Raw genomic sequence first — 143,557 nt, 5'->3', positions numbered from 1 at the left:
GATCTTCAAGTATAAGGAAAATGTCACAAGCACTGCCCTGAAGTCATTGCTCTGTACCCTGAAATCTACATCAAACAGATGATGTTTACCATTTCTTTTGAAGAGGAAGCCTCTGGCACTGCTGGGTGTGGCCCAAAGACTAAAGAAAGAAAACTCAGGAGATATGACAGCAGTTATTTATAGCCCCCGCCTGACCTGGGTTCGAGTCCTGGTGGTAGCATGTGGTTCCCTGAGCATTGCGCATCACTGGGCACAGCCCTGGGGCCCCCAAGCACTACTTGGGTAGCCTGAGTAACCCCGACACTGCAGGGCCCCCAGCAGCACTGCAACCTCAGGTCCTTGCATGGGACCACTGGCTGGGGGACTGAGAACGGCCAGTGGGGCCCCTGGGTTTCCGAGCACTGCTTGGGAGTCCCCCCCACACACACACACACCTCACTTGCCAAAAGCACCCTAAAAATTTAATGCAGGCATGCAGGGTGTAATGCCACCAGCATGCAGTAGAGGGCAAAGGGGCTCACGCGTCGTAGAAAAGCTGTTTTTCCCCCTCACAGGCCATTGTGGACCTGACTGGGCCTCACCTGCAGCGCTGATGGGCCCCCGCAAGCCTGGGGTAAGAACTGCTAGTCTGCTTTGCTGAGAAAGAAACGGGGTGCGAGGGGATCTTTCCCAAAGAAGGGAAATTTGAAATCAAGGAGATGGGAAAAGTAGATTTATTGTCAGTACTTGTTCTGTTGTTTGTCTGTATTCATGTAAAAGCTGAGGGTCAGTGACTGTCACTGGGTTATTGATAGATCTCGGTCTTGCAGGTGTTCGTGGGTTTGGGTTCGGGTTTGCTGCTGATTAAACCTCTAGACTGCTCTTTTTGTTGTAAATGGAGATTAAAAACAAAACAGGGAGCTTGCAACTGTCTCACGGTGATTCAATAAAATAAAAAAAAAAAAACAACAGGGATAAAATGGCCACCATTGTTTTACTGTCTAGAGGACTGAACAGGATAGCCAATCAATAGAAAACGTTCACTTCCTGGCCAGATATGTTGGAAACAGCCAGGAAATATTATTCTTACTCTTACTTTAAAAAGAAAAATCACTCAACATTCAGGTACTGCAGGTAGGGCCTTGCATGTGGCCAACCCAGGCTCGATCTCAGCATCCTATATGGTAGTCAGAAGTAATCCCTGAGTGCAGACCCAGGACTGATTCCTGAGCACCACAGGGTGAGGCCCAACAGCAATAGCAACAAATCACTCAATATTCAAGGAGTTCTTTTATGACGCCATCTCAAGGGGCTCAAGCTCAAAAACTGGGGAGGCATACTCCATTGTTTTGCTGTGTGCCTCTTTGGGTAAAGAGGAATTCAGCGATTAGGGTTTCTTTGGCAAGCCGCCATCGTCATTGTTAATGGTGGCTTTGAACTTAGAGCATTAAATTATTGGCTATTAAGGTAAGTTATTCTCTGGTTTTCACCTGCTTTCAGTACGAAAGTAGCAATAGGAGAACTATAATAATAATTTATAATGCTTGCGGAATGTGTCTTTCATCAGAAGTTTATGGCCTACTTTTAAAAATGTTTAAGTGAAATAGATAAAAGAATATGCATTACTGCCAGGAACTTTCTGTTATATTCTATTTAGAGAAGTGCTATAAGAATAAGCTCTGCTTCCTTTTCGAGAATAAGACCCAGATCATGCTGTGGTATTGGGCGGGGAGAAGAGATAGCTAAAAGATGCAAGTTAAATGTCCCAGCTCAGGAGAACCAATTAAGGCAGGGTGGTTAAATCCTACAATAGTTTTCAAGGGACATAGTGTCCAAACTCAGAAACTTAAAGTTGTTCTAAGCCTTCTATGAGATGTTAATATCAAAATCACAGTTCTGAGCTTCCTGGCTCTATCTGCCATTGTCCTATAAGTCGTATTGGAACCTAAGAGAGAAAGAACACTCAGTACTACTGAGATGAGAGATAGGACAGGGGTTAAGATGTTTGCCTTACCCGTAGCTGACCCTGAATTGATCCATGGAGCTGCAGATGGTCCCCCTGAACGTTGCCAGAAATAGTCACCAAACACTGCTAGGTGTGGCCCAAAAGCTTAAAAAGAATCAATATTACTAATTCTGTCTTTATGAAAAGAATCATCTTTTGCTCCTTATGGGGAGTTTTACACTCATTTTACCCCCTGGCAGTACTCAAGGGGACAATATACAATGCTGGGGATCAGACAGAGTTAGCTGCATGCAAGGCAAGCACTTTAATCTCTGCATGGGGCTGGAGAGATAGCACAGTGGGTGGGGCATTTGCCTTGTATACAGCCAAGCTGGGTTCGATTCCCAGCATCCCATTTGGTCCCCCGAGCACCGCCAGGAGTAATTCCTGAGTGCATGAGCCAGGAGTAACCCCTGTGCATCGCCAGGTGTGACCAAAAAAGCAAAAAAAAAAAAAAAAAAAAAGTATAAGTATAATCCCTGTACCATCTCTCTGTCCCCACTTTAATTCTTCTTAACTGTTCAGATCATCAAAGGGGCCTGGAATGTTGGTCTTGAGTGCCACTTAGCAAATGTCACACTCTGATCTGACATGAAGACCTCTTCTCTCAGTTATAATATTTCTCCTTTCTAGGAAGCCTTCCTTGACTCCATCTGCATGTAGAGGGCCTAAGTAACTTGAGACTCTGTAAATCCTCAGATCAATCCCAGAAGATAATCAGATCTTAGCATTACAAACAAATAAATCCTATGGAATGTAGCAAGTTAAATAGAACCTTAACTTCCTACACTGTCTTTCTAGGATCTTCTATTCATCTTTCTCATTCGTATGAGGGAATCAGTGCTATAATCCTTGCATGGACCATGAAGCCTATCAGAAGCATTTATGTATTTTGCAGCATTGTTCTGTCCGCACAGGGCTGGGCTGGGGAGCTGCCACAGGAAAGAGAATGGATGACCAACTGCTCTCACATGCTTCTGACAACAGTTCCTGCAGACCTGACCTCCTCCACAACCACCCTGGACTTATCCCACAACCTCCTCATCCGGCTCCAGAGTTCTGATTTCCGTTCCATGTCTCGATTGCAAGTCTTGATTCTGTGCCACAACAGACTTCAACAGCTGGATGTCCGGGTGTTTGAATCCAACCAGGAGTTAAGCTACTTGGATTTGTCTCACAATCAACTGAAGATCGTAACATGGTACCGCCTGGCAAGTCTCCGGCACTTAGATCTTTCTTTCAACGACTTCGACACACTGCCCGTGGGTGAGGAACTGGGCAACATGTTACACCTGGAGGTCCTGGGTCTTAGTGGGGCTAAAATACAAAAGTCAGCCTTCCAGAAAATTGCCCATCTGCACCTGAATACCATCTTGTTGGGACTGAGAGAGCTTTCTCACTATGAGGAAGGCAGCCTGCCCGTCTTAAACATAACAAAACTTCACATTATTTTATCAAGGAACACAAATTTCTGGGTTCTTTTGCGTGATGGAATCAAGACTTCAAAAATATTAGAAATGACCAATATAGACAGTAGGAGTCAACTTGCACGTTATGAAGCTCAGCAAAACTTTAATGTTGAGACTTCTAGGACAACTCTCCTGTTCCTTAATAAACTTGATTTACCATGGGATGACCTTTTCTTCATCTTCCAATTTGTCTGGCATACCTCAGTGGAACACATCCAGATCCAAAATGTGACTTTAGGGGGTGGGGTCTCTCGTGACCACAGTTCATTTGACTACTCAGCTTCAGCAGTGAGAAGTGTAAAACTGGAACATGTAAATGTCAGAGATTTTTCTGTTCCACTAAGTAAAATATTCTTGCTTTTTACCAAAATGGATATAGAAAATCTGACGATTTCAGATGCACAAATACCACACATTCTGTTCCCAATTTACCCAACACGATTCCAGTATTTAAATTTTGCTGATAATGCTTTCACAGATGACCTGTTCCAAAAACCTATCCAGCTGCCTCATTTGAAGACTCTCATTCTGAAGAACAATAAATTGGAGACCCTTGTCTTGGTGAGTCGCTTTGCCAACGACACATCCCTGGAAGGCTTAGATCTGAGCCACAATCTGCTACAACATGAAAAAGATGAAGATTGCTTGTGGCCTGAAACTTTGATCGCTATGAACCTATCGTCAAATAAACTTGCAGATTCTGTTTTCAGGTGCTTGCCCAGAAGCGTTCAAATACTTGACCTGAGTAATAATAAAATTCAAGCTGTCCCTAAAGAGATGGCTCACCTGAAGTCTTTGCGAGAGCTCAACCTTGCACGGAACTTTCTAACCGATCTCCCCGGATGCCGACATTTCAGAAGACTCTCAGTTTTGAATGTTGACATGAACACAGTGCTCAGTCCCTCTCTGGATTTTTTCCTTAGCTGCCAGGAGGTGAAAACTCTGAAGGCAGGAAGAAATCCGTTCCACTGTACTTGTGAATTGAGAGACTTCATTCGGCAAGGAAAAGACTCAGAGAGAGTGCTGGTTGGATGGCCAGACTCCTACATCTGTGAATATCCTTTGGGCCTGAAGGGGACTCGACTGAAGGACGCTCACCTCCCGGAATTACTCTGTAACACAGCACTGCTGATGATCACCCTTGCGGCTGTCATGCTAGTTGTGGGCATAGCCATGACTCTTTGCTGTCTCCGCTTCGATATGCCCGGGTACTTTAGGATGTTATATCAGTGGACCCAGATACATCACAGGGTTAGAAGGATAAGGCAACAGCAGACAAGAAATGTCCAATTCCATGTGTTTATTTCCTACAGTGAGCATGATTCTGCCTGGGTGAAATATGAATTAATCCCCAAACTAGAGAAAGAAGATGGTTCTGTCTCCATTTGTCTTCAGGAGGGAAACTTTGACCCTGACCAGAGAATTCCTGAAACCATCATAAGTTGTATTGAGAACAGTGATAAATCCATCTTTGTTTTGTCTAGCAGCTTCATTCAGAGTGTATGGGGCCATTATGAGCTCTATTTCGCCCGTCGCAATCTCCTCCATGACAGTTCTGATTGTGTACTGCTTATCCTCCTGGAACCCATCCCGCATTACTGCATTCCCGCCCAGTACCCCCTGCTGAAAGCCCTCCTGGCCAAGAAGGCATGCTTGGAATGGCCCAGGGACCGGCATAAATGTCGACTCTTTTGGGCAAATCTCAGAGCTGCTATTAATGTTAATTGGCTAGAAACCAGAGAGACGTATGAATTACAGACATTCTCAGGGCTGAGTGAAGGGTCTCGAGGATCTTTGAACTCGCTGATAAGAATGGACGAGTAAGGAGAGGCTTCTAAAGTCTCAAGGCTAGGACGAATGGAGATGTTACTGAGACCGCTGGAGAAATTCGATGATCAATGGAATGATGATGATGATGATGATGGTGGTGGTGGTGGTGGTGGTAAGAATGGAGTGCCTAGAAAGCTGTTCCCTTGCCAAAGGAAATTTGGGTCTGCACATACTGTGAATTATAAATTGATGTAATCTTTCTGATGGCAATTTGGCAAAATCTATTAAGATGAAAAAAATCCTGTCTTTATGTCAGTTCTTTACAGCTTTTTTGCTTGTTAGTTAGTTTGTTTGGGCCACACTGGTTAGTGCTCGGGGCTTACTCCCGGCTCTGCATCAGGGATCACTCCTGGTGGACTCAAAGGACCTGTGGAGAGTCAGAGACCCAACCAAGGATAGTGGCACGCAAGGCAAGTGCCTTACCTGCTACACTATCTCTCCAGCACCTCAGAGAATTTTGAAGAACTTGTCTGAGGATAACAAAAGTTTGCGAAGTTTTGTATAAAAGGGCCTTCTTCCTAAATTGTCTATGTCTTTGAAAAACTGAAAATAGCTTAAATATCAATAAAATGAGATCCATTCGGTATACTATAGTATAGTAACATAGATGCCTCTCACACAGTCATTGGACAGAATGAGGTAGCACTGTATTTACTGGCACAGAGAAAGTTATATTAATGTGTGGTTCATTTCTGGAAATAAAGACCTAAAGAAATCTATACCAGGACATTAGTATAGAATAGTGCGTGGGTCTGAAAGTCTAGATGACAGGGGGCTTTTGGTTTCTATGTTGTATATTTCTATAATGTTATAGTTGCTTAGAATGAGTCTATTTCTTTTGTCAATAGAAAAAAAAACAATAAAATCCATTTTATAAGAGCCTATATAGCCACCCACTTTGAGTCTTTCCTTCTAATCTGACTGGTCATAGAAAATAAAGTCTTTTGAATTTTTCAAAAAGTGCATTTCAGAAACAAATGTCAAGTTGCTTTGCTGCAATACAATGGAAGTTATCAGAGGGGAAGAGGGTGGGAGTAGGAGAAAAGTTGGAGGAAAAAATTATTGTTTTTATTAGAAAAATTTCTTTTATCCCCATGATAAAGGGAGGGAATGACATATTTCTTTAAAATCTATCTTCAATCCTCTCTTGCCTCCTCACATCCAAATATTTTGTCTTATTCTTGACCCTTTCCCAAAATATTCAATCTTCATACCCCCAGGACTATCACCTGGCGCTGTCACCTGCTAAACCTCACTCAGGAAATCTTACAAATCCCTCAAGACCCAATTCAACGTTGACTTCTTTGAAATCTTTCTCACGGATGGTCCTTGACTCTTGATAATATTATTGAACACATTTACATCACCAAGTGGATCTGTTTTCCAAGTTTCCTGGTGTTACCAGTCAATGGGGTCCTCAAAGGCGAGGGCAGATTTCACTTTCCATTATACCGACGACAGTTTGTGGGTCCCTGAATGGGAGAAGGTGCTTGGGGAAAGTTCGTGGAATGGGTGATGGTTGAGCAAGATGAACTTCGTGGGGAGCCCATGGGTTTCAGAGCAGACAGCGGGATTTGAGGCAAAATTCCAAGGGGCTGTGGAGGGGAAGAACAGGACGAGGCTAAAGTTGGGGAAGAAGATGAAAAGCACAGAATGGAAGGATTCCTGAAGATAACTTGGACGATGTGAAATTAACAATGTTTCGTTGTGCTTGATCTAAAGCACACCCATTTCATGTTCAAAGGCATCAGAACTGAAGGTTTTGTCTATATAATTGAGCTTGTGTAAGGGCAGAGGTGTTAAGAAGGGTCCCGGGGAAGTGGTCCCTGTGCCTGCAGGTGGTATTGGAGTAATGGATAACAAAATTAATCTCCTAAGCAACTCAAAATTGGGTTCTGCATTGACCTTATTAACTTCAGAGCTTATAGTTTTGTGAATGCTAGTAGTTATTTATTTATTTGGGGGGTTGAGGCCACAGCCTGGGGTGCTCAGGGTTTACTCCTTGCTCTGCACTCAGGGGTCACTTCTGTTGGGCTCGAGGGACCAAAAGAGGTTCCAGGGATTGAACCTGGATTGGCTGTTTGCAAAACAAACCTGTCCTGCCCGCTGTGCTATGGTTCCGTCCCTGAATGCCAGTGGTCACTCTAAAAATTCATAGTGGCCAGTCTGAGAGCTGGGGAGAGGGCAGTGGTCTGTCTACAGTTGGCTATAAGGTTTCATAACTTGAGGTTAAGTGTCTCCTCCTCCTCCCTGGGGAGCCCCGGTGGGTTTGGTAGGAGGGGAACCCCATGGAAGTCACAGTGAGGGAGGCAGAGACAGGGTGTGTTGGGGGGGGAAAGGCCTTTCCTCCCTTGTACTCGGCAGCTGGGGGTTTGGGAAGTGTCAGACACTTAGGGAGGTTTTGTAAAATACTGAGTATATTACATGGTGTGAGACCCTAAAGATGAGCTAATTAAGAGCATACAACAGGGGCTGGAGCGATAGCACAGCAGGTAGGGCATTTGCCTTGCATGCGGCCGACCCGGGTTCGATTCCCAGCATCCCATATGGTCCCCTGAGCACCGCCAGGAGTAATTTCTGGGTGCAGAGTCAGGAGTAACCCCTGTGCATCACCAGGTGTCATGCCCCCCCAAAAGAACATACAACAAAAGCAACGGTAGCCCTAAAATCAGCCAGGTTTGAATGATTCTGTGTTAGTTATTTACCAGTTCAGAGAAATAGTCATTTACCAGTTTAGAAAAAAATTATTTTTAAGACAAATATTTTAGGGGCTGGGGTAATAGTACAGCAGGTCACGCTCTTGCCTTGCACACAGTTGACCTGCGTTCAATCCCCAGCATCCCATAGGGTCCCTTGGGTACTGCCAAGAGTCAACGCTGAGCATAGAGATTTTTAAAAATACTTAGCTCAATGCCCTGAGAATTTTTTTTTCTTTGCTTTTGGGCCACACCTGGCAGTTATTGGGGCTACCTCTTGGCTCTGGGCTTAGAGATTACTCCTGGCAGGCTTGGACAATCATAAGTGGTGTGGCAGATAGAATGAGTTGACCACCTGCCAGGCAAACACCCTACCCACTGTACTATTGCTCCGGCCCCCACTGCTTCCTTTTTTCGACAGCCAGCCAACCCTTACATCTTACCGAGCAGACCGTAGTACTGTTCCTTTTTCAGAAATGCAGATACCATCCTACAATTCCTGTGATGCTTGTTTCAACTGGGGTGACTCACAATAAGATAAGACAAAATTTTCATGAGCTTAATGTTGAGGTTCCTATAAGCCTCACCTGTCCTCTTGCCAACCAGGTGGCATAAACTCCGGCTTTGAATCAGTGGTCTCTGCTGTGGCAGGAACTCGAGGGAGGTGAGGGTGCTCACTCCGTGCTGGGATGGAGTAGGCTCTCCCTTGGTGCTGGAACAGGACCGCACATCCTAGGAACGTGCAGGTTTTCTGTTTTACGTCCCTCACCATTGGCCAGGCTGGACCATCTTCCGGCTGCTGCTTCCCAGGAGCCTGAGCTCTGCTGGAATGTGGGCGAGTCTGCGGACCCCTGGGAAGCTGTGAAGAGCACCCTGTGTTTCTGCAGGTGATCGACAAAGATCTTTCCCAAGATGTTAATAGTTCGGGACGGAGGGACTGGAGCGATAGCACAGCGGGTAGGGCGTTTGCCTTGCACGCGGGCAACCCGGGCATCCCATATGGCCCCCTGAGCACACACAGGAGTGGTTCCAGAGTGCAGAGCCAGGAGTAACCCCTGTGCATTGCCAGGTGTGACCCCAAAAGCAAAAACAAACAAACAAACAAATAGTTCGGGACGGAAATGGAACTGTAACTAACCCTTGGATTCCAAGCAACTTGGAGGGAGCAGAATTAAGTGTTATTTGTTTGTTTTGGTGTTGGGAGCAGCTCAGGGCTGACTCTGTGCTCTGTGCTCAGAGGTCATGCATATTAGAGCTGGGAGGAAGGGGGGGACTATATATAAGTGCTGTTGAACTGGGGTCATCCATACCGCAAGGCCAGTGACGCTTAACCCCTGTACTCTCCTTCTGGCCCAAGAATAGAGTTTTAAATCTAATTTATGGCAAATGTTCCCTATACTAACTGTGATTCCTTCAAGAACAGCGCAGCTAGGTTTATTAAAAAGAAGAAGAATTGGCCCAGAATTGGCCCAGGATGTGGCAGGCTCCTTGCGCGGGGGCTGCGGCCCCCCAGGGGAGCACCCCCACCGTGACTGTGGCCCTGGGTACAGCCTTCGTGCTGGGGGCGGGGCAGTTTCACTTCATGGGGCGCTCCCCCCCACCGGCCCCTCCAGCTGCGGAATGCAGAAGTTCCTGCTATTAAAATAGCCCCGTTGTGCATGCAAGAGCAGCCCCGGGGAAAACAGTGCCTCTTCCTCTTCCTCAGCCAACTTCTTCAATCCTCAGTTGGCCCTTCCAAACTCATCCATACGAAACCCGAACCCCCGGCTGCTGGTTGCCCAGCCTGGGGCAGGTCAGCGCTTGGTACATTCTGCAGTCAGTCATTTCATGAGCTCCAGGAGCCAGGGACAGAACCAGGCGAGAAGGGCCGGTCTGACCCCACCTTGACGCAGGGACCTGCCACACGACGTCCCCGGGTGGGGTGGGACGCACCCCACAAGGCGCCTTGGGAAAGACTGTCAAAAGAAAACTGCCCGGCTTCTTTTTATTTATTTATTTATTTATTTGGTTGTTTATTTATTTATTTATTTAGCTTTTTGGGTCACACCTGGTGATGCACAGGGGTTACCCCTGGCGGTGCTCAGGGGACCATATGGGATGCTGGGAATCGAAGCCGGGTCGGCAGAGTGCAAGGCAAACGCCCTACCCGCTGTGCTATCGCTCCAGCCCCTCGGCTTCTTTTTTTAACTTCATTTTCCGTTGTTGTTCAGTCCCTTTTTTGTTTTCGTTTTTGTTTCTTCTTCCGCTTCACTACCCCTTTAGGTCTACTAGATTCTCTTTCTTTCCCCTTTTGAAAAATTGACTCACAGTGAGATAGACCCTTACAAAGCCATTCATGATCAGGTTTCAGTCATACAGTGTTCCAACACCCATCCCTCCACCAGGGTACATTTCCCACCACCACTGTCCCCAGTTTTCCTCCCATCACCCCCCACCCACCCCGCCTCTTCTTGATTCTTATTCCTGGAACAATTGCAGAAATCAGGAATCTTGCAGCTGCATCCGCCTCCGCTCGGGCGCTTGTTAGAGACACAGACTTTCAGGCCCCATCCCAGGATCTACTGAATTAGAATCTGTTTTTAACCAGATGCCAGCTGATTCGCACGAACAGTTGAGACTAGTGAAGCATTGAACAAGGAAACTAGAAAAAGACCCGAGGTCCTGCCCGGAGAGGCGGGGAACATTTAGGGTGAAATTTAGGGTCGTAGTGCCACCTGGTGGTTACTTGAATAGTTGTTCTTGCACCGAGGGTGGCTCTTAGAGGTTCTTGAGTGAAGGATGAGGATCGTGTAAGGGAATGATTGATATGTACTGAGCATTCTCTCAATTATTTAGTGTTTTATCTTTTGGTGAGGAAGAAGGGATGGTTGGGACATACATGGTGGTTGTTTGGGCTACTCCTGGTCCGTCCTGGGAGGTCACCCAGGATGGTGCCCTGGGTATAATGACGTACTGGGGACGAAACCCATCCCTCCTTCCTGCATACAAAGCACGAGCTCAGCCCTCAGTGCTCTCTCCTGGCCCCTCATTCAATCATGGAAAGCTCATAATTGAGTGAATCTGGTGATATATTCTCACAAACCCCTCACTGACAGTAATTTTGGTACCAGTTACTTGTGGAAAATCCATACTCTCAAGAAACTTTGATCCTAAATCTAGTAACATGAGGCAATGATTTTGCACGGAGTTAATCAAACTCACTTCTGCATATATTTAGGGAAGGGAACTGCCGTGCGCGCCGATACGCTTCCGACCCCGTCTCAGTGAATGCGGCGGGCATATGTGGACGTGGGTGCCCTAAACAATAGCTCATCGGTTTGCCAAAGGAAGCACAGCCCAGAGACTAGAAACTCAGCACAGAAGGACAGTCCACAAGCTTTACGGAGGCCAGGTCACACAACCCCAGGCACACCTGGCTTCACACCTCTGGTGAGCAGCAGGCTCAGACTTGCCCTGGCCCTGGAGGTGAGACTGTCAGAGGAGGACAAACAGACTTCAAAGAGGCTCTCCCTCCACGGTTACCCTTCTAGCCTGGAAAGCAGCACCATCGAGACGATCAGACTCTGTCCCATCGCTCTCTTCTGGTCGCCTCTATGTCCTAGGGAGAAACACTTCCTGTCTTGGCCATAAGGGACCTCGCAAGGGGTGCTCAGAAGGCCCGGGGGCCCCCCGCCTGGTGGTTCTCAGCCAACCGGGCAGATGGTTCCAGTGTGAGGGCCCTGCAGTGCTGGAGGTTAAACTTAGCTCGGCCACTTGCAAGGGGTGCCTTCTCCCCTGTACAATGTCCCCAGCCCAGGAATACCAATTTTCTGATGACACAGTTCTGCTTGGGTGATTTCCCAACTCAAATTTACCTCCAAGCATTCCCAGCTGGTTACGGGACCTGATACTCTGATTTCCAAAGTGAAGTCTGACACCGACCCGCTGCTTGTTACTTCACTCTCTGGCTTAGGCCTTTGGCCTCCCGGGTTGCCGGTCGAGAATGATTACCGCAGAGGAGAACTCCAGTGGCCAAGAGGGCCGCTCCCAAAGCCTCGGCTCCCACAGGGGTCCTCCACAGACATGGAAGGTGGCTCTGGCAAGGGATGGAACTGAACCTAACTTCTCTTAGGACTGAGTTTGTGGTTGCTGAGAAAAGGGTGGTCACTGAGCAGACCTGGCAAGCGTCTGCCCGGGGGCGGGGGGGTGGGGGGCGGCGCAGGCTCTTCAAGCCCTCCTTGAAGAGACAGCAGTATGACCAAAGGTTGCTTGGTGCACATGGCTCCTGGCCATTGCTCATTCCGGCCTAGATCTCCTCTCCCGAATACACATCCTTTCCTTCCCAGGCTTTCTTCCCGTGGGGCATTTCCTGGAGGGGCGGTGATTGGGAGTTTGATTCCCCGAGTGACCAGGAAGGTTTCGGGAGTTAGGAACCCTATCGCCTGTTCTCTCTACCACTTAACTCTTGACCAGAGAAGCCCAGAAAGAGAGAGGAGTTGGATTTCACCCCAGCAGAGGGCCCTTCCTTCCAGAACCTTCGATCAGAAGTCTTGGTGATCTCTGAATTCTATTCTCCAGAAAGAAACTCTTTTCCACCTATATCTAAGCAATCCTTAACCCCCCCCCCACCACACACACACCTTTACTCATTACTCTGAGTTTCCGATGTCCTTACCCCAGATTTTTTGATGGAGTTAGTGCACTAGTACAGTAGTAGAGTAAAAACAGCAAACATCTGTGACTTACAGGTTAACATGGGGAGATAAGTTTTACAAGATAATAAATATTCCCTCCCCCCCAAAATAAATAAAATGAAAACATACCGTGGTTTATTTTAATAGAAAGTTAAATTTTGTTAAACTTTTTAAACTACAGTAATCACAGAGTTCTTTCCACAAGAGCTACAAGTTTTGCAAGTTGATCTCAAAGCTGGCAGCCTTTCTCAGAAGAACTAACTTTCATCTTATCTTCACCAGGTGCCGGATATTATCCCAGACATTTCAAAAGGGCCAGAGAGATAGCACAGTGGGTAGGGTGTTGTCTTGCCTGCGACTGACCCAGGTTCGATCTCCAGCATCCTAGATGGTCTTCCAAAAACCACGAGGAGAGATTCCTGAGTGCAGAACCAGGAATACCCCTGAGCATCAATGGGTGAGACCCAAAAAAGCACTGTAGCACTGTAGTACTGTAGTCTCATTGTTCATCGATTTGCTCGAGCGGGCACCAGTAACACCTCCATTGTGATACTTGTTACTGTTCTTGGCAATCCAATATGCCACGGGTAGCTTGCCAGGCTCTGCCATGTCGATGGGATACTCTCAGTAACTTGCTGAGCTCTACAAGAGGGGCGGAGACCCAAAAAAGAAAAAAAGAAGTCTAAAGATGAAATGCATTCAACCCTATAGCAGCTCTTCGGAGGCGGTATTAGAACTCAGTATAGACGAGTGCAGAGAAGTCGGGAGAGAGCTGGTAGATTGATGATGAACAATGGAGGCAGTGAATTCAAATTCACCGTCCAAGGGCTGGAGAGATCATTCGGGGCTGAGGCACTTGCCTTGCACACAGCTGACCCCACTTCTGTCCCAGACACCACATATACTCTTCTGACCCCACCAGGAGTGATGGCTGAGCATAGAACCAGTAGTAAGCCCTGAGCCAATGTGACCCCACAAACAACAAAAACGTAAAAAACTTATTTTCTAACATCTCGGGTTTTAGCCCCCATACTTTGCCTCTTAACCTTACTAAGGCCTTGCACACATTTTTCTTTCTCATTCCCCCTGTCTTTTCTCTCAGACTTCTTATGCAAGCAGCTTGAACAATTGTAGCTCTGTAGCACTGCCCTCCGGGTGCTCAAGGATTTGCTTGAGCGGGCATCAGTAACGTCTCCATTGTGAGACTTGTTACTGTTTTTTGGCATATTGAATACGCCATGGGTAGCTTGCCAGGCTCTGCCGTGGGGGCAGGATACCCTTGGTAGTTTGCTGGGCTTTTGGAGAGGGACAGAGGAATCAAACCCAGGTCAGCCGCATGCCAGGCAAATGCCCTACCCGCTGTGCTATTGATCCAGTCCACTTGAACAACTAGTGCTTTAAAACTCAACTAGCAAGTCAGTTAGCATAAGGCCTCCTTAAAGCAAAAGGAAGGTGTGTGTGTGTGTGTGTGTGTGTGTGTGTGTGTGTGTGTGTGTGTGTGTGTGTGTGTGTGTGTGCGCGTGCGCGCGCGCACGAGTGAACTCCATGAAGAGCAGCATTCTCAAAGCGAATGGAATTCATCAAGCCCTGGGGATTGCTGGTCTCCTTCCCAGGGAGCGAGGAATTTCAGGCATTGCAGCCAGAGCGAGGCCAGCCATCCTCAGAGGGGCCAGCCGCTCCAGGAGGCCTGAATGGGGGAAAGGCCCAGGGCCAAGCCCAACTGTGTCGGCTGGCCGGCAGGCCAGTCCTTTCCCCACCCCCTGCCACAGACACCGGCTGAATCAAAAGGCCATTCAGGCCCCTCCCTGTCCCAGAGGCCTCTGAGGCTGTCCCCTGAGGCTGAAACGCAGCGATTCCCCACCCGGCTTGGGTTTGGAACCACAGTGTACTTGGCTCTGGTTTTACACTTTTTTTTTCACCCCCCTGTTGCAGTTTAAAAAAATTTAAAAAGGAGTTAGAAGAAAGAAAGTGAGAAGTCTTGAGGGACGGGGAATTCTTTTTTCCAGTCTAGTGAATGAGGTTAATAAGTGGAAAAATAAAACTACGCTCCGTGAAGGGTCTTTGGAAGGGTTAGCAGGCTATAATAATTAAAAGCAAATTAAAAGACGATATCATTCATTCAGCCTCAATTGCCCCTCACAGCCCTGAGGAAACTGAATTTTTTGCCAGACTAGGAGGGGGAGGGGGTGGTGAGGAAGGGTTTGCAACCATCTGGGGTCACCAGGGTAGGGATAAGATCCCCCAACCCACCCAACGTTCTTTTCTGTTGCATCGTGAATACTAATTCCTGAATTAGAGGAACGGATTTTGGAGATCACGTGCCCAAACTCCACCGCAAGCAAGGACATCTGTTCACACATTTCACAGAAGTGTTTCCAAGAGTGAAAACCAGCAAGCAACAAGCCCCGCAAACCATCTTTGGGCTTGGGTCATCTCGGTTGAGTCGCTGGAATCTCTGTTTCTCCTCTCGAATGAAGGTGCCAGCCAGGCTTGGGTGGGAGGTGATTTCAACAGTGCTCCTGGGAGTCCTGCCGCAGCCAGGTCCCGCAAAGGGACCCATTTCCTGGTCCTGCCTTCGCCCATCTGCTCTGAGAAGGGGAGTTTCATTCTGAAACATCACCCAGCGCACCCCTTGCTGCTGCCCCGTGTGGCCCCCAGTGGCGCCCCCACCCTCCTGGGGGCGGGGTCTTTTTCTAGGGTGTTGAGACAGACTTGGGCTGACCCAGGCAGTGGGTACATGTAGGTTCTGGACTGCAGAAGATGCTGCGAACAAAGAACCCAAAGCCCCTTCTGGACAAGCACACACAGACCCAAGAAACTCCCCCTGGGCTGCTCAGAGTTGCCTTAAGTGGCCATCACCTTTATTCAGAAAGATGCTCAAGGCAAATGACATTGCTGATTCTGAGGAGCGCCTGTGGTGTTCTTCGAAGTGATTGGTTGAATCCATCACCCCATCACTGTCGATTCATTTTCTTCTGGTGGAGACAGATGCTTCTATGCGCACCCGGGTCTGCTGGTGGACCCCTGGATGGGTCTAACAGCTCCCAGGCTCCCTCTGAGTTTCATTCGGGGGCTTCCTTTGTTCCCCTGTTTTCTGTCACTGAACATTTGTTGTGTACCCTGTGTTGAAGAGGGATTCTGCACATTGGCACCTGTATTTTCACATACAGGGGGGCTTTTGACTAATTTCATTGTGCAATCTTTTTTGAGCCTCCAAGTTGGGTTCTGAGGCTTTTCCTGTGTTTTCCCAAGCACCCAGTTCTACCCAATTTGTAGAGCAGTCATTCACGCTGGGTGAGCTAGGGTTTGATTTTATTCCTTCCCTTTTTATTCCCACTCCTTTCCCGGGTCTGGAGCTCAGAAACCACAGCTCTTCTCTACAGATCTCCAGGACCTGGCAAAGTCCCCATAACACAGAGATGGTTGTCTTTTTCCTGAATAGCAATCGCAGTATCTCCACCTTCACAAGTTCTTTCAAAACCTTCCCAGCTCCAAAGTGAATCAGGATCTGTTTCTCCTCCTGTGAGATACAAGGGGGCATCGGAGGCAGAATTCCAGGAGAGACCCCAGTGAATGGAAAACTTGGCTGCCTAGGCTGGCTTGAAAACAGTCCTCCTAAAAAAAGAAAAGAAAAGAAAAGAAAAGAAAAGAAAAGAAAAGAAAAGAAAAGAAAAGAAAAGAAAAGAAAAGAAAAGAAAGGAAAGGAAAGGAAAAGAAAAGAAAAGAAAAGAAAAAGAAAAACAGTCCTCCTCCTGCTCACTGCTCTCTCCCTGAAGCACTCATGCTGGAAATCAGTCACAAGGTTATGGGAAAATTGAGATTAAAACACGAAAGAGCAAATGAGTCCCTCCTGGTCAACAGTCGGCCCCCACGTCAGTAGGTGACTAACTGGAACACAGGGTGGTTCTGTTCACCCACCTTCAAGAATCTTCCAGCTACGGCTTTTGGCACTGGAGGGATATGGTATATCCCTGCTACGCTTGTCCAAATGATCAGCCCACAGAATCTGTGAGCTTAGTAAACCTTTGTACTGTACTGCTAAGGACTGAGCTTGTTACACAGCCATAGTCATTGAACAGTGGTCAACCATGGATGTTAAGTATATTAGTGAATGATACACCATGGGGTTTATCAGACACTGTGACCCATCTAGAAGTAAGGAGAAGAGCTATTCTAGGAAGTGAAAGCCAGTGCTAAGGTATTGAGATAAGGTGTTATGACAGGGGACTGAATTGATAGCACAGCGGGTAGGGCGTTTGCCATGCACGTGGCCGACCTGGGTTCAATTCCCAGCATCCCATATGTCCCCCCAGCACCGCCAGGAGTAATTTCTGAGTGAGTCCTGAGTGCAGAGCCAGGAATAACCCCTGTGCATCGCCAGGTGTGACAAAAAAAGAAAAAAAAAGATGTCATGACATAAATGTCTCTGTATATATCTCTATGTTACAGTAAAAATGGTTAAAAAGAAAATCAGGGTCCTATTTATCCATGAAGAGACACAGAGGAAACTTAAATATAGCAGAATTTCCACCAATACTTTTTCTAGCCAATATTTTTAAAATTTTTATTAAGACCCCATGACTTACAAAGCTGTTCATAATAGAGTTGTGTCAGCCATACAATGTTCCAACACCAGTTCCACCACCAGTGTCCCCCTTCCTCCACCAATGACTCCACGTTCCCTCCCATTGCCCCCTTCCACAGGAACATAGCAAATCAGTGAAAGATGCTCAAAGGCTACAGATGGTGTGATTCCAGATATCTGACATTCTTGTAAGCAGCTAAGCACAGATTTGTGGTTTCCAGAGTTGGAGGGTGAGGGACTGGGACTGGTATAGATGAAAATAGGGCACTGAAACTGATCTGTATGATTTTTTTTTCTTTTTGGGTCACACCTGGCAATGCACAGGGGTTACTCCTGGCTCTGCACTCAGGACTCACTCCTGGCGGTGCTCTGGGGAACATATGGGATGCTGGGAATCAAACCCGGATTGGCCTCATGCAAGGCAAACGCCCTACCCGCTGTGCTATCGTTCCAGCCCCCTGATTGGTATGATCTTTTGACGGATACAAGCCAAGCCCTTGTCTAAACCCATAGAAATCACAATATTAAGTCTAGTGCTGATGTAGAACACCATTTGGGGTTATATTGCTGTGTTAGTGTTGGTTCCTTGATAGTAACAAGTGTACATTCTGGTGTTAAGAGTGGGGGACACTGTGTCTTGGTGATAAACAAAAGGTATGTGGGAAATCTGTGTACTTTCCATTCAATTCTTTTTTTTCTTTCCACTCAGTTTTGATGTGAACCTACAACTGCTTTTAAAATGAAGGTTATTTTTTAAACGAATCATTTGAATGTGGCTATGTTTGTCTAGACACAGAAGGAGTCCTCCTTCTCTTCCCCTTCTCACAAATAAACAAGTTGTGCAATCATTGATGAAATTTTTTGTGTTTGCATCATTGTGACCATCAGGGGTTAATGTAGCTTAAAAATAAAAGTATTCTGTTGCCCTGGCCTTTCTTTTTGCCCAGATGCATAGTATCTGGAGGCTGTTCTGTTTCCAACATCACTTAAGTAATCTCCTGGTTTTGCTTTGAATGACACTGAAAAACCAGCCTTAAAAGGCACAGAACCAAATGAATGGCTTAGAAGGAGATTAAAACAAGAACTCCGGGGGCAATTTGAATAATGAATTAAGCACTCATTATTCTCAGTTTCTCTTTTCCTCCAGAATTTATTAATTAGCAACTGTTTTCCATAAAAATATAAGTGGGATGATCATCCTTGAAACTGACCACTCTAAACGTGACATTTAATTTTGTGTTTTAGTTCCAACTAGATGTTATAATTGGGTTTCGTTGTCACATCTATTTGTTTAATGAGTTTCTCCTCAGGAAATACAGCAGGTGACCATGTATTTCCCAGAGTGTTTATTTGATTGGAAGGTGATTGCAAAGAACTTCCATTGTTTAAAATAAAACAAAACAAAACAGCGTTTGTGATGATAATTACTGGTGTTTGAGGGCTTAAGTGGAGTCTTTTGTCTCACTTGGGAGCATGTGTGTTTGTGCACACGCTGACGATCTTGGACGAAGAGAGTTAGTCTCTACCACTGAGCTTTCAACTTACATCAAGGGGGCGTTCAGAGGACCAGAAATGCATGGTCTGAGAGTTTCTCTCCAGGAGGTTTTCACAGAGGAATGATTACTACAGGCACATTCCTTTCCATGAAAAAAAATGCGTTGCATGCTTCTGTTGATTGGCGTATTTTTTTTTTCAGTTTCATAAACAAATCATTTTTATCCCAAACCAATAACTCCCAATTTTCTCTTTTCCAACCTTGACTCCCTCTGCAAAGAGGCAGTTGTTTTCATTTAAAGGTGCTTCTTTTAAAAACATTCTCCATGTTTTAAAACAATTATTGATGCACTATGATTTATTATACCATTTACTATAGAGTTCATTCATACACGGTTCCAACACCACACCCTCCACCAGTGTTCACGGGCCCCGTCATCATCTGTGTATCTCCTCCAACTCCCCTTTCCTATCTCCGTATTTCTAAACCACATGTGTATATTTCTATCTTTCATATTCTCTCCTGCAAAATGGGGTGTAAAATCCTCTTAATATGTTGTGAGCAATAAAATAAATTTATTTGACAAAAGCCCTTTTACCAGAGTCTGGTAGTATTGTTGCTTTATTACTTTTCTTTTTCTTTCCTTACTTTCTTTTTCTTTTTCCTTTTTCTTTTTGAGTTACATCTAGCAATGCTCAAGGTTACTTCTGGCCTTGAGAAATTACTCCTAGTGGTGCTCAGAGGACTATATGGGGATTGAAGCCAGGTCAGACACATGCAAGGCAAATGCTTACCCACTGTATTATTGCTCCGCCCCACTCTATTACTTTTTAAATGTTGCTATTATTTATTGTCTTCCTATTATTAAAGCTCTGTTGTGATACCTTCTTTACACACACACACACACACACACACACACACAGTTTCCGTCTAGCCAACATTTTAAGAATTTTTATTCAGACACCATGATTCACAAAGCTGTTCATAGTACAGTTGTTTCAGCCATACAATGTTCCAACACCAATTCCACCACCAGTGTCCCCCTCCCTCCACCAATGACCTTAGGGTCCCTCCAACCCCCCCCACCTTCCGCCTTGACGGCCACATAGCAAATTTATTTCATATTACTTACTCCAACAAAATTCAGAGGAATGGCAAATGGAATTATCATAAAGTAATCAATAAAAGTAAGTTTGTGATAATTATTGCAAAGTGATTTCAACTCATATATAAATAGTTAATGTATTATTTTAAATGCATAAAATCTTTTAACAAGCTAGGAGCAAATATATGTACCATTAGTGAGTGCCATACTCAATGCCACATGTTGGGAAGTTTGTCCTGCCCTCTAGAGAAGCTCTTTTAATTATGAATTCTCTGAGCTGTTTCCTGCCTGTGAAACTGTAGCATTCCTTCAAATCTGAATTATAATCGACCTGGAGAGATGCTTAGTGAGATGTTCCTTTTATTGAGTTTTTGTGCTGTGTCACTCCATGCTCGTCTGATTTCTGGAGTCTCATTTGATAGATCTGAGTGTTCATCTTAGAGACTTGCCTCTGTATGTAAGTTCCTTTCAGGACCTAGCGACTTTCAGTGTCCTTGTCATGGTGGTATAGTGTGTCTTGGGATTTTCCTGGTTTAGTAGAGTCTGTTTTTGCTGGGACCCTTCAGTCCTCTTGGATCTTGGTGACCGTAATCCTCAACTCTGGGAAATTTGGTTTTTCATTTTGTTTTGCTTGGAGGCCACACTTTGCCATTACTCCTAGATCTGTACTTGGGAATTACTCCTAGCAGGCTTGGTGGACCATATGGGGTGCCAAGATCAAAACTGGTCAATTTGCAAGGCAAATTCCCAATCCACTGTACTATTGCTCTGGGCCCATCTCTGGAAATTCTTATTGATAATTTCTTTAACTATTATTTCTTCATCACATTTGCCTTTTTGCTCTTCAGTCATTCTTATATTGTTTCTCTTAAATGCATCCCATAGTTCTCTGGTATGCTGCTCATTTCTTTTCAGACTATTTAATACCTCTGCTGTTTTCTCCTTCTCATCTTGGAGTTCCTCAATCATTTGCTCAGCTTCTGTTCTTTTGCTATTCAGAGCTTCTACTGACTTTTTAATATCGTCCTCCACGTTCTTCATTTCTGTAATTTCTGATTGCAGTAGTTTTGTCATCTGGACTCCTGTACTTCCTTGAACTTTACTGATGACCTGTACTGTGGCTTCTTTGAACTCATTGAACACCCTAATCATTGTGACTCCACAGACATTGTTTGGGGATTGATGGTGTGTACATCTTTGGTGATATTGTTTTCATTCATCGAATGTGGTGCGTTCCTACATGTTTTCCTCACCAGTTTTCTGGTGTTCTTGCTGTGCTGGAGGTGAGTGTTTGTAGTTAGACCCTCTGGAAGATGCTGAGGGGTCAAGCTGAGGCTGCTCTCTTCACCAAATCACAAAGAAAAATAACCTTGAGAAGCATGTGATTTGCTGAGTAGGTCTTCAGGAGCTGTGGTGTGAACCCATGTTTATGGTACAGGTTGGGTGTGGAGACTGCTGGAAGCCAGCTGGACAGGAGGGACTCTACCTCTTTTCTGGAGTGGGCCCAGGGACATCAGCTGGAGGCAGGCCTCACGTGGAATGGTGGATCATCAGGCAGAAACCCAGGTGGTACTTTCTATTTAAAAATTCTAGGGTCTCGGGTTCGATTCCCAGCATCCCATATGGTCCCCCAAGCACCGCCAGGAGTAATTCCTGAGTGCAGAGCCAAGAGTGACCCCTGAGCATTGCCGGGTGTGACCCAAAAAGCAAAAAAAAAAAAAAAAAATTCTAGGGTCTGGTCAAAAAAGGGAGAGCTTAGTGCACTGAGTGCATGCTTTGCAGGCAGAAGGCTCCAGCTCAATCTGGGCACCACATGTCCCCGAAACACTCCCAAGAGCAACCCCCAAGCACAGAGCTGGGAAGAGCACTCAAGCACCACTGAGTATGGTCCCCAAACCAAACCAGAAGAACACCCCAAAAATTAAATACTTACTTTTCTTTCCAAATCCTCTAACCCAGATGTAAGTTTCACAGTATGTTCTAACAGTACACAATTAAGGGACAGGGGGAGCAAATATACTTCCCAGACTATTCTCTCCTCATGGAATAACCTAGACAGATTGCTTTATTGTACACCTGGCACTGTGGTTGGGGGCCGGGGTCCTTTTCCTATTAGCCTCAAAATTCCTTCTTGTTCCTCTGTATCCTGGATCCCCTTTTCCCTCCCACAAAATCCTTATTTGCTTCACATTTTCATTTTGAGTAAAGACACCCTCCCATGATATTCAAGTCATTAAAATCTACAACATCATTTTGCCTTCTCTATACTCAGTTGATAGTCTGACTACGTATATTATTGGAAATTGAGCATAGTTTTTTTTTAATAAATTAGAGGACAAAAACTATTCTATTTCCCAAGGAAATTTTTAAGAAGTCTCACATTTTATATTTTGAATAAATCTTGTTGTTTCCTCTTTGGATGTTTTTAAAATCTTCTCTTTGTCTTTAGGATTCCAAAATTTTATGATGATAAGTTTTGGTGTGGGATGTTTTAGACCCATTATGTAAGAAATTCAAATCCAGATATGCGGGAACCCATGACTGAGATCTCCAAGCCGACTTGGATCAGTATTGGGCCTCCTCCCCCCAGGTTCCCAGTTTTCCAGAAGCATGGCAGTCACACCCACAAACTGCCCCTGGTGCCACTTAATCTCATCAATGGCCAAGACCCAGAGACTATAAACTAAAGTTCCTGGCAGAGAATGACACAGAATTTCCTGGACATTATATTTTGTTCATAACAAGCAATACAAAACAAATAGTCTAGCATTGCTTTTCGGCAGGTTTGAGTGGTGGTGAGACCGGTGTTGAAGTATCAAATGTAACCAAAGTGGACAGAGAGTATGGGGGAAATTGTCTGCTACACAAGTAGGGGAAGGGTTGGAAGGGGGGGGAGAATACTGGGGGTTTTGATGGTGAAAAGTGTGCACTAGTGAAGAGATGGGTGTTTGATGATTGTATGACCAAAGTTCAAACATGAAAGCTTTGTAGCTGTATCTCATGGTGAATCAAAAAAAAAAAAAGGGAGGGGGGGAAATAATAATAAAATAATAAAATAAAGTTAGCATTCAGAATAGAATAAAAGAAAAAAGTAATGTGGTGTTCATGCCCAATTCAATCAGCTTACTCAATAGCACTGTAGCACTGTCCTCCCAATGTTCATGGATTTGCTCAAGTGGGCACCAGTAATGTCTCCATTGTGAGACTTGTTGTTACTGTTTTTGGCATATCGAATATGACATGGAGAGCTTGCCAGGCTCTGCCGTGAGAGCGGGATACTCTTGGTAGCTCGCCAGGCTCTCCAAGAGGGAGGAAGGAATCGAACCCTGGTCGGCTGCGTGCAAGGGAAACACACTACCCGCTGTGCTATCCCTCCAGTAGGCTGAAGGGATAGCACAGCTTACTCAATGGCTGAATAAATAGCAGTACTCCTACATTATTTAAAAAAAAAATCAGTAAGGCCTTTCACTATGAAAACTCATGTCCTTCAATTCTGAAGAATTTTCTTTAATTATATTTTGAATAATTTTAACTTTTACATTTTCTTTGTTCTTCCTAGAAATATTTTATTTGAATATTATTTGGTCTGATATTTAATTTTTCTTACTTTTTTCTGTTGTATTTTTTCTCTGATATTTATTCTGCTTTCAAAGATATTTCTCAAAGTTTACCTTCCAGCCCTTTCACAGTATTTTGCACATATGATGGCATGGTTTTAACTTTTAAGATCTCAATTTTTTTTTTCGGGGCTGGAGTGATAACACAGCGGGCAGGGCGTTTGCCTTGCAGCCGAACTGGGTTCAATTCCCAGCATCCCATATGGTCCCCTGAGCACTGCCAGGGGTAATTCCTGAGTGTAGAGCCAGGAATAACCCCTGTGCATTGCCAGGTGTGGCCCAAAAAGCAAAAAAAAAAAAAAAAAGAGCTCAATTTTTGGCTTCAATGAGTTTTGACATTACTTCTAATTTTCTTCTCTTTTCCCCATATTTCTCCTTTTCCCCCCATATTACTTAGAGTTGTCTGAAGGTTTCTCCTGCCCCTTACTTTATTCCTCATTCTACCGAGCTTTTTTAAATGATTATTTGTTTGATCTGTTTTCTAATGAGAAAATTTCTCAGATGTTTGACCATCAATAGGCTCCACTTCATATTTGAGAAGGAGATGCTGAAAGTTGAAGGGATGCTGTGGTGTGATGTATGTGTGTGTTCATAAATATTGCATGCATGCACATGGTGGTACAGAAATGTGTTGACAGCTGTAGAGAGCTTTCCAATGAATGGTCATTTCTGCAGATTAATCTGGCTGGCCTGTTACATTGGAAGACTTCCATCTTGTTAACTAACCTTATTGAAGTCATCATTTCACAGCATAAGTGTTTATCAGCTCATCATGGTTAGTTCTTTAAAATTATACGATTCCATATGTCACATCTCTATAAGCTTGGAAAAAATTTTAAAATCTAAAAAGTTTTTGAAATAAAAAAAGAAGTATAATCTGGGTAAGGCACAATCTGGATGACATGATCGTTAATAACGTGGAGATGTTGAAATAAGAAGAGACCTCATCTTTGATCCTAAGCAGATTGTAAGATAATATGATGAAAAAGGACAAATCCAAAACTTTAGATGGACTGGACATGTTCTTAGAAAATTAACCTGCCAAAATGAGAACTCATAGGAATCCTGTTTTTAAACATTGAACCAGTAGGGAGCTGGAGAAATAGTATAGCAGGTAGGGGTGAGCGCTTCTGGGTGTGGTCAAAAAACAAACAAGAAAGCAATGAATGAAGGAAGAAAGGAAGAAAGAAAGGAAGGAAGGAAGGAAGGAAGGAAGGAAGGAAGGAAGGAAGGAAGGAAGGAAGGAAGGAAGGAAGGAAGGAAGGAAGGAAGGAAAGAATAAGAAACGAAAAAAAGAAAGTTGTACTTGTAATAGCTCTCACAAAGAATGCTTCAAACTTAAAAACCTTTATCAGAGAAAGACCAACACTTAAGAAATAAGTATACATTCTCAAGAATTTTTTTTTTTTTGCTCTTTGGGTCACACCGGGAAATGAAAGGGGTTACTCCTGGCTCTGTGCTCAGCAATTACTCCTGGCAGTGCTCAAGGGATCATATGGGATGCTAGGAATCGAACCCAGGTTGGCCGTGTGCAAGGCAAATGCCCTACCCACTGTGCTATTGTTCCAGTCCCTCCTCAGAATTTTATACAAACTTTTCATGAAAGGATGGAAGATTTCCTAATTGTTTTAAGAAGCCAGCCCACCCTGGGTACCCAGCTCTCCAGGAACATGGTCTAACATAGGCGACAATAACCTGAATAAAATATTAACAAATGGAGCCAGTCATGTACAAAAAATATATAAAACTGAGTCTAGGAAAAGTTTTAAAATAAGCTTATGTTTAAACTAGAAATTAAAATTCAATACTTTTCTTATCAGAAATACAAATAGGAGTTACCCACCTCAGCAGCAGAAAGACAGTTTTTGTGCTGAGGTGATCATTTAAAATGCTCTTCTAGCAAACTCCCAAGGCCAAGACATTCTGTCTAAAACCTAGTTAAGGTCAAGTTCCTTGGAGCAGAGAACCTAGCAGGCTGGAGAGTCCCAAGGCCTGGACCTAGGTGTGGACAATGAGGAAGCTGAGGGAAGAAAGACAAGTCACAATCTGTGGTAGGCCGGCCACTGGCTGGGAGCAAAGTCCCTTCGTTTCCCGTAAGTACGGTAGCTTCCTGAAGAGAATCTGTGTTCTGGTTTTTAGAATGTGTCAGTAGTCTCCAAGAAGTATTCAGTGTTTCATAATAAGTACCTAGTCTAACTTCCTTTTGATAATATCTCAGCTGGTTTTAGCCTAGTTCCTTTTGTTAGAGGCAGTGGTCATCTTTGGCGTGTTGTCCTGGTGGGGTAAGGTGAAGTGATGTGAGATGAGGAGGGGTGTGTGTGTGTGTGTGTGTGTGTGTGTGTGTGTGTGTGTGTGTGTGTGTGTGTGTGTGTGTGTGTGTGTGTGTGTGTGTTAAAGGCAATTGCTCACCTCTGGCAAATATGTGAAGTGGTGGGAATGAGAGCCTAACCAGTCCTTTCTTGCCTCTCAATCACGTCAGGTATTTCCAAGAGACCTCAATACCTTGAAGACTGGCCCTGTTTAAAGTCAACTGTTCATTATTTCTCAGAATCTTGGATTATCCTCCTTTGTTTGACCTCCTCCTCCTTTCAAAGGTTAAAACTATGGTGGTTTTTCATTTTGTTTCCTTTCATTCTATCAGTGGCATCCGAGGTGCCACTGATTCTGTCACTGATTAAGAGCACATCTCCTAAAGAACTGGGGGTGCAGTTCAGAGTTCTGGATTTAGTGTGGAATCAAACCTAAGCTCATTAGTTTGGTTCTAGCCTTGGTTTCTTTTGTAGACTCAGCAGAGGTTTGAAATAAGTAAGAATTAGCGACTCCTTGGGAACGGGGACCTCTTCCCACCTCTCTGTGCTTCCAGTAGCCTGGCAGTCATGCCCAAGAACTGCCACTGGCACCATGTAAGTTCATGAGCAGCCACGATCCAGAGATGCACAAAATAAAGCTCTCGGAAGAGAGCAACACAGAACCACACGCTGCAGAGACGCTTCCTGACCCCAAAGTTACTTTCCAGTTAATAACAAGCTGTCACTGTCACTGTCATCCCCTTGCTCATCGATTTGCTCTAGCAGGCACCAGTAACGTTTCCATTGTGAGACTTGTTGTTACTGTTTTTGTTATATCAAATATGCCATGGGTAGCTTGCCAGGTTCTGCTGTGGGGGTGGGATACTCTCAGTAGCTTGCCGGGCTCTCTGAGAGGGGTGGAAGAATCAAACCCGGCTTGGCCACATGCAACAAACAAAAAAAATTAAATTAACCTTAGCTGTATAACTGTATTTAAAATTTTTAAATTCCTGGAATGTGCCAACATGACGTTTTATATGTTGGTAATCTCTTATACAATGGCTTACTTGTATAAGTAAGGTGTGAGATACAACATATCCAGGGTTAGCTACAACAATCTTTACACACTTTCCTCTAAGAAAAATTTTTGTATCACTTTTATTAATTTTTTTAAAAAAATTTGATAGTCTGAATGAGGGGCGGTTTTTGTACCTGTTTATCTAGTACTCATTTAAATCACCTTCCTCCTGGCTTCCATCAACAAGGCCCATTATTTACAAGTTAACATACACATGAAGTCTAAATGCTGGGACACTGGCATAGCCATGGCCCGAGATGATAACAAGCAAGTACCTTTCCCTTATGGTACTGACATCAGGGGAAGGTTGTCACACACTACTAGGATTATTTCCTCCTTTTCTCCTTTTTTCAAATGTAGGAGTACTTTTTTTTTTTTTTAGCCACTGATTAAGTCAGTTGAAGTGGGCATGAATTCCACAATACTTTCTTTTTTTAAAAATTTTTTTCTTGAATCACCATGTGGAAAGTTACAAAGTTCTCAGGCTTATGTCTCAGTTATACAATATTCAAACACCCTTCACCAGTGCCCATATTCCACCACCAAAAACCCCAGTATACCTCCCGCCCCCTCTCCCAACAGCATAACTGATGAATTTCACTTCATTTTCTCTTTACCTTAATTACATTCCATATTTCAACACAAAACTCACTATTGTTGTTGGAGTTTCCCCCCAAGATAGACAGCCCTACTACCAAGGAAGCATTTGATAATTAGTTTTCCATTGCTGAGAATGAAGAGATATGTAGCCCCACTGTCCAAGTACATAACTCTTTTTTTTTTTCTATTTCCTTTTCCTTTTTTTTTTCCTCATCCCCCTTCCCTTGCCTCATAGTATGGTGGACACCACGCCGCGTTTCTCCCTGAAAATGGGAAACAACCGGGAAAGAGGGATATTTCCTCTTCTCGGCCGGCGTGGGGCTGTTGCTTAGTTCAGTCTAGAGAAGTGGCTGCTACTTTGATTACCTTCAATATTTCAACAAAAAACTCACTGCTATTGTTTGGAGTTTCCCCTCAAGGTCAGACCTGCTAAAAAGGAACCATTTCACATTGCTGACAATTAAGAGATGTTAAGTCTCTTTTGGATTTCTGTATAAAGTCCAGGGAAAATTCTACCAGAAATTGCATGGCCCAGCTCACAGTCCCAGTGCATTGCTGTAAGAAGCTGCTCTGGATGCCAGAAGGCCTCTGGAATCAAAGTCTTTAGGAACAGAGGGTCTGTTTCGCTCTCAGCAGCTCTGGATTTATCTGGGCCGAGGGCATGCCAGTAACACCCACTTCCCATGATTGCCTAGGAGCCCCAAAGTGTAAAAACCTTATACCTCTGGGTTAAGAGTCTTAGAAGGTGGCTCCCGCCACGAATTCCACAATACTTTCTAAAAATTTTTTTTAATTGAACATCCATGAGATAGACCATTACAAAGCTGTTCATAATTGGGTTTCAGTCATACAATGATCGAGCACCCATCCCTCCACCAGTGCACATCTCCTACCACTAATGTCCCCTGTTTCCCTCCCACCATCCCCCAACACCCCACCCTCAGTCTCCCTCTATGGGAGGCACTTTCCATCTTGCTCTTTCTCTCCTTTTCCTTTTGTGCATTATGGTTTGCAGTACAGGTACTAAGAGGTCATGATGTTTGTTCAGGGCGTTCACTATTTTTATCGGAATGGTAAGACTGGAGTAGCTTTTTAACTGGGTAGCAGCTTGGGGTGTGGATGTGGCTGACGAGGCTTTCAGAAGTACAGGGAGGTGGGGGGGAAGTCCATCCCGACCCTGAGAAAGCCTGAAGATTTCAGTCACAGAGCCCTCATACCAGAATTTTCAGCAGCTTCTATCTTGGTGGTGGCCATCCTGAGACAGTAGAGTCAAGCTGTGGTTATGGTAGTGATTTTGGGTTGTGGGAGCAAGCGGCTGCTGGGGGCCCTGCTTGGGTAGGCACCAGGCTGACCGGGACCCCCTGCCCCTTTGATTTACCCTCGTCTGTTTAGTCCTGTGTGGGTCCAAGATTAACTGTGGCTTTTGATCTCTTTCAAGATTTATTTATGGGTCTCTGAAGCAAGGCCCGTGGAAAAGCTAACTTACATGGTGGCACTGGAGTTGGTTCGTGGGGGTGACTGTCTGCTTCCAGGAGTATTGGGAAGTACGGGGAGGTAGCTCATCTCAACTCTGAGAAAGTCTGGAGATTTCAGTCACAAAACTGCATACTCAAACTTTCAACAGGTTAATATCTCAGTGAGGTCTGTCCTGAGGCAGTGGAGTCTGGCCGGGGTCAGGTGGCAATTTTGGATTGTAGGAGCAAGCGAATGCCAGGGACTCTGCTTGGGCGGGCACCTAGCGAACCTGCCTCCCTTCGATTTACCCTGGTCTGTTCAACTATGCGTGGGTCTAAGACTAATTGTGGCTTTTGCTCCCTTTCGAGATTTATTTATGGGTCTCTGAAATAAGGCTGAGAAATGAACTTGTATAGCTGAGCCAGAGGTGGTTTGTGGGTGTGGCTCCCACATTCCTAACTTTTGGCCATTTAATTTCTTGCAACACTTGTTCCCAAGTTATTGGGGTCTGGCCAAAGGCACAGTGGTAATTTTGGGGTATCAGGAAGTCTGAAGGCACCATCAGGCTGCTGATACACTCGCCCGCCCCACAGACACAGGCTGGCGTGGATCATTTTTAGCAGACTACTCATAATAAGCAATACAAAATAAATTATTTAGGTCCTGCTTTGGGGGCAGGGTTAGGGGGTCAGAGTGGAAATATTTGAAATATGGTGGTGGATAGGTGTAATGCTGGTGGGATTAGCATTGGAATATTAAATGTAACAAATTATTGTGAACAACTTTTAAAAATAAACTAAAAAGAATAAGCAACTCCTTTCTTTCTAGCCTCACAATCAGCTTTAAAGTCTGCCGCTAAGGCAATGTTTATTAAGCAAATGTTTGTCAGCAAGTACATAGAGCTCCACTCTAGCTGAGGGACGTCCCAGCCTCAGTCGCCTGTGGTTTATCCACACATGAGGTTTAATAAGGTCACTTGGAGCAATCTCAGTGGGGCCGCTTCACAGCCGTCCTTTTGCTGGACTCTGCTGCGGTGACAGAGAGCCTCTGATTCCACGGCCTCACATGGGACCAGTGAGGAATTCAGCTTAGAGCGTTTCTCCGAGTGTGAAAGCTCCGGGGTCAAGAGTCCATACATTTGTGCAATGGTGCAATTTTAGCTGAGCCAAATGCTTGAAATACCTTTCATTGTTTCCACCAGTGCTCATTTCTAAAATCCATCATGCTGGTGAGTAGGCCCCCAGGGTCACAAATAAGATCTCATTTCTGACATACGTTATGCTGATTGGCGACCCATTGGATCCCAATCAAGATACAAATAAAAGGCTGTGCTATGAGGGCTTTCTGATAGCCAGCGCTGGCCTACTGTGACCGCAGTGCTGACTCCTCCTTAGCGCTGACCCCCTGGCCTGTTCCACCTAAGCCTATTCCACACATCTGTCACACAACACATCTGGAAGTCTTCAGAGTAAATGACAAGACTGGAAAGATTGTGTTAGAGGGAGGGCACTTGCTCTGCACATCACATCGCCAACCCTATTTCCATCCCCCACACAGCATATAGGTTCCCAAGTACCGAGCACTATCTGGAGCAAAGTTGTAAGCAATGTCAGGTGTCACCCCCCCAAAACCAAGCAAACTAAATTATAACATTGACTAGACCATCTCTGCCCCTTTCAACTTTCTCTGAAAGTTTCCCCTCAGTAATAATCTGAACAAATTATTTAGCACTTTCCTGACTCAGTTTCCTGATTTGTCTACACACAATGAATTATTAGATCGCACTGTCGCACTGTCATCCTGTTGTTCATTGATTTGCTCAAGCGGGCACCAGTAACATCTGCATTGTGAGACTTGTTGTTACTATTTTTGGCATATCGAATATGCCACAGGGAGCTTGCCAGGCTCCGCTGTGTGGGCGAGATACTCTCGGTAGCTTCCCAGGCTCTCTGAGAGGGGCAGAGGAATCGAACCTGGGTCGGCCGCATGCAAGGCAAACACCCTACCCGCTGTGCTAAATGAAATCATGCGTACTTAGGATTGCACCCAACATCTAAGAAGTCACACAGAGATGGAGGCTGTATCTTGCCCTCCACGGGCCATCTTTCATTAGACTTCAAACGGTCCTGGCTCTCGTCTAGGAGGTGGTGAAAACGGAGTTAATGCTGAGGTGCTTGACTTGCTAAGTGGTAAATACCAGGAACCGGGGTGCTCCCCCAAAGCGGCCAACTTTCAGTTTACAACCATGAAAGTTCCTTCAGACTTTCCAGCTGTGACTTACTGCAAGCAACCCTCACTACATCTGAGGTATAAATCTGATTTTTCGTTGATTTCTCAAAATAAGAAATAGCTAATTACTGGATATTTGAGTTTTTGTGAGCAAGTGGTATCTTCATCGTGAGCTCATTTTCTGCAATGGACTCATTCCTGAAGTCTGTTGGACACGGAGCGGGGCCAACATCCATCATGCCTGGTTCCTGCTTCACGTTTTGTTTTACTTAAGCCTTTTTGTTTTTCATAAAACCCCACTTCTCCCTCTGGCCATCTGTGAGGGCAGGTCATTTGGGCTGAAAACTGGGCCTTGGCAAATAGTTTCATAACCGCTATTCACTGTCTATAGAAGCCACCCACACAGACACAAGCAAGGCGGATAGCTGCCAGAATGTTCTGGAAACATGTCTAGATCACCTCTCTGTAACTGCTTGTTTGTACTCTTTGAAAGTATGTTTTCTTCTGAATCATGAAACTTGCAATTTTCACTTGCGCTTTTGTTTGAATTTGTAAGCGCGGGCTACGATGTAAGCAAGAACTGTAAAACTAGCAGCTTTTCCCTGGCTCAGGGTCTTGCTTGGGCCTGCGTGCCTAGAAGCTCGACCCCAGCTCGCTGGCTTAATAAACTCCGATTGTTGCATTATTGGCTGAACTCTTTGTGCGGGTTCGGAGAGGGGGAAATTATCGACACCGGGCCCTAACAAAGTCTGGGTATTATTCAAGGTGCGGTTACATAACTAAAAGCCAGTTTCCCCTCAGTAATAAATGTTAAGTCTGGAGATGTTTCCAGAGTGCATGACTCTACACCCCTTGGTGTCTTTTTTTTTTTTTTTTAATAGCGAGTTTCCTATCTGCAATGTGAGCTCAGATCTTTACAGAAATTGGCTGACTCTTCTCCAGGGAGCATATCCTGTCATCCCAACCATTGGGGTTCTTTTAGAGACTTTTCTTTTTCTGGTACGGGAAGTTCGGAGTCAATGCATGGCTTGGGGCACTTTTTGTTCCATCTCATTATGAACCCTCAGGTGACATGGTCATGGCTTGGCTTAAAAAGCTATTTTAAGTTGTAGTAACCACACAATTGTCACCAGCCACACTTGAGGAAGTTCGTAACCATGTGAATAGCAGCGTGGTTCACAAGAAAGGGCTTAAAGAAGGATTTCTGTTTTAGAATCACAGTGGCACCATTTGAAATTCCGGTGTCAGAGCAACTTTGAAAAGGAGTCATTCCTGATTATTATAATTGTTGTTGTCTTTATTATTTGTAATTCAGGGAATTGATCTGTCTTTTCATCTATCTGCAAAATGACACCTGAATGGTTTGTATATTATAATTCCAATATAGATGATTTAAATTCATCTAAAATGCATGGGGTAGGGAGATTTTCTTTTTCTTTTCAAGGAAAGAATCGTAGAATGCTCTTGGCTCTGAAGTTACCAGAAAGATGTGGGTTTCATTTAATTTTTTTGTCACTTGGAGCTATGTAGCTTGTTTTGTCATGCACAAAATGGGAATAATTGCATGTTATTGTGCATATATAACAATTGCATGCTATTATTGGATGATTCTGAAGATCAATACTAATTTCTACTTATTAGGTCTCACTGAAGGCCAACAAACTTATTTACATTATTGAATTAATCTTAAAGAAATTCCACAAAGTAGAAAAATTACCCCGTTGAGGTCATAGGAGATGCAGATGAAGTAAGTAACCAAGGCCAAATACCTATTATTTGAATGGGGATTCACACTTAGGACTGAAATAAATTGACCAGCCATCAAAAGATACTATCTCTGGAGTAGTAAATGAGACAGTATCTTAAAATGACCAAGACCATGAAGTAGACAATGAGAAAATGCAACAATTCTGGTGGCCATTCCCCTCTGGTTCAAGACACACACGCACCATTACAAAATATCAATATGTTCCGTGGTCTTTGCCTTCTTCCTTGTTCATTTTCTCAATCTTGATGTGTAGAATAATATGAAAGGAGACCTGGACTCCTCCAAGTCCTTCCAAAGATCTAACAATGACAGAGAAAAATACCTATCATTTTCCTTCTCAGCATCTGTAACCAGCCAAGTCAGCAAGAGATCCACAGTAAGCTGAGCATTTCCTCGGGCTGTGGCAATTAAGAGGCACAAATGAGAAGACTTACAACAGACCTTTATCGTTCATGTTCTGAGATAAAGGTATCAGGAAGGGTGTGGGGGAAACAGTACAGAAGGAGCTTGGCAAGGCACTCAGCGTCCCCTGAGCACCGCCAGGGGTCACTCATGAGCACAGGGACGGGATTATCCCCTGAGCGCTGATGTGACCCAATTCCCCTCCTTCTAACAAAAGGTGTCTGGAGGGTTCCTGCTGTGGGCTGGGTGAGAGGATCAGTTCCATGTCTCTCTTCTAGTTTCCAGCTGTGTGCTGTCAATTCTAGACACTCCTTGACCTGGAGAATATTCGGGAATCTCTGCCACTTTCCCCGTGAGCCATCTTCCACAGGCTCGTCTCTCAGTCATCTACCGCCTCTCTGTGCATGTCTCTGCGTCCAGACCCCCTCTTTGGTCTGGTACACCAGCAGCGGTCGACCCTAAGGGACTTCATTTCAATTTGGTCACTGCTATTCAGGACCCTATTTCCGAATAAGACCCCATTCCGAGAGGCTAGGGGAGGACTTCAAAGTATTATCTTTGGGGTGTTTGGTATAATTCAAGCAATAAAAGTGTGTTGAGGGTGTACGTCCTGGGGTAGCATGTGTGGACTGGGCTGGTGCGAGAAATACGCATTAGGGGAAGAAAGACGGCAGTGGGAGCCCCTCCAGCTGATGAACACCCCCACCGCCCACCCCCCACCTCTGGCACAGTGATGGTGATCAAAGCTATGTGCAAGTCCTGACTTCTTGGGTTACAAGTGACAGACTCTGAGCCAGATGGAGCCAAGAGAGAACAAAGTCTTACATGACCAAACTGCAGCTACACGCGGGGGAGGAGTGGCCGGCCCTAAGGTCTGGGCACTTGCGAGCTCTCTCTGCTCTTTCTGTGGTTGTCTCCAGGTCCCTGGCTCCCTCTGGGTGCAGGGGGCTAGACCCGACAGTCCTGTTGCCAGAGAATGAAGGGCCGTCACTGGGCTAGGAAAAGAAGCAGACAGGCTCTCCTTGGAGGGGAGAGGGCCACAATCAGAGATGCTCAGGGGGACGCATGGGAAAGCCGGAGATTGACCCCTGCTGTATGCAGGATGAACACCTCCCCTCGGTACTCTCTCCACCCCACAGGCTCTCCGGGATGCAAGACCTTCCCTAAACCAGCCTCCACTGGCATCCTAAGGAACCACCACTGAATCCCCCCAGGCGCCTGCACTCGTGTTTTGCCGGGGGGCCTGGGGTACCTCCAGCTGCTAAGTGTGTGCCTTGAGCCAGGAGGCTGAGATTTCAACACAGCTGCCAGCCTGCGCACAGCTGATCGAGTCTCCTGAACTCTACCTTCCGGCCCTCATGGCAGAGTTGCTATCTCGGTGCACAGCCTGATGTGTGTGTGTGTGCGCGCACGCACAGACACACACACAGAAGCAAAGGTGTGAGACCCCCACGAGAACCTCAATGAAAGTGTTAGGATCCCAAGGGAACACCACAGCCCAGTGTGCAAGCTTCACAACCAAGCAAGGGTGACCCCACGCCATCCGAACAGGGGAAGGAAAGGGTAGGGGACAGCAGGGGAGGAGAGAGCAGAGTGGAAGGGAGGGGAAAGGAGGGGAAACAGGGTCGGTGGAGGGGAGAGGACGGAAGGGGAGGTAACTGGAGAAGAGGGAGGAAGTGGGTGGGAAAGGAGGGGAAGAGAAGGGGAAGAAGAGGAAGGGAAGGAGGACAGGGAAGGGAAGGGGAGAGGATAGAGGGGGAGAAAAGGGAAGGGAATCATAGCCTTGCAGCTAGCTGAACTCTCAGGCCTCTTTCCCTTCCCATAACCACATAAATGATGCCACTTAAAGGGTATCAATACCCTGAAGACACACACGGTATGCATGTATCATTTTAAACCTGTTTTGTGCATATCCAAACGCTTTAAGGCATAATACATGGTTTCACCTGCTTGCATACATACAAATATACACAACGTGCAGGTATAGATGAAGACACATTTATGCATAATCTCTGAATTCTCAAAAAAGCTCATGGGGTCATTTGGGGTTCCCAACTGCTGTCCTGGAATAGCACTTCATTGCATTTTTCCGAAAGCTGAAATATAAGGCAGACTCCAGTTTACGAGGCTGTCAGAGAATACCAACAGCCACGAGGTCTGGAGGTTTTGGAGGATAGTAAAATGATTCTGTACTTTCTCCCTTTGAGCTTTAAGATTAGAATGGAGCTAACAATTGCAGCTTTAGAATAGTGTGTGTGTGTGTGTGTGTGTGTGTGTGTGTGTGTGTGCATGAGGGCGCACGCGCCCAGGCCTGTAGTGTAACAGAAGACAGTAACTGAATATTCACTGTTATCTCCACCCCACCTGCTACCTGCATCTCTCAACCTCTTAACTCCCAATTGTTAGCATTTGTGATAACCATGAGAATGAGCTTTGGAGTTGAGCAGGGGGAAGGAAGCTTTCTTTTAGATCTGATTAATAAGAATGGTGAGAATAATAATGATGGTTTTAATAATAACGGTACTCAACAGAGGCATAATTATATAACTAATCATGATAATACACACGCATACATATTATCTCACTTCTGTCTCTGGCATTTATTTACGACCCCTAAATGCCATAAGCTAAGTCTCTTACTACCATCATTGTCTCCATATTACCCAGGAGGAAGGTGAGGCACAGAGACGCCATGTGACCTGCCTGAAGTCACACAGCAGTGGCAGAGGCAGGATTTGACCTGACCAGTGGGGCTCTAGAGCCTGCCCCCTTTACTTCTCAGCCCTTGCCTTCCCCTCTGATCCAATGTAGTCCTGGAAGGTCTCCAGGAACCTTCAAAGGACTTCTGTCTTTGGACTGGGGTGGGGGGAAGTCAGAGGGGCAAAGAAGGGGTCCTCTTTTCCAGCAGGGGGTGTCCACATGTTTTCGGTTCCCTCTTAACCACCAATGGTCCCAGAGATTAAAAACCTGTCTCTGAATACGGGGAAAGCCCCAGATTTTCAAAAGTTTGTGCATTCCTGGACTCTTTGTACTGATGGAAGGAGTGTGAGCCCCACGGAAACCATCTGGCCCAGTTCTTGGGGTACACCTCTTGCTTGGTGTATGAGTCTTGGGGACCACGCAGGGCTTCCTCTGAGCCTCTTTGGGACCCTGCTGAGCTGCTCGCACTCTCTGACCCTCCTCACATCCTTTGCAGCAAACTGGGTCCAGGCAGAGCAGCCTCCGGGGCTGAACTGGCCCCTGGCATCCACAGATACGTCTGGCTGCATTTCCACACTCTCCCCAGAGTGGGGGATGTATTCCCCCCACCCACAAAGAGTGAGGGGGCACCAGCTAAGGAGCAGGAACAGAGGTGGTTGCCCAGAGAATGCAAGTTTCTCTGACACCTGTATTCCCTCCCCTCCCAAGTGCTCCCCCTACACACAACAATTTTTTTGGTATTGGGGTCACACCCTACAGTGCTCAGGGCTACTCCTAGGTTTTGTGTGCATGTTCACTGGGGTCTGCCACATGCAAGGCATGTATCATCTTTCTTGCCTCCCCACCGCCCTCCAAGTGTCCCCGTTTTCCTCTAGACCCTTTGGCTTAGGAAATCAGCTTCACAGTTAAGATTAGACTGAGGAGGGGGTGCTCCAAGATGGTGCCCACAAGCCTCAATGACCCCTGACTGGAGATTCCAAGGCCCTGAGTCCTCCCGTCCAGCAAGGGGCGCTTTTTATTTTAAGTCCACATGGTTCCCCCTACCTCCTGGCTCCAGGGAGAAGGCTCTAGAAGCTGTCTTGGGGGCGCCAGAAGGACAGACAACTGGCATGGCTCTTACCTTGCATGCAGCCGACTCAGTTTCCATCTTTGGCATCCCATACAGCACCCTGAATCCACCAGGAGTGACGCCTGAGCATGCATGACCCTAAAACGAAACCAAACGAAGTCCTGGGTGAAGAGTGTAGCATCACATGCCGGATGCTGAGCATTCCGCCTCTCTCTCTCCCTCCCTCCGAGGTGATTCTCTCCCGGGCCTGCACCCTGGGCACGACTCAGGTGGGAAACGAGGCTAATCACGTGCTCCCGGCCAGTGGCGGAGCTGACTCAGAATGAACACGGGTAGGACGCAGCATGTCGGGCACAGGCTGAGCTGCTGGGAGGAGAAGGCCGGGAGTCAGCCAGCCCTCAGCAGTACGGGTGTTCTGCACTGCCTGCTGCCACCTCGTGCTCCCCGCTCCCGCCCCCCCCCCCCCCGGAGCTCTGGGCCAGTGTTGGCCCGTGTGTCCCAGCAAAGTCCCCTGCAGGCCCTGGTGGGTGCTGGGCCATCCCCGTGTCCCGGCCTGCTGGCCCTGGGGCTTCAGGGAAGTCTCCTCTGTCTGGGCATTGGTCCTTGACTGGCTGGCTGGGAGTCAAGGTCAGCCGGAGTTCGAGAGGGCCCGGACTTTTGCTGTTTATTGATCTGGGGCCTTTCTGAGCCAAAGAACTTGGCCAGCAGGGCGAGGCCGCAGGTGAGTGGCCCTGGGGGGGGCAGGGGGGCGGAAGGGAGGGGGTTGTTTGCCTTTCCCGTGGAGCACAGACTGTGGCCAGAACTGCGGGGCGGGCGTGGTGGGCACATGGGGGTGGGTGGCCCAGGGCAGCCCTGGGGACCCGGGCTGGCTGTGTGTCCTGCCCCATCGTGGCACCGAAGTTCTGGGCTCCTATCAGCCGTACCAGCGGTCATTAGAAAGGACCTTAGCTCAGCACTAACTGACCACGCTGCCACTGGCACCCCAGAACCCACCCTGAATGCGTCCGACCGTGGGCTGCGTGCCCCTGGGGCATGACTCAACCTCCCCGTGCTTCCGTCACCTCCTATGTAAGAAGTGGGGGCACTGACGGGCCGAGGGAGATTGTCCCAGTCCTGAGCCCCAGCAGGCCCGGTGTGTCCTCACCCCCAAAGAAGGAAGGGGTGAGTGCGCCTGGGGCCCGGAGCCCGGAGTGCCCAGAAGGGGAAGGTGGAATGAGATCAGGCAATGGCAGGGGCCGGGTTTACCCCAGGGACATGCGTGCGCCTGGCTGGCTCCCTCGCACACACCGGGTGAGAACTGAGCACCCGGCACGGCCAGCAAAGGAGCCCCAAAGGCTTTCCATGGCTGAGCCGGCGGGGACTCTTGGAAAGAAGGAATCGGCCAGAGGGCCAGGAGGCACCCAGCCTGGGCGCACCCATGCACAGCACATCCACAGGGTATGCCCCACCCCAGCACTGCCTGGCACTGCCTGGCACTGCCCCGCAATATCCAGCACTGCCTGTGGGCTCTGGTGATGCCTAAAGCAGTAAATTATCCTTGGGCCCTAGAGTGAGTGTCCGGTCCCACTAGGCAATTATCGTGGGAGTGGCCCTGCAGCCCTTGAGCACTGCTACAGAGCAGTCACCAGGACTGCTGGTGACTGCTGGGGGGGATAATGAATTAACTGGCAACAATCACTGAGCAGAGTCTCGGACATGGGAAAACAAAATATTCCTCACTGAATCAGTATGAGCAGAACTGAGGTCAGGCACATAAAGCGTTTTCTGTACGGTGGCAAAGCTTTCAATCAAGGCAATGATGATACTACAGTTGTTATTTCAAAAGAAAAAGAAAAAGAAAGGAGGAAGAGAGTTGAGGAGGAGGGAGGGAGGGGGAGGGGGAGGGAAAAGATGATGAAAGAGAGCACTTTCTCGGAGCCCTTCCTGCCCAGCTGGTCTGTGGGGCCTGTTCCTCGAGTACTAGCACCCCTGTTTGTCTCCCGTGCCTCATCTGTCATTCTGGGGACACTTCCATGTCCTCTACTGGGAGGTCCAGGGTGCTCTGAGAGAAGCCGGCAAAGCTGGGACTTTCTTTCGGGATGACTCTGATCCCCACATCCTGAGTCGCAAAGCCCTGCACCATGCCGGGTTTTATTTTCCGCTCCACAAAGACACTCGCTGACGGAGCATCAGGGCACCTCCCTCCGTGGGAAGCTGGCTGGACTCTCCCCTCCCTCTCTGTATGTGTCCTTGAACCCCTCTGCCCACAGACCCTGGTCTGGGGCAGATTCATCCGCACCAGTTGGCGGCTGCTGGTCTTGTCCAGAAAATACTCCCCTAGTTTCTGCTAGCTTAGGTGGACCTACACCAGTCATCGACACCTGCCATTATGTGTGTGTGTGTGTGTGTGTGTGTGTGTGTACACGCGCATGCATACATGCATGCACATCCATTCCCAGCTCTCTCTGCTGGGAGACGGCATCAGCTTCCATAGGTGCGGAAGTCTCCCAAGAGCCCCTTGACTCAGCTGCCTGTTGCAGGCCCTGATACTTGCCAGGATCCAAAGCTCCCAGGAGCTCCCAGGACCACGTTCTGGAATTTGGTTATTTTCTTAGAGAGTCCCACAGAACCCAGGAAATCTGTCTGCTCTCTAGACTGTTTATCTATTACCAACCCAGCACCAGAGGCTGCCCAATGGAAGGGACGCTTGGGCAGCTGATGGAGCCCTCAGCACCCCCCACCTTTGTTCCTCCCCGCATTTCCTCATGCTTCCCTGCATCCTTGGAAACTCCCTCCCTCTGGTTTTTTCTGGAGGCTTCATTTCATGAGTCTAAGGGATGAATTCTTTGGCCACTGGAGATTCAATTCCATCTTCAACTGTCACCCCTCCTGGGGGCTGGTGGTGGGTCTGGTTCCCATGAGTCACATGGTTGGTTGCCCCTGATGGGGGGGTTGGTGCTGCCTCCACCCTCCCATCCTCAGGAGCATCCCTAAAGTGACCTCTTCACATGATAAGAGACCCCTTAACACCCTGAACATGTGGGACGTTCTAAAGTTTTGGGGATATGTGAGGAACTGTGGGTAAAGGCTAATAAACATGAGAAATTCATTACAGTCATTTGAGTGATTAAATGTATCATTCTTAAATATCACAGGTCAATCTACACACCAAGAAAAGCCCCTATTGGGACTGAGCAGACTTCTTTTTGCAGTGCAAGGGGAGAGGCTTGGGTCACACCAGGTGGTGCTCAAGGTTTACTCCTGGCTCTGTGCTCAGGGATCACTCCTGGCAGTGCTTGGGAGACCATATTGGGTGCCAGGGATTGAGCCTGGATGAGCAGAATACAAGATACTTGCCCTAGACATCTGTACTATCTTTCTGGGCTGAGATTGGGCATCCTTTAAAAAAATATTTTATGGGAGTTGGAGTGATAGTTCAGTGGGTAGGGCACTTGCCTTGCATGCAGCCAACCCAGGTTCTATTCCCTCACACCCCAGGAGTGAACCCTGAGTTTAGAGGCAGGCGTAAACCCTGGGCATAACTGGATGTGTGTGTGTTATTTGTTGTGAGAACAACAAACACCAATAAAATAAAAAATATTTTTTGGAGTCTGGAGCGATAGTTCAGTGGGAGGCTGTTTGCCTTGCATGTAGCCAATTTGGGTTCGATCCCTGGCATCTCATATGGTCCTCCAAGCACCATCAGGAGTAATTCCTGAGTGCAGGAGTAACCTCTGAGCATTGCCAGGTGTGACCCAAAAAGAAAAAAAAATAATATTTTGGAGCATACCTGAAAATGCATGTTTTGGGGTCACTTCCTGGTGGTACTAAGGGGACCATGTGATGCCAGGGATCTTGCCTCAGTGTCCTAGCATGCCAACCCTGTGCCCATCCTAAGGAACTCTCTTTCCAATCCCTGGGATTAAGTACCTTTATCAGTCTAATAATCCCCTCAGCCTCCAACACCATTTAGACACTTTCTTGAGCTTCCTTCCCTCTACCTGACAAAACCCTTCTGCTTTATGTTGCCTGGAGGTAGCACTTAGAGGTTGGTCTTAAAGTGTGCTGTTAAGAGAGAAAACGGGACGGCAAGGATGTAGGATCAGTGGCACGGCACCAACTCTGCATGTGCAAATGACCTGTGGCCCTCTGAGTGCCACAGGACCTGTTCCTCACAACAATGTGAGAACCAGTCCTGGATTGGTTATCAGCTTCTTCTTGGGTTTGTTTCAGAAGGAAAAAAAATCCTCATGTGAGCTATAAACCATTTTGAGAATGGGCCTTCTGTGTCTTTGCAGACTTGCTTCCAGATTCTGGAGATGTCAGGAGACTGTCCTTCACTAAGAAAGTTAGGAAGAATGTGGGCACTGTGCGTGTGTGTAACCCCTTTACCCCCATGTGCTGCCCAGGGAGACTTGGAATGCTAAATCTGAGGCATGCATTTATAAAGATGCATTTATGATCTACTCTACTGGTGAAAGAGTGAGGGTGTAAGATTAAAAGGCAACCTAGCCCTGGGCCCCAGAGGTCTCAGAGTACAATCTGATGCTAAATGTAAAGAAAGAAAGGTTGGGGGGCCAGGGAGACAGCTGGCAGGGCTGGAGAGTATGTTTTGCATACAAGAACCTGGCTTTGATCCCCAGAGCACTACTGGAATGATTCCCCAACCCCCAAACTGGGAGGATTCCCTACAGCTGCAGAATCGGGCTCAAACACAACCTTCATTGATTTCACTTTTGGTTCTTTTGCAAAGAAAGGAAAAGAACGAAGAACTCAAGATGCACTGGAATAAAGCTCTGAAGAGACTATGGTGCACATTAGAGACTCTTTGCTCGGCACCATGAGGTTTGCCTCTAGTCAATATCTTTGCCCGTGGGGCTGGACTCCTTCCGGGTAGAAACTTTGTGGAGCCCCTAAAGTTTCATTACCCAGAGCAAGAAAGGGGAGATGGGGCCCCGGGCCTGACTGCTGAACAGAAGGTGAGTAAGCCTGGGTGTAGAATCCTGACTATGTGTTTGAGAGCGAGTGGCTCTGCGGAGCCTATAGGACTTAGAGGGGGTGATGAAATCAGTGAAGTGAGCAAAAACTATTCAGTCTGCAACGGCACCCTGAGCCTTTTTCTGTTACTGCTTTAGGATTTTCTGCAGTGAGGAGGAGAGGGCCTGGTGTTTTCCTGGGTGAGGTCAGACATTTGGTGAGTTGGGCTTTCAACCCAACCCACTTCCAAGTTCCAGAGCTTTGAAAGCAAGATGCGGAGGATACAATCCTGGTTGGAGAGGAATTTGGTTTTCAACCCAATTGACAGAGTCTGATGGACAGAAGACCTCCAGAGAAAGGTATCCCTGGAATCCAGGAAATTTGAAAGTCTTTGCCATTCTAATTCAGTTCACTCCCATCCAATCAGCTCAAACCAGTTCAACTTGACTCATTTGAATTCAAGCACCTGCTGATTCTCAGTGTCCTGGTGGGAGCTGGTAATCAAACATTGAGCAAGACAGATAAACTCTCTTCCTGCCTGCAAGAAGTTTATAGTCTATAGGAAGCAGCAGATAAAGGCACGGGGAAATCAACACGCAATTACAAGTTGTGGTGCGTGCCAGGAGACAGGTGTGATAGGTGATAAAGGGGAGAAGTGCTCGCCCCAGGGTCCTTCCTTTTCTCTGCTCAGGGGAGAGGGGCCCGAGGGGGAGTCTCAGAGAACCCTTCACGGCTTGCAGTTCTCTCTCCTCTGGGATCAGCTCCATCTCATCTTTATTGCTTCATGCTGCCTTCTCATGTTTTGCAGATTTTTGTGTGTATGTGTGTAATGATAGTGCTGGATTTTCCAGTTTTTCCTGGCAGAACTTCTGCTTTGCTGTAGGCTACTCCCACATAGATGTGGACATCATGTGACTTTGACTTTAGTGCGTTAAAAAAAAACAAAAACCTACACAAACTGTACACAAATGCAATATCTTTTAAAAAATCAATTTACAAGAAAGAAAAGAAGTACAGGGTAAACAAACTTCTCTCTGCCCCTTTCCCACCAACTTTTCCTACCAACTGGTAACGAAGGGTAAACCCTTGACCTCTGTGTGGCACAGATCTCTCTGCTCCTCATCTGAACTGTGCCCTCTGGCTTACTCTTTATCAGTCAGAAAAGGAATGTATTGAAGTCTCTGGTGTGTGGGGGCGTAGGGGACGGGGTGGAGGGAAGCAGGCTAGGGACTGAAGTCAGGGCTTCACATATGCAAGACAAACTCAGCCCGGAGGAGAGAAGAGACATCCCCAGCCCAGAGAAGGAATATTTTGAATCACACTTGACACAACTTTGGTGCAATTTAATTCCATCCTCAATCTCAGCTGTGAGGGACCTCGAGAGATGCAGCTGTTAGTTTTTTAGACTCTGCAGTATGGAATGGTGTTTCTGGAACAGTTCCAGTTTTGGAACAGGCCTGTATTCCCCTTGAGCCTGTATCTCCATGGCTAGTCTCCTTGCTTGCTTTCTCCACTCTACAGAAGCCCGTGTTCTCTCTTGAAAACATATTCTCCTCTTGCTCTCTCCTTTTGTCTTTCTAAATAAGTTTCACCCGATAAAATTTATCATGCTTCACAAGAAAGAGAGAGAGAAAGGGAGAGAGAGAGAGAGAGGAAGAAAGGAAAAGGAAGAAAGGTAGAAGGTAGGAAGGAAAGAAAAGATAACATAAGAAAAGAAAAAGTCACTATGGGACACAGAGACCGTCTTCACATGTCATCGTGAACAGTGCTGGACTAACTTTAATCAGAAGTCTCACTTGAGGATGTGGCTTTTAGTACTAATATAGTATCCACCACAGTTGAAGAGGTGGCTGAAAGGACTTCAGTGCATGCCTGGCGTTTGAAGGACCTTGGGTTTGAGCCCCCGAACATATCTCTGACACCACATGGCCTCTTGTTCACTTCTGGATGCAGCCCGACTGGTCCCTGCACTTCTGAGGAGCCATTGCCAATAACAAATTACTATATCATGAATTGCTGTTTGCTGGAGTCGTCTGCATTTTCCTAAGAGAATATAACACCATCACCCAAATTAGTTAAGATCAGTTTGAAGTTGATTCCTAGAAATTAGACACGCATCTTGAGAAATACTATCAAATGACTTTCCAGAAGATTCTTATCAGTCCTCCCATGAACCCGTGAAGAGATTTAGCAGGTCCTTTTCCTACACCCTCCAAAATACCAGAGTCTTCTTCTTTTGATTGACATGTCCTCCTGATTGATTCTGAAAGAAGAGAAATGGAGTGGAAAGAAAGACCATGATTTAGTGAGCTAAGCACCACGTGGTGCATGTACATGTATAGTATGCATGAGTGGTGTGTGCATGTATCGTGGATGTATGTACATGTGTTCACATATCATGTGTGTATGCATTGTATGTACATGAGTGGTATATGTATCATGTGTGCATAGGTGGTGTGTGTGCATGTACTGTGTGAGCATCGTGCACACATGTATCATGTGTGTGTATCATGTGTATATGTACTGAGTGTGCATGAGTGATATGTATATTATGTGTGCATAAATGGTGTGTACATGTATTATGTGTATGTATCATGTATACATGCAATCATGTGTGTTTTGCATATGCATGAGTGGTATATGTATCATGTGTGTATGTAATCATGTGTGTTTTGTGTATGCATGAGTAGTATATGTATCATATGTGTGTACCGTGTGTGCATATCTTGTGTGTGCTTGAATGGCGTGTGTGCACGTTCTGAGTGTGTGCATGGGAGACTGAGGGAGGAGCAGGACCTGTCCCTGTTTGGGTCAGAGGGGAAGCTGACTGCGGCCTCCTTTCTTGGAATACCATTAAGCTAAAATGTGCACTTCTCAGGTTGCCAGGGCCAGCCCTGAAGATGGCAATTTCTTTGTTTACTTAAGATAGCAAGGCCTGCAGAGGGGCTCTGCCTCTCCTCGTGCCCGTTTCTACATCCACTGCGCTCCATCTGCCGTAACTTCCTAAGACACTGCCTCCCTTGGCACTGTTGAATCGTAACCTGCAGACTGGTTTCAAAGTCTGGGTTTCTCTGTCAGGGTCTGCAGGTGAGTTAGCCCCCAGCTCTGTAACAGTCCACTGGGGCCAGAACAGATATCCTGTGACACTAACAAGGAAAGTTCTGACTCCCAAGAGACCTCCATGGGCTCCCCTGCCCTTTGTTACTGTGAATCTGCAGAAAGTTGAAAGTGCGCTCTGTGCTTTCCTTCTCTTTGCCATCATTGTTGAGGGGGTGGGGGGTGTCCCTCACATGCACACCTTGCTCTGGTCCTTACGCATTTTAGTTGTAGTGCTTCCTGGGGCTTGCATATCGGGTTGTGTTGCTTGCACTCTCAGCCATGGTGCTTGCTGGGGGTGTATATGCACGCTCTAGCACTTTCTGGTTGTAGGGATCTTTGTGGTACTCACATGTGCTCGCCAGGGCTCACACTTCTGGCCATGGTGCTTGTGCGTCTTGCGTGGTAGCACCCTTTGGCTTACATGGCTCACCACAGAGAGTTGATAGAGCTTACGGCGTTGGGGGGGTCACAGAGAGCAGAGCTGCCAGGACAATGCTCGGCCCGGCTGGACTGAACTCCTGCTTCCCTTGTCCTGCCGGTGCCTCACAGCCGTGAGCTATCTGCCCCTCAGCTCCCAAAAGGTGGGTGCTCGTGCAGTTGGTCAAGTTGGCCATCTCCTTCCCCCCGACTGCTGAGGACACTGACTGCAATTCACCTAAAGGAATATTAACTGGGAAGGCAAACTTTGTTTGGGCGTGGTAGGATCCAGTCGTACTTCCTGCTGACTTTTTGTCGGCTCCTCCCAGTTGGGGACAAACTCTCAGGAATGAAGACCCAGCCCGCATGAGCACGGAGCGGAAGGCCAGAGGCCACGTCCTCGGGGGAGTGAGCTGTGCCTTCTGGCCCGGATGAGCCAGCGGGAGAGAAAACGGGTCTGAAATGTCCACCAGACATGTTTCCGGGCAAGCGAAATGGAAGCAGAGAACTAAGCTGTCATTCACCCACGGCCCACCAAGAGGCCCTTTCCTGTCGAGAATACTCACTCCTGCAGCAGAGCTCCTCGGAGGTGAAGCATCTCTGCTTTTCCTTCTGGTAGAATTATGAACTAGATTTTTTTTCCCACTTTCTGAATGTATAGGGCTATGTCAGGTGTCTGTGTGTGAAGTCCCACGCTTAGTGCAGTCAGTTATTAATATTAAAAACAAATGGCAATCAACTGTACGAAAGGACTCACTTCTCTTCTTTATTCTCACTAAGAAAATCAAAATGATGAGGGCCAGAGAGACAGCGCAAAGGCCAAGGGTCAGAAAGATAGCACAAAGCCTATATACAGCCGACCTTGGTTTGACCCCTGGCACCTCATCGAGTTCCCTGGGTACCCCCAGGAACAGTAGCTCCTGAGCACTGCTGACATAGCCCCCAATCCAAAATTAATTAATAAAATAAACGATGGGATTGTTGTCATCCAGAGAGACTACCGAAGGCTGTGCGACTGAAAAAGGTAGAAGACAAGGATGTAGAGATGGCCGGGCTGATACCATGAGAGATAAGACATTTTAATAGAGTTAGGTTAAACCTCTCCATCCGCCTCTAAAATTAATAGTGTATTAAGACTTCTTATTTGGAGCAAATGTTCATGATGATAACACTCTATTTTATTGTTTTGTGTTGCCAGGATTAAACCCAGGACCTCACACACACAAGGCAAGTGCTGCACTCCTGAGCTACATCTTCAGCCCTGGGTTCATATTTCTATATTCTTTTCTGTTAAGAGCCTCTTTCCAAATGTGGTAGCTTCAGGTAAAACCGGCAGCTTCTCCTGCCTAAATTACACTGCATTTCTCTGCTTCATTTTCCAGATGGCTGCCTGCCCATCCCGCCTTCCCTCCCGCCCTTCCAACAAGGTTCTATTTCCCCTTATTTTTTTGCAATTCTCACCAACATAATATCCTATTTAATTCTAGCCAACTTGTCTTCCCATGTATTAAATTCTTGTAAAATCAGCAGCAGATTTTTTTGTGTGTGTGTGCTGTGCCTGGCAGGCAAAATGCTTGTAAGCATATTAAATTTGATCTAATTAAAAAGTTAAAATACAACCAATTGTTTTATTCCTTTATGAGAGAAGAGAGGCATTTAAAAGAAATAGCTGGCGGACTCTCTTCATTTCAAATGTCGGCTGTTCGTTTACCTTTTTGTTTTCACCAAGAAGAAAGTTCTGATTAGTCAGGTGGAGAGCTTCTGCTCATTGCAATAATCCCAGAATATGCAACATACCTAGGTAGAACTCAACAATCTCACATGAGTTTTCAGGTGGGGGAAGCAAGCAGCTAACAACTAAAAAACCTGTAGATGTTACTATACTACATGAGAAGGTTTACCAATGTTTTCGAGTCTAATTTGTTTGTCTGCCTAGAATTGAGTTATTCACATGCAGACTAATGATAATATTGTACTGAGGCAAACATAAATTCATTCCCTCCCCTCCTCTCCTCACCTTCCTTCTTCCCCCACTTTCCCCCTCCCCCTCCCCCGTTGGTCTCCCCCCTCCCCTCCCTTTACCTTCCCTCTCTTCCTCTCTCCTCTCCCTCTCCTCTCCTCCTTTCTTTCTCCCTTTCCTTCAAATGCCTTTCCCTTTCTCCTCTCTTCTTTTGTTTTCTTTTCTTCTCTTTCCCTGCCCTCCTTCAGCACACTCGAAGCTATGACTTTGGGTCCTAGTTGCAGATTGATGCATGGCTTCGAGAACCCACCTTGTAGCATATTTCTGAGTTCAAACCCCTTGTGTCCGTGTGTCCAGGACAACTCCGGCAGCTCCAAGTCTGCGATTTCTGGTGCAACGGTGGCCAGTTGTGTATAAGCACCATGAGAAGGTGGGACTCCTGATGATCACAACTGAGGGAGATGTAGGCCCCAGGAAGTGAGACCCCCATGTGAACACATGTGTGAGCACCTCAGGACTCCTGCAAGCATCACACAGCCATAACCAGAACGAGAAAGGGAGAAACGCTAAGTTGAAGGAACTATTTCATAGTGCAATCTTTTGAGTCTTCCTCAATTCAGTTTGCCCTAATTACTTACCGAGCCGCTCCCCAAAAGGTCTCAAATGAATTTCCTCAGATGCAGTTTCTGAAATTCTGTCCTCTTTCCAGAAACAATTTTAAATCTTGGCAATACCAAATTCTTCTCCATAGACAAATAATGAATAAAAAACATTCAGAAAAATATCAAATGAAAATAACAAAAATGCATAGGGCTGAGAAGTAAGCCCTCCTTTGGGGCTCTGACAACCTGAGTCTGAAGGAGTTGCGGTGGATCTCTTCCCAGAGACGCCGCCCCAGCCTGGGAAGAGAGAGGAGAGAGCTGCAGCCCCTTTGTGGAGTGAGACAGCATTCCTGGCCTCAGGAGACAGGATAGAGGATAAGGTGCTTACCTTGCAGGCTTCACATCCTGGGGTCCATCCCTAGCACTTCACGGCCCCCAAAGTACTGCTGAGAATGAGCGTCAGCAGAGGTGGCCCCCTACAAAAGAAGAAACAGTCTTTGCTCTTTTCTGAAAAGCATCTCATCTCCACCCCACTCAAGCCTGCCATAAAGACCACTGGATGCCCCTTCACTTCTGTGTTTCAAAACTTATGGAACCAGGGGGCTGGAGCAATAGCACAGCGGGTAGGGCGTTTGCCTTGCACGCGGCCGACCCGGGTTCAAATCCCAGCATCCCCTATGGTCCCCTGAGCACGGCCAGGGGTGGTTCCTGAGTGCAGAGCCAGGAGTAACCCCTGTGCATCGCCAGGTGTGACCCAAAAAGCAAAAAAAAAAAAAAAAAAAAAAAAAAAAACAACTTATGGAACCCAGTTAAAGTAGAACAAGCAGGACTTAGAAAAATTTTGGGCCAGAGTGATAGTACAGCAGAGTGGGTGCTTGATTTGTACACAATCAACCTGGGTTTGAGCCCTGGCATCCCATGTGGTTCCCTGGTCACCAGCAGGAGTGATTCCTGAATGCAGAGCCAGGAGTATGATCCAAGACCCAAAGGGAAGGAAAGAAAAAGGAAGAGAAAGAGAGAAATTGAAGAGAGAAAGAAAGAGAAAGACAGAAAAATAAAGATTTAACTTTAAGTACTTAAAAAAAAAAGGGCTGGAGTGCTAGCATAGTGGGTAGGGCGTTTGCTTTGCATGTAGCCAACGCGGGTTCGATTCCTCCATCTCTCTCAGAGAGCCCGGCAAGTTACCGAGAGTATCCCGCCCACACGACAAAGCCTGGCAAGCTATTCGTGGCATATTCGATATGCAAGAAACAGTAACAAGTCTCACAATGGAGACGTTACTGGTGCCCACTCGAGCAAATCCATAAATAATGGGATGACAGTGCTACAGGGCTACTTAAAAAGAAAAGAAGAAAGAAAGAAAGAAAAAAAGGAGAAGAAGGCAACCCACAAAAGCAAATGAGTCAGGGAGATTGAAAAAAATTGTCTCAAGAAGCGCTGGGGGTGCTGGAGTGATAGCACAGTGGGTAGGGTGTTTGTCTTGCACCTGGCTGACCCAGGTTTGATTCCCAGTGTCCCATATGGTCCCCTGAGCACTGCCAGGGTTAATTCCTGAGTGCAGAGCCAGGAGTGACCCCTGTGCAACACTGGGTGTAATCCAAAAAGAAAAAAAAAAAGCACTGGGAAATCACACTGGTGGAGGGAGGGGTGTTGGAATGCTGACTGAGACCCACTCATGAACAGCTACCTCAAGGTAATTCAATTTTTTAAAAAATTAAATTTTTTAAAAATTTAAAAAGAAATTTAAAGACAAAAGAAGGATTGTGGAAATAGTCCAGAGGTTTGGCATGCACCCAGCCTGGCCTGGATCCCCTTACCCCATGTGAGCATCTTGGGGTGTGGTTCTGAGAGCTCCCAAGACTGCAGACCCCCAAAGCACTTTACCCTCAGGCCTAGCACCGTGCCCTCCTCTGACTGGTGGAGAGTCCCTGGGCATGCCATCTGGGGACTGCCCACCCCCACCACCCATTTCCCAGAATTAGCAACAGAGAAACTCAAGCAAGGAAGAAGGAAATAATAAAGAGAAAGAAACGAAGGGCCTCCCAGGCTGACAAACTTACACAAACCACTTCAAAAGATTTTTTTAGAAACCCCGTATCTGACTGTACAACTCGGGAGGATTGACTTTTGACAAATCTAATCAAGAAAAGGAAAGAAAAGAACCCAGGTGTGACTCACCAGCGTGAAGCTCATGACCTGGGCTTGAGCCTTTAGCGCAACACAAAGGAAAAGACAGAGACACACAAAATAGACAAGAAACAGAGGTCTCAGCATCAGGATAAAGCGTTTGTGTGGGCTAGAGAGAATGGGTATTTTTAAATTCTGGTTATTGGGGCTGAAGCAATGATACAGCTGGTAGGGCTCTTGCCTTTGCACACAGCCGACATGGATCGACCCCGGGCACCACGTACGGCCCCCTGAGCCGAGTGAGTCCTGAGTGCAGAGGTAGGAGTAACCCCTGAACACCTCTAGAGTGGTGCAAACCTGCACCCTCACAAAGTTGAGAAATAAAAATAAAATCCTGCTTACCAAGTGATTACTGAAAACAAACGCCAGGCCTGGTGAGCGCGGAGCAGGCCCGAGAGCAGGCGCTGCAGGTACCAGCCCCCGGTCCACCCCCAGCCTGTGCTTTCTCCTGAGCACCGAGCCCGAGTAACCCCAGGGTACCTCTAGCCATGGTCCAGGACCCAAAACAAATAAAAATGAAAAAATTTCACAGTTCAGGATTTGGCCCCGGCAACTTTAAAGAGGAATTTTATCAAACTTCCAAGAATGTCTCTTTCATAAGCTCTAGAACCTTGAAAGGGAAGGGATGTTGCCTAACTGGGCCGAGACGAGTATGCAGATAACAGGCTTTCCTCCTGTCGGAGGGAGAGAGAGAGAGAGAACTCTGACCCAACCCGCAGGAACCGGCCCAGGAAATGAACCCAGGCTTTTCAGTAACCAGCTCAGGAAGGCCACTTCCTGTCTGCAAGGGAGAGTTCGAGCAACCAGACCACGCGCTCCAGGGGCTGTCCAGGAAGCACAACAATGCCTGGAACTAGCCTTCCCGAACAGCCGGGACTCGACTGAACTCCGACCTCTTTTCTCATTTTTGTCTCCACTTCTAACATGGGGCCAACTGGAGGAAGCCTAATGTGTAACCCAAACTTATCACTCAGGGGGTCATGGATGGTGCTGGGGGTCACCGGTACTGTTCTGAGGTCACCTATGCTGTTTCTCTGGCCCCGGGTTAGAGACAGCATTCTTTTTTATTTAAAAAAAATTTTTAAGGTGTTTATTTAGACACATGATTACACTAGGGTTTCAGGCATACAACGTTTCCCACTTTAGTGCCATCATCCTGTGACCCCATTCCTCTAGTCACAGCGGCTTCTCCCACCCCCAACCTGATTCCTTGTTACATACATTGGCATCTTCCTCTCTCTCTCTCTCTCTCTCTCTCTCTCTCTCTCTCTTTTTTTTTTTTTGCTTTTTGGGTCACACCTGGCATTGCACAGGGGTTACTCCTGGTTCATGCACTCAGGAACTACTCCTGGTGGTGTAGTCCTATAGCCGGGGGACTATATGGGATGCTGGGAATTGAACCCCGGTCGGCCGCGTGCTATTGCTCCAGCCCCTCATCTTCCTTTCTTGCACCGTGATAGTTTCCTTCTCCTTTACTAGTCCTAGAGCCTCTGCTAAGATGAAAATGATGATGGTGGGGGATCCTCTTGCTAAAGCAGGCTGGGGGGCTGGGGAGGTAGCTGGAAGGGTAGAAGATGGCCTGACATGGCATGGTCCAGAGTACCACTAGGTGTAACCTCCCCTCAAAGAGCTCTGAAAAATAGCTTTTGCCTAATCTCATCTGGTAGCTCTTGATTCCCAGTTTGTAAGCCAAGCATGTAAGCTCACTTCATTCAGAGTCACAGGTATAATGCAAACAGAATAGCAACTATCCATATATTTCCTCTTCTTAAAATATGTATATTCACATGCGCTGTGCATAACAGGGTTTATATAAGAAATGCAAGGATAGTTCCACTTTTAAAAGGTGTTTCCTTTCAACTTACCATATTAAAGAGCTAGGAGAAAGACCTTAGGAACAAAGAGAGGAAGAAAGAATATTTCTTAGTTTAATATCCATTTCTGATTTAAAAAAAAGGCTCAGAGATATACTGGGGGGGTTGGTGATGGAAGATGGGCACTGGTGAAGGGAAGGGTGTTTGAGTATTGTATAACTGACATAATCCTGAGAACTTTGTAACCCTCCACATGGTGATTCAATAAAAAAATTTAAAAAAAAAGGCTCAGGAAACTAGAGACAAAGATAATTCTTTAGTTAAAGACTATGATACCCCAAACCCTGTAGCATTGTAGCATTGTCATCCTGTTGTTCATTAATTTGCTCGAGCAGGCACCAGTAATGTCTCCATTGTGAGACTTGTTGTTACTGTTTTTGGCATATCGAATATGCCACGGCTAGCTTGCCAGGCTCTGCCATACAGGTGGGATACTCTCGATAGCTTGCTGGACTTTCCGAGAGGGATGGAGGAATCGAACTCGGGTTGGCCGCATGCAAGGCAAATACCCTACCCTCTATGTTATCGCTCCAGTCCCAAAAGAACAGAAATCATTTTTATTGGAGAGAATCTGGATACATTAAAGATCACGCTAGGACTAGGGGTACCACACATGCCAAACTTAATGTTGCAGGGTGCAGTTAACACTGTAAAGCGTAAGACAGACCATAGAGACATGAGAATTGGAGCCAGAGCAATAGCACAGCGGGTAGGGCGTTTGCCTTGCACATGGCAGACCGGGGTTCAATCCCCGGCATCCCATATGGTCCCTCAGCACCGCCAGGAGTAATTCCTGAGTGTAGAGCCAGAAGTAACCCCTGAGCATCGCTGGGTGTGACCCCCCCAAAAAAAAGAGACATGAGAATTGAAGAAGAAAATGAAAATCTTCACATGCAGGATGGTTTTATAATAGAAACAAAAGAAACATGGCAAGCATAAATAAGGTGGGAAGGGCATGCTTGCTCCAAATATCTGTGGCATCTGAGAGAAGAAGGCAAATGAAACCACACCGTATATTAATTAACTAAAAGGAAAAAACAAAGCTCTTGAAGTGAAGCCAACACGGAAGTCCATACATTAGGCTGATGCACCGGCCGGCTCACCCTTGTCTAATCTCCCAGCACCATCCTCTGAAAGTGGAGGCAGAAAACAACATTTCTTCCTGAGGCTGCGCCAGATGGTCTACATGTAGGTCAGGTTGCCTGGAAATACAGTGAAGGCAGAGTTTTGCGCACAAGTGGTTTAAAGGGGAACACCACCTATAGTGGAGGATGAGGCTTGTCTGAGGGGAACGGTATTGAAAAGATGGAGTAACTGAGACATTTCATTGAATGTTTTGGAAAAATTCATGAACTATTAGGATATGCCTTTTTAATAAAAGTAAAACTCATTCCTTTCTATTTCCTATTTGAATTGTCAGTGTAAAAATTCACTGTCATGCATCACAAGGCTAAGTCTAACCCTAACATATTTCACGTTTTGTCTTTTGTTTTCAGCGGTTTGATTATGATAAGACTAGGTGGTACTTTCTTTAAGTTTATTTTGGATAGCCGCTCCATTTCTTCAATTTGTAGTGTCTGTCTTCACCCGGGTTTGGGGAGTTGTCAAACATTATCTCTTCAAATATATGTTTAGCCTTGCACTTTGTTCTCTCTTTCAGAACTCTGGTAACGTGCCCCCTTGGTCACCCAGGAGGTGTTGATTCATTTTTTTTGCAATCTATTTTCTCTGTGTTGTTTGGGTTGGTTATTTCGTATTGCCTTTTCTCGAAATTGATCAACTCTTCCCTTTGTAACCTCCACTCTGATACTGAGGTCAGTCAGTGAGCATTTTCATTTCAGAGATTGGATTTTCAGTTTTTGATTTTCATTTGATTCCTGTTTCTATTTATTTTGTTGACATTTTCTAGTTTTCCATTTGTTTTGAGTGCTCATCATTGCTCTTAGGAGAAAATTTATGATAGTTCTTTTAAAATCTTGGCCCTAAGGTTGGAGAGATAGTGCAGGAGTTAAGTGCTTGTGAGTTTGATGCCTGGCGCTAAGTAGGAGTAATTGCTGAGTAGTGTTGGGTGTGGCCCCCAAGCTAATAACATAAAATAAAATCTTGATCTATAACTCCAGTGCTCTGTCTTTGTTACTATAACTTGATGTTTCTTTCATGCAGGATAAAATTTCTCTGGGCCATTCTATGCTATTTAATAGTAGTGATTCAGTGTATTATGAGACTCTTGTATCTCTTTAAATCTATTTTAGCAGGCAGGCAACCCATTTAGATTTTGAACACATATCCTGACCGCATTTGTGGCTTGTGGCTTGAATATTAATTTAACTTTTGAACCTTTGTAGTCCTATTCTGGCCTCCCACTGTGCACTTATGCCAGACCAGTATGAAGCCTGGGTGGTATTCTACCCTAGGCTCGGCTCTCAAAGCTTCTACTGTGCTGGTTCCCGTCAGTTTAATGCTTGGACCACTTCAGAGATGAGCCCAATATTCCATACTTAGTTTATAAAGACCTCTTTCTTCTACTTACTCCTCTTCACAATCCTCTTCCAGCCCTCTGCGTGGAAGGGGGGGGGGGGTGGCGCCTTTATGCTGCTTTGTGCTGAGTGGACACTGTCATCAAGCATCCACCCCATAGTCCCTCACTGTACTTGGGGACAAGAAGTGTTTATTTAATGCAAGTCAGGGATGGTGGGCTGAGTCTTCCCTACAGTCTCAGCAGCAACAACTGTACCCATGCGAAGGGAAATGCTAGCTGCTTCTTGGGAACATTCATCAAGACCCGAGTGCAGAGAATTACCGGGCTCTGTCTGTGGTCCTTCAGCAGAGCATGCAGGTGGGGGTGTGACCTCTTTTATGGCACTTTGTCTAAACCAGCACAGATTGAGTAAAAATGACTCCATCCTCTCATTTTGGAGAGCCATCCCCTTCCCGGTCCCCTATTAAAAGTTTGTGTTTTTTCTCCTTTTCTTGGTCCTTCTTCCCCTTTCCCGCCTATGTGTTTGGTAGTGGTTGTAGGTTGTGGATTGCACTTGTTCCCAGAACAGGATATAATCAAAACAATCAAATAAAAAAAAAAACTACCCCAAGTGTAAAAAACTAAGGCATGCCGAGGGGCGAGTGCACTCGCGGGCTCTCCGGGCGGCTCTGTCTCACCACCCGTGTTCGGTGCTCTGGAACCGCAGTGTGTGGACTGGATCGGGTGGGCCGGTGGTCAAGGAAAGGCGAAGGAAGAACGAGGACCAAGCTGGTTGCTGATTAGTTACCGTTTATTCAATCTTTCATCTTTCTCATCTCCCGCACTCCCAGCTCCGGCCTCCCTCTGGATAAAAACTGCCGCTTCTTTCCCGCTTCTCTGTCTCCACCTCCTTCTCTCTCCCACCTTGCCTTCTAGGCTACACCCAGCCAGGTAGCAAAATCAACATAAGAAAGCCCTTCCTGAGGGCAGGGCACTCCAAAGCCCTTCCTCACTCTTAAGGTTTTTTTCTTTTCCTTAGTCCAGGAACTTATTAACATCTTAATACTAGTTATTTTTGTATGGACATAGCAAGGGATACATTGAGGCTTGCAAGGCAGCTCTCCTGGCAACATCTTGTCACAGGCTCAGACCACAGCACTCAGGCCAGATTAATCATTCCTCCCCCTAGCAGGGTCCGAATCTAGTTATCACTGTTTGGATCATGACAGCATTTGTCCATGATCAAGCTCTTAACTTATAGTTAAGCATTAGGCACTTTGGCCAGGCCCATCTCGATGCCAGGGTAGCACACAACTCACCGCTTGCCCTGGGTCCTTCTCGTCCCACGTTGTCGGGACCTTGCTTTGGGGATGCTAGGAAGTAAGGGCAGCTGAGGCTTAGATCAAGAGAACAGATGCCCTGGATGCTCATGTAGAGTCAAATGACTCCCAGGTTACAAAAGCATAACATTTGTTAAGTCTTCCTGTGTCCATACAAAAAGGACTTGCTCTGAATAAACTATGCAAAGGACTCAAGGAGAAGAGAAAAACATTATTTACAAGTCAACAGAACACTAAGAAAGAAGCTACAAATGAACAAAGAGGAATAGGAGCACTGTAACGGGAGTAACCCAATAGACCTAAACTACTGAGGCTATGTTATCCTACACCCAAGGAACTTGCTGCTGGTTTGCTCATGTCTTAAGTCCCAAGTTCTCAAGGCTACCATCTCACCCTTGATAGCTGCTTTACACAGTCTCTTAAATTTTTAGTGGGAATTAGCAGGAAGAATAGGGTATTTTACACTTAATCTTATCTTGAATGGAACCAACACCCTCTATCTTGGAGATCTAATCAATATTATTTTGTCTTTACCTTTACTTATTTTATAGTTTCCTTTCTGACAAAAATGAAAGATTGAGCATGTGTTGTAGACAACAGAGTGTCAGAAGCTTGCCCTGTACATTTGTTGAGTTGTGCCAGATTCTTTGACTGCAGACTTTTGCTTGTAGTGTATTGTAGTATATATTTCCTCAAGAACTCTGTCAGTCTCCTTGGGAGCCTACATTAAAATAGGACTTTATCTGTGAAAACTCTGTGCCTCTGTGCTATGGATTATTGTAGGATAACATTAGTTTGTCCTTTCTGCCTTGCTGCAGGGAGTTTAAGTTTATTGGGTTGCTCCCATCACAGTGCTCCCATTCCTCTGTGTTTATTTGTAACTTCTTTCTTTGTGCTCTGTTACCTTGTAAATATTGTTTTTCTCTTCTCCTTAAGTCCTTTGCATAGTTAATTCAGAGCAATGTCCTTTTTGTATGGACACAAGAAGACAGTTAATGCTATGCTTTTGTAACTTGGGAGTTAATGACTCTGAATGATTTACCTCCTGGGCATCTGTTCTCTCGACTTAAGCCTCAGTTGCCCTTACTTCCTAGCACCCCAAAAGCAGGCTTCCAACGAGGGACTGGATGGACCCAGGGCAAGCGGTAAGCTATGTGCTACCCTGGCATGAAAATGGGCCTGTCCAAAGTGCCATAGTGCTTAACTATAAATTAAGAGTTTGGTCATGGACAAATGTTGTCATGATCCAAAAAGCAATAACTAGATTCAGACGCTGCTAGGGTTAGGAATGATTAATCTGACCTGAGCACTGTAATATGAGTCTGTGGCAAGATGGTCCCAGGAGAGCTGCCCTACAAGTCTTAATGTATCTCTTACTGTGTCCATACAAAAATAACTAATATTAAGATGTTAATTAAGATGTTAGGAGAAGAGGAAGACCCCTGGATATGTTTCTGCCCTTGAGCCTGATGGGCAGTCAGGAAGGGTTTTCTTCTGTTGATTTTGCTACGGGACTTGGTGTAGCATGGACCCAAAGCGTGAGGGGTGGAGAGGCGAGTGGAGGAGAGGCAGAAAAAGAGAGTCAAGGAGTCGTCGGGGGAGAAGCAGTCAGAGTCAGAATCCAGAGGTCAAAGTCAGAGAGAGTATCTAGAGCTGGGATCTAGGAATGAGGGGCTAGGAAGGAAGAGTGTGTAAGTGGGAGAGACGAGAGATTGAATAAACGGAAACTGATCAGCAACCAGCTTGGTCCTCGTTCTTCCTTCACCTGCCCATCGCCAACAACCATCCTGATTCAGTCCATACACAGCGGCTCGAGAGCACCAAATGTAGGTGGTGAGAGAGAGCTGCCCGGAGAGCCCGCGAACACATCTCCTTTTGCTTGTGTATTTTATATTGTACTATATGTCTGTGTTTGTCTAGAAGTGGAGATTCTTTGTGTGTGTGTTTCATGCCAAGGATATATGTATAAGATACAAGTTTCAACTCTCCACCTCTGCACACAGACAAAATTTACTTCTGTCCCTCTGATCTGCTAAATAAATCTCTTGTATATAGCAACATTACCTTAAATAAAAATATACATATTTTCAAGGGCTATAGCACTGTAGCACTGTCATCCCATTGTTCATCGATTTGCTCACGTGGGCACCAGTAATGTCTCCATTGTGAGGCTTGTTGTTACTGTTTTTGGCATATTGAATATGCCACGGGTAGTTCGCCAGGCTCTGGCGTGCGGGTGGGATACTCTCGATAGCTTGCTGGGCTTTCTGAGAGGAACAGAGGAATCGAACCCGGGTTGTCCTACATATAAAAAATATAAAGCAAAACTGAGAAAAGTAAAAGGCTTAAATGGAGGGGCTGGAGCGATAGTACAGCGGGTAGGGCGTTTGCCTTGTACGCTGCCAACCCAGGTTCGATTCCTAGCATCCCATATGGTCCCCTGAGCACTGCCAAAAGTGATTCCTGAGTGCAGAGCCAGGAGTCAGCCCTGAGCATCGCTGGGTGTGACCCAAAAAGCCAAAAAACAAAAAAGACTTAAATGGAAAAAATATACCATATCATTGGGTTAAAAAATTGAATTGTTAAGATGTCAGTTTTATCCAAACACTCATTGACTCATTGTAATCCCAACCAAAATCCCAACAATCTTTTTTTTTTTTGAGATGCAAGCACATTCTAACATTTAAATGGAAAAAAAATAAATTAGAAATACTCAAAATCATTTTAATATTTTTGTTTGATTTTAGGGGTGGCAATGCTCAGGGGTACCTGGCTCAGTACTCAGGAATCTCTCTTAGTAGAGACTCTGGGGACCATATAGGGGGTTGGGGATCAAACCAAGGTCGGCTGTGTGCAAAGCAAGTGCCCTACCTGCTGAACTATTGCTCCAGCCCTCAGAAAAATATATAATAATGGAGAAATTATTTTTATTTCAACACTTACGATAATTAAAGTGATTAGAACTGCAATCAAAATAGCATCATGGACCACATCCAGGCATCTTAGGGGCTATTCCTGATACTGTGCTCATGGATCACACCTAACAGTGCCTGGGGGAACATATACAGTGCTGGGGATTTGAACCTGCATGCAAGGCAATGACTTCTAGCCAATAGTGTGTATGCAACCTTAGTTGATTTTTATTTTTAGTGAAGCAAAATGGTTTTTATTAAATTTACTTAGAGAAGTCTGAGAAGAGAAAGAGGAATATGTTCAAGAGAGAATGTGTAGTTGATTTTTTTGACACAGGTATAAGAGATTTAATGGAGGAAGAACAATCTTTTCAATAAGTGACACTGAAACTATGGGAAATATATATGAAAAAATTAACTTGACTCGTATATTAATTACAAAATGAATTCCGGATGGCTCGTACACCTAGGTATAAAACCTAAAACCTGCGAGTTAAACCTCTAACAAGAAAACCTGGGGGAAAATATTTGTGACCATGAATCAGGCAAAAATTTCTTAGAACACTGAACTATAATATATAAGTAAATGTTTTGGAATTTTGGATTTTTAAAAATTGTTTTTGGGCCACACCCAGCTATGTGCAGGGCTTACTCCTGGCTCTGCACTCGGGGTCACTCCTATCAGTACTCAGGGTGTGGTGCACGAGATTGAACCTAGATCAACTGCACACAAGGCAAACACCTAACCTGTTGTATTATCTCCCCGGTCCTTTGTTTTTATGTATTCCTGTGCTGAGTCAAATCCGGGGTCTCACAAATGCAAGACAAGTTATGGAGTCACATCCTCCAACCCCAATATAATCCATGAAGGGAAAAAATGAGGAATTCAACTTAATTAAAATGAAAACTTGTTTTTAAAATTCGCCCTTAAGAGAACAGAAATTACTGGGGACAAATTCAGGAGAGGTTGTGGTGCAGTGGATCAGGCTAACTGCTGATTCTTGTGGATAGTGAATATGAATAGCACGAAGTCTTCGATGTTCCAGCCCTTTATTTCCAGCGGACTGGTGCATCTCTACGGGCTGGCTCTTCAATGGCAGCAGCCGCAGCAGGCGTCCCAACATCAGCAACCTCTAGGTGTGAGGCAGCAACCCCAACTCCTCTCTATAAAGTGATCTGAGTGTACAGATGTTCCATATCCTCACCTACCTGGTTGGTTTCAGCCTATGTAAATGAGGGCTTGTACAACTGGCCGACTGGATTGCGTATGCCCTATGCAAATAAGGGTCTGTGGGACCTCCAATCAGATCATCTATGCAAAATAAGGTGCCAATAAACGGTCCTGGTTATGTGCCAACTATTATCTCCTGGCTTCCCCCAGTTTCAGAGTAGGATGCGGAATGGTCAGAGAGAGGTTAGTGCGCGTCCTAGCACCAATCAGGCTCCTGAGCTTTGCTCCTTCAACCACTGTCTGATGCCTTCTTTGTAGCTGGAACTGAAGTGAACAAATTCCATGCGGCTTGATCGATAGTACAGCGGGTAGGGCGTTTCCCTTGTACGCGGGTGACCCGACCCGGGTTTGATCTCCCGAATTCCATATAGTCCCCTAAATAATTACTTTGAGCATCGCCCGTTTGACCTAAAAAAGCAAAAAAGAAAAGAAAAAAAAAGAAAAAAAAAAGGTAAACACATCCCATCTGCCCATCAAGTTCTCTCTCATTCTGGCGAGGAAGCAGACATGAGGTCTGGAGCAGATTGGCAAACCTTGAAGGTCCCTGAAGACTTCTTCTCCCAGGATTCTTCAGATGCAAGTCAGGCTTAGGTAGACGGTATTCCTGTGTTGCAATATTTATATCAACCTCTTTGAACCACCGTGTGCCCGGACAGCGCATTATTTCTGGGAGTGTCTGTGGAGGAGTTTTTGGATGAGATCAGCATTTGAGTCAGTGGATTCAGTTGATGGTGTTCCTGACAACCAGTGGGCATCATCCAACTCACAGAACACAAAGAAGAAAAGAAGAACTCACCCTTTTTTTTTTTTCCTGCCTGTGCTCTTGAGTTGAGACATGGCCCTTCTCCTGACCTTGGACTAGGTAGGATTTACACTGTTGGTGTCCCTGGTTCTTCATCTTTGGACTCAGATAAGCACACACTGTTGATTTTTCTGGACCTCTAGCTTGCCAACAGCAGATCATGCGACTTCTCAGCCGCTGCAGTTCAGTGAGCCAATGCTGTCATCAATCCGGAGGCATAATCCAGGCAAGTCAGGGTTCCCACAAGGGAAGCAATGCCAGGTAATGAGAAACACCCAAAGCAACACACACAACAGGGAGAACTATGCCCCTCTTCCCAAGGAATTTTCTGGGGGTTGGTGATTGGGTTTGGGCCACACCCAACTGTGTTCACAAGGCATTCCTGACAGTGCTCAGGAATCACTCCTGGAGGTGCTTGGGTACCATATGTACTACTGGGAATCCAAACCAGGGTCAGTTGTGTGCAAGTGCCTTAACCCAGATACTATCTCTTAGACAAAGAAGAGGTATAAAAGGTTTACATATCTTAAAATGAACACAGCCCTGAAGAGCAATTTTTTGCTTCATGCATTCCCACAGGCCATGCTGATCTCTAATTTATCTAATAGATATATCCTATATGTACAGATACATCCACTACCATCTCAAGCTCATATATTCTTATTTATGAGACAACCATCTTTTACCTTATTTCACTGTATGAATGTCATAGATTGTTTCCCGCCCTCGGCCCCCGGAAGTGAGATGTGATCAGGATGTGAAACTTTATTTTAGAAGCGACAGACCAACTTTCGGACTGGAAAAGAAAAATCAAAGAAACCAGGGAGCAACTATTATATGGTGATGACAATGATGCAGCAAAATCTGGTTAAGACTAACTGAAACTGGTAACTTGCCCCCCAAAAGCTCCTGATTCTCTCACTGGACAACATCTGAAATATGGGCAATTACATAGTATATGTGTGCAGAGAGTCTCTTGTCCCCGCGCCTGGCTGTCTTCCCCGGGGCCCCTCTGTCGCGTTGGGCTCCAGCTTCCCTCCCTGCCCCGAGCAGAGCTCCCAGGGCCGAAGACCTCCAGAGCCTAGCCACAGCCATGCTCAAAACCCCTCTCCACATGTTCAGATGAGCCTCAGGCATGAAAGAACAGGCAGAAGAATCCAGGTATGTGGGACCCAGAGCTGAGACCTCCAAGCTTGCTCGGATTGGGAATGGGCCTCTTCCGCCCAGATTCCCCATTTTCCAGTAGCTTGGCAGTCACACCCAGGGACTGCCCACTGGCGCCGTGTAATCCCACCAACGGTCAACATCCAGACTTAAAACCAAGCTCCCGGACATCTTATAGCCTACTTCTCCCTCTGGGAGAACCTGGCAAGCTACCAAGAGTTTCCTGCCCACCTGGGAGAGCCTCACAAACTCCCCATGGTGTATTCATATGACAAAACCAGTAACAATGCTAGTCTCATTCCCTGACCCTGAAAGAGCCTCTAATGCACCATCGTTGGAAGGGCGAGTAGAGGCTTCTAAAATTTCAGGGCTAGGACGAATGGAGATGTTACTGAGACGGCTCTAGAAATCTGACGACCAATGGGATGATGATGATGATGATGATGATGATGATGATGATGTGTACACATTCCAAGTATATTCAACCATTGTAGCACTGTAGTACTGTCATCCCATTGTTCATCGATTTGCTCGAGTGGGCACCAGTAACGTCTTCATTGTGAGACTTGTTACTGGTTTTCAGCATATCAAATACGCCATGGGGAGCTTGCCAGGCTCTGCCGTGTGGGCGGGATAGTCTCGGTAGCTTGTAGGGCTCTGAGAGGGACAGAGGAATTGAACCCTGGTCGGCTGCATGCAAGGCAAACGCCCTACCCGCTGTGCTATCGTTCCAGTCCATTCAACCACTACTCACTCAAAGAATAAAGTTCCTCATGAAATCTACGTTTGTTCCCATTCTAATCATTCCCAAGTAAACTCAGCTTTACTCTAGTATGTCCTTAGAATAGGCTTTTTGCAGGAAGGGGTGGCATGAGTCACCACTCCTATGCTTTATTCTCATATGCGTGCCAGTGATGGACTTGGGATCTGCTGAGTGTAAGGCAGGCATCATGCCCCTGTACTATCCCAGGAATGGTCTGGTTTGAACTCAGCTCATGTCTATGAAGTAGAGTGGGAGTATAGCCAACCACCCGGACTAACCCCAGCCAGTAGTCCAAGTCACATACTAGACCTTTGAAGCCTGCTGTAAAATAGACATTTATATATGCTAACCTGGAGAAGACAGATGGACTACTGCAAAGGCTGACTTCATCTTCTCCAGACCTTCCTCCACTCATCAGCTTTCAAAGCAAGTCATGTGATGAGGGGCCAGCCAACCACTGGCTCAAGGTCCTTTCAGAAAGCATCCTGAAGTGGTGAGGTCCAGCAAGCCAGGATCGTCCATCCAGTTACGTTTGGTAGGAGAAAAGAGGCTATTACCTTTGACTTCAGAGAAAGAACACTAAACCCCAGCCAGACACCTTCTCTCAGTGGTGGTGCTGGCACTCCCAGTATTGTCCATGGATGTGGCTTACTGAAGGCTTGAGAAACCACTGTTTACCCAGATTTACTTGGCCAGAGTTGTCTTCTATCTGTGGCTGCAATCCTGATTTGTATCTTATTGAAAGCCTACTGGACGTATTATACATGCATCTCTTAAAACAATGAAAATATTTTGGAGGCAGGTGGGATCATAACATATTTGTTGTATGTAGATAGATAGGAATCTACATGTTGTCTGCATGCCTATGGCTTGTGCTTAACTTCCTCTGGGTGGTTATCAAATTAACTCACTGAGGAATTTTTTCCAGTTAGGTTTTTCTATCAGTAGATGACTGTCAATTAGAGTGACATAAGTGAATTTTCTGACCATGGTCTCCTACATGTTACTGGCTATTTATTGGTTTTGTTCCCAGTGATCACTGCATATAGTAATCATATGATCACACTTAATATTCTGATGGTTTTATTAACAAGTATATAATACATATATTGCATACTGTATATAGTATATGAGGACTGTACAGTACAAATTTATGTTCACAGTTTGACATGACAAAATGTCATTACTGAATTCCCATTGGACTACAGAGTAGAAACAGAGAAGGTACGTTAAACATTCACATCTTTAGTAAGAAAGATTACCAAAATGTTTCAGTATTTGCAAGTATACTAATGCATGCTAAAAACCTTTACCCATTCAGTTTTATTAGCTTATAAAATATATTACACTTTATTAAAAATTTCTGCATAGTTTATACAAGTATTAAAGTACTGTAAATGTAATAATCCTGCTACACTTGCAGGCATGGTTTAAGAGATGCTAAGCAGAAAGATTATTTTGACCCTCTAAGACTAAGTACATAACAGCAAAAAAAAAAAACAAAAAAAAGTGCTAGTATTTGTAAAACATAATATTGTTGTAGCCCTCATTTAATGCATGTAAAAATGGCTTTGTAAATGTATTATTTCTTAAGTGAATTTGCAATCATTTAGAAATTGTTAACCTTGACCAAGAAAAGAATAAAGACAACTCTGAGCCATTTCATGTATGACAGCAGTTCCTTCAAGACTGTATTTCAAAGCAGATGATTTAAAACCTTAGATCTCTGAGACTGTCTTTAAAACAATCCAACCAGGCAGGATGTGCAGGTATATAGTATCAATATGGTCTTTCAAATTCCACATTAGTGCAACACTGATAGTGCAGACGGGCGCTTAATAAAATAGAATATACATACATAGATAGTTCCCCTGTAAATCTGTTCCAAGGCCCTTGAAACATCTGAGTATTTAGCATTTCCTTAGTTGAACATCACTATGCTGCTAAGACATTCTCAAAACGAAGTGATTTAGAATGTTAATGCCCATTTATGGTAGAGATTCACATTTAGAACTCTAAGACAGGATGGATTTCAGATTAAATTTTTCTGACTTCTTTCCCAAGATGACACCTGGATCACTGTGGAAGAAATTCTCTTAAACAGAATTTGTACAACACTATATAACTTCATGTGTAGAAAACATTCTTATCAATTCAAAATATTGCAATGAAAAAAATCACCATTGATAGTAACATGGCACATCATTAAAACCACACATTTTAAGGGCATCTTGTATTTGAGGTCTTCCACATTAACAGCTAAAAATGACTAAGAGACTAAATTTCTCAACTATCATAGTAAATACAAATATATATATATTTATATGTATAAAGACATTTTCATAAGAGCCAATTGGTAACTAAAGTACACAAACCAGCATGAGAACAGAGAATGGCCTCTGCGGGTTTCCTTTCAGAGTTATAATGGATCTTTGTTAATGAACTGCTAACAGAATCTAAGCAATGTCATCTAAGCCACATGATACAGCCTCTGCAGGGATCTGCTTCCTCCTTTGAACAAAAATTTCATATGCCATAGCAGACACATCAAATTTCATGAGAAACCCATTAAGTTTTCTATTAATTGGACTCAAAACTCCAAGCTAGCTATTTAAAGATCAACTCTACCCTTCCTTGTCCTCCCTCTCCCCCACCTTTCCCACCTTTTCTCTGGGTTGGAAACACATAAACGGGTTAAGCTCTATCAACACAAACATTCCTTGCTTCCCAACTGAATTCTTCAGTGTGTTATGGAAGGACTATTTCAAGAAATACATGCCTCGGCAGGAATGTGACTAAACATTTATAAGACAGACCAGTACCCACTTTTCCAAGAGCCATTTTTATCCCTCAAGTCATGTCCTAGTTGCAAAAGATGAAGAAAAAAAATAAAGCCCAATTAGTATGTTTTAATCTTCTATACAAATTTTGCAGTGCTTACAAATCAAACCAAACCAAGTGCCAAGGTAACACATCACTTTGCATGTCTCAGCTACCTTCCCCCTGTCGGTTCAGAGGGCTGGTCACAGGTGAAGTCCCGACAACTCCTTTTACGAGCATGGCGCCATCCAAGTCAGCTCCCCACACGATTCGCAGGCCTCCCAAGTAACTCATGCACGGGTGCTTTTATAAACAATAAAGCAATGTATTCCTCCCAGGTAAGATTGGGTGGGATCCTGACTTGCAGCAGGGACGAATCTTCAGGATTCCACTCTCCTTTCTCCATCCTTTATCGAGGGATGATGAAGGCGCATTTGGTTCTATGGACCCATGTTTGACCACCGTGGCCCACTTTCTTCAAATCTGAGACCAACGGCCTTTTGGTGTGTGGAGTATTTCTCACGGGTGTTTGTTTAGACTATGGTGCTCAAAAGCCTGCTTTTGAAAAACTTCCTCCCAATAACGGTGCTCTCTATTTTCAACATCAACAGGAGTCATTTTCAGTTTGTTCTTCAGATGGGAAACTTGATAGTGAGGAGACAACAAGCTCCAATAGCAAATGGGGCATTTTGAGCTACATTAGGAGTCCCTGAATTGTGGTTTTCCTCTATTTTTCGAAAATCGATCCCCCCAATAAAAGTTGGTGTGCTTCACAACTAGTTATATTTACAAACAGTGTCACTTGGGCCTTCTACTGGATGCACTGACTAAAGCATGAGCAGGTGATCATGTGTGTGCATGAACACAGACGAGAGCCAATTTGGCACCTTGGAGCTCACGGGGATGAGTGTTTGTCTAAAAGCTGTGTCATCGACTTGAATACAATGACCAGAGCTTCCTGGTTTGCCAAAGAACAAAACAAAAAACAAAACCCTGTATATAAGTAGTTTAGGTCAAAAAAAAAAAAAAAAGGCCATCCATATTATCACCCCAAATATTCTTCTTTTTTTTTGAACTATTACTGGGTGGGTATTTTTGGGACATCCCTACTATCAATACTTGACCGTCCATGTGAAGGTTACCCTAGGAATGGGAACAGGTGCGTGGATTTGGCTTGGCCGTGCCCCTCTGCAAAGCTGACCATGCAGAAGCCCAGGGAATGCACTACACAGGCCCAGCGATGCTCCCACAAAAACCCAGGCCTGCGACCAACAGGATCAGAGGCCGATTCCTCCTCTGCTCAAGGCTCCCTCTGCTCTTTCTCCAGGGACAGCCACTGACCCTTACATCGATGGTCACAAAGGAGGGCATGGGAACGGTGAGCCAAGCCAAGCAGCGCCCCCTAAGAAAGGCAGCGCACCCTTGCTGCCCCTCCAGCAAGGCCGGGAAAGGGTGTTGGCCCCACTTTTAACTGTCGCGAGCACAAAACAAGATCCCAGGGCTCAGAGGTATGCGTGTCTCTGGCAAGGACTAGCAGGCTGGATACTGGATTTCTAATACATTTACTTTTTGATGTTATTTCAAGGAATACACGGAGAAACTGACAATGGATAATGTGAGTTGACATGTTCCCTTGTTCTCATTACATTAAATGTATCTCTAAAAAGGGTTTGCTTAGCATCCCCGGAAAAAAAGAGAAAAAAAAAAAGTGTTCACATTCTTTAGGTCTGACCCGTGGTAAGGAGAGGGAGGACGAGAAAAGCTCTACTACTGACCATGTGGAGGTTTGATGATAGAAATTCAGAGATTCAGGCCAGCTGAATCAAAGGAAAATGTACATGTAAAAAATGCGTTCGAGAATGGGAGGGAGGACAGTGAGAGAGCCGGGCACGTGGGGAGCCCCGAGAAGGTGGGCGCAGGAGACGACGAGGGGCGTCTTCACACCAGCATGTGGCGCTTCCTATGCAGGGCAAGGTGGTCGGAGCGAGAGAAGCTCCGGTCACAGTCTGGACACTGGAAGGGTTTGATACCAGTGTGTTTCCGGAAATGTCTTGTCAGTTCATCGGACCGAGCAAACTTCCACGTGCAACCTTCCCACGTACACTTGTAGGGTTTTTCTCCTGCGACAAAAGGTGAAAAATGGAGAGTTGATTTCTTCTGGAGAGCAAGTGGCTACCAGTAAGTAAAAACAGTTAAGGATTTTGAGGCAAAACGTCTTTTGCAAGGGAGATGGTGAGGGAGACTCAACCTTGTCTTGGGGGACCCACCCAGGGGCTCCTACATCCTTGGAATTGTCTCCCCCACCCCTGAGCTCATGTTTTTATGGAAAATGTTACTTCCAAGACATTTTCATTCAGTCACTTCTCAATAACTGCACATATACCACAGCGAGCAAGAGAAAGTGAGTCCATTTTTATAGGTCAATGACTCTTGAAACCCGGGAGGCTTTGAGGAGTTCTTAAAAGCTGAGTTTTTACATACAAGAGACCCGGGTTTGAGCCAGGGGGCATCAGATGATTCTCTGAGCACTGCTAGGTATGACCCCAAGTCCAAAAACTGAAAGAACCAAAAAGTTCCCAAGGCATGAAGCCACTGAAACCCACACCAAGGAACTAGCTCAATTTGCTTTGCCCTCAGCAGCCTGGCTAGAGAGTCTGCAAAGCCCCTGGGTCATCCTGGGATCTGTATTTCCTCTGCCTTCAACCCACGTTGGTGGTGTACTTCCATGCTGTGGAAACAACTAACGCCATGAGGAGTGCAAATAAAAGTCCGTGAGACTTTCTTACTCTATGCAGTAGTTTTCCAAAAACAAGAAGTTCTCTGCTGAAATATCTACCAGCGTGTCCATGTCTGATCTTTGGGTTCACAAACTGCAAGGAGGCCGAGGTACCGTGCTTTTACTCAGGGGCACCCTTAAACAGAGCAATTCCTCGCCATCTTTTCAGAAGCCCAGCTCCCACACTCACTCCCAGTGGGCACCCGGTAATGGCCAGGTGGGAGCAGAAGAGTGAGGGAGGGAGAGGGACAGGTAGAAGGTGCTCAGCAAGGGTCACTCACGGCTGTCTCATCTGCTCTCATGCCTAATCATGGCGAACCAGCCAATGCCCCTTTAACCAGCCTCTCCTCTCTAAAATCACACAGTATGGGGCCAGAGTGCCAGTACAGCGGATAGGAAGCCAATCTCGACAAGGCTGACCGGGGTGCATCCCTGGCACCCCAGACAGTCTCCTGCATCTGCCAGGTGTACCATTCCGACAAGCACGGGTTCATAGCCACTTTTCCAAAAGAAGTTCAAATCCAGTGAGATATTTGGAATCTAATCACAGGCTTTGCTGCACTGAATACAAATGCTAAAAGGCATTTTCCCCTGGTCTTATATATTTTTTCCCAAATAGTATTTTATTGATCTCAGGTTGAAGCACGCAGACATTCCCCTTAGTGCCCTAGGATGCTCCTAAGAACAGATTTGGCTTTGGGGCTAGAGAAATTGTACAGCGAGTAGGACACCTGCCTTGCACACAGCCGGCCCAGGTTCAATTCCTGAGCCTGCCAAGAGTGATTCCTGAGTGCTGAGCCAGAAATAACCCCTGAGCACCACTGGGTATGACCCCAGAACAAAAACAAAAACAAGGACTTGGCTCTGGCCCCTGGGAGCCGCTAGGTACAGCCTCTCCCTGCAGCAATGTGACCAGGCCAGAAGCTGTGGGGTCTGTGCAGCCCAGTGCTCCCTGCAATCCCACCCTGCCGCCTAAACCCGATCGAATCCAACAATTTCCCCCACCTTGGGTGGTGGTGAAATAGAATGACTCATAACCTGATTCTGAGGTCATCTTCCCAGAGCCAGGGGCTCTGCTCTGCTAGCTCTCACGCCCTCGAGGGCACAATTACAAGTGACTGAGTGGGAACAGAGATGGGGGGAGGGTAAACTTGGAATCCAACTTACTAGAAAATCACATGAACAACCTCACTTAGTTTTGGACCCACACCCAGTGGTGCTCAGGAGCCTACATCCAGCTCCGCATTCATGGGGATCGCTCCGGATGGTGCTGGGGTGAACGACGTGGGGCCAGGGATGGAACCCGGCGCCTCACGCTTGCAAAGTCTGTGCTGGGTCCGAGGAGCCCTCCCCTCAGCTGCTCTCGCACTGCGTCCGGGGCAGGAAGCTGGTGAGTCGGGAATGTGCCCTTACCTGTGTGCGTCCTTCTGTGTGCTTTCAAGTGAGAACTTTTTGTGTACACTTTGTTGCATCCCTCATAGTCGCATCTGTGTATCCTCCGCTTCCTCTGCGTGTCGGGCGATTCCACAGGTAGCGGTCTCTTCCCGGGCTGCACAATGACCGAAGGGTGATTCCTAGGGAAGCCAACGGGAGCAGAGCCTGTTAAACGCCAGGGCACCTCACTGCTCCTCCGTCAACCGAAACACACACGAGAACCCGGCAGGAGAAACTAGAGGGGACGAGCTCATCAGGCCACGCTGCGAGAGCCGGTCCGTGGGCCAGGAGGGAGCACCGGTGTACCAGGAGCCAGGCTCTGGGCTCAGCACCGGGGCCCGGGGATGCAAGAAAATGGGGCTCCATGGAGCTGGAGCGATATAGCAGGGAGGGCGTTTGCCTTGCATGCGGCTGACCCGGGTTCGATTCCCAGCGTCCCATATGGTCCCTCGAGCACCACCAGGAGTGCAAAGCCAGGAGTAACCCCTGTGCATTGTCGGGTGTGACCTCCAAAAGCCAAAAAAAAAAAAAATGGGGTTCCTGCCCCTCGAGGAGCTCAGGGGGAGACAGAGCATCTGGAAGGGTCTGGCCTTAAAAAGAGCAGGAGAGAGGACCTGGGTTGTTACTCATCAGTACATCAGTACCCTGGGCCTGGCCTGAGAACACTGTGATTCTGAGGGGGTGATGTGAAATACTCTGCACCCTTATCCTTACCCAGGCAGCGCTGCTCTTCTAGGTGAAAAGGTCAAATTCCTCACCGTTTTGAGGGGTGTCGCAGGGCCTTGGGCCACACTGAGCTGTGCTCAGGGTTTACTTCTGTCTCTGTGCTCAGGGATCACTCTTGGCAGAGCTCAGGAGAACACGTATGTGCCGGGGAGCAAGTTGGGGTCAGCAGGGAGGAAACTGGGGTCAGCTGTGTGCAAGGCGAGTGACTTATACACCTGTGCTACCTCTGGTCCCCTCTTGATTTCTGAGCTGCCGGGAACTGCAACGAGCCTCCCGTATGCGAGGTGAGAGGGCCTGCCATGAGCCACCTCCCTGGCCCTAAGGGTCAAATCCTTAAACCTCAGGCAACCAGTTAAAATACTGGTAGCCCTGGCATTCGGCTGGAACCTCCCCGCCTCTCTTGCCATGCAGGGTATGGTTCCTTGGGCTGCACACATGGCAAGCATGCATTCAACCCAAGAAAACTGCCAATTCCCACAAAACCTTTCGGTCCTGGGCATCTCTCTCAGCCCAAAATGCTGGCACCACCGTTTGGCAGAATCAAATTGGGCCTTTTCCATTCTGTCCATGAGGAGGTTTGCCAGGACTGTTAATTCCCCACACTCTCAGCTGTGTCCCTCAGCTGGCCTCTCTGTGCCTCAGTTTCCCCTCTGTAGAGTTTGGGGTGGTCATCTGCTCTCAGAGGTAGCTTGTCAGCGAGCACACAAAGCACTTGAGACCAGGACAGATTCTTCCAAGAAGCAAGCCCCGCTCCCTGGGCCCAGAGACCCGTGAGCACCTTCTGCCCACAGCTGCTCCGTCTCTCAGAGCATCCAGCTCAGCGCCAGGCCAACACCTCTTCTCCCACGGAGGGTTTCCCGGAAAGGTGAACTCCTCTGGAGTGCACAAAGGGCTCGCAAAGGTCCGGGGCCGGGGCAGGCTGGGGGGAGAGCTGTTTGCTGGAGGTTGTTTGGGATCATTATGGTTGAGGCGTCAGAACCGCTTGGGTGTGTGAAATGCATCTAGTGTGGTCTGGGGTCCCCAATCCCCCTTTGGGGTAAGACAAAAATCACACACGCAACTACGCGGGGAACTGCATTCTTCCAGGTTTGATCCTAGAGTTCATTGACCTAAATATTTAACAGGAGATGGGACTGGAGAGACAGTACAGCAGGCAAGGTGCTTGCCTTAGCACAAGGCCAGCCTGGACCCTATATGGTCCCCTGAGCTCATCATGTGTGATCCCTGAGCACAGAACCAGGGTAAGCCCTAAGCAACACTGGATTTGACCTCAAAACAAACAAATCAAACCAACACAAATTTAAGAGAAGAGTTTGGATCAACATAGAAATATCCTGAAAAAAAAAAAAAAATTCTAGGGGCACATGCCTGGTATGTGGGATGCCCTGGGCTCAAGACCTCGCAAAATACACACACTCTCTCCCCACCACCCGGTAAAACAGACAAACACACAGTGACATACAAATGGGCATGAAAGCCTGCGTCTTAAAGCCTGTCTCTGGATAGGGAGGGTTTCCGAAAGCAAATATTATCGAGGCTGCCTCATCGCAAGGGGACTGGGCGCTGGGTTTCAAGTGATTTTTTCCTGGCGAGCCGGTTTCCTATGTGGGCCGCTACTGGGCGCGCTCCCAGACATGACTTAATCACATCTGTGAGAGCATGACTTGGAAGAGCAACAAACTAACTGTGGCTCATCTTGTTCGATTTTTTGAGAGGCAGGCTACATTTTTTAAGTCGGCATTAAAATAAGCTGATAATCATGAAAGCCATAGAGCTTGGAATAATTAAAATATAACCTAATGAAAGAAAAGTGAAAAAAAAATATGAGTGCTGCCTTTAAATATCTTTCTCCTGTCATATTTTATGCTGGATTTTATGGCCATTTGGGTCTATACACCCCTGTGTGGGTTAACTTGACTTTATTTTGACACCTGGCAGTGCTCTGACCATGCTTGGAGAACCACATAGTGTACCAGGGTTTGAACCTGGATGGGGGCTGTTTGTGAGGCAAACGCCTTAACCTGGTCAACTTAAGTCATAGTACAGATGAGCTGGCCAGGGGCACTGCCGTCACACACACACACACACACACACACACACAAATTCAGACTGTCAGATGTGTCCATTTCAATTCATTTTCCTGGCTCTTCTTTTTGCCTTAGTGCAGGAACAGATGCAGTAGGTCAGCCACAGGCAGGGAGGCAAAACAAGGACCCCCTGGAAGCCGGAGCTCTTGCCCAGCCCCTGAGGCTATTAACAGGATGATTACAGGCAAATTATCTAATTATCTAATCATCTCAGCAGTTTTCCATTTGCTCTAACTCCCACATGCTTGGGGGGGGAGGGTAATTCCTCTGATAATACTTGGAAAGATTTTGGGGCTAAGATGGGGGTGGCTAGTGACTGTGGAAGATAATAATGTAAAGCAATGTGGGACACATTCTCTCCCAGAGGATGTACCTGTGTGATACTTGTTTTTCTCCCTGGTCTAGGAGACCTCCTCGTCTCCCCCCAGTTCACTGTGATTTGGTACAACAGGCAATCAATACTCGAACTCATTAACAATCTCTACCTACTTGGATGGAATGTGGATGCAGCTAGACTATATTTGAAATTACAGCAAACGGTTTCTCTTAAATGAAAGAATTCATTGGGGTGTCAGGAAGAGGGACTGGAGAAAATAAATGAAAGGTGGGCAGAATGTTTAAAGGTAGGAGAAAAGATGGAACCGAAAAAGCTGATGGGAGGAACCTTAACGAGACTATAGTTATTGTCTTTGTACTAGGAAAGTAGGGACAAATTCAATGCTAAAAGCACCAGAACCAAAGACAAACACAACATGAAAGAATAATCACTATAAAAAATAAAAAACAAAACAAAACAAAAACCCAGAAGCAATGGAGGTAGCAAGATTCACTGATTATCCCAAGTTCATACGTTAGGTGAGAACAGAGTTGGAATCCAAAGGTCAACTCAGCTGCCACCAAGATGGCCACCAGCATTGGTACAAGTAAAGGTTCATCTATGACAGCAAATCCCATAAATGGCATTATTTAACCAATATGTGCTACATTAAGTTGCCCTAGAGCTAAAGCCATCATTCTGTTACTTGGATGCTAATCAATACATTGTAAACTACTTCTGGATGACAGTTTGAACGCAGAGTTTTTTGGTGTGTTTTGCTTTGGAGCCACACAGGGGGCCACCTTCAGTGCCAGGGATACCCCACTGCACTGTCTCTCCTGCCCCACACACTACTCTGTTAGAGTGTGAAGGACTAGGTGTGTCCATGGGAAAAGTTCTCATTAATACAACTTCAACTGGAATATGTGGAAGACCAAACTCAAGTTACGCTGGAATTAAGATTAGGGGCAAACTATGAATATATAGCCTAGAAGGAAGGGGGAAAAAATTACAGTATGTGATAGGGTGAGAGGAACAGCAACTGAATTCACCCCAAACTTGATGTGACTGCAGTTAGGCATCAGACTGTTCAGGCAATGGGATGCTCTGCTTTTGTGGCGACATGCCGTCTTGCCCAGTGGCTGCCGCAAGCTACAAGGTGATCTCGGCGATTTGCACGTTGGACGTCTATGCATCTGCCTGTCCCAAGACACCCAGCTGTACGAATGCCAGGAAGCCCCAAAGCACTTACTCTTGCAACAACGCTCGTGGAGGTGACACTGAGTCCATTAGAGGGGGTGACATATCTTCAGGATAGTAGTCTGTCCTCTGTGGTTCGAGTCCAGGTTCTATTTTAATTTTTTTCTGTAATATGGGCTTCTCATATGATTCAATGACAGGTACTAAAATTAAAAAAAAAAAAAGTTTACTCTATGTCCAAATGACCAATTTCAGTCTATCAACACAGATTCTGTGTAGCCTTTGGTAACGCCTTTAGGGTGCTCTCACTTTTCCTGAATGCTATTTTTCCCAGCAAGCAGAGAACAAAGGACCTGGACTTTTTAAGACACTGGAACCAGACTTGATTATTTCTGGGTTTTGGTTATCTCCTTTTAGCCCCAAAGTCTTCTGCTTAGAATCAGTCAGCAGACAAGACAACTTAACAGTAGCTGTGAGCACCGAGATTAAAACAAACAAATAAAAAAAACAACCTGTGGGTTAAATGCCCTTTATTTAATATACATGGAACCACAATGGATACGTTAAAGTCAAGATTCATATTCTTTGGTAGCTGACAATTAGGATGGAAAGAAAAGCAGGAAGACGGTTGGATTCCTGGCAGTTCTTCCACTATCAACATTAAAAAAAAAAAATAAAAAGGAAAAGATTTTTTTGATGAATACAGTATTTTTGTTTTGGTTTTTGGCCGTGGGGGGAGGAAAAGAGGGTACACCCAGCAGTGCTCAGGGATCACCCTTGGTGGGGCTCAGGGAACCAGGTGCAAGACAAGCACTCTCGCTCCTCACACTCTCTGTCCTCTCCTTTCTTAAGTAAAGGCTGGAGGCTGACAGGGCTGCGGCAGACGCTTTGCACACAGAAGACCTGATTCACTCCCCAGCCTGCTGGGCCGGCCCGGAGGGGCCTCGAACACCAAAGACGCAGAGAAAACAATTTGTGGGGTGTGGGCACCTCCCAAGCTGTGCTCGGGGCCCTCGGCACCACTCCCAGTTGGGCTGGCTGGTTCAAAGCCCAACTGTGCCGGCTGGTTCAGTGTCTGGGCCCCAGGACCTGCGTCCCCTCTACAGTGCTGTGGGCACCCAGGAGCCCCCAGCAGTGCCCCAGGTTGGGATTCTTCCTATGCTGTCTTCCTGGCCCTCCCGTCCTTCCTTGAGAAGAGCCCCGTTGGCATCCCACATGACGCCCTGAGCACCGCCAGGAGTGAGGCCTGAGTGCGGAACCAGGAGTAGCCCCTGAGCATCACAGGTATGACTCATCAAGCCAATAAATAAATAAATAGAAAAGAAAAGGAAAAGCAGCAGTACCTCCCCCCCTTCCCGTGTCTCCTCCCCCTGCGCCCTCGGCTGTTTCCTCTGCCCCCACCCAGACAGGAGAGAGGCGCGAGGCTCACCCTGCATGCTGCTGTTGGAATTCTCCATCTCCTCCGACAAGGAGACCATGAGCGGCTGCTGGAGGTGGCTGGTGTACATGAAGGGGACAGGCTGGACCACCACGGGCTGGATGACCGGCAGGATTCCCGGGCTTCGGATTCCATGCCGAGAGAGCGCTGCGGCCATCACCGGAGGCATAGACAGCGGCACCCCGAAGGGCTGCACTCCGGGGGGCGGGGGCGAGTACTTTTTCATGGGGGGGCTGGAGGAAGGCATGCTCAGGCCCGGCGAGGCTCTCCGGTGCGACGTCTGGAACTTGAGCGAGGACGGCGAGCTGCCGGCCGACGGGGGCGAGCTCCGCTTGTTCACCGTCAGGTCCACCGGCTCCATCTGCATGCCGTGCGCCAGGCCCTCCGGCGTCTGGAAGAACTTGTCGGACAGCGGGGTGGAGTAAATGACCCCGTACTTGTTGGGCTTCATGGACTCCATGTAATTTGATGGATAGGACTAGCGGGAGGCGAAAAGAGAAAAAAGAAAAGACACGGGTGAAGGGTCCAGTCAACGCATCTGCTTCTAACCTAAGTTAAGATGAAAATGTCTTGGGGCTGGAGCAATAGCACAGCGGGTAGGTCGGTTGCCTTGCACGTGGCTGACCCAGGTTCGATTCCCAGCATCCCATATGCCCCCCTGAGCATTTGCAGGAGTGATTCCTGAGTGCATGAGCCAGGAGTAACCCCTGTGCATCGCTGGGTGTGACCCAAACCCCCCCCCCAAAAAAAAAGAAAATGTCTTAACTTTTCAACGACGTGGGCTGCTGGTAGCAATTTAGAGAAAGGTCCTTATTATGGATGGAGCTGGTCTAATAAAACACAAAAATGATGGCGACGGTGTCACCCATACTGGAGGGTGGGAAAACCTCACTTAATTCTAAGTGGAAAGATTCTCAGGGGGCAAGCCGGAGGCTGAGGCAGCACCCAGCAACACTGTGAGGTTCTAAAACCAGGCCCAGTAGGATCCCAGACGCCGGCATGGGGCCCCTCGGCAGGCCGGGGCAGCTAACACAGTGCTGCTCTCCTGCTTCTCCTTCCAAACTTTCAGGCTCTCGTTTCGGCAGCGGGGCATGTACATGTGCACAATCTGCCACATCCGACACAGAGCAACAGCACACGGTGCGAGCTTCCACGGCTGAATGGGCCCAGCTAGAGGCCCAGCAGTGCAGGCGGGCAGAGGCACACCCCAGCAAACCCGAGAAGCAGGTTTCCCGACACACCCACCAGCTGCCCCTCTCGGGGCCGACAGGTCCTTGGCTACAGTCGGTCCCTCTGTCTGATTCACCCCGGGGCTGAAGCCGCAGAAGATGACCCAGTCCCCAAATCTGAGGATGACGCAGAACTGGAGGACGCAGTGGGACTCAAGAAGGTCTGGTGTGCGCCCAAGCTGAGGCCCAGGTCTCCCCTGAATCGTTTCTCCCCACCTCCAACGTCAGTTTTTGGGCCACAACCAGCCGTGCTCAGGATTTACTCCTGGTTTTGCACGCTGGGATCGCTCCTAATGTTGCCTGGTGGATGATATGGGATGTCGAGATCAAAACCAGGCCAGCAGCGTGGACGGCAAACACTCTACCCACTGTACTATATTCCTCCAGTCCCTTCCCCCGAATCTAAAGAAGTGACCAGAAGTATCTTCACATGCCTTTCTCTGGAGCTGGTAGAGTAGTTAAGGCGACTGACCCGCACTACACTTCACCCGAGACCACCAGTGGTGACCCCTGAGCAGAGCCAGGATTAAGTCCTCAACACCCTGGGTACGACACCCCTGCATACCCCCCACTGCCCTGTACATCCTGCAGGGCAAGGGGACCTTTCTCACAAAATCAGGATACCTGAACTCGTATGTTAGGCTTAAACCTATCACTGCAACGGCATCCTGGTATTGCCCTCAGCTGTGGAACTCACCTAAGATTACCTCTACCTTAACTCAAAACAGTAACAAAACCTTTGATGCAGAAGGCTCTAAACAATCAAAACACTCAACCTAAGCATTTTTTTTTAATTGTAGGCATTTTAGGGAAACTGAATGCTTTCATGATAACACGTCAAGTCTGCAGGCAGAAAATAACTTGGATTTGGATGCTTTGAGGTGAACGGGAGAAGCAACAGTGGGCCTTGTCTCCAGCTCTAAAATCCTCTGCGTTTATGATTCTGTGGTAACACTGACTCACAACCTAGCCAAGGGATCCCACCCAGATGACCTGAAGTACTGAAGTAGCTCAAGCTCACTCACTCCTCACCCCAGAGCCCGCACCCCGACCCCAGCAGTGGCCATAACTAAGTAAAAGGGGAAGCAGGGGTTTGGACAGGGATTTCCACTGAGGTCCGCCCTCTGTGCTCCAGGTCCACGTGGGGTGAGTGTCCATGGGGCTCTAGGCATGGGAGAACCTCTGAAGCTATCTTTAAAACCCTGGAAATCTAGCCCATGTCTGGGTAGTGACACGGGGTGCGTGAGGTGGTAGCTTTATTCAAATTAAGTAATAAAAATTACTAACAGTAAGATTCTTAGGGGCGGAGGTGGGGTGGGCACAGAGAGCGCTCAGTGGGCAGGACACTTGCCTTGCATGCAGCCAACCAGGGTTCAATCCCTGGCACCCCATCTGGGCACCTGAGCCCCACCGGAAGTGATCCCTGAGTGCAGAGCCGGGAGTAAGCCTCGAGCAGTGCCAAGTGTAACTTCAAACCCAAATCAAAAACTAAGGGTGTAAGTAATCAAGTACATGGATGGGAGGGCATGTTCCCAGTTCTAAAGCTTCCCGTGCTATGGAATAATCCTCTAATTCTCAAATGAGGATTTCCATGGTCCTTCCTGGGAAACTGTCTGGGTCATTATCTAGGTGCGTCTCCTACGTGGAGGCTGTGCTGGGACCCAGCACCCATCTATGGGGCCGCTCGTGAACATGGGGAAAAGAGTGAGTCCCGGGACAAGCCACAAAGGACTCTCCCCTCCCCCTCCCCACGTTGGGTTCTGAGGGCAGGAGGGCGGGTGTACTCATGCCCACCACTGGCCAAGGCCCAGAGCATGTCCCTCTGTGCAGGCGTGCTCCCAAAGCTTCCCGACTGGCTCATCAAACCGTGGAACAACTCTCAGAGGACCGGGCAGTCTGTCAGGCTGTGAGATGGAAATTTTCACCGCGCCAACAGACAAGAGCAAAACTGGAGAGAAAGTCCAGAGGCTCAGCTCAGGCACTGGCCTTTCATGCAACTGACCCCGATAGATGCTAAGCAGAGAATATGGCCCCAAGCCCTCTCAGGATAGCCCTCCCTATCCCCGGGCAGAGAGCCAGGAGTAAGCCGTGACACTGACGGTGTGGCCCAACAAAAACCAAAAAGATTTAAAAATGTGGGAAGAGGGTGGAGAAATACCCTTCTGGGAGGAAGAATAGTAGGGAAAAATAACTTTCTTACAGTGGCTGGAGAGATAGTACAGCACCTAAGGGGCTTGCTTTGCGTGCATCTGACCTGGGTTCAATCAAACGCCACCAGATGTGGCCCAGAAGTTTTCTTATATTAAAAAAAAAAAAAGAATTAAATTTGCTTCTTGAATCAAATTCTTTCATTTTTAACCTTCTTTGTGAGAGCATTGATAAAACACACACCTTTGGGTATCCTTTTATAGGCACTATCTCACATTTTACAATCTCCAATTTACAAATGGGGAAAAAAAAAAAAAGACAATCTAGAAACCCCCTAAAAGCCCAGGAGGCGCAGGACACAGCAAGGAAGGGCAAGTGCTGAGGCGCAGTCAGCCGGGCAGGGCGAGGCCCCCCGCAGCTCCTCCCGTCTGGACACGACCCCCAGCCGAGAGCCCTGTCACTGGCCTGGAAGCACACAGGTCGGCAGAGAACAGCCTGGAGGCCCATATTTTGATGAGAGAGAAGGACAGAGCATTTTCTCCCTTTCTCTAAGCTGCAGGAAAACACCACGGGGCTGTGGCCCAGCGGCAGTGCACACGCCTTGAGGAGAGGCCCTGAGCTCGATCCCTGGCACAGTCAAGGAAAAAGGATTTGTGGGGCTGGAGCAATAGCACAGAGGGTAGGGCGTTTGCCTTGCCGACCCGGGTTTGATTCCCAGCATCCCACGTGGTCCCCTGAGCACTGCCAGGAGTAATTCCTGACAGGGTGTAGAGCCAGAGTTAACCCCTGTGCATCGAGGGGTGTGACACCCCCCCCCAAAAAAAAGGATTTGAGAGGGCGGATAAGTCACTGTAAAATAATTTTATTCCTATGTGGCATTAAAAAAAAATCTTTGCAAATGTCCTATGTTGCCTTCATATTTAGAATGCTGACTTAAATAAGAAAGGGAGAAATGAGTAATAAATCAAGCTTCATACATACCAACAACGAAGGCAGGAGAGATGAAATCTGAAGATTCAAGAGTAGAACAAAAGCTTTTAATGTTCTACAAAACATATTCCTCTCCGAATAGTTCACCCTTGCTAACTAGGATTTTACTGGGGGAAAGGGGAGGAAAATCCTTCAATGTAAGACCGTCACCAACTTTGGGTGAAAAGATCTCATTCCATTCTGGAAGCATTAGAATAAATTTTAAAATCAGAACAAAAAGACTATTCAGTGCAAAAAAATACTTCTGTATATTTTAACGGCATGTACCTACACACGTTACAGCACTGTAAGGGAAGTATTACTTGAATGTGTTGTGTGTTCTGGGGACATGCCTGACTGGGCTCAGGCGTCACTGCCAGGTGGTGCTCAGAGTGAAACCAGGCCTCCTTCGGGCCCAAATGTGCCCAGTCCACTGAGCGCTCTCCCTCGCCCCAAAACTCATTTTATTTCCTTTCATTATTATTATTTTTTGTTCAGTGAAGTGCATTTCTTTGCACTTAATTATATCATACTAACTTAGCAGTGTGGCTCTTCATTTTTGCCTGAAATTAGGCTCTTGAGCCGTATTTTCACGCTTGATTAAAAGCATTAGAAGTATACCGCATAATAAAACGCATCATGGATGGTTCTGCATCACTTATACAATTAATCATATCTTCCGCTACTAAAAGCCTATTCATATTTCAAGGGTATAATTAATGAGGAAATTTGATACCTTAATCTACCTCCAACATGGGGGAAAGGGGTGATGAATATGACAACAGCATGAATAAGACGAGAACATCAAATGAGTCTTTTGATTAATAAAAGTCTTATTACGGCTCCGTTCTCATCATCTTTAGACACTCAAGTTACCCGCCGATCACGCGAGAATGTAAATGTTATTTCCTACAAGCCTCGGTGGCTGAACTTTCCATGGTGGGGGGAAATAATTCACTGGCTTCTCCAAGAGCATCCACGGCAACTTGGATCCTTGGGCCTCAGAGAACCCCCACCAGGTCCAGCAAAAACATTTTGGGCAGGAGCGTCTGGCAGCCCCTGCAGAAGATGCATCTCCTTTTGCATGCGTGTCATTACTAACTTTTGGATACACAACTCACGCCAAGCTTTTCTCCCCGGGATTTTCCAAGCCCACGAAGATAAAGGCCAAGACAGTCGTCGAGCTGGCCGGTGTCTTCCTCTTTCCCAGTTTCTCGCCCACACCCTGAAGTCCAAACCTTCCTGAGCCCCATCGCCATAGAGCCACTGTGGTACCTACAAGTACCTGAACCCAGGCCTCAAATCACCCCCCAGAGTCGGAGGCGGGCTGAGAAGACAATGAGAAGACTCTCCTCAGCCAGGGACCCAGGAAGTCAGAATCCACCCTTGCTGCCAAGTTCTTCCCTAGTCTGTCCTCAGTCATGCTGCGGCCACTGGTCCCGAGCAGACCCTTTCATTATTTCATTCTTAGCATAAACTTGGAGGGCACACCCAGTGTCCTCAGAGCTTACTCCGGGCTCGGCACTACGGGGTCACTCCTGGTGGTGCTCATGTGACCCGATGTGGTGCTGGGGGTCAAACCGGGGCTGGTCATATGCAAGACCAGTGTTTTACCCACCTTGTGCTACCTCAATCGTTCTGGCCTCTTCCTGCCATCTTTGAACTATTATGATTTCACAAGTCAAAGGACTGCGTAGTGCTTATTTTCCAGGTTTTGTGTTTTCCTTGGGGCTTGGGAGAAGAGGGGCTAGAGCCCAGGCCTGCTACACATGAGGCATGCATATGCCACTGAGCCACATCCATGGCCCCCAGGTTTTGGCTTTACAAGCAGCTTTTCGAGAGAGACACCAGAATAGCTTCCCTCCAGAATTAAAAACAAACAGCCGGAGGCCGGAGAAACAGTACAGCGGCAGGGCACCGCCCTGCACACAGCCTACCCATGTTCAAGCCCTAGCATTTCCTATGGTCCACCTGGGCACTGCCAGGAGTGATTCCTGAGCACAGAGACAGGAGTGACCCCTGAGCTGAGCACCATCGGGTGTGGCCACCAAACCCAAACCAAAACAAAAAACAAACCTGCACCATTTTTTTTTTCTTTCTGGTTTTTGAGTCACACCTGGTGACACTCAGGGGTTACTCCTGGTTCTGTGTTCAGGAATCACTCCTGGCGGGTGCACCAACATTTCTAAACACCCACATCTGGCATGGTGATGGGGCGTGAAAGGCACCTCTAAGGCATCGTGTCCCTGACGTGGACGTCTTGCCTTGGATGTTTAAAAACAGCTTTGCAACCGGAATAAACACCAGGCCCAGGTTTCTAACCCCCCGCCCCCACCATATCCCCAAATGCATGTTAATTAAAATAATAATAATAATAATAATAATAATAATAATAATAATAAACCCAACCCAGTCTGGCCAAATATGTTGGTACCAAAAGTAATAAATAAACTTAAGAGCTGAAGCTAACAAAAAACAGAGGCGCTTCTGTAGACTGGTCTCTGTGATGACCAGGTCTGCCCATGGCCCGTGTTCTGGGCTGGGGCTGGCAGGATCTTTGAGCCGAAGGAAGCAGGGATCCCCCTGAGACAGGCGTGCAGAGTCCCGAGGTGTCCCGGGACTGTCAGGAGCTCCAAGAAAAGTTCCCCTCCAAGTGTGAAGGGGCGAGAGGCGCGCACCTCCCCCCGGGGCATGGACAGGAAGAGGCGTTCAAGGTCGGGGAAACTCACCACCGTGACGGGGTCCATGGCCTCTTGTTTGACAGGCACCGGGTCAAACATGAGCATTCTTTCAGTCACGCTCTTCTAGGGTGCTCTGGGTTTGGACCTGGAAAACAAAACCAAGTGACATCTAAATTCCAACGCGCCTTTCCGGTGGGAATTTCTTCCCCTTCCCTATGAAAGGTGCCAGCTTGGGTTCATTCAAGCCAGATCCCACGGTCCCAAGCAGACGAGTCCCAACATGTGTTGCTAACTCAAACCCAGACACTCCCAGCCGCCGCTGCTGGGACCATCTGTACCATCCCTTCTGAGACGCGAGCTTGCGGGAGCTTGCTATACAACCCAACAGGAGTGTCCTTATGTGGGACTTTTCCTCCCTGTGTATTTGTTCTGGGAAGTCAGTAAAAGACCAGCGCAAAGAAGTACCCAGAAGCAACCACTGCTGTATTTTATTTTTCCAAACTTTTTTCCAGATGGAATCCCAGCAGCTGAGTGTTTGTAATCCAGAGAGACTCACATATGCCTTGTACCACCAAAGGCAGCACCTCTGAGCACCAAATGGCACCTGATGTTTTACTGAGTTACTGCTTCTTTCCCCAGTCATCCGAGCTCCCTCTCAGTAGATTCCAAGGGCCCCTGTGTCAATGGATTGTGCATTGTATCACCCCTTTTTGGAGGGCGTTTCTGTGGCTTCTAAATTCTCACTCTTGGGGCCAATGCGGGTAGGGCCCCAAGAGTGAGAATTTTGCCTTGCACGCGGCTGACCCGGGTTCGATCCTTCTATTGTTTCCTTCTATCCTTCTATCACTATATCATATCCCATATGGTCTCTTGATCACCACCAGGCATAATCCTTGAGGGCTGAGCCAGGAGTAATCCCTGAGCATTGCTGGGTGGGATCCAAAAAGCCAAAATAAACAGATTCTCACTCGTACACACAGAGCCCATCTTTAGTGGTTCTACTGCCCCGCACAGCTTGTCAGATCAGTTTTTTGAAGGGAAGTTATTGGGTGAAAACATACATGTGCTTTAAAGCATGACCTAACATCCAGCAAAGACGCTCTATTTACTTCCATCAATAAAGCACCTGTTTCCTGACCCTCCTACTAGCAGTGAGTATTACTGTTGCACAGAGCCAGGGGTAAGGCCTGAGCACTGCTTGGTGTGGCCCCAAAGAAAATTAATTAAAGGGAGGAAAAGAAAGAAAAAGTAACTGGGACTCTCTGATGGCATCAACTTGCCCAATTAGCTTCATTTCCAACTGACACAGTTTTGATACATCTTCCCATCTCCGTTTCCATTACATTGGGGGGGGGGGTGTTTGCGGCCAACACCCAGTGATACTTGAGGACTACTTACCCCAGCTCTGTGCTCGGGGATCGAACCACTGCAGCTACATGAAACCAGGCGCCTTAACCTCTGTTCTCTCTCTCCTGTCCTACTATTTACATTTCTTCTTCAAGCAATGCCTATCCTGGTCTTAAACCACCAATACCCCCACACTCCATTCACTGCTCTTTAAGTACTTTTTATATAGGCAGACTTATCTGTGTTCCAATTTCTCATTAAGCGATCTTCGGACTCACGGAAAGGCAACCTTTCTTTATCCTGACCGGGCCCCGTTCTCTTCTCTAGTTTGCTCCAGCTTTCCTTTCCGTTCCTTCTGTGGATCGCCCTCACGCCCTTCCAATACCCATCTTCACCAAACCTCGGGCTTCCTCTCGGGACCCAGCTGAGGGTTACTGCTCCGATCCCGAAACGCAGCCCAGACCCTCCTCAGCTATTTCACCACCCACATTAGGTTCCCTCTCGTCCAAAAGGGGTTTCCAGCTTCAACCGTTTGGAGAAAGGCAAGGTCCTGGCAGATCACATGGGCTGGGCAGGAAGGCGGACAAACGCCCGATGGAGTGCCACCTGGAAGAGCTGCCCAGCGTGCTGCTTCTCAGTCACCGACTGCCCAGACCCCACTGTGGTGACAGCCAGCCCGTGGCCTGACTTGTGCCTGATGTTAACACGCAACAACCCGAGTGCCACCGCGGCGTGCTTGCACTTCCACTGCTCAATGGGAGAATGCATGTCCTGGGTGTCATGGCAACACGTTAACACTACCACGAACTCCTCAGAAGGTCCCAACTTCCAACGTTCTATGCCCTTCCACAACAGGGCGTATTATCATCTGGAAACAGCCTCTGATACCGGGCTGCTCCAACCAACGGTTATCACCACCGCCCCCCTCTGCCCACCCCCCCCAAACACCCCCCAGTATCCCAGCAAAAACAAACCCCAACAGCCAGTGAAAAATGGATGATTTCATAAGAAGGATGAAAACCCCTTTTGTATCTGGGATCTATTATTAACCAGTTCCCAGCCCGGCAGCTGTGCAGGGCGACACGGGGCTCTGGATGGCGGCATGAGTCTGATCTCACGAACAAAAGAGGTGAGATCGTGAGGGATGGCTACCTTAGCCTCCAACTCCCTGGCTCCCTTGAGCCCTTTGCCTGGCGCTGGTCCTTAGCAGAAGACCCTCTCCTGCGGGAACCAACTCGACGTGAAACGCAAGCACTCTCAATGGGGCAGGTGTGGCGAGAACCTCCACTTCCTGTGTGAAATACAGATGACACCTCCCTGGCCTGTTTCCTACTGAAGCCTTTCGTACACAGTTGCAGGAAAGTCAAGTAGGTCTTAAACCCCAACTTTGACCTCCGAAATCATTCTGTCTTATCAATGAGCATATCCTCTGTATCAACACACACCCGCATAGCTTAGGGCGATGCGTGCCATTCTCCACCGGGATCATGGTCCTTCCTTCTGGAACCTTCTCTTGGCCCAGATCTCCCCCCTAATCCGCACCCCCACAGCTTAACCCTCTCACCTCCCACTGTGCCCTAGACAAACCAGGGCGGGCAGCCCCAAGGGATGACCACTGGTCACGGGCTCTTTGGCCTACCATTTCGTGGGCAACGTTCTCTAATGCCCGTGGCAAGACTTCTGAATCTGAACTCAGCAATGAAACACAGGTTTAAGACATGATTAAAATCACCTTCTCACCCTTGTGCAGTCCTCTTAATGTCGTTTATTAAATTTAAGGAAGTGAATGCCTTGCAAAATGTGTGATCCCCAGGGTGGGATGGGAGGAAATTGATATAAAGGAGCCAAAATAAAACCTGATTTATTTTCACTGAAATACTGTAAACCCTGGTGTTCCTTTGAACAGAATCAAACTCAGGGCCCATCCGAATGCAGGTCTAACAGCATGACACGAGCAAACTGAGAGCTTCTCAAATGACTGATTAGTGCTAGTCACAGGATAGGGAATGAGAGATGCAGAAGAACATGCAGAGAAAACAGCACCTCCCAGCTGTTAACAAAGCTTCCCGGGACACACACAATGGGGTGCACATCTGTGTGCTAATATGTAAGCGATCAAATGTATAATAAAAACTTCAAAACAAGATAGAAAAGCCCACACTAGAAAATCATCAAATTTAGGAAGAGACGCAAACACATATAAGACATATTGGGGCTCTCTGCTCATGAGGCTGCAGAAAACCATGTTCACACTCAAGTGCCTGATGGGGCTGAGTCTGCCATCGGCACTTGGCTGCCTCGGGGTTTGGGCAGAATCAGATGAGTGCAGCATTTCCAATGTGTCTTCCACATTGCTGGGAAGTAAACACTGGAAAAATCAGGGTCTCTAAACTTAGTGGCTTTTGTTATGCACACTCAGCTCAGGGCTCTGGGGATAGTACCATCATTTAAAAAGAATGCTCAAGAAATCACAAATGCTGCAGAAAATCGATTGCACAACACTGCCAGCAATCTTAAGTGCCACCAGTAGGTGGTGCACTAAGACAGGTATTAGAGCCTCAGCGGCTGCCGCGTCAGTCCTCACCAGGGTCCTCAGACCTGTCAATGGGTTTTAACTACCCTCAGGAACTCTGTTAACCATTTTATGTGGGTATCGCAGGGACAAGGTTGCCCTAAACATGATGCTACTCTCCCTGTCAACTACTTTCCCATCACGAACAGATTCACAGCTACACTGCATGTTCCCCCCTACCCTGGAAAAATTAAAAAAAAAAAAGGCATGTACGCAACTTGGGAAACAAAATCTGTTTCAGAAAATAGGGGCAACACGGGTCTTAAAATATCTCCTGCGTTAACGAGGTGCCTCGAAGCAAAACTATAGGAACATTATCACTGCCAGAATAATTTTCCATGGACGGAGCAAATGTTCTTCCCCTCCCCTGCCCAAACGTGGTGTTTGGCTGGAAAAGGTCAGTACCACCGAGCTTGCCTCCAAAAGGAAGCAGGTTTCCCTTCAACCTCTCACCACTTAAACTTCTGACTTCTCGAATGTCAGATTCTTGCCAAAAAGCACAACCGCGTGATCCTGTATTAAAAAGCTTGGTGAATCAGCTACAACACTGTCTTCCCGCCCTCCCCCCAATACACAGTCCTCGGGGCCCACCTGCCAACTGAGGGTACAAAGGAGCTGCCAGCTCAGAAATACACACTCCCGGAGGTTATGTTACCGAACCTCCTTTGGAAGTAGCTTGTCCCGAAGCTGGGGCCACGTTTTATTACAGAAACCACCTTCTACCGCAGGGGCCCTTCTTTCGAAGCCCAAGGGAGAAGAGAAGGTGGGCAGAGAACCATGTTATCGGAAACGCTTCCCCGGGCCTGCAGCGGCGGGGATCTGCCTCGGTCCTTCTCTCTTCCCTCATCTCCCTTTGAATCACCGCTCTGCAGACTTCCTTCTTCCGCAGACTTCTTTCCACAGGTCCTCCAAGGAACGAGGCGTTAACCCTCCGCCAAACCCAGCCTGACCCTCACAGACAAATCTGTTTCCCTGGTGGATCGCAAACAGGTGTAAGGGAGAGAAAAAAAAAGTGCCACCAAACCAATAGGTGATTTGAAAAGGATGAGGCCGGCATCTTTCCCCCGAGTTTACCTAGGTGGGGGAGTCAAGCATGTGTAGCTCCTGGCCAGGTGCAGGACCAGGTGGTAGAAAGCGCTGCATCCCTGAGTCCCAAGCTTCCGTTCCCACAGAAGTTTGCTTTCTGGGCTTCCAGACCCAACGTCTTCCAGGGCACAGATTATTTAATGGCTATCGCCCAGGCCAGAAATACACTCGCGGGACCCGGCCACAGACGGGAACTGATGGTTCAGCCGGAGGTTCCGGAAGGGGCAGGCGCAGGACCTACCTGGAGATGCGTCCTGCGTTCCTAGCACTTGACTCCCACCTACAGCCGCCGCCTGGGGTTGGCCCCGGAGGGAAGCATTCTGCCGGAGGACTTCTAAATCTTTGCCCCTCATAAAGGAGTCATTTTGCACCCCCCCCAAAAAAAAGTTTTGTAAATGGGAAAGAAGTTAATTATTTAGTTTCAGATTAAATATAATGATCCGGTGAGCAAACAATCCGCCCTCTCTCCTCTCTCTGCTAACAAGCCACCCAATTTTACTTCCCCGCCTCCACCCATCTGCTCCACCCTATGGAGGGCTGCCAAGGCGAGTCCAACTTGTCCAAACAGGACACGGCTTCAGATAAGATTCTGCCCACACCCTGTACTTCGGAAAAGACCAAGTGAAGCAATTGATTTTGCATGTAAATAAGGACAGGTGCAAAGGTAACAACCCAGCAAAATCCCTCCAGAGCTCATAGCGCGGGAGGCCCAGAGAAGCAGGGATTGAGGTGGTGGTGGTGGGGGGGGGGGGTTGGGGGGGTGGGGGGGGTTGGGGGGGTGGGCGGGGGACTGGCCAGCCAAGACCCCTTCAGGCGAGCAAGAGTTCGATGCCACCTAGGGCTGGGCACAACGCCCTCTTTGGAACCTCACCTCCCACCCGCGCTCCAGGGCGAGGCGTTATATAATCACATGCAGCCGGGCTGCGTGAGGCCTCCACCCCACACGGGCCCTATCGCGCGGAGGCCCACCCCACTCCGCCCTTGGGGCCTCCACCCAGCGGGCCCCACCCAGGGAGTGGGAGGCAGGGAGGGGCCGCTGGCTCCGGGAGGCAGCCAGTTCCTGGAAATTCCGGCCTGAGCAGGGATGGTGGAAATCTTCAAAATAACCAGCCCAGAGAACCGTGGGGCCCTGGTAATTCTGGGGCTGCAGAGCCTGGTCGCCCACAAGAAGCCAATCTCACAGCCCCCCCCAACACCCCCCCACCGCGTCCTCAGGCGCTCCCGACTGCCTGCTCCCTTCAAGCAGACAGACAGACAGCAGCACGGGGCTTGGGGTACACTGTGAGTAGAATTAACTCCAAGTGTCCCTTGGATCCTGGGGTGCCCTCCTCCCCCCACCAACGCCTCTTTTTCTGGCCGTCTTCCATGGAAACTTGGAGGTACCTTTGAAGCCTCCCTGACCAACTCCTCTTTCCATGCCTCCTACGGGGCCAACAGGGTGTTCTTGGGGTAAGGTGTTATCCTCCACCCCCCCATCTCCTAGGCCCCTCACACCCATCCTGATCCCAAGCCCCCTTCATTTAGCAAACTTTTCCCAAGTTGACAGAGGATCCTCCCAGGGGGCCCCCAGGACTGGTGTGGGGGGCGTTTCAGGGCTCGAGCTGGGCACCCCCTCCTTCCCCAGCTGTCCCCCTGCTCCAACAAGAACCCTCGGGGCGGCTGCCTGGTCCCCCACGCCCCCACCCCCACGCCTTTGTTCATATTTGGCCCTGATGCTGGGCAACCGGGGTGGAATGCCCCGGCCCCTTCCGGCTTATCTAAATCCTCCTAATTCTTCAAAGCAGCTCAAGGCCCTCCCCACTCGGCCTGCAGCTGACTGCCCTGCCCTGGCCGCCTGCCGAGGCCCTCACCTACTGGCCAGCGTGCTGAGCGGGCTCCCACCTGCAGGCCACGCCTGCCCCAGACCTTCTAGGTGGGGTCCCCAACACTCTCCCAAGAAGGCCAGACACACGATCGGGTGCTCGGAGCACTTGGCCCAGAAAAGAAAGGAGAGTCCGGCCTTCAAAAGGCACCGGGAATCACCATAACCAGGACGGGGGCTGGGCAGCCCGGCTCTAAGGAACCTACCTGCTAAACCGAAGTGCGGGGGAAAAAAATAAATAAATAATAAGAAAGTTACTGCTCTGAACACATTGGGATTCTCCAGTGATCTTCTGGGTGTTGTTTTCAAGGACATGATCACCCACCTGGAGACCTTCCTAATGGAGTCAGGGCCTCAGCAGTCTGCCCTGATCCTGGTACTGGAAGCAACGTCCTGAGTGGTGCGGAGCCTCATTCTCCAAGACAGGGGCAAGGGCGCGAGGGCCGTCTGTGTGTGCATTCTGTTCTGCCTGGCTGTGTCTTTGGGGCCTTGGAAATGCATGCTCCCTGCTCATCGCCCCTCCCCCCCCGTGCTCAGACACCCCTGATCTGGGGGGTCACTTGCTGCTTGGCGACCTTCCACCCTGCCTTCCCCGGCGGGGCGAGAGCCACGGCCCCCCGAGCACCAGGCAGCTGCCTACAGCCGTGTGTCTTCGAGACAGGTGGCCTTGGACCAGCCCCAAAGGCTAAGAGCGGGAGCACGTTTGTGGGAACAAGGCCAACGGGGGGAGGGGTGCTCGGGCACACCAGCAGGGCACCTTAGCACAGGGCTGGTCCCGGCCCGGCCCATCTCTCAACTGTGTACTCAGGCTTGGACCCGAGATCAAAAGACACCTTCCGAGGGGCCCGGGTGTGGCCATTCTTCTCCCCGGCCCCGGCACCTGCAACTGGTCCATAAAACCACAGAGGAAAACCCTGACTGCCCCCCGAGAGCAGCACGAAAACCCTAAGAGCCACTGCAACGACGGAAAGGCCAGGTCCTTGGCCCCTGCTGTCAGAAACGGAGGTACGAAAATCCTCCAAATTCAGTGGCCTGCTGCCAAGGCCAAAGTGTCTGGGTGTGCCCGCTGGCCCGGGGCTCTTCCTGCTCTGCTCTGGAATCTGGACTCTGAGTCCACCCTCCAGCGTCCTTGTCTCCGGCCGTGGCCACCCGCACTCCCTGTAGGAAACTGTGGGAGCTGAGAAGGAACCTACCCCCCGTCGTGCCTCTCCCCCCCCACCCCAGGTCCCCATGTGAGAGGCAGTTCTGTGGGTATGCTCCAGTGGGCAATTAAGATTTGCAAATGCCACCTTGGGTTAGATGGCTCAGGGCGGCCCTCGGCTGGCCAGGCCGAGAATAATGAGCGCACGTGATTCGAGATTAGAGCTAATGAGTGGACACTCCATCCATACTTGGGAGAGGAATGAATGAATGAATGGACAGCCCCCCGAGACTCGGCTTACCTGCTCGGTTGAAATGAAGGGCAAGGTCGCATCAGAACGGACCATGCTAAGAAGAACGAGCAAGCTTGGGGGCCTCAGAGCCGGGGGGGGGGGGGCAGACTTAGAACGCAACAGAGGGCTGGACAACCTGGCGTGTGCAAGCAGCTTTGGGGCGGGGGGGGGGGGGGCATGGCTTGGGACGGCAGAGGGTGTAAAGTGCAAAGAGAGGAGAGAGCACTTCAGAGAGGAGCCTGGGAGGGGCACTGGGGATAGCAAGCGGGGGAGACCCAGCTGCAGTCACAGGCCACTCTCCAGGGTTGGTAGCGGGCATGGAAACCCAGTAGCCACTTGGGTGCTGGGTGCAGAGTAGCTGAAGGTCCTCCCTGGTCACCCCCCTCCTGGTCGCTCAGAGATGGGGCCCTTTCTCCTGCAGCCGCCCCACCCTTATGGGGACCTTCTGGAAGGGGGTTCTGAGCAAGCCCTGGCAGCCACGGAACCCAGGTGCTGAAGGGCCACTCAGCTGGCCACATGCTGTCCCCTGCAGTTCCCCTATTCATGAGAAGGGGTTGGTAATGTGTCAGCACCAGGAACTTGATTACAGACCCTCCTACCTGGACACAAACTATACCAGTAATATATACACCAACAATGTTGCAGGGAACTGTAGACACACAATTTCTCACTCTTCAGGAAAGGAAGTGGGAGTTCTGGGTCACAAATGACTGTCTATGCCCGTTTTATGGCTCCTGCATTTCAGGGAAGGAGCACCGAGGGGGGGAGGCAGGCTACCCCCCCTAGACAATACTCGCCCTTATCAGGGCAGACTGCTGTCTGGCTTCCTGTCTCGAGCTCTGCACGACTGTTTTAGATGAGAAACCAGTCTCAGAAAAGGGACACACACATCAGACTTGAAAATGCAACGAAAACCATTCCCAGTCCTTCTCCAGCTCCCTCAGTGATGAGTTTGGACCAGCCATCCCCACCAGCAACCCAGTGAGCAACCGTTTCATGGTTCCAAGGACTGTTTTAAGTTACAACCCGTGAGAAATGAAGCCCCAGTTCCAGAATAATGGAATGGCCCCATACTTCAAAAATGAAGCTGCCTATTTATTTCTGGTTAGTGTTTCTCTAAAACACAGCACCTAAGGGGGGGATGGGGAGAGAGAAAGATCACCTAAGAAAGCTGTTCATTTTTTAGAAAGTGTGTTTTTTCTCTGCAATATTAAAGAAGCAAAGCACCTAATGGGAAAGTGGAAATGAATTAGGAATGATTTTTGCAGGGTAAAGAGATAAACCCATCATTTTTATCTTTTTTTTGTAATTCTAGTAACTATCAGCTGGTATAATTTCCCCAATTGTTCAACACAGCCTTTAAAAGTCTGGAAATTTTTTTTTCTTATGGGCAACTCCCAGTCTCTCTATTAACCACCTCTCTTCCTCTTCCCGCACACAGGAGGAAACGGTAATTTGGGGTGCAGGGAGTGGGGGGAGCCAAATATTGGTTGGGTTATTTGTTGAAAAAAAAAAAAGCGGCTTCATTTAGATTACTAATGCATTTTAGCTTCAAGCCCCAGGTGCAAGCGAACTTGACATTCCAGTTTGCTTTCTCTAAAGGGGAAAAATATGATGGAAACTATCCCAAACGCCTTCTTTTTTTAAGAATCTGCAGCCGACATTTGATCCTAGTGTTTTTCTTAATGTCATAATGTCTACTTCCCTTTTATCCATAAAGAATGTGGTGGGAAGTGAAGTTAAAACCAGGGAATTATCAATTTTTGGAAGGACCGGACCTCATTTGCTGCCTCAGCAATTCTTTTAATTTCATTTGAGAACAGAGACAATGCCATTAGATTGTAAAGAAAATCACAAAGTTAAAAAAAAAAGTGCCATGTTTTCTTATCCAACCAATTCTTTAAAACTTAAGTTCTTGAAGAACCAAGGGGTGGGGAGATTCTCAAAAACCTCATTGACCCATAGTCTATGAAATATTTAAAAAAAATGTGATTTCTAAGTACTTACTGTAAAATAATAAGCAGAGCATTCTTCTGTTTTAAAAGCCTAAAGACTTAAAAATTCCCAAGGTCTCATGAAATGAACTGGTCTGCAGTGCTTTCATTCTTAAGTTTGGAAATTAGGTACAGAATCCAGTTTAAAAAAAAAAAAAGGAAAACAAAAACAAATTGTCCTAATATTTAAATCTTTGTCTTAGGAAATAATCCTGGGATTTTCCCCCAATATATCCTACGCTTGGCTTCAATAGTTTTTCTGAAGATATCTTCCTTAAAAACACAAGCGAGATTTAAGTCAGCTGGGCTGCCAAGCTTGCTCCTTCCCCATCCTCGCGGCCACTCCCGCCGTGTAAAATGGGAAGGAGGCTCGAGGGTGGGGTGCAGAGCATTCGGGTAATGCTACCTCCACAGCACTGGAAGGTGGGGCTCCTGCCGTGGCGCTGACAGCTGCAGGGCCAAATGCCTATCCCCGAGTGAATACCCACCTGCCCTCCAACAGGCGCGACCCCAAATCTCCCACCTCTGCTCTGGCCAACAGGCACCCACCTTCCTGAAAAAAATATATATATATCACCCTTTGGCAAGTGAACAATTATCCAAAGGCAAAAGTATTTATTCACCCATATCCCCACACTGGAGCAAAGGGTGCATGTAAAAAGGTTAACTGACTTCTCGTTATGACATACCCCTGACATCTTAGGCAATCCTAAGTGTGTAGAGACATGATCACTCCCCCTGGGTGGAGGACAAGCGCGTAGGGGCAGGGACCACGGCCTGGTCTGGGCTACTGATCTACCAGCAAACAGCCTGCAACAGGAAAGAGCACACATATGCCACTTGGAATGTATGACGCAAACCCCAGCCTTGAAACAAAGAACAGGAAACAGCCCTGCTGGCTGAGCTGGAGAGAAAGCACAGAGAAACATTTAGGCGGCCCTCCCTGACCCTATATTCATGAGCAGCTGGAGTTTTTTAAGACAACAACAGGGGGGTGGAGGTGTTTGTTCTATGGGTGTGAATAATAACACCAGCTTTCAAACAGGGGATCTGCCCTATTTACAAATAGGAGCTTCCACATACAGTAAACATCTTAAGTGAACATGGGATTTTATCATATTCGAGCAGCTGAGCCCTTCCTAATGAACACCAGCTTCCCTCTCTCATTCCTTTTGTCTCTCTCTGACACCCCCCACCCACCACCCCCAAAGCTGGTCTCTAACCATCATCAAATTCTGGGCTGGGGCTAATGATTACTATTCAGCCTCAGAGTATCAGGAGTGAAAATGAAGGTTAGAGGACTGCTCTTCAGAATTCTTGGCAAATTCCACCTCATCCCCAAAATGAACCAATTTTCAACATCCCCCTGTCACACAACTAAATTCTACACACACAGTCCTGGATGTCTAGTCACTTCTGATGTTGACTTTTTTTTTTTTTTCCCAACTGCTTGGTTATGAGCAGTTGCACACAGTTGCACATCTGCAGAAATGCACCTTTGGAGAATGCATTAGTCTTCCTGACACTCATTTCATTTATTCCAAAATTGCAATACCATCTGTAGAATACAAGTTATCCTAAAATGTTTTCTTATACCTTTATGTATGGAATTCTTTGTACATTCCCCACATTGCTCTTTATTTTGTTAGTCAGGATTGTCTAACTCAGGTATCCATCATCAGATATTTTAAAAATTGTGCAGAAATAACTACAGATTTGGAGGGGGGGGAAGCATCACCGTGCCCATAGCAACCAGAAGACTGGGTTTTAATTTAGAAATTTGCACTGGTGGAAAAAAAAAAACAAGCAGAAAAACAATAGCTTTCTCCAAAGCTATGTTGCTATGTTTTGTAGCTGACAAGTTTCTGTGGTCCAAGTAGTTACTTTTGTTATTCTCACATTAGGATATTTACACTTACATTCTTCATGTAAACCCAGTGTTCTTAAGACTATCTCCCTTGAGCTCATCAGTCATACATTAGGTTTTTTTCTTCTTCTAATGCGGCATCTGCAGTCAACCCCAGTGAACTGTAGAAATTGATATATCAGTTTCTCTAAGGATTTTAAATTAATCAGACATCTCATTTCAGGTTTCTGTTAACAGCCTGTCAAGGAATATGCTCCATGCTGGAAGCCATGGAGCATAACTCATTTGTCCACTCTTTAAGAAAAAATTTTAAAAATACCACTAACTTGCAAAATTGGGAAGATACGCCTGCAATCATTGGTCCCCACCTCCCCAAAAGCAAGTCTTCCCTTGGGTTAGGCAGATTATCATCCCGATGGATTTCCCTCATAAAAATGCTCCTTAAAGATAAAAACACTCAGAAAAGGACAGCACAAAATTGCTCTGTGGAAAACCCTGTAACGAGCAACTGTCTTACTCACCACTTGATCTTGCTTCATAGTTAAGATCCTAAACCTAAATGAATCACAATACTACTTTATATTTTCCTCATATCCCAGATTCCTGAGAATAAAAATCAATCTATTTAGAGTGCCTCGGACGATACTAACCAAAAAAAAAAAAAAAAAACACCACCACCACCACCAACAACAACAAAAAACACAACCCACATCGAGTTGGTAAAAAAAAAAAAAATCCAGTGTAAAGTGTTTATTTTTAGAGATATACAAGCAGGTGAGCATTATGTTCAATTTCCGCTTAGCCTGACTTTTTTTTTTTCCCAAGACAAGCCTCATTCAATACAGGTTCATCGGGGATTATTGCACACTGAAAGAGTCAAAGGCGGGTGGGGGAAACGGCGTTCTTCTGTTATCTGCCAAAGGAACAGGGTAGTTCCTGGCATTATCTGCCATCTCCAAGAAAGCCACTCTGGAAATGTTAGGTAAGTCCGTCCCCAGGGTGCGGGATCTGCCCCTCGGTCCCCATCCGGCTCCGGTCCCTAACGCTGCAAGCATCGCCTAGGGCGCTCTCCGCCTCCCAGCCACGCTGCAATCCAGACACTGCGGCAGGTTCTCTCGGTGCCCCGGGGAGGGCCCTGCGACCCGGCCCGCGCTCTCCTGCTGCCCCCGACGATGCAATCGCCCCGGCCAGGCCAGCTCCCGGGCTTCCAGGGCCGACAATGGGATGTGGCCTCCAGCCCCCTGCGCCCCGAGTGTTTCTTCCCAAGAGGGCCGGGGAGAGAGGAGCTGCTCCAAGTTTGCTCCGGCGGCGGCGGCGGCGGCGGCGGCGGGTGAGCGGCTGCGCGCCCCGTCCGAGGGGGGCGGCCGGGGGGCGCGGGCGAGGAGGGCGGGGAGCTGGGGGGCCTGCAAGGGGGAGGAGCTGGAGCGCGCGGCCTCCGCGCTACCTTTTCTCCAAACAACGTTTGCCACACGCGGAGAGCACCAGAGATTTCTGGGGCTTTGGAGGGAATCGCGGGCGGGCGGGCGGGCGGAGGCCGGGGGACCACACAGGTGAGCCCCCGCCTGCAGCCTGGCTGGGGTCGCGGTGTGAGGGGGGGGGCGCCGCCGGCCTCGCGTCCCCGCCCCCACCCCGCACCCCGGATCCGTACAGTGCTTCCCCGAACCCCACACTTTTCCAGCCGCTGAACCTCGGGGGGTGTGGGGGGCGAGCACCTCCTGCCCTCCCCCCGCCCCCCTCTGCGCCCCCCACCCCGCCGCGAGGAGCTGTTGCACTTTCCCAATCCCGCACGGCGACCCCCGAGCCCCCGTGCTGCACCCCAACTCATCCCCTGCGCACCCAACCCCCCCCCCCGCACACACACACACACACGCCAGCACCACACACACGCACCCCGCGTTCGCAAAGGGAGAGCAGGACGGCCGCCGGGGCGGGGGCGCGGGCGCGCGGCGGAGGGGCGCGGGCGAGGGGACTTACTCCGGGGGCGCGGGCTGGGCGCTGCAGGCCGCGGTGTCAGCGGCGGCGGCGGCGGCTCGGGCGGGCGCTCCCTCGCGCTCCGGCTCCGCGGGGCCCGGCGCGGCTCCTGGCTCCCCTCTGGCTCCTGGCACTAACTCCGGGCAGTCACATGACGCCGGCGCCGCTCGCGCTCTGCGAAGCCTCCCGGGGCTGGCGGGGTAAGTAGAGGCTGGGACCCGGGGTGGGAGGGTCAGGGAGGGGAGAGGGAGCCGCGGCGGCCGCCCGGGCTGGGCGGGTCCCCACCCACTTGGGTGGAGGCAGCCGCCGGAGGGGTCGGGCCGAGTCACTGGCGCAAACACGCACCCCGCCCTGCGCCCTTCCCCCGCCGCCCCCGCCTCCCGCGCCGCCCCCGCGCGCCCCGCCCGGCACCGGGGCCGGCCTGACAGACACTCATTATTCCCCGGAGCCGGGCGCCGCCCCGCCGGCCCGACCTGTCCCGCGAGGCGCTGGCGAGGCCCGTGGGGCTGGGCGTGCGCGCCGCCCCGCCCGCGCCCTCCGCCCCAGCCGGGGGGGAAGGAAGGGCGGCGCTGCCCCCTCCGGGCGTCACCGGGCCGCGGCCCGCCGCGCCGCTTCCAAAACACACAGCCGGGCGCGCCGGGGCGGGGGGCGGGGGCCGGCCGGGCGGGCGGGCGGGAAGGGCGGGCCCGGGCGCGGCGGGCAGGGCTGGGCCGGGCCCCCGCGGCCCCTGCTGGGCCCGGCGCGGCCAAGTCTCTTAAAGAAAACGCCAAAAAAAAAAAAAAAGGCAGCGCGGGGGTGGGGAGGGGGGTGGGCGGGGAGGGCCCGCAGGAGCTGGGCGCGCGGGGTGCACTCGGAGGGCAGAGGGGAGGGCGGAGGGGAGGACTTCCACCCGAGAAGGGTCCCGAGTTTCCAAGGTCATTCGACATCCTGTTTGCAGCGCGCTCTTTCTTTGTGCCCCAGGGCGCCGGGTCCACCTCCTGGCCGGCTGACCGAGGGGCGGGGGCGGGGTAGGGAAACGTCCCCCGGCCACGCCAGACTTTGCAGTTGGCAGGCCGGAGGACGCTGCCGCCCACCCCACCCCCAAAGCAAACTTCCCACGGGCCCGGCCTGCCCCCGGAGCGGGGAGGGGGGGGAGGCGGTGGGGACTGCCCCCACCCCACACCCACACCCACACACGCCACCCCATCCCCCCGCGCGCCCGCCGCTCAGCCCAGCCGGTCTGCAAACTTGGCAAACTCGGGGTCGGTCCCTTCCTCCCGGGAGGGAGAAGTCGGGGCGAGCCGCGGAGGGCTGGCTTGGCCCGGTGACCTTTGCATTTCGTGTCGCTTCCCCGGCGCCGCCGAGCGCCAGCGTGCTGCGTGGCCTGCACCGCGCCGCGACACAGGCGGCGGAAACGCGCTGGCCCGGGCAGCACCGGCGGCAGCGCGGTCCCCGGGTACAAACGCTTCCCGAGTTTCTTGGGAAACTGCATTAATGTCATAAAAGAGTGCAATAAAGAGAATCGGGGAGAAACTGGTTCAGTTGTTTCCGTAATTTTTTTTTTTAACACACACATACACACGCACAGGCTCCTTCAGTCGCGGACTTGGTCCGGCTCCAGGATGTTTTTTACGAGACCTTTTCAGTTCACCGTTCTCACTTCGGTGCTTCGTGCGGGCAAGGTCCAACTTCAAACGCAGCGATAGCGTGTTTTCCCAGATCTGTCACGAAGCTCAGGGCATTAGAAAATTAGTGCAGCGTAACCCCAAGCAGTGAAGTTGCATGTTGTAAAAAAAAAAAAAAGGCACGCCCATAGTAGAAAAAAAAAAGCAACACACCCAGATGGACACCAGTTCTTGTGCCACCGATGCTGTCCCCTACGATTAAATATAAAAGACGGGTTATTTTTTTTTTTATGCCTAAAAGCCACATGTGGGGTGGAGTGATAGTACAGCGGGTTGGGCGTTTGCCTTGCACGCAGCCAACCCGGTTCGACCCCTCCCTGGCATCCCGTATGGTCCCCGCCTCCCCCTCCCTCCACCCCAGCGCGCCAGGAGTGATTCCTGAGCTCAGAGTCCTGAGCATCGTCAGATTTAAACCGCCCCCTCCCCCAAACAAACAAACAAAAACCACATGCAAGGGGGGAACAAGTTAAATGTGTGCCAACTGCCACTTGCAATTCATTGATCACTGACCTCCTTAAAGCTTAGCGATGACTGATGGGATTGTTTGTATTTCAGTGCAGTCTCCTGGTCCTAGTTGCTCCAAAAATACAGGCTTGACTCCCAAAGAATGAGGAAAACTTGAAGCTCATAACCACGGGGTGGGGGAAGAAGGGGGGGAGAATATGGTTCACATGGGTGTGGCCCCAAAAGAGAAGAGAGAACTAGGTCTGTGTGAGGGAAAGTGTGAGCCAAGAGAAGCAGGGAGTGGTTTTGATAGGAAAGGTGGGGGAGGGAGGAGAAGAATCTTAAAATGGGTTAATTAATGAAAACGCTGGTCAGTGCCCTGTGGGAGGATGCTCCGCCGACTTGCCCCTCAAGGAACCCACCCAGGGCAGGACACCGCCATTTTTCCAGGTGCCCAAACCTGCCGGACCTGAAGTTCTCCGGCTCCTCCCTCTCCATCACTGGGGTGCTTGCCCTGGATGCAGGGGACCAACCCCTGACCACGCCCCTCAACCCCCAAATCTCCTCCCTTCTGCCAGGTCCTGGGCCATTCCACTGCTCCAGCCTATTGCAGAGTGGTCACTGGGGTGTGTGTGTGTGTGTGTGTGTGTGTGTGTGTGTGTGAGAGAGAGAGAGAGAGAGAGAGAGAGAGAGAGAGAGAGAGGGGCCTGGCCCGCTGGAAGTGAAGAATATGCCTTCTCCGCAGGACCAACCTGAGCTGAGCTGGCCCCTTCCTTCCATGGCGTCCCCTGAGACACAGTCCAGGATTTTAGTGCTACATGTAGTCTCCCTGCCTGTCCTTACACTCCTCCTCCCTCCCTGCCCTCTCCCTCCTGCTGGCCTCTCCTCCCCTTCTCTCTCCACACCCCTGGCCCTTTGCATGGCCCCCTAGTTCCCTCCCCCAGGCCTCCAATCGCTTTCATCTCCCCACTTCACTGAAAGGGTATTTTCTCTAATACATCTTTTCTTACCACCTTCCCTCTTGACACCTTTGGAGGTGTGGGGGTATCACTTTTGCTTTTGGTGTTTTTGTTTTTGTTTTTTCATTTCTCTGGTTTTAGGGGCAAGGGGATAGCATGAGATGCCACCCAACAGTGCTCAGGGCTTACTCCTGGTGGGGTTCAGGGCCCGGATGCTGGGGATCAAACCGAGGTCAGCCATATATAGGGCAAGTGCCCCGCCTGCCGTATTAACTCTCCAACCCTGTCCTTACAGATGCTCTCACCACACCCGGGCTGAACCTCTGCAGATCCTTGATTCTTTTTTGGGGGATCACACCAGTCATGCTTAGGATCTATTCCTGGGTCTGTTGTGCTCTGGGGACCGTATGTGAGTCCAGCTGCACAACCGAGACAACCAATGTGCAAGATAGGAGCCTTGAACCCCTGTGCCATCTCTCCGGCCTTCAGAGTCTGTCTCAGAATCGACTCATCCTCCCTAGGGGACTGAAACAGAAACACAGGGAGGGCAGGCACCGTGTCATATTCCCAGGGCCCAGACACGTTGTCAGTGTGCCTCACCCATGGCACCAGAGCCTTTCCATTGGGTCACATTCCTGGCGGGGGGGAGGCAGTGTGTCTATTGGAAGGACACCCCCGGCCCCTTTTCCTGGTCCCAGCTTAAGAACCTTTGCTACTGGCCGCCAGCCTGCAGACTCTCTTGCCAATGAGTGGTTGGAGCATAGATGTGACCTAGTTCTGGCCAGGGGACATGAAGAGGAACATGCTGTGGCTTATGGGAAACATTTTTCTTCCTGATGAGAGGACATTCTTCTCAAAGATAAACCTAGACCTGCTTTGGACACCTGGTAGGTGAGGATGTGATGTCTGGCGCTATGGCATCCATCGTGTAATCATGAGAAGGAAGTCCAGGACTCAGTTCCATAGGGATGACTTTTTGCATCCTTGGTGTCTAGCTGAGTGTTACCCCCCTGTTCACAGTCTGGAAAACCCCTCCTTTGCCTCTTGTTGCCTCATCTTCCTTCTTTACTCTCTTCTTTTTAGGTCTCAGCATCTAAAGAAGTGAAACCGTGTTTGTTTCTTGCTTGGCTTTGCTGCTCTCTTTCCCCCATGAGAGCCTGAGACCCAGGAGAGCAGCCCATGACCTTGGCCTCTCTTTCCCGCTGTGCTCTAGAGTGGTGCCTGGCAGCTGGGGACTGCTGCTCAAGTATTTGTGGATGGATGGGTGGCAACCAGAGTAGCACTCTGTGAAGGTGGATTCGAGGCCTCCAGGTCACAAGCCACCACCAACTTGCATTTTCTCTTTTGTCATTTTCAGTGGTTTTCAACCCCACCCCATTCCTTTGCTGGTGTGCAGGTGTGAAAAGTTGAAACCACTGTTCAGGTGTCAGATCATACAGGGAACGAGGTGTTTGCCTTGCCGTAGAGGACTCCCATTTCCACCCCTGGCATCCCATATGGGCCCCTGAGCACTTCCAGGAGTGATACCTGAGCACCGCAGGAGTAAGCCCTGAGCACCGCTTGGGTTGTAGCCCCAATCCTATGAACCCCTCTTTACCTCCCCCCACCAAAAGCCGCTGGCTAAAGTTACAATTAATGCCATGTCAACTCTCACTTTTACCTCGATTTCCCTCCTGTCCTCTTTACTCCCCTCCCCTCCACTCTCTTCTCCCCTTTTTTTCTGTTTTGGGGTGACACCTGGTAACACTCAGTCTTGGGCTTGCTCCTGGCACTGCTCTCAGGGGTCACTCCTGGGCGGGCTCAGGGCTCGGGGGCCTTATGGGGTGCTGGGGATCAAACCTAGGAGTGACAGGCACCTGCAAGCAGCTGCTTTACCTGCATTACCTCGCTGGCCCATCTCTCTTTTGGGGCAGAGGTCTCCCAAGTGGGACCTGTGGTCTAGGGCACACTCCTGGTCATTCTCGGCCAATGTGCTGGAGATTCAGTGCAAGGGCCCAAGGATCCTTCAATGCTGGGGACCATGAGAGGCACCCTAGTGGTGCTTAGGGGTGATGGGGACTATACCCACGCAGTGATGCTCTGGGAGGCATGTGTTATCACGTCAGACCTGGGACTCCTTTTCTGATACACATATACAGATGTCTGAGATTCTTCCTTCTTCACTCTCTTTCAGAACACTTCCATTCTGCTCCCAGGAAATTTTCTACTGAACAGGAGAAGTGAAGCAAAGAGTTCCAAAGGCAGGGAAGTGTCTTCATAACAGGTATAGCAATCTGATAGCTATACCTCAGAGGATCCATATGGCTTTCCCCCACTTTTCTAGCTTTATTGAGATATTGTTGAAGTAGCACTGCACTGTAGCACTGTCGTCCCATTGTTCATCGATTTGCTCGAGCGGGCACTAGTAATGTCTACATTGTGAGACTTCTTCTTACTGTTTTTGGCATATCGAATACACCACAGGTAGCTTGCCAGGCTCTGCCGTGTGGACGGGATACTCTCAGTAGCTTGCTGGGCTCTCCGAGAGGGACGGAGGAATCAAACCTGGGTCGGAGGAATCGAACCTGGGTCAGCCTCGTGCAAGGCAAACGCCCTACTATTGTGCTATTGCTCCAGTCCATTGTTGAAATCGGTAAGTAATATGTAAGTGAACTCTAAAGTTTTATATCTAACTTTTGTTTCTTTTATTTTTTTTTGGGGGGGGGGAGGATGGCTACACCTGGCAGTGCCCAGGGGTTACTCCTTCTGTGCTCAGGGCTGGGTTCCTGGCGGACTTCTAGCAGCATTGGGGGACGATGTAAGATACCAAGGGTCAAAACCAGGTCAGCCACGGGCAAGCCAAGCACTCTACCTGTTGTGCTATCTTTCCAGCCCCCAACATTACAGATAAGGCTGTAGCCTGTGCGCCTACGCAGTGTGGCTGGTCTGTGTCACCCTGAGCTGTGGACAGGCACCGCGTTGTTCACCTGGCTTGGGGGGCCACGATATGCCCAAGTGGCTAAGAACTGGGTCCCCACAGCGGGGATGTGGGGTGCCGTGGGTGCCGTGGGGCTGGTGTGGGTCATCGATTGGCTTCTGACCCTCAACTGGGTCCGCTACATCAATGGCAAATTCAAGACAGTTTAGGAGCGTGGCTGTCCACGCACCCCCCGTCCTGGTGCCGTATCCTGCCGAGCCCTCCGTCACGCCGGCCGCAGGCACCCACATGGGGCACTCTCTCCGTCGGGCTGGAAGTGGCTACTTGAACAGATAACCCATTAAAGCTCCCTCTGAAACCTGAAAAATAAATAAAATTATAGATAAAAGTTTAAGGTCTATAAACAATGATTAGATACACATATACTTTGTAAAATAATGACCATAGTAGGGTTAGTTTAACACCTCCATCAAATTGTTTTTCCTATTTTTTATTTTTGGGTCCACACCGTGGACCAGACACCAGACCAGGTCTGGTCCTGGCTCTGCTCTCATGGATCACTCCTGGCCAGGCATTGAACCCAAGTCATTTTGCTTGCAAGGCAAGCACCTACCTTGCTGTACTATCTTTCTTTCTGTCTTATTTATTCATTTTTTTCTTTTTTGGCATTGAAAACATTTATGATCCATTCTCTTAACTTTTTAAGTATCTAGCCCATTATTGTTATTATATTCACCAAAGGAAGCCCATCTAATATACCTCTTGCTATACATTGGAATCCCAGATCTTATGAGTCTCATAGCTAGAAGTCCATACCTTTTGACTGATAATTCCCAATACTCTCAGTCCCTAGAAGCCAGCATCCTTCTATATTTCTGTGAGTTCAGATTGCTTAGATTCCTCATGCACTCGTACAATATTTAAAGTCTTTTTTTCTGACTTATTTACTTACAATAATGCCATCACAATCCAGGTATATGAAGCTTCCCCTGTCCAAATTTTCCTTTTTTGTGGCTGAATCATATTCCTCTGTGTGTGTGTGTGTGTGTGTGTGTGTGTGTTTGAAAGAGAGAGAGAGAGAGACAAACAAACAGACAGACAAGACAGGAGAGACAGACAGCAGGCAAGCAGATAGACAGATGTTTTTTTTACCCAGTCACTGATGGACACTTAGGTTTCCCCGTCTTGAATATGATAAAGAACACTGTGATGGGAGTGGGAGAGATAGTACAGGTGGTAGTGTACTTGCTTGGCATGCAACTGAATCAGCTTCCACCCTGGTCCAATTCCCAGCACTGCATATCATCCCCTAAGCCCTGCCAGGGGTCACTCCTGAGCACAAAGCCAGGAAGAGCCTCTGAGCACTGCTGTATATGGCCCAAACCCTTCCCCTAAAAAAAAAAAAATTGAAAAAAACCCAAAACCTGGCAATGGGCATGCCAGCGTAGTTCTCTTTTAAATGATGACTTCATTTCCTTAGGAGAAATACCTAGAAGATGAATTGCTGAATAATAAAGAAGTTGTGGGTTTTCTTTCCGGGGTGGGGGGGTGTCACATGCAGTGATGCTCAGAGCTGACTCCTGGTTCTGTGCTCAGGAATCACTCCTGGCAGGGCTTGAAGGTTCATATGGGATGCCATCGATAGAACCTAGGTTGGCTGCTTGCAAGGCAAGTGCCCTACCTGCTATAATATCACTCCAGCCCCCAAGAGTTCGATTTTTTAATTTCTTGAGGAAATCCATGTGGTTTCCTTATAGTGTCTGCCTAATTCATACTCCCACCAACATGCCTGAGAGTTCCCTTTTTCTTCATCCTTGACAACACTCCTCTTATCTTTTGGGTAGTAGCTAATCCTTTTGGATAATAGCCCGACTAATAGGTGAGAGGTGACACCTCCCTCATTGTGGTTTTGATTTTCATTTCCCTGATGGTCCGTGGTGTAGAGTTGATGGTTGGTGTCTTTTCAGGTACCTGATGGCCATTAGCATGTCTTCTTGGGGAGAAGTGTTTGTTTAGATCTTCTGTCCCTTTTTTGAAATCAGATTCTTTGTTTTCTTGCTGTTGTGTTGAGTTCTTTATCTATATTGGATATTAATCCTTGATCAGATGGCTGTTTTACAAGTATTTTCTCCCACTGTCTTTTTCTTTTTTTTTTTTTTTTACTTTTTTTTTTTTTTATTGAATCACCAAGTGGAGGGTTACAAAGTTCTCAGGATTATGTCAGTTATACAATATTCAAACACCCCTCCCTTCACCAGTGCCCATCTTCCATCCCCAACCCCCCCAGTATATCTGCCGCCCCCTCCCACCTCCCTAGTCCCCACCCTTGTACGTGATAAGTTTCACTTCATTTGCCGTTATCTCGATTACATTCCAAGTTTCAACACACAACTCACTACCGTTGCTGGGGTTTCCCCCCAAAAAGAAAAAGACAGTCCTATTGCCAATGAGGCATTTGATAATTCTCCATTACTAAGCATATAGAGATATTAAGTCCTGCCCACTGTCTTTTTCATCTTAGTGGTGTTTTTTTTTTTTTTTGCTGTCAGAAGTTTTGTTTTTTGTTCTGTTTGGGAGCCACACCTGGGGATGCTAGGGATTATTCCTGACTCGGAATTTAGGAATTACTCCTGGCAGTATTTGGGGGAACATATGGGATGCTGGGGATTGAACCCAGGTTGACAAGTATGCAAGATCAATGCCCTGCCTGTTGTCCTATCTTGCAGGCCCTGCTGTGCACAAGTGTTGATGGAGTCCCACTGTTAAGTTTTGCTCCTATTGCTTGTGTTATCAGTGTCATGTCCAAAAAAGAAAAAAGGTCATTGAAGTCTGTCTCTGGAGTTCACAGATTTGAGTCTTATTTTAACTCTTTAATCCATTTCGTCTTTTTGTGTGTGTGTGTGAGTAGTGTAAGGCTCCAGTTCCATGTTTGGCATCTGAATACCCACTTCCCTGTTTCCCCCATACCATACCATTCAGTGAAAAGACTCTTCTGGCTTTGTTGTATGTATTCTGGGCTTCTTTTCCGATATTTGTTTATCAATATATGAGTGGGTTGTTTTTTCTAGACTATTGTTCCATTTGTCCCTGTGTCTGCCTATTGTTTGTAAGTGTTGGAGAGAGAAGCTAGGGATTCGTGTGTAAGGCAGCACTGTTCCACCGAGCCACGTCACTGACCCCATGTGTCTGCTTCTCTGTCTTTCTTTTCCTGGTCTCCCAAGCAACACCCAGGGAGCTCAGTACACACTCCTGCTGATACTTAACTAACTGGGGTGCTGGTTCAGGGCAGGAGCCCAAGGGTGCTGCTTATGCCCGTGCCCTGCAGTGTTGGGGACCAGCTAACAGCACCAGACGTGATGGTGCTCAGAAGGCCTCCAGGATTACAGGACGTGGTGATGGTGGGGAGTGCGGGGGGGGGGGGGGCGGGGGATGGATGCACAGGTGGCATTAGGACCAAGATAAAGTCCTATGTCTGCACAAAATGTGCCCTAACCCCTGTGCTATCTCCCTGGTCCTGCGTTTCTAGGTATTTTTTTAATGCCATATTATTTGGTACATTAAGTACAAACATACAATAATGTACCTTTGTTCATACCCTTTTGATTCCTATACTTTTGTAATATAATAATCAAAAATGTTGTTGTCTGCAACAATCTTCTTTCTTCTTCTGATCCTCCTGTCCTCCTCTTCCCCCTACTTTTTTTTTCTTGCTTTTTGGGTCACACCTGGCGATGCTCAGGGATTACTCCTGGCTCTGCACTCAGGAATAACCCCTGGTGGTGCTCAGGGTACCATATGGGATGCTGGGAATTGAACCCGGGTTGGCCATGTGCAAGGCAAACGCCCTGCCCGCTGTGCTATCTCTTCAGCCCCTACCCACACATTTTTTAAAGGGGAGACCCTTTCTCTCAAGCAGTGCTCAAGAGGTCCTGTGACACACCTATGATTCTTGGCCAACCAAGCCAATAGTTCAGTGAAGGGGTCAAGGAGCTGGTGCCATGGAAACCGGAGCCAGCTCTGCAGTGCTGAGGCCCAGTACTGAGTTCTGCTCAGGAGTCACTCCTGACAGCGCTCGGGGGACAGTGCAACAGGGAGCAGGCGAGGGCAAGGCAAGTGCATTAACCTGTTGTTTGACATTTAGAGGTGACAGGGCCCCAGGGGTAGCTTTAAGAGTGCAGGTGGGAGGGGGGCTCCCTGGGGATGGAGAACATCCCCAAAGATGAGGAGATCAAGGGAAAGGGGGGCTGAGGTACTGGATGCTGTCCCACGTGGATGATGACATCAAGGATCTTCGGGTCAGAAGGACAGCCTCGCTGTCGTCACCGAGAAGGTGCAGGGCCACGGCGAGAGAGAAGGCCTCGATGCCGTCTCCTCTTCCTATAGTCCTGAGCATTCAAGCTAAAAAACAGGCATTCCTGTTTTGTTGTTTATTCATTATTTTGTTAGTAAATTGTCGAAGTCTAATTTCCTTCGGTTTACGGCAAGTATACCATTTCCACTTTCTTGAGAGTTTAAGCCGGCTCTGGGGGACTTCAGGGACGTGCATTTTAATTTATAATATTTTTAGTGGTTTCCGTGCTTGAATTTCATGGCCAGCAGGAGAGGATCCTCAGACCACATTTTGGAAATGGGGAAGGCCCCAGGGCGGACGTGTGTGGGAGCAGGACCGAGTGAGGAGGGATGGACCCCGGCAGGCACGTGGGGGTGAAGCGGGCAGGATGTAGGGAGACTGAGGCTCAGGGGTTTCGGGTTCTTGCAGCAGACGTTGGGAAACCATGGGGAGTTTCTGAGCGAGACAGTGGCATGACACCATGTAAGATGACAGTGCGTATCCAACTGTGTTGCGGGGCACGCGAAGCAGGAGGGACGGAGAAGTCACGGGAATATACACATCTGTACACACACACACACACACACACACACAGGCGTGAGGGAACGAACACACTCTCCTCCCTTTAGTAAATAGTGCGTGAGCACACATCTGTACACACACACACACATACACACACACTCTCCTCCCTTTAGTAAATAATGCCTGAATGCATGTGTACAGACATCTCTACATGCACACACACACACACACACACACACACACACAGAATGCGTGTGCACACACCCTCCTTCCTCAGCAAATCCGCGCAGTGGGAGAGTATGCGAGTTCCGCTCTCGGGCAGGGGCTGGCCACCGTGCAGGGCCTCCCTCAAGGCCCAGGCTCTCAGTCTTCCCGACCTGGCCGTTCCCACCTGAGCCTCTCCCCTTCCAAGGCCCACCTGCTTCCAAAGGCCTTGAAGGGGGGGGGGGCACGTGAAAAGTCAGGGTTCATCGTGCGCTCATGATTCGCTTTGCAGACAGAAGAGGACATTAAAGCCATAATTGTTGTGTCAAAGTCAGAGGAGTGAGGCAGATTTTTTCCTTAGTTTTTTCAACTCTTGTGTTTTTTTTTCCTTTGAGCATTTAAGACATTTTTTCCTTCTGTTTTTTTTTTTTTTTTTTTTTTTTAACACACACACACGGGATGAGGGTGGGGGCGTTACTCCCAGCTCAGTGCTTGGGGTCACTCCCTGTGATGTTTGGGGGAATCGTGCGTTGCTGGAGAGGGAACCCAGGGCGCTTCTGCGGGCAAAGGCCTCGCTCGGCCCTTTGAACCAACAGCCACGCTCTCCTCCGTGACCTTTGCAAGAGGGAAGAAGCTCGCTTTTAAGATGAGCCAAGGAAGAAACTCAGGTGTTGTGTGCAATTAGATGTGGGACCTCAAGCTCACTTTTGCAAGCTGGCTCTGAGCCAGCACCTGGTTCTTCGAGGTGGGGTGCTCGGTTTATGAGTTCTGTAAGCAGTGAGGGGTCACGGAGGTGAAGGCAGAGGGAGAAGAGGAACTTCTTTTATCAATTGGCCTTTTGAATTGGTGTAAGCATTGCTGGCCTTGCACAGGTTTATTCTCTCTCAAGCTACTGTGCATTTAAAAATGACTCCAAAGACAGACAGACAGACACACACACACACACACACAGAGACAGACAGGCAGACAGACACACACACACACCAGAAAAACACCCCAAAACAGAAAGCCCAACAAATGACACGGAATTGAGCTGAAGTTCCTATTTTCTCAAGAGATAGAAATATACTTCCTGGAGCTCAGGGGCGCCCCGCCCCTCCCTGGGACCTTTCCCAGGGAACTGTTGGTTTCAGGTGAAAGGAGCATCAGGACTCCCTGGAGTTGAATTTGAACTTGTGGGTGGTTCCCTTTGGTCTCCCGTCATTGGGGGACCCCCCACCTGGTCTCAGCCAGTGGGGTCCTAGCTGTGCAGGCGTCTTTCTAAGGCTCCTGTTTGTTATTTTTCTGAAGGGTTTCTGGGTAACTATAAGCAACAGACCTTGTCAGTTCCTCTTGAGATTGCCCACTACTCCCCACCCTTATTTCTTACCTCCTGGCATCCTGTTTGTCTTCCTACATCTGGCCCCCGCCCCATCTCCACCCCATCTCTGTCACCGGTCCCTTTAGCCAGATTTTTCTTCCCTCTGTTCATTTAGAATGTCTAGTTTGGCCAGTGTTACACCAAGGGAGAAATGCCATCTATTTCATTTTTTGATTCATTGGCTTGTGGGGTTTCTATTGCTGGTACCTTGAAAAATACACCTGGGTGTGTGGTATAGAGTCCAGACTCACTCTACTTGCAAGGAAGGAGGCAGAGGAAAAGTGGGGCCTTTTGAATAATTTACTGCAGGATTTGGGGGTAAGTAAAATGATATGGTTAGGATAGGGGCAGAGGATCGACACTGCATATTGTGTTCATGCTTATATAAGTACAATCTTTAGTTTACTGACTGAGAAATATTTTACCTGTGAAAAATTTCATATGAACTTTTTTAGACTTGCATTTAATTTTTACTCATGGCTGTTACAAATGAATCTATTAGCTGTTTAACATTACGCGGTCTTGCGCCTTAAAAGTCCTGTAGGTTTATGAGAAATGTATTTTTTTCAAATTTTAGCATGGTACTATAAACAAAGTCACTGGCACCATAACATTTGATAATCATAGCGTTTTCACGGGACAGAACAATTGGTTTGTGAAAAAGGAGGGATTCCCTTTTACAATTCATCGAGTCCAGCTTTTTTTTTTTTTTTTTTTTTGGTTTTTGGGTCACACCTGGCGATGCACAGGGGTTACTCCTGGCTCTGCACTCAGGAATTACCCCTGGCGGTGCTCAGGGGACCATATGGGATGCTGGGATTTGAACCCGGGTCGGCCGCGTGCAAGGCAAACGCCCTACCCACTGTGCTATCACTCCTGCCCCTCATCGAGTCCAGCTTTTGCTACACAACCATTTATTGCTTTTGTTTTCTGTGCTAACGAGAAGAAAAAAGAAAGATGGAAAAGAATTATGATGGTGGTAGAATGCTAAATTCATTTCTCTTATGAATGTCCGAAAAGAGACGGTTCTCTAGGTTGACGGATGTCCCTGCCTTTACATGTGTGTGCGTATTGGACAGAAGCGGGGTCGTGGTAAAATGGGAAGTCTTCCTGGAGAGGCACCCTCAGCAGAGTTGTTGTTTGTTTTGTCTCCCCGAGGCCACTGGGCTTCCTCTTCTGTTGCCTGGAAAGTGTCTTTTCAGAGGAAAGGACCGCTTGATTTAGGTGGTGATGCTCCCAGATGCACAACACCAACTGGATGGCCACCTTTGTCAGTGTATTTCACTTTGCTTTTCTCGAACTCGAAGCAGAAATACACTTAGAACCTATACAGAAATTTAGTTCATGTCAACTAGCCCCTTTGTTACCGATAATCTGACAAAGCATCATTGTCTGCTTCAGACACAGTGACAGCTATGTCTGAGACCTTCCCCAGTAGCACTGTTGATTGTATTATTTTAAAGCTAGATGACCATCTTTCTGTCCTATGGTCTTTAGAAACTAGGGAAGGAAAACTGAGCTTTTCCAGCTTATTTTATTTTATTATTTTTTTTGTGTGTGGGTGCTCCCTATGGAATCCAGGCCTATATATGTGCAAAGCATGCTTTCTGCCACTTGTCTAACTTACTTCAAAGAAAATATTTTCTGTATCACTGTTTTTTTTTTTAATGTGTATAACTCAAATTTTTCTTTACAGATCTCAAAAAAGAAATCTTGCCCCCAAACCCATATTGTTTTAATGCACTGGGATGACCTCCACACTCAGCCACTGGTGTATTTCTACTTAGTTTGAGCTAGTGTAGTTGTTTATAAATTAATTAGGGAAGGCCTTTATCTTTCTGTAGTTCCTGTTAGGGCTTTTTTAAAAAAAAAACAAACAACCCTGAGTCTTCCACATGCAAGACAGACACCCTGTCATCAAGCCCCACCCCACAGGCCTCCTGCTCCAACTCTTTCTAAGAAGGTCCTAGATGATTCTAACAGCTAGGATCCTAGCCTGGACAGACGTAATTTTTTCCTCTTTGGATTATTTATCTCTAAGAGGATTCCCAGTATGTGAGCCTGAGCAAGCACCACAACTGTGTGTCAGATGGAGCCTGGTCACTGCTGAAATAACTGAGGGGTGGGAAGGGGAACAAAATAAACATAAAAAAGGATATCTGGGGGCTGGAGCGATAGCACAGCGGGTAGGGTGTTTGCCTTGCACGTGGCCGACCCAGGTTTGATTCCCAGCATCCCATATGGTCCCCAGAGCAACGCCAGGAATAATTCCTGAGTGCAGAGCCAGGAGGAACCCCTGTGCATTGCCGGGTGTGACCAAAAAAGAAAAAAAAAAAAAGGATATCTGTCCTCTGACTTACACAGTTCTGATGTACGTTTTTAGATTTTATACCTTATTGTATATCCAGCTGCTTCTGTATTTCTGAGTGAGCTTTCTGAAAATTAAGTGGTGTCTGTTATTAGAGCCCAACTGCCCCCAAAAATAAAAGGTTGCATTAAAGATGCTATCCTAACAAGTTTAATTCAGAATGCCTTCTTACAGCAAATAAAAATGGAGTGTGTGGAGCTGTGGGTGAAATGAGGAGATTGCCAACAAAGTCAAAGTTATGATCCTCCGTAATTAAGTTCTCTCAATTTCCTCATTATTTCCTGGGTCCAATTAAATGAAAACATACACACAGATAAGAAAAGAAAAAAAGAACCAAAGAGATAATACAGCAGATAAGGCTCTTGCTTTGCACAAAACTGACCCAGGTTCAATTCCCCGTACCCCGAATGGTCCCCTAAGCCTGCCAGAAGTGCAGAGCCGGGAGTAAGCCCTGAGCACAGAGCCAGGAATAACACATGAGCGTAGTGGGGTGTGGCCCAAATCCCCACCCCAAGAAAAAAAGGAAAGACAAGATAGGAAGGGCTGGAGAGATAGTGCAGCAGGTAAGACACTTACCCTGCGTAGAAGATGACCTTGTTCTATCCTCAGCACTGCACATGGTTTCCAGAACCCCGCTGGGAGTGATCCCTGAGCACAGAGCCAGGAGTCAGCCTTGAGCAATGCCAGGTGTGGCCCCAAAACAAGGAAGGAAGGATGGAAGGGAGGAAGGGAGGAAGGGAGGAAGGAAGGAAGGAAGGAAGGAAGGAAGGAAGGAAGGAAGGAAGGAAGGAAGGAAGGAAGGAAGGAAGGAAGGAAGGAAGGAGAAACATGATATCAAGGGTCTTTAAAAGGCTCATATGAAGGGCCAGAGAGAGAGTACAGTGGGTAGGGAGCTTGCCTACCACTGGCCTACCAGGTTTTGATCCCTGGCACCACATAATGATTTCCCAAGTACTACCAGGAGTTAATTCCTGATTTCAAAGCCAGAAGTAACCTCTGAGTGTCTTTGGGTGTATCCCAACAACAGCAACAACAACAACAACAATCCAGACCTTTTTAAGCTCCATCTTCAGGGGCTCAAAGCCACTCCCATAAAGATGAGCGTCTTAGAAGTATGGATTCAAAGGACAGTCTGGTAACCGTTGCACAACCTTTCCCCCCAGTTGCTTTATGTGGGGTGGGGAGGGGGAATGAATAGGGGAAATGAATTAAATGAATCTGTGAGTAAATATAAATTTTATATAAACAGATTTGATTTAATATGTAAGTGATAGGGTATTTTTATGATACAAAATGCAAAATATGTATGAACTTTGAAGATGAAGCTATTTCCACCTTTAAAATCTCTTGTTTTAAGTGTGTCATCAGTTCAGAGATCTAGAATCCCCTGCCTCCCCACCCCTTGTATCTGACAGTTCTTTGGAGAAAAATCTGTGAACTTCTGAGCCCTTTCTCCTTTCACGCTTTGTGGCAGCCCTGGCCTGTTCTCCCTGTTTAATAGATCAGAAAACAGAGGCTTGGATGGAGGATCTTACCCGAGTTCCTGCATTTCACCACAGATCCGTTGCAGCTTTTATGCTTCTTACTTTAAACAACAACAAAAAAGTGGCGGGTGCCTGTTCTGTGCAACTTTCAAAATAAGAGCGCAGGCCTTAAAAACAGGGGGCACCGATGAGGCAGGGTCCCACAGTCAGCAGCGACTCTAGAGCACTGCAGCTCCTTCTGGGCTGAGCAGAGGTCAGCAGACACTGCGTTTCCACGTGTCCCAGCCTCATCCTTCCTGCACTCCCCGTCTGTTTGTGCATCTAATCAGCCAGCATCTCTGGGAGTTTCCTATGTCCTGCTGTACCTAGAGGGGAGCAGAAACGGCCAGGCCTGTTTCCTTCCCTCCTGGAGCCTAGAGGCTCATGGAGAACAGATATTCATCAGCCACCAGAAGTCTTTTTAAACTGTAGTAAAGGTTCTAAAGGATAGACAGTTTCGTAAGAGAGAAAGGTAAATTTATTTTGTTCACCAGAGACCTTTTTTTTAAGGAAGTGGAAAGTGACCTTGATCAGATCTTTGGGGTTTGTTCTCTTTTGTTTGGGGGCCACACCCAGTGATACCTGGGGTGGAGGGAACTTCTCCTGGCTTAGGGCTTCTCCAGCCAAGCTCTAGGGACCAAGCAGTGCTCAGGGTGAACCTGAGCCTTCTGCATGCAAATCATGAGCGCCAGACCTTTGAACCATCTCTCTGGCCCTTGATCAGAGATCTTAAGCCTGGGTTAGCTAGAGGCAAACTTAACTTCTACTTAAAATCCTTACACATAGCCATCCTACATCTCCATCTACCGCCATTAGATTCCTTCTGTCTACAGAGTGAATTCTTACGGTGCATGAGGTCTGGTCAAAGGCACTGTGGTCTGAGGGAGCTACAGGGGCCAGGGGAGGTGTGTTAGCACTCTGGTGGTGGGCATAACGTAGCAGCAAGTAGAAAGCAATGACATTGGGACTATTGAAAGAACTACATGTAAAAATGATAAACTCATCAAAATATAAGTAAATAAGGAAAAGAGAAAAAGAATCACAACAAAAGGGAATTATCTCCCTCAGCCACTCTCTCCTTTTCCATTATGTTCTGTCCATCCATCCATCCATCCATCCATCCATCCATCCATCCATCCATCCATCTACTCATTCATCCATTCATTCTTCATAGTGCATCTTTTCTGAGCCTGACATTGCTGTGCTCTCATGCCTTTCACTTTCCATCTTCTATTTTTCCTCCCTTGACTGTATTAACCTTCTGTCTCTTCATCAGATACTAAGCCAATCATCTATTTGTAAAACATATCACCTGTCCCTGGTGTAAGATATACTGTAGACCAAGAGCTGGAAACATCTTTTTTTTTTCTTTTTGGGTCACACCCAGCGATGCTCAGGGGTTTCTCCTGGCTCATGTACTCAGGAATTACTCCTGGCAGTGCTTGGGGGACCATATGGGATGCCGGGGATCGAGCCCGGGTCGGCTGTGTGCAAGGCAAATACCCTACCCGCTGTGCTATCTCTCAGGCCCCTGGAAACATCTTCAGTTCATAGGTAGTAAATATTTTCGGCTTGTGAGTTAGATGGCCTACATGATAACAACTCAGTTCTGCCATTATGCTACAAAGGCAACTGCGGACACACACAGATGTGCCTGTGTTCCAGTGAAACTGTATTAACAAATACCAGTGGTCAACCCGTGGGCTGTACTTTGCTGTCCTCTGCTCTAGAACAGCTTTGTCTAATAGAAATATAAGCATTGCAGTCTGGAGCGATAGCACAGCAGGTAGGGAGTTTGTCTTGCACGCGGCCAACCTGGGTTTGATTTCTTTCTCCCTCTCGGAGAGCCCAGCAAACTACAGAGAGTAGCCTGCCCGCACAGCAGAGCCTGGCAAGCTCCCTGTGGCATATTCGATATGCCAAAAACAGTAACAACAAGTCTCACAATGGAGATGTTCCTGGTGCCCACTCGAGCAAATCGATGAACAATGGGACAACAGTGCTACAGTGCTATTCCAGTCATTATTTCTTCAAATGCTTTTTCATCTCCTTTTCTAAATTTATGGTAAATCATTTGATAATATTCCAAAAATCAGAGTCTCTTTTTATTTTGTTTTTAGTCCTTTTTATCTCAGTGCTTCATTTTGGATCCATTTAATTGCTATGTGTACAGACATCTAGTCTCTTCTCTTGTACCGAATCTGCATTTAATACCATTCAGTCAACCTTTAGTTCATGCAATCTCTGCTCACCTCCAGAATTTCATTTTGTTCTTTTTCTGTTTCTTTTGTTTTTCTTCTGATTGTTATTATGCTTGCTTTAAATATTTATGCATCACACATAATGGAATCTATTTTAGCTGTCTGCTAATTCTACTGACCTATCATTTATTGTATTTTAGTTTTCCATAAATACTTCTTTTCCATGGTATATGTTTTTTTTTCTAATTTCCCTACATTTAACCAGAATTTTTTTTAGTGTGATGCAGACATTGTCATTGCTTTATTATTAGATGTTCACATAATGCTGTTTCCTTTAAAGAACACTGGGCTTTCCTTGGCAGGGGTGAGCTGCTCTCTAGTCTTATCCTTGTACACTGCATGCATGCGTCTTCTGTGGGGAACTCAAGTTCAAGGGCCAGCACACGTGATCTCATGATTACTACTGCCAAACCCAAAAACCAGAGAGAAATTTGGAGTCAGTGTGACAAGAATGGTGAATGGTGGACAGATAGAATTGTTTTATTTTTGTGTGTGTATGTGTTTAATTCTTTAAAAATTTATGTCATAAAATACAAGTAGCATTTTTTTAGATTTATAAAATATATAAGATGTATGGCAGTAGTTTGAAAGACATGAAGAAGAAGATAAAAGTGTATAACTGCAAGTTTTTTTTATGTTATACATGCAGTGGTATGATATTTCATTATATATTCTGAGTTAAAGTGAATATTATAAAATATAAAGTGATCACTAAAAAAAGGTTAGAGTATATATGTATGTTTATTATACATACGTTAGATACACTGGCATTAGGGAGAACATTTAATATTGGATTGCATATTCTTTTATTTATTCCTTAAATAAAAATAATCACAGTTATCATAGGTATTTTGTGAAGTAATATTAAACTACATATGAAAACAAACAGCAATAGCAAAAATCAAAATCACTACCCAGGGGCTGGAGCGATAGCACAGCGGGTAGGGCGTTTGCCTTGCACGCGGCCGACCCGGGTTCAAATCCCAGCATCCCATATGTTCCCCTGAGCACCGCCAGGAGTAATTCCTGAGTGTAGAACCAGGAGTAACCCCTGTGCATCGCCGGGTGTGACCCAAAAAGAAAAAAAAAAAAATCACTACCCAGTCTGAACAACCAGAAAGAAAATGTGAAAATCCACAATTACAGTTGGAGTATGAACATACTTCTCTTAGTATTCAATTAAAAAAAAACCCAGAAAATCAACAAATAACTTGAAAACTCAAATAATGACCTCAATCAACTGGACCCAATTGACACCACAGACCAGCAAACAACAATAGAATAGAATGCACATTCTTTGCAAGTTCACATGGAACATTAACCCAGGGAAACCATATGTTATGTTAGTTATAAGACAAGTCCTCACACATCTAAAAGTGTTGAAATCATAGACTGTAAGACATTAAGACTGTAAAATCATAATGAAATTAAATTAGAAATCAATTAAGAACTATTTGGGAAATCACCAAGTATTTGGAAATTAAACAACACACTTCTAGATAACATTAAATCAAAGAAGGAGTCATTAGGGAATTAAGAAAATATTTTGAACTGAATGAAAAGGAAAACACATAATCAAAGTTTATGACACACAATTCAAGCCATGTCTAAAAGAAAATATATAACACTAAATATTTAAAGAAGAGCGGCCTAAAATAGTCTAAGATTCTTCCTTAAAGTCAGCAATCAGGAACAAACTAAACCCAAGAAAGAGAAAAGATAAAAGTGGAAGTCAAGGCTGGAGTGATAGCACAGTGGGTAGGGCGTTTGCCTTGCACATGGCCGACCCGGGTTCGATTCCCAGCATCCTATATGGTCCCCTGAGCACCGCCAGGAGTAATTCCTAAGTGCATGAGCCAGGAGTAACCCCTGTGCATTGCCGGGTGTGACCCAAAAAGCAAAAAAAAAAAAGAAAGAAAAGAAAAAGAAAAAAGTGGAAGTCAGTAGAACTCAATGATATATGGGGCAAAAAGAATACATGAAACCAAAACCTGGTTGGAAACTTTCAACAAAACTTTTAAAATTGCTCACTAGGTCCATTAAGGGCAAGAAGAAAAGAAAAGGTAGGGGTGAGCAGATACAAATGATCGTATGCAGGCCTGAGAGATAGTACAGCAGAGGGGGCACTTGTCTCGTGCTCTGCTGACCCTGGTTTGGTCCCCAGCACTTCCAGGAATGATCCCTAAGCATAGCGCCAGCCCTGAGCACCGCTGGATGTGACCCCAAAGCTGAAAAGGAACAAATAAACAGATTATCAAATATCAGTAATGAAAGTAGGGCACTGTGGATGATACAGCTTCCAAAAGGATACTTTAAACAATTTTTCGTCAGTCAGTTCTACAGTTTAGGTGATTGGGAAAATTCCTTAGCGTGGACAAGTTACAAAATAAGACTGGGGAAGTGGAATACCTGAATATCCCCATATCTCATAAGAGAAGAAATGCTTGAATTAAAATTTTTCTACAAAACAATCTTTAAGCCCTGATGGGTTACTATTATATTTTAGAAACAGGGGGCTGGAGATGTAGTATAGGGGGTACGGTGTGCTTGCCGCGCACGCAGCTGGCCAGGGCTCGGTTCCCAGTGCCCCATATGGTCCCCCAGGGCCCCACCAGGAGTAATCAATGAGTGCAGAACCAGGAGTAAGACCCAGGCACCACTGGGTGTGGCCCCCAAACCAAAACAAATAAATATATTTTGTAAGTAAAACATAGCAATAGCTCAGAAGACTTGAGAAAATAGGACAATGAAATACTTCCCCAGCTCATTCATGGACCAGCATTACCTTGATATGAAACTCTGACAGTGGTATTACAAGAGAAAAAAGAAAAGCAATAACTAGAGGACAGTATGTCTCTATGAATATAGACGTAGAAATCCTTAGCAAAATACTAGCAAATTGAACCCAATATCTCTTAAGCTATATATTGTGGCATAGCTAATTGATAATTATTCAGGAATCTAAGAGAATCCAGAGGAAGACCACTGAAGATCAGTGTGTATCGATGGGAATTAAAAAATAAGAGTAGAAAGGGTGCATCGTTGCCTTCATCAGTCTTGATTTCCATTCCTACGGCAGCTGACTACCGAGCACTGACAACGTCCCTGGAAGCATATTCAAAGTTGTAAGTGAGTTCTGTTGTTCCATCTTTAGCAGGATGCTACAGAGCAGAAACCATTCTAGTCATCATCCACTCCCTTCCTTTGTGGTTGCTGCATTGTCTGGAAGTCACATCCTTGGTTGTGGTGCTCACCAGGGATTGTATACTTGATTGTGGTGCTTGTGCGTTTGGTTGCAGTACACTGGCGAACTGCACCTGAGATCACACTCAACCAGTGTGTCAGAGCTTCGGTTTGAACTTAAAGCCTCACGCTTGCAAGACAGGCACTCTGCCTCCGAGCCACATCCCCGTACCCTCTGGGAACATTTTAAAAATGAATACACAAGGCTGGAGCTTTCCGAAATCTCTCAGTGGCTTTAAAGCTGTTGAGATTTGGGGCTCGGCTGTGTGCTCTGATCTTGCACTCTTAATCATCGATTCACCACTGTACACATTTTCCTTCCCTCCTTCCCTCCCTCCTCCCCCCTCCCCCTCCCCTTTTTCATCCCTCCCTCCCTCCCTCCCTCCCTCCCTCCCTCCCCCCTCCCTCCCTCCCTCCCTCCCTCCCTCCCTCCCTCCCTCCCTCCCTCCCTCCCTTCCTTCCTTCCTTCCTTCCTTCCTTCCTTCCTTCCTTCCTTCCTTCCTTCCTTCCTTCCTTCCTTCCTTCCTTCCTCTTTCTCCTTCACTCTCTTTTTCTATTTTTGCACCACATTCAGCTGTGCTTATGTATTCCTCCTATCTCTGCACTCAGGAATCACTCCTACTGGTCTTGGGAGACCTAGGGGGGTGCTGGAGACCTTGGCCATGTGCAAGGCAAGTGCCCTGACAACTATATTATCTCTCCAGCTCCCAGAACTACTCATTTTCTATGCCTTTGCCTGGCAAGTTTTCTTTCATCAATCCTCAACATTTATCCATTTTCAGTGCCTAATTAAGAACTGCCATCTGAGTCAAATGTTAATTCAAATGCAAAATACTTCTAAAAATAAAAGTATATTTATTAAGTTACAAAAGCATAGAATACTAGGGTGGAAAGATAAGCTCCATTATCCTCTCTTAAATTTGTATCTGCCTACAAATATAGTTGTCTCTAAGAAGTAGGAAAAAGTACTTTATGTGTGTAAAAGACAAAATGTCTTTTTATGGAGTGAGTTGTGAGGTAGCTGGGCCACACCCAGATGTGCTCAGGGCTTTCTCCTAGCTGTTCTGGAAGATGGGGAAGGGTAGACACCCTGGAGGGCCAGGGATTAAACCTGGGTTGGCTGCATGCAAGGCAAGCACTGTATTCCCGGTATTGTCCCTCTGATCCTATAGGAAGTTTATTCCTTTAAAAAAAATTTTTTTTTATTAGAGAATCACTGTGATGTACAGTTACAGACTTAACGAACTTTTGTGTTTGCATTTCAGTCATACAGTGATCATTTACCCATCCCTCCACCAGTGCCCATTCACCTCCACCAATGATCCCAGTATCCCCCATCCCCCACCACCCCACCCTGCCTCTGCTTTGTTCTCTCTCCTTTTGGGTGTTGTAGTTTGCAGTAGAGGTATTGAGTGGTCTTCATGTTTGGTCTGTAGTCTACTTTTAGTTGTTGGAAGATGTGAACTGGAGGTTTATTCCTTTTAAAAGTTAAATGAGAGGCTGGAGCGATAGCACAGCGGGTATGGTGTTTGCCTTGCACGCGAGCGACCCGGGTTCTAATCCCAGCATCCCATATGGTCCCCTGAGCACCGCCAGGGGTAATTCCTGAGTGAAGAGCCAGGAGTAACCCCTGTGCATCGCCGGGTGTGACCCAAAAACCAAAATAAATAAATAAATAAATAAATAAAAGTTAAATGAGATCGGCCACCATCCACATCACATGGCTGCTTCTCCTGGAAGGGAGCATAAAATGAGGCCCCCGTAGCCATGCCATCGGACTCCACGCCAGGCTGTTTTCACTCGGGGCACCCCAGAGCGGCGGGGGGGGGGTGAGAGCCCTCCCCACCCCAAGGGACCCAGTCCCGGCAGCCGGCCTCCACTACGCAACTACCACCACATTTCAGAGGCCGCACTTCACATGCTCGGCCAAGCCTCACATATGAGTGAACATATTCCTGGCCCACACAACACATCCTAAGACACTTCCTACTCATTCTCCATAATTACCACACCATATTTGATGGGTTCCAGACAGTAGGCAACAAATCACAGAGGGAAATATATACATATGCATATATACATATTTTCAGGTATATATACCAAAGCTCACATCACCCAAACTTTAACAACATGTTAGCGATATCCTATAGGATGTCTTAATGGCTCCTGCCAAAATAGAACAATCTTCACACTGTTTCCTATATGAACACTTCTTTGTAAGCATGTTCAGCAGTTCTTCATAACAGACAATACAAAATATATTCTTTCGGTTTGTTTTGGGATAGGGATTGGGGCTTGGGATAGAAACATCCCAAACTTGGTGATGGGAGGGTGTAATGGTGGTAGGATTGGTGTTTGAATATTAAATGTAAGCAAATATTGTGAACTAACTTATAAAATTTTAAAAAAATTTAAAAAGGTAAAATAAATGCTAAAGCAATAGGAACTATTCTTGGCCCCTGAATAAACAAAATCTTATTTATTTTGATGCGTTCTGTTATTTTATCAGCAGAGGTTAGGGCGTTTGCCTTGTATGCATTAGACCCAGGTTCGATTCCTCCATCCCTCTCGGAGAGCTCGGCAAGCTACCGAGAGTATCCTGCCTGCACTGCAGAGCCTGGCAGGCTACCTGTTGCGTATTCGATATGCCAAAAACAGCAACAAGTCTCACAGTGGAGATGTTACTGGTGTCCACACAAGCAAATCGATGAACAATGAGATGACAGTGCTACAGTGCTACAGTCTAGTTAATTTTTAAAAATATTTTCAGGGGGGGCTGGAGCTATAGCACAGCGGGTAGGGCATTTGCCTTGCACATGGCCAACCCAGGTTTGATTACCAGCATCCCATATGGTCCCCTGAGCACCACCAGGAGTAATTCCTGAGTGCAGAGCCAGGAGTAACCCCTGTGCATCGCCAGGTGTGACCCAAAAAGCAAAAAAAAAAAAATCTTTTTTTCAGGGGGCTAGAGCAATAGCACAGTGGGTAGGGCATTTCCATTGCACAAGACCGATCTGGAGTCGATTCCCAGCATCCCATATGATCCCCTGAGCACTGCTAGGAGTAATTCCTGAGTGCATGAGCCAGAAGTAATCCCTGTGTATCACCAGGTGTGACTCCAAAAGCAAAAATAAAAATAATAATTAAAAAATAAAAATAAAATGGGAATTGAAGGAACTTTCTTCAACATAGTCAAAGTCATTTCCCACAAGCCCATAGAAAACATACTTACTGAGGAAGGACTAAAAGCGTCCCACTTAAGATCAGGCACAAGACAAGATTGACCACTTTCACCAGTTCTATTCAGTATAGTACTAGAAGTACTTGCCATAGCAATTAGGCAAGAAAAAGACATTCAGCTATTAAAGGGAGAACTCAAGCTCTCACTATTTGCAGATGACATCATGATAGAAAACCCTAAAGACTCTACAAAAAATGTTCCTAGAAACAATAAGCAACCTTGGCCTATTCTCCCTGTTTAATAGATCAGAAAACCGAGGCTTGGATGGAGGATCTGACCTGAGTTACTGCATTTCACCACAGAATCATTGCAGAGCCTGGCAAGCTACCCATGGCATATTCAACCTGCCAAAAACAGTAATAGTAAGTCTCAAAATGGAGACATTACTGGTGCCCACTCGAGCAAATCAGATGTGGGGAGAAAGGAACTCTCTTTCATTTTTGTTTGGAATGCCAACTGGTCCAACCTTTTTGGAAAGCAGTATGGGCATTCCTTATAAAACTAGAAATTGAGCTTCCATATGACCCCGCAGTACCACTTCTGGGAATATATCTCAGGGTGCAAAAAAACACAGTAGAAATGACATCTGCACCTGTATGCTCATTGCAGCATCGTTCACAACAGCCAGAATCTGGAAACAATCCGAGTGTGTGAGAACAGATGACGGGTTAAAGAAACTTTGGTACATCTACACAATGGAATACTATGCAGCTGTTAGGAGAGATGAAGTCCATGAAATTTGCTTATAAGTGGGTGGTCATAGAGAGTATCATGCCAAGTGAAATCAGTCAGAAAGAGAGGGACAGACATAGAAAGTCTGCACTCATTTGTTGAATGTAAAATATCATAACATGACACTGACACCCAAGGACAGTAGACACAAGGGCTAGGAATATTGCTCCATAGTTGGAAGCCTGCCCTCGTGAGCTGGGTGAGAAGGCAGCTGGAATAGAGAAGGGATCACTAAGTCAGTGATGGTTGGAGGTATCATTCAGGATGGGAGATGTGTGCTGAAAGTAGATAAAGGATCAAACATGAAAGCCTCTCAGTATCTATATTGCAAACCATAATGCTCCAAAATAGAGAGTATGGGGTAAATTGTCTGCCGTAGAGGCAGGGGGAGGGTTGGGAAAGGAGGGGGTCACTGAGAATATTGGTAATGCATTCTGGTGGAGGGATGGGTGTTCAGTCACTGAAAGCAAACATGAAAGCTTTGTAACTGTATCTCACGGTGATTCAGTAAAAGAAAAAGTATTCTCTGAGCTTTATCCTGAGGACAACGCATAGCTAATACAGAGGGAAAAGTGTCATATTATGAATCAGGGAACTCAGATTAAGACTGAGTAAAAAGGCTTTATTAATAAAAATATATATTGATGCCATAAATATAGGTCAAGATGGTCAAGTTCCCTAATCGTCAGTTGTGCCAGCCTTGAGGTTACATCTTTCATCTGTCAGATTGGCAGAGATTCATAAGTCTGATGCTCAGCTCAGCTGTCATGGGGGTGAGGAGTCCTCTTGTCTCTTCTGTAAAAGTATGAAATGCACCGCTTTTTGACAGTAGTTCTTGATATTTCAGATGTATCGATCCATGTCATTCCAATCCTAAGAAAGAAACCAACCATTAGCTAAAGAAACCTGGGATTAGAAAATTGGAACTAGTCTATTTTTCCCTCAGAAAACACATTTATACTATTTACTCGGGTTCTCTGCAGTCCCAAAGAATGAAATTGATCTGCACTGATAATATAATCAGTGAAAAAGACAAGTTGCAGACCAATATATGAAACACAGTACACCTTCTGTAGTTTCTCACACAATCCACAAAAATGCACATCCAAAATGCTTTATCTGTATTTGGAAAACATGGATTTTAATGAAACTCATAATGGCAATTAACTCAATTAACTCAGGGGAGTAGGATTGGTTGGAAGGAGGGAGGGATATTTTTCTGCTTTCTTTTTTGGTTTGGGGGCCACACTGAGCTGTACCTAGGGCTTTCTTCTGACTCTGTGCTTAGGGGTCACTCTTTGCAGGACTCCTGGGATCATATCAATGCCAGGGATGGAACCTAGGTGAGTCATGTGCAAGGCAAGTACACTACTGACCATATTATTGCTCTGGCCCACAGGATATTTAAAAAAAAAAACTGCACAGATCTACATTAAAATATGAAGTAATGCAACAGGTAAGATGCTTGCCTTGCATGCACCTGACCTGGGCTCATTCCCTGGCACTGTATGTGGTCCCCTGAACATCACCACTAGTGAACCTTGAACACAGGAGTAAGGCTCGAGCATACTGAAAATAAATGAAATTAAGAAATAAATATGAAATGGGGGAGGAGGCAAATGGTAGGATTGATCTCTTCTCCCTGATGAAAGCAGGTCACTGGTTTCCTAATCCCCAGTTGGGTTGGGGATTGGGTATCAAACTATTGACCATGACACTGCAGGTTCTCCTTGAATCGTAGACCTGCCTCATTCTTCAGTGTCTTCAGAATCCTCGGACCCTTTGACTGTGCCCTGCCTGGTGCTCACTAGGAGGCAGATTTTCTGTAATTCTCCATGACTTCCAATACTATTAGCTTCGTTCAGGTTGCTCGTTTGTGAGCAAGGATCGCTCCAGCAGCCTCTGCGTGTCCTGTCTTCCAGACTCAATGTCAGAAGCCCCTTATCCACACATGCATGTGGCCCCAGTCTTGGAAGATCCTAACTCTTCTCTTTTTTGGGTCACTTCTGGCGGTGCTCAGGAGACCCAATGAGGTGCTGGGGATTGAACCAGGGTGGGTTGCATGCAAGGCAATTGCCTTAATCCTGTGTTATCTCTTCAACCCCAATCCTTCCTCTTAAATGCTCCCTGGCCCCAGGCATACCTCCTGGACCCTGTCCTCACTTCATTTTACCATCCTGTGTCCTCTCAGTGACAAAACCCTTCATGTCTTTGCGGAGTCTCGTGCTGGCCATGAAGCGCCTCAGCGTGAGGCTATTAGATGGTCAGATCGCCCACACGCCCGTGCTGGGAGTACTCCTCCCCCACTGCATCTCGGTTATGTGAAAGAGATGGGACTTGTATAGAGAGTCAGAATTGAGAGTTAGAACTGTGAAGTCACAGCCCTTTCAAAATGAAAAACACTTAGGAATGATCTACTGGAGTCGTTTTTAATCAAGAATCAATGAACTAGTGCAAGTTTCTTCAAGGCAAAATGAAAAAAATATGAGCAATAGAGCAGATTGGGGGGGGTGGGGAATAACAATAAAAACCAACTTTAGTGCATTTGGTCCAAAGGATGCCTTCTTATTCAGAGAAACGTGTCCCTCACATTGAGGAGGTTTCAATGAATTATGTGCTGGGTAGATTATTATTACTATTTTTTTGGTTTATATGGCCTGTTACATTAAAAAAAAAAAGAAAGAAAGAAAGAAACCCCAGTTCTTATGTCTTTCCCTCAGAATGAAGACCGAGAGATTATTTCTTGCCCACAGCCAAATGAAAATTTCCCCTTATTGAAAAATAAATTTTTCAGCCTGGTAACCTTTTAGTATATAGTATATAGTGCAATTTTACAACCCAGACTGGTATGTAGTGTCATTGTACAAATAAAATATGATATACGTTTTGATATGATATATCATAAAAATATTATATATGTTTGGTGTAATTGGTTTTCTGTTTAGCATTTAAAACTCAGAAACAAAACAATCAGTTGAAATATTTGTTGTGCTACAAACAGAAACAGCTTGCCCTGGGAAGCGTCTATAAGCATATGGGATTGCTGTCTGTTAGCATTTAGTGAGGTTTTAAGAAATTTCATATATGTAATATTTCTTATTGACTTTGATATGGAAATAAAGACCATCTTCTCTCCATTCGTATGCATTTTCTAAGTTGGAAGGCATTACAAACATCTTAAGAGAATTTGAAGTGACTTTGAATTTGGCTATTGCTTTAATTCTGATATTTAAACATCTGAAGACTGTCCAAATATCACTTCTAAGAGTTGAGCTTAAGAAAATAAGGAGAGAGGCGCCCTCAGAGATGGCTCAGCATCTTAGAGTACCTGAGTTGCTGGAGTGTGGTCATGAGTTCAAGTCCCCAGAGTCCTACATGTGCTGAGTACTATCATAGCTGCTCCACTGTTTGTGATCTCTGTTGCCCCAAGGGTTTTCTGGCCACACCATAGTCAGGTGTGTGTGAACACCACCCAAAGGTGTGTGACCTCTGGCTGCAGTAACAACACTGGCAACAAAGGGAAAGGGAGAGAAGGGAGGGAATAAAAATTTTTCACGGGCTGGAGAGATGGTATCATGGGTAAGTGTTTGCCTTAAAAGTCACTGACCTGTGTTTGATCCCCAGCATTACATAGGGTCCCCCAAACCCCACCAGAAATAAACCCTGAGCACGGAACCAGGAGTAAGCCCTGAGCACTGCCAGGAGTGGCCCCCAAAGCAAAGCAAAAAAGCCTTTTTATGAAAGAAAACACCTTATCTCCCTCTTCTTCTGGAAGCCTGACAGTCACACTCACGAACTGCCTGCGGCATCATATAAGCTCATTAATGGCTGTGATCCACAGACTCAAAAATAAATCTTGGAAGAGAGCCACAAACTGCAGAGATCCCTTCGGACCCCAAAGTCATCATCCAGTTAAAAATTTAACTCCAGCTGTATCACTCTATTTAAAATTTTTGAATTCCTGGAGTGCAGTTCTCTCATACTCTATGCCACTGATGTGCCCAGAGTAGCAGACCACATTCGATGGGGTGTAAAGTAGAAGGCAACTGATCTCAGCCCCCCCTCCAAAAAAATATTTACACACAAGCCCAAGCTGTAACAATATGTTAGCAATCTCTTATACAGGGGCTTAATGGCTCAGGGTCACTGTCACTGTCATCCCATTGCTCATCGATTTGCTCAAGCGGACACCAGTAACGTCTCCATTGTGAGACTTGTTTGCTACTGTTTTTTGGCATGATGAATGCTTCACACACTTTCCTCTAAGAAAACTTTTGGATCATTTTTAGCAGATTAGTCATAACAAACACTATAAAACAAATTATTTAGGGGCAGGCTTTAGGGATGGTAGGAAATTTTGAAATAATGGTGGTGGGAAGGTATAATGGTGGTGGGATTGGTGTTGTAATATTGAATGCAATAAATTATTGTGAAGAACTTTATAAAAATAAAATTTAAAAAAATTTAAAAATTATAAAGAACATTATAAAATAAAATTTAAAAAATAGGAAGGAAGAAAGAAGAAAAAGGAAGGAAAGAAAGAAAGAAAGAAAGAAAGAAAGAAAGAAAGAAAGAAAGAAAGAAAGAAAGAAAGAAAGAAAGAAAGAGAAAGAGAGAAAGAAAACAGGGTTGGAGGGCTGGAGTGATTGCACAGCAGGTAGGGTATTTGCCTTGCATGAGGCTGACCCAGGTTCGATCCCAGGCATCCCATATGGTCCCTCAGCACCGCCAGGAGCAATTCTTGAGCCCAGAGCCAGGAATAAATCCTGAGCATCACCAGATATGACCACCAAAAAAAAAAGCAAAAAACAGATGAAGAAGAAGAGAAAGAAGAGGAGGAGGAGGAGGAGGAGGAGGAGGAGGAGGAGGAGGAGGCAGGTTGAAAAGATAGCCGAATGGGCAGAGTACATGTAAAGCAGGCTTTGCATGAGGGAGACCTGGGTTTGATCCCAGACACTGCAGCATCACCAAGAGCAGCTGCCTGGATCCTCAGAGCCAAGAACGTGGCAGAAAGGAGTCTGAATTTGGAATCTGCAGAACAGGTTATTTGAGGAGGGGGCATATCTAACAGTGCTCAGGACACCAGGCAGTGCCAGGGGTCAAGCCTGGAGCTCCCACATGCAAGCCCTGCACGGTCAGTTCTTTGGCTCATCTCCCTAATCCTGAACTGGGTTCTTGTTACGGTCTGATCCTCTGCTTATGAGCAGAGGCCCCTGGCCAGTTGCGTTCGCCTCTGGGCTTCTGTTTCTCTTCTAAATATCAGGTGGAGAATTACAAGTTGTGCCCACTGCATCTTGTAAGTGAAGTAAGTGAGCTGGGGCATGTCCACAGGTTTTGCAGATATTACGGTTATTCGCATAGCTATGTGTGCAAAGCCTGGATGAGTTAGGAACCATTAAGGCATTATCACTGTGTTAGAAACCCAGATTCAAATCCTGGCTTTCAGGCTGGCAACTGCTTCCCCGTCGTTCCTCAGCTCTATCACTCCTCTGTGGGGAAAGGAGAGTCTTAAAAATGGATCCCGTGGGCCAGAGTGATAGCACATCGGGTAGGGCATTCGCCTTGCATGCAGCTGACTTGAGTTCAATCCCCAGCATCCCATATGGTCTCCTGAGCACTGCCAGGAGCTATTCCCGAGTGCAGAGCCAGGAGTAATCCCTGAGCATCGCCAGGTGTGACCCCTACCACCTCCCCAGAAAATAATCATCGAGAACCACAGTGCAAAGTTGTGTCCGAGCCTCTTGTCCAACGTCTGGTCTCATTGGAGGGTTTCCCAAGGAAGTGCTTTAGTAGTGTCTGGAAGATCTACAGGGCCCTTAGTGCAGGCATGTCCATGCACAGTGCAGAGGTCCCCACGAGTTGGGTAGTGGGCAATGTTTCCACCTGTCTCTGGGTGAGGGCGCTGGCAGGATAGGGCCAGGAGGGGCAGAGCAGGGGCGATGGCCCAGGCCTTGGAGGTTGGACCCCATACCGAGGAAAGCAGTGCCAGCTGGGCAGGTCAGGGGGCAGACGATAAGGCCCGAATCCTGTTTGACCCACACGCCAAGGCGTGACTTGGCATTCTTGCCACCGTCTGGCTAAACCTCATTCACTGCTTTCACAATGTAAGAAAGTCGATTTGGTAACACAGGTGTCCCTCTAAGACTGGCCTGACTGTTTACTTCTGCTTCAGTCCCCGAGCAGATGAGCAAATACTTCAGGCACTATAACGAGCAGAAACTTGAGACAGAGCTTATCTTGTAATGCTGGGCTTTGCATCAGAGGCGGGGTGTGGTGTTACATTAGAAGCAGTTCAATAATTACGTGTTTACAGATTGAGCAAACAGTGAATGGTGCTGTGAGGGAGCCCAGGATTTAAATTCTGGGTGTCTAGTGGGCTAATCAGGTTCTGTACCTGATTGTATCACAGTCACAATATATTCTGTGTGTGCTTGCGCGCGTGCGTGTGTGTGCGCGCGCGCGTGTGCGTGCGTGCGCGTGCATGCACGCACATGTGCACGCGCACTCACAGCCTACTTATGGAGCACCTTGTATTTAATCATAGTTATTTACAAAATACCCCAGGGAAGTTTGGAGATGGTAAGTAAATCAATTAAAGCTAATTCAGTCAAGTCCAGGTCATTGACCTACCTAAGGGGCCCCCTGCTACTTGTGATCTATTAAATGCAGTAGTTTCTGTGTATGAGGTGCCCTAACAACTTAATGAAGTGACAAATTTAATGTTAAAAGCATTAGGGTCTCCTGTGTTGTCTTCTTTAGAGAAGAAATATGCTAATTAGAGGGCTACACATAGTCTTTCCTCTCCTAGTCCATTATTTCTCTCTCCTGGAGAGAAGTCGGGACTGTGCTTATTTCTTTGTTCTTTACAGGAATTGTCAACTGCGGTCATACGCTGTGTGTTTATAGGCATCAGGAATAATGACCCTCGGCTCACTCCCCGCCCTACCATTAGTTTCCTTGGTTTATTACCCTGCGATAATTTCTTTCTCTTCTGATTTTGCATTTTCAGGGAAAATGTATAGTCCAAGAGTTATCTGACTTGGGGCCTTTAAAGCCTATTTGAAATATGGGAATCCTTGATATTTCAGCTTGATGGCAAATGGAAAGGCGAACTTTGAAATGCTGAATTATCTTTTTCTGGATTCTAGAATCATCTCTTCCCTCCCTCCCTCCCTCCCTCCCTCCCTCCCTCCCTCCCTCCCTCCCTCCTTCCTTCCTTCCTTCCTTCCTTCCTTCCTTCCTTCCTTCCTTCCTTCCTTCCTTCCTTCCTTCCTTCCTTCCTTCCTCCTTCCCTCCCTCCCTCCCTTTTTCCTTCCTTCCTTCCTTCCTTCCTTCCTTCCTTCCTTCCTTCCTTCCTTCCTTCCTTCCTTCCTTCCTTCCTTCCTTCCTTCCTTCCTTCCTTCCTTCTTCCTTCCCTCCCTTTTACCCTCCCTTCCCCCTCCCTCCACCCCCTCCTCTCTTTCCTTCCTTCCCCATACCTTGCTGTGCACAGGGCTTACTCATGACTCTGTGCCCAGAGATCACTCCTGGGGGACCATATATGGTGCTGGCGATCAAACCTGGGTCGGCCACTTGCTAGGCAAGTGCCCTACCCACTTATCTCTCTCCCTGGTCCCTCTTATCTTGTTTTCATTGCCCCACATGTCACATCACACATGTCTTGGACTGTGCAGCATCACCAGACATCTCTGGGGAGACTGGGCAGGCGTCGAGGCCCATCTACGCTGGATTGTTCTATGCCTCTGTGCCCTGTCTGATAGATTCCTTCTGAGTCTCCCCCTCACCCCACTGGCCATGCATGGGTTCCGCACTTAAGTTTCCTCTCCAGAGTTCATGTTAAGGCCTTTGGTTTCCCTCAACGTTCTCCCTTGCAAGAACTCTGAGTCGCCTTCTCGGTGGATGTGGCTCCTGTCCACTCAGAACCCAAACAGGTGAAGGCCTTGGTGGGGTCTATCACCCATCCCTGCTGAGGCTCAGCTTCTCTCTTTATAATTGCCAGTGTCAGGCAACATGGCCTCTACTGTCCTTTTCTGCTCAGATGTTCTATGAATCAAAGAGAACCAAAAGACAAATACACTGAGAAGGCTGCCATGGTAGGAATCAGCTGGGCAAACAAGGCCTCTCGCACCAGCCAGCAGCCCTGAGCACTTACAATGGACTTGAATAATGGTTGCGTCCAGCTCTGCCAGTATCTTGCTTGAGTTTCTCTGAGTCAATGACTTCTCTCTGAGTACGCTCATCTTTACAATGGAAGCACAGTTGACTCATGGATTTGCATCACCTGAGTCCATATGGAAGTGGATTTGTCTTCAGACCTCCTTATAGTCAGTCTGTCATATTCCCTGGTTCTGCATTCATAGATTCAACTAAATGTGGCTGTAGCTAGTTGAATCTGAGGATGTGGAACCCCCAACCATGTGAAGTCCGAAGAAGAGGACCCAGGGTACCAAGCGACTATAGTTGCTTTGGGGGGAGGTAGATGTTAAAGGAAGATGTTTGACCATGCAGTGCCTTGTTCCTGGGCCCTTTGCACAACAATGTCACAGTTGTTTGTTGGAAATGGCAAAGCTTCCTTATATCTGAAGTAAGAAGTGTTTGAGGTTGAGGAGCTGGACAGATAATGCAAGGGTTAAGGTACATGCCTTGCATGTGGAAGACCCTGGTTCAGTCCCTCGCACCAGATGGCCTTCTGGTATGGCCTGGCACCAGCAGAGTGCTCCAGGTAACCCCCATCACCCAGGGTCTGAACAGCATCATATCCTCCGGTTCTTGCACAGAACCAACTGCTGGCACTCCCAGGAAGAACCTCTGTGACTCCTGAGTGCTGCTTATGGGGGCCCCTCAAATAAAAGGGTTGGATAGGACTTTGAAGATAGAGTAACTCCTCTTAGACATGATCGTGAGGATGTGATAAGGAACTGAAGTGAAGGGCACTGATGAACACTTATTTCTGCACCAGTTCCAGGCACCAGCATTTTCTTCCTTCCTTTCTTCCATATGGGGTTCCAGGGATTGAACCAGAGCTGATCTTATGCAAGGCAAAAGCCTTATTCACTGTGCTGTCTCTCCGCCTCTGCATGCAGGTATTTTCAATGAAGAAATCTCAGTATCTGGTGTCTTGTGTCCCATTCAGCATCTTATCTATCTTATCTTCAGAGTCATTCTTTGTCACCAAAGACAAGTTGTAGTATTGACCTAGTGTTACTCCTGATACTACCATGGATTAGGATGTGTCTTCTCTCAGATCCACTCAGGATTAAGAGTTCTTTCTCCAACACCCAAATCTGGAGACTGGCTTTACTTTGGTATGTATCTGCCATTTTCACTCTTTCTGCAAACATCTGGAGTCTTGGCAATTACCGCTTATGTTACATCTTTTTTAGCCCACTCTTGTGGTCTCAGGCAACTTTTGACGTTCTTTCAGAATTGCACGTGTTTGGTCATATGTGCATTTGAGAAGAGCAAGTCAACAATTTTGCAGAAGGTGTCTTGGTCTGGGAAAGTTTTAAATGACCTCCTAAATTCAGGAAGTCACTGTCACTGTCACTGTCATCCCGTCGCTCATCGATTTGTTTGAGCGGGCACCAGTAACGTCTCTCATTGAGAGACGTTATTGTTACTGTTTTTGGCATATCCAATACGCACGGGTAGCTTGCCAGGCTCTGCCGTGTGGGCAGGATACTCTCCGTAGCTTGCCGGGCTCTCTGAGAGGGGTGGAGGAATCAAACTCGGGTCGGCCGCATGAAAGGCGAACGCCCAACTGCTGTGCTATCGCTCCAGCCCAAATTCAGGAAAAGAAAGAAAAAAATGCATATGTTTAGTGACTGCCTAAGATGAAAATAAGGGACCCCAGAAACACAGGGAGAGGTCCCCAACACCCCCTCGCCTATGCAGTTTGCAAACCCTAAGCCATCGCCCTGCCCCCAGACACACCACGGAATGGTTAAATCTCTGGCAAGGCGGCCTCAGCTCTTTGTGACATAATCCAGGGGCTGGTGACATGGGCTGGAGGGTCTCTGGGAAGTGGCCCTGGAGTCTCTACACCAGAAAGGGCTTTTGTACTGTTGTTGTTGTTTTCTTTTTCTCTCCATTTTTCCTTTTTCTAAGGCAGAGTTGCAGGGTCAGAGTGTAAAGTTTCCAGGGGGAAAGCAAACACTGACACCAGCACCCAAATGGGTAAAGAAAAAAGTGTCAGGAGGCGATTTTTAAAAGAAGGAAAAGTGCTTGTTTCCCAGATTTCAAATGCACAGAGAATCACTCCTTTGTGCTCAGCCGGGCCTCCGGGCCAGCAGGCCGCAGACCACACCCCCAGGGGCAGATTTTGGCTGCATTTTCCTTTTCTCCTTTCTCCTCTTCCTCTTCCTCCCCTCCCTCCACTTCCTTCTTCTCTGTTTCTCTGTCCATCTGCCCTCACCCCACACACACATATGCATATTTATTTATTTTTTATTTTATTCTTTTTTTAATTGAATCACCGTGAGATACAGTTACAGGCTTTCGTGTTTGAGTTTCAGTCATACAATGATCAAACACCCATCCCTCCACCAGTGCACATTCCCCACCACCAAGTCACCAGTATACCCCCCACCTTTCCTTCTACACACACATCTTTAAAAGGTGCAACGCAGGGCCAGAAAGATAGTACAGAGGTTAAGGCACTGGATTTGCATGCCGGCAGGCAGCCCTGGTTTCATCCCCTGCACCACATATGGTCCCCTGAGCTCCGCCAGGAGTGATCCCTGAGCACCAACCCTGGAGTAAGGCCTGAACACTGCCTGGTGTGGCCTAGCAACTAAAAGAAAAAAATAAAGAAAAGAAAAGAAATGATAACTTTGTTTAAAATAAATAAAACTGAAAGCATAAGTTTTATTATATCATCAGTATTTGGAACTCATCTTTTTGTTGTTGTTGTTACAAAGTTGTTCATGATTGAGTTTCAGTCATACAATGCTCCAACACCCATCCCTTCACCAGTGTACTTTCCCACCACCAGTGTTTCCAGTTTCCCTCCCCCCACCCCCACCCTTCCCCACACCTGCCCCTACAGCAGGCATTTACCTCTCTCTCTCTCTCTCTCTCTCTCTCTCTCTCTCTCTCTCTCTCGCCCTCCCTCCCTCCCTCTCAGGCCCCTCCCTCCCTCCCTCTCTCTCTCTCTCTCCCACCCTCTCTCTCTCTTTCTCTCTCCCTCTTTCCCTCTCTCTCCCTCTTTCCCTCTCTCTCTCTCTCCCCCTCTTTCCCTCTCTCTCCCTCTTTCCCTCTCTCTCTCTCTCCCCCTCTTTCCCTCTCTCTCTCTCTCCCTCTCTCTCTCTCTTTCTCTCTCTCCCCCTCTTTCCCTCTCTCTCTCTCTCTCTCTCTCTTCCCTTCACCTCTCTCAATTTGGAGCATCTTAAGGAGATGTTGATGACCAGAAAATCTAGATTGGAAAAGAGAGTGAACTTCATTTGCATCTGATTTGAGAATACTTCTCTCATCCAAAGGAGAGGGAATAAATGAATAGAATTTGTTGAGCCCCAGTAAGTCCAGGGGTGCACTTAAGCTTTCTGAGGTCCTCTAAAATTCAAAGTTCATCTTTCACCAGATTTTTTTTTTTTGGGGGGGGGTCACTCCAGTGATGCTCAGGGGTTACTCCTGGCTTTGCACTCAGGTATTACTCCCGGCATTCACCAGATTCTTATAGAATGGAGCTTGGGTGCTGGACAATGGAGGTGGTTTCCTAGAAGTGTCTCTTCTCACTTGGGACGCTCTCAGCAACCTGTGAGCCTACCTGAAAAACTCAGGAGACGAAACTGCGGCCCAGGCCGTCCAGACACCCATGCGGAATGTCCCTTTGCGGGGCAACAAGCGGTTAAATAAAAGTGGCAGTTTCAAATGATGGGCTCCTACTCTGCTGCCAAAAGGAAATGCATTTTTATGTAACCACATGATTGCTGGACTCCCAGTGACTCTGTGAGGCCAGGCTGTGAGTTCCACCCCAGCACTGCCCCACGTGTGCTGAATGCATGCTCTAGCTCAGCCGGCGTCCACGACACCAACCCCTGGGGTGTGACATGTGGGCATCACTGGCAGGCGCTGAGTCAAGGGAGCTGTGTCCCCCGAGTGTACTCAAGCTCCACCACTAAAGTGGGCAGCCCTGTGTCACCCCAAGCCTCGTGTGCACGTACCTCCAGTCATTATAACAGTAATGGGAGAGGAACCGTCTTTTAAAGGGCTGGAGTGATAGCACAGCGGGTAGGGTGTTTGCCTTGCACGTGGCTGACCCGGGTTCGATTCCTCTGTCCCTCTTGGAGAGCCCAGCAAGCTACCAAGAGTATCCTGTCCGCACAGCAGAGCCTGGCAAGCTACCCGTGGAGTATTCGATATGCCAAAAACAGTAACAACAAGTCTCACAATGGAAATGTTACTGGTGCCTGCTGGAGCAAATTGATGAACAAGGGGATGACAGTGCTACAGTGCTATTGTTGAATGAATAGGGCAATGTTTAGGGCATACCGGTTTAAAACAACAAAATTAGCATCATGTAGCCTGGATATGTGTGTGTGTGTGTGTGTGTGTGTGTGTGTGTGTGTGTCTTTTTTAAGGATGAAGGATGTGCAGGAAGTGCAGGAGGGAGCTCCATTGTGCTCCTTTGAAGGGCGAGAGGTCGGAGGATGCTTTAAAGCTATGAGCTTCAGGGTTCTCTGCTTTCTGCTGGGTTTGTGTTTGCTGATTTACTCGGGGCTGGGGTGGAGAGAGCTGCCTTTCCCCTGCAGAAAGCCACTGAGGGTTTGGAGGAAGGTCTTGCCTTCTCCTAATACCTCACATGACTTCCTGACCTGCAGAGCCCTCCAGGGGTTCAGAGAGCCGGGGGCTTCCAGTGCCGTCCTTGTATCACTTGTATCACTGCACTTGTCATCCCATTGTTCATGGATTTGCTCAAGCAAATTGCCAGTAATGTCTCCATTCGTCCCTATTGCGTGCTACTGAAGCCCTATGGTGTCTGCTCACTCCTGGAACACAAAGAGCCTCAAACCGTTGGTTCAGGGTCTTGACGAAGAAGTCTGACCATCTCATAGGTGGGCGGCCAGCATTCTTTTGACATCCCGTGGAATCCAGTCCAGTTGGTAACAGCTCTAGTCCAGCGGTCGTCTCCAAGTCGCATTACGTGTCTGGTCCGTCTGATTTTCGACAACAGTGCCAGTGCAGTCCTAGATGAAGAAATGCTGAAAGGATGATACCATCCGTACAGTACATGGTAAGAATTTACACTGAGCCATTCAATTCCATGAGAAGCCACGCCCCTCTCTCCCGGAGCCGCATCACTGTGAGGTCCCCAAAAGCCTGCAGGTTAGGGCTGGAGAGAGTACAGGCATCAAGGCACATGTCTTGCAGGGATCCAACCCCAATTCCATCCCTGGCACCACCATACTGTCCCTGAGTGTGGCTGGGTATGCCCCTCTAGGCCCTGGGCACCAGAGGTGGCCTAGTGATGTCCCTGGCACCCACGTACCCAGTTGGCTGAGAATCGCCAGGTGTGACTCCCGAAGTCCCCCAGGAGCCTTGGGGACCCCTGGCCCCAATTTATGAAGAAACAACCCAGGGCCCGCGTGATTGTGCAGCGGGTAAGGGACTTGCCTAGCACAGGGCCAACCCGGACGGGATTCCTGGCACTTCCCACAGTCCCCTGAGTCCCGCCCAAAGTGACCCAGGAGAGCAGATAAGTCCCGAGCACAGCCAGGCCCAAGTTCTGGTGCCTCGGTTCTCCCCAGGCTTGGCCAGGGAGCCCCGGGTGTCTCCTGCAGAGCGGGCTGTTTCCATGAGCAGCTGTGCTAGAACATCACATGGAGACAATTGTATGTTTCCAACCACCGCCCCGCCTGCCTGCAGGGCATTTAAGGTCAGTCAAGCTTCCAGTCCACGCCCTGGGCCAGCCCAGCCCCACCCAGCCTCCCCCCATGCCTCAGGCCAGGCAGGAACTGAGGCCAAAAGTATCCGACATTCATGGACCTGTGAAATTAAAAAAAAAAAAAAAAAATCCCAGCCTGTGTGATTTTTAAAGAAGGCACTATTCATCCAAAGAAAACGTTGCCCAAAGGTATAAAATATTAAAATGTACCCCTCTTTCACTTTAGAGAAGGGGACTGGGTTTACTTTTTACAAATCTTCACTCTTGCATTTGGGTGAAATTCTTGCATAAACACCTAGAGATGTGAATAACTTTAGCCAGTTATGAGCACACGTTGGAAACATTTTAAGAAAGGTTAGTCCCTCTAGTCTCCTTCCTAATACTATTTTGAGAGTTTATGGATGCTCTAAAGTGTTCTCATGATGACACCCCCTCCACACACACACACACACTCCCCCACCGTCATTTGAATAAATACAACATTAATTAAACAAGTACAGTCCAAAGCAACCCCCTCGCTAATGTGCATTTTACTGGCAGAAAGGACAAACAGTACCATCATACTTGAAGGTAGGGTTTCAAGGGTAGTAAAACAAAGTTGACATCAGCCCCGGGGGGGGGGGGGTGGGGGGGGGGAGTGTTTATAAGTTAGCCATACATGTGTCCATTCCCGAGCCCCCCCCCCCACCACACACACACCAGGAGTTGAGAGCCACTTCATCAGACTAATAGAAAGGAAAATATCCCTCGGTTTTTCTTTTGTTCTTTCCAGATCCTGTGCAAGTGAATACCAAGCCAGCAGGTTCACGAGAAAACTATTGGGCTTTTTCTGGAACATATTACGCTGCGTGGATTTCTCCTGGCATGTTGCCAACTCGCCTTCTTACACTTCTGTGGTGGGCGTTGCTCAAACGTCGTCATTTAGCCAAGAAAAGAGCATTTGCTTAAAGGATAGAAAATGTTTAAAAAATTTTGTTTGTTTAAAAGCAGGTTAAGTCGAAATATGATCTGAGGTAGGGCAAGAAAAGCACTATTTCTGCAGTTTTTCTGATGAGACCTTTAAGACTTTTTTTTTTTTTTTTTGCTTTTTTTTGGGTCACACCTGGCGATGCACAGGGGTTACTCCTGGCTCTGCACTCAGGAATCACCCCTGGCCATGCTCAGGGGACCATATGGGATGCTGGGATTCGAACCCGGGTCGGCCGCGTGCAAGGCAAACGCCCTACCCGCTGTGCTATCGCTCCAGCCCCTTTAAGACTTTATTGAAGCAGTTTTTCTGATTAGACTTTTTTGTTTTGTTTTAAAGAGATTCAGTTTTCTCTCAAATAATTATACATGAATAGTGTCTTCTAGAAAATATCTTTCAGTGGCTATTTTTCTTTGATCTGATTGGCTGTTTTTCAAAACTGAGTTTGACTTAGAGATTTCTCACATATTTGTGTATATCAAGCTAAGAAAAGCTGGAGGTTCGGACAACAGCCTAAAATAGAATTTCTTTTTTTCACTTTCAGTTCCAGAACTATGCCATAAAAATGAAGAAGGAAGGCATGAACATGTATTTAAATTAGAGCAGATAATACTTTTAAAGTATTGCAAATTTGATTATAAATTTAAAGCTCAAATGTTGATACAAAAGATATAATGCATAAATATCTCCCTGTCATTTTTCTAATAGTAAAATTGGATCCCAAATCCCTTCTCTTTAACAAGGTTTTCATATTTTGTGTGATACCCAGTAAGGATATGGACTCACTTCAAGTCTAGAAAGAACAAATGCCAAGCTTCTGTATCGTCATCTGTATAGTAAGAATAATAATACCTATTAAAGAGAGGTGGGGATTAAAGATGTCTCCAAAGAGACTCAGCAATGCTTAGCATGTTTCAAAGATTGAAAAAAAATTAATTGTCTTCCTTAATCCATTGCACAATAGATGTCAGCCTGGAGGTTAAAATAGGCAAAACTGATTTAAAGTGGGATTGTGTTGTTTAGTGATAGGCTATTTTTCTGGGTGCTTCAATCTATTCTTGGACTTTAAATACACCACTTTCTATAACATGCTTTAAATAAAATGAATCTGCTTTTGTTTTGAGGAAGCTATAGCTGATTATAATGGAGCACTAAATGATATGCAAAAGTATTTTTGTATCTAAAGAATGGATTCTGTCATGAAAATGTGTACTTGGGGAACTGTGACTATGTAGTTACCTTCTACGCACTGTTTAAAGTAACTCATAAGGAAAAACGTGGCAATTCTTTTATACCTAAATCGGATGAAATCTGCCGCCTCCTGTACTTCACTGTTTTCGAGCTCTGCCTGTGATCTTACACGTGGCTCCCTTTAATTACGCTTTGCTTTGCTCTTGGCGCGTTCCCTCACTGACCCTCCCTTCTGTCACCTGCACCTTGTGGTTCCTGGGATTCGGTTCAGAGAGGCTTGTACTTCAGGCCCACTCTGGGGCTGTGAGATTTCACACCAGTCTACTGGGTTGTTCAAACACTGCAAAGCTATGGGGGTTCCGTCTTTTTTAGGTTCTCTAAAGACTGATCTTCCCACACCCCTGGTCTCATTCCTCCAAGGCCTTATTTAAAGGAGGAAAGACCGGCGCATAGTGTTTTCATTTCACCTGTAAAGGATCAGAATCCAGTTTTTCCCTTTGGGGGGGGGGGTGTGTGTGTGACTATTGAAAGACCCTAGGAAAGGTACTTCTTTGAGAAATGCAGAAGCATCCAGGAGGTGCTGCATTTTCTCATTGACTCTGGATTATTTAGGCAAACCTTTAAACTCTATTGGCTCTTTGATAGATACGGACAAAGTTGCAACTTGGTAAAGCTGTTGGGAGGAGGAGGTGGAAATGTGGAGGAAAAACCCCTTTTTTTTCATTGGCCACAGGCATTTAATACCTGGAAAAAAGATTCATATATATAGAATGATGAAGCCAACAAGCCAATATGGTCCTGGATGTCCTGGTCCAGTGGTCTTTTGGGTCAAGAATGTGCATGTGCGGGGCTGGAGTGATAGCACAGTGGGTAGGGCATTGCCTTGCACGCGGCCGACCCGGGTTCGAATCCCAGCATCCCATATGGTCCCCTGAGCACCGCCAGGGGAAATTCCTGAGTGTGTGAGCCGGGAGTGACCCCTGTGCATCGCCGGTTATGACCCAAAATGAAAAAAAAAAAGAATGTGTGTGTGTGTGTGTGTGTGTGTGTGTGTGTGTGTGTGTGTGTTTTACAAGGTACAGGCCTACACAGACATGCTGTCTGCATGCTTTCCTCTGCAGTAAATGCCATTGCAAAGTAAAGTGGCATCGAACAGAGGAGGCGCTTCAGAGTAAGGCAGTCTCAGTCTGGGGCAGGGCAGGTGTGCCTAGCAGGTGAAATCCTGCCTCCCGCCTTGACAAGAGCTCTGCAAAATGGGCCCCCTGTCCAAAAAATAAACAAAAGAATAATAGATCTGTTATACAAATTCCTAGCAGTTAACAATTTCTTAACATTTTCTGTTTTTTCTTTTTTGGAGGGTTGTGAGTGGGGGGTGATGGAGGATGTTGAGTCATACCCAGCAGTGTGCAGGGGTTACTCTAGGCTCTGCTAGGGTTCTGTAGCAGCTGTGCTGGGGAATTGAACTAGGATGTTAAGGAATTGAACTTAACCTCTGTTCTCTCCTTCCTTCCTTCCTTCCTTCCTTCCTTCCTTCCTTCCTTCCTTCCTTCCTTCCTTCCTTCCTTCCTTCCTTCCTTCCTTCCTTCCTCTCTCCACCCTCCCTCCTTCCCACCCTCAGTCCTTCCTTCCTACCCTCCCTCCCTCCCTTGCTTTCTTCCTCCCTTCCTTCCTCCCTCCCTTCTTCCCTCCCTCACTTCCTCCCTTCCTTTCTTGCTCCCTCCCTCCCTTCTTTCCTCTCTCTTGTTAGGGAATTGAACTTAACTTCTGTTCTCTCCTCCCTCCCTCCCTCCCTCCCTCCCTCCCTCCCTCCCTCCCTCCCTCCCTCCCTCCCTTCCTTCCTTCCTTCCTTCCTTCCTTCCTTCCTTCCTTCCTTCCTTCCTTCCTTCCTTCCTCTCTTCCCTCCTTCGTCTCTTCCTTCCTCTTCTTTATTCAGAGAGAATGTAAGGAAAGGGTGTGTTCTCTAGAAAGCACCTTTCTTTAATAGATTCTGAATTACAAAGAGCAGGTGGAGGCAGAGGTGATAAGATATAGGAGGGTTCTTATATATTTAAAAGTCTATCTGTTTTCTTTTGTGTTTCTGGGCCACACCTGGCTGTGCTCAGGACTGACGGTGGCTTTGTGCTCAGGTGCTGGGGAGACCACATGCAGAGCCTGGGAAGGAATCCAGGTTGGCCTGCGCAGGTCAAGCGCTTCACCTGTGTATAACCTCTCCAGCCCCTAAATAGATTTCTTAAGAGACTCTCTGGGTCATTATGTGCTGTTTACACGCTGAAGTTATAGTTAAAGTTTGGAGAATGCATTTTGTTGTTTTGGGATGTTGGAGATCAGACTTAGGGTCTCATATGTGCAAAGAATGCACCTACCTCAGCCTCATCCCTGGCCTTGGAGAGCTGAAGTTGAGCAGAAGCATCGGTAAGTTTTCCTACCTTTCCTCTCCCCCATATGACCTTCTTCTGTTCCCCTTCATAGATAAGCAATAAAGGCTGGTCTGTATGTTGAAGGAAGAGAGGTTGCCATGCATGCAAATGCAGATAAACCCAAGAGGAAAAGACTTTCCAAAGGAAATCCTGAAAATTAACCCAGAAACGCTTCAAGCTGGAAGTGGCTTGCCAGCACCAGGCAAACAGGAAGTGAGAAGGAATAGGGTGATGAGATCCTGTGGAACTAATTTAGTCATAGGGGGAAAAACGCACAGAAGGAAATAGCAACGAGTGTCAAGCACTGGTTGAGAGTTCATGCTGTAAACGTTGAGCCTGCAGACTTTATCATGCTGTGTCTCATTTAAGTCTCATGTAAACTCTTTGGGACAGATCTTTTCTCTATCTTAATCGAGAAAAAAACGAGCGAGAGCCAGGGCATTGGGTAGGTAGTGAGAGGTATGTGGGAGAGCCAGAATTCAGGCTCTTTACCTCTTGGCACTAATCGTCTACTCTCACAGGAGTGCTTGGTGGTGCTGAGCCCGGTCTGCTTCTCAAGGCTTGAGGGTTGGATTTTAGCATAAAAAATTCAAGGTCCCAGCGGGTCAGAGTGATAGTACAGCGGCAAGGGTGTTATCCTCAAACATGGCCAAATCAGATTCAATCCTCAGCATCCCATCTGGTCTTTGGAGCACTGCCAGGAGTGGTTCCTGAGAGCAGAGCCAGGAGTAATCCCTGTGCATGGCTGGGTGTGGCTCCCAAACAAACAAACAAACAAACAAACAAACAAAATGTCACTGTCATCTCGTTGCTCATCGATTTGCTCAAGTGGGCACCAGTAACGTCTCTCATCGTGAGACTTATTGTTACTGGTTTTGGCATATCGATTACACCATGGGTAGCTTGCCAGACTCTGCCATGCGGGCAAGATACTCTCAGTAGCTTGACAGACTCTCTGGGAGGGGCGGAGGAATCAAACACGAACACGGGTTGACTGCATGCAAGGCAAACGCCCTACCGCTGTGCTATGGTTCCAGCCCAAACAGACAACCAAAAAAATTCAAGGGCTATGGCAAAAGCACCTACTGTGCCACTTAATTCCTTGAGTTTAATCCCTGGTGCTGCACACATGTGTTGGCCATGGCCCCTGCAGTGTTGCTGCTGTGGGGTGTGTGCTCTCTAGGGCCTCACAGCTGGGAGGGGTGAACACAGTGGCCAGGTGTGGGCAGGCCTGTGAGCCCCGCGGTTCAAGAGTGGGCCCCCGGGCGGGCGAGCACAGGTGCAATCAGTGCAGCGAAAGTTTGCAGGAAAGGGTGCTGTGGTGTTGGTCCCTGGAGAGAGCTCCACCACCGAATGCAGCAATGGCAATAAAAAGGGGGAGGGGAAATTTGGGCAATTCCTTGGCTTGTATTTGTAAAGAAGCAAAGTCTAGATTTTCCCTTCATACTCTTTTCCCTTGGGCTGGAGTGATAGCACAGAGTGGTAAGTGCTATCTTGCGCGCAGTCGACCTGGGTTTGATTCCTCCATCCCTCCTCGAGAGCTCGGCAAACTACCGAGGGTATCCCGCCCACATGGCAGAGCCTGGCAAGCTCCCCATGGCGTATTTGATATGCCAGAAACAGTAACAAGTCTCACCCTGGAGACATTACTGGTGCCCGCTTGAGCAAATCGATGAGCAACGGGATGACAGTGACAGTGACTCTTTTACCTGTGTATGTGTGTGTGTGAAAGTGACTTGTAGTTGGTCTGGATGATGTGGTGGGGTTGAGGAGATGTATTTGGGGACAGGGAAATGGTTAGACCATTGCTAATCCAAGGGGGAAAAAAAAAAGCATTAATGAAGGGCTGGAGAGAGGGGACACTGGGAAGGACGCTTCCCTTGCATGCTGCCAACCTGGGTGTGATCCCAGCGCCACATAGATCCCCAAGCCCCACCAGCAGTGATTCTCGAATTACAGAGTGAGGAGTCAGCTCTGTGTACTGCAGGCCCAACCTTGTTCACCTACCCAACAAACACAGAGACCAAGAGCTGGTGCGATTGTTTGGCAGAGACCTGTGCGAGTGGCAGTGAGGAGGCCTGCGCCGGCTTCCCGTGCCCAAGGACTGTGGGGAACCTCGTGTGGAGGAGGCAGCGAGGCCCAGAGAACAGGCGTTGGAAGGACCAGGAAATGCGCCATGGCAAGTGTGGGTCCAGGGAGATGCTGCCTCCAGTCTTGGCCCGTGTCACTTCCACCTTGGCCCCAGAGACTGACCATTCACAAAACTGAGCAGCATTTGAGGAAAGGTTTCTGGAATTCTGGGGACAGAAGGGGATGTTCACAGGTGAGACATCGGCGTGTGGCCCCTCTGTGTGAGGAGAGGCTTTGCAAGGAGGCCAGAAGTGGACATACAAAAAATAGTTGCTGAGGCAACTTCCTCACCCCACCCCTGCTCCCCGCACCTAAGGGAGCAACAAGGAGCACAGACCAGTGAGTTCCGGAAGCCATAGTGCATTATCTGCCTCAGGGTCAGCACTTGTGCTTTTGACCTCAATAGGGTGGGGGAAGGGATGGAGAAGGGGCGGCAGGG

At 47.3% G+C, this 143,557-nt stretch overlaps 2 protein-coding genes and 1 long non-coding RNA gene across 7 annotated transcripts; 2 read left to right on the top strand and 1 right to left on the bottom strand.

Moving 5' to 3' along the window:
- The first annotated feature begins 2,847 nt into the window (after positions 1 to 2,847).
- On the top strand, positions 2,848 to 5,385 carry TLR10 (toll like receptor 10). The gene has a single exon (XM_004608067.2). The coding sequence runs from the start codon at positions 2,848 to 2,850 to the stop codon at positions 5,275 to 5,277; it is 2,430 nt and encodes an 809-aa protein (XP_004608124.2). The 3' UTR covers positions 5,278 to 5,385.
- A 58,483-nt stretch (positions 5,386 to 63,868) lies between these two features.
- KLF3 (KLF transcription factor 3) lies at positions 63,869 to 97,230 on the bottom strand. The gene is made up of 6 exons (XM_055140500.1): positions 96,767 to 97,230; positions 82,681 to 82,777; positions 75,597 to 76,083; positions 74,220 to 74,370; positions 69,818 to 69,978; positions 63,869 to 67,748 (listed from the first exon to the last, which is right to left on the bottom strand). Exons 2-6 carry the CDS (start codon positions 82,735 to 82,737, stop codon positions 67,567 to 67,569), a joined length of 1,038 nt encoding a protein of 345 aa, XP_054996475.1. The 5' UTR covers positions 82,738 to 82,777; positions 96,767 to 97,230; the 3' UTR covers positions 63,869 to 67,566.
- LOC129405108 (uncharacterized) lies at positions 95,524 to 138,507 on the top strand. Of its 5 annotated transcripts, none has more exons than XR_008630326.1 (5): positions 96,824 to 96,963; positions 102,004 to 102,093; positions 102,294 to 102,462; positions 135,497 to 135,762; positions 137,186 to 138,507. It is a non-coding gene; the product is annotated as an uncharacterized LOC129405108 (long non-coding RNA). The 5 variants fall into 5 exon arrangements; XR_008630325.1 differs by adding an exon at positions 123,931 to 123,987 and having other exon boundaries at positions 102,004 to 102,462; positions 135,584 to 135,762; XR_008630328.1 differs by lacking the exon at positions 96,824 to 96,963 and adding an exon at positions 95,524 to 95,774 and having other exon boundaries at positions 102,004 to 102,462.
- Positions 138,508 to 143,557: the final 5,050 nt, after the last annotated feature.

The sequence above is a fragment of the Sorex araneus genome, chromosome 5, assembly GCF_027595985.1.
Source record: "Sorex araneus isolate mSorAra2 chromosome 5, mSorAra2.pri, whole genome shotgun sequence".
Taxonomy (NCBI): domain Eukaryota; kingdom Metazoa; phylum Chordata; class Mammalia; order Eulipotyphla; family Soricidae; genus Sorex; species Sorex araneus.
The sequence above is the reverse complement of the archived record's forward strand: the minus strand, read 5'-3'. Positions and strand labels throughout refer to the sequence as shown.

What these genes read in the sequence shown, in the direction of transcription:
- TLR10 (XM_004608067.2), top strand. Translation starts at nt 2,848, where the DNA reads ATGAAGCCTATCAGAAGCATTTATGTATTTTGCAGCATTGTTCTGTCC.
- KLF3 (XM_055140500.1), bottom strand. Translation starts at nt 82,737, where the DNA reads ATGCTCATGTTTGACCCGGTGCCTGTCAAACAAGAGGCCATGGACCCC. An exon ending in CCATGGACCCCGTCACGGTG is followed by an intron (nt 76,084 to 82,680) that starts GTGAGTTTCCCC and finishes GCCTCCCGCTAG; the next exon opens with TCCTATCCATCAAATTACAT. An exon ending in ACACAGAAGGACGCACACAG is followed by an intron (nt 67,749 to 69,817) that starts GTAAGGGCACAT and finishes CTTTTGTCGCAG; the next exon opens with GAGAAAAACCCTACAAGTGT.